This window comes from Wolffia australiana, chromosome 1 (assembly GCF_029677425.1).
Source record: "Wolffia australiana isolate 7733 chromosome 1, ASM2967742v1".
In the NCBI taxonomy this organism is placed as follows: Eukaryota; Viridiplantae; Streptophyta; class Magnoliopsida; order Alismatales; family Araceae; genus Wolffia; species Wolffia australiana.
In genome coordinates this window covers 12,593,044-12,733,411 of record NC_135835.1, presented here as the reverse complement: position 1 = coordinate 12,733,411, position 140,368 = coordinate 12,593,044, and the positions used below count along the sequence as shown (strand labels likewise).

Here is a 140,368-nt window from a genome sequence, read left to right as displayed (position 1 = left end):
CATAACACTGTTCACTCGTAAAATATTTCCCTCTGTAATACCTGTCATTACACCGTTTAGGTGTCTCATCACTGCATTGATAAAAACAATTGCTTCACTCGTTGTGGATGCTTTTGAACGGCATGCTACTGTAATAGCCAACTGAAACGGTTGCAATATACCTTCAAACTCTTTTACCATTGCCCATTCCTCTTCACATAAGACTTGTTTCCGTAACACATTCAATGCTATGATATTTACAATATCCCTTTTCTCGACAGTAGCCACTAACATGGAATACGTAGAATTCCATCTCGTTGGACAGTTCAATGGAATTTTTTTATGATCAAGCAGGTCAAACTGCTTGCATAATGCTACGTAGCGTTCTTGATGCTAAGTTGAGCCGCGTATTCCTACGACTATCTCACAAAGCCAGTTTATGACATTGCCCATATTAGACATTGCCCATATTCTACATCGTTCATACCGGCCATATTGTCCTCATCTAAAATCAATGACTCTAATGGCACATCTGAAACATGTAGTGAGCTCATCCCAGCCTGGACAATAAGGTTCAGCACGTGCGCTATGCAAAGCACGTGGCAGCTTGCACTAAAATGAGGATTTTCTAACTTCAAACGCTCACCTAGAATAGTCATCATCTTTCTATTGTTCGAAGCACTGTCTGTAGTAATTGCGCACACCTGCATATTTTGGATTCATCAATGTAGTAGAACACAGAAAAAAAGAGTTACTAAAAGTGTTTATGTCGTAACCCATACCTTTTTGTTCAAATCAAATTCCTCCAACAGTTCAAGGACCCGTGCACTCATATTTTCGCTAGAGTGGGAGCCAGTCTGTTGGCGTATTCCTTGAACACACTTGCATATGTCCACTCAAAGTCTACCCAATGCACTGTGACATCGAGGAAAGTGATGTTATTCTCGGATCTCCAAGCGTCAAGTGTCAATGACACTTGAGCAACCGCAGCTAATTTTTTCCGAACAAATCTCTTCATATCTTGGTACAGTGCAAAGGCTTTCATCTTGATAGCCTTCACTGATGGGAGTGGTATTTCTTCTTTGCAATATAATGAAGAAGCCGTATGAAGTATTTCTTCTTAACAATGAACCACGACAAGTCAGACAAACATATGAACCGCAGTAGTTCTTCTTTGGTCTTCTCCATCGTACATCTAGTGTAGTACTGTTTCTTCATGTCTCCAGCAGCAAACATCTCTATAAATGATCGCTCCTGTACGGATTGACCTTTCTTTGCTTTGAAAGACTGGAATAATTTGCGATGGAACCTTTCCGGGTGCCACCATAGAGGCGTACTACAATGGTACTTGTCGCGGTCTATTACAGTGCCACACAAGCTGCATTTAGACTTTTTTCCACCTATATCAGTGAAGTATCTTACTGCATCACATGCATTAAGGCGAGGTTTTTTCTTTCTCGTGGTTGGGCTACTGGGAGCATGTTCATATGCAGACATTTCTGCAGTGGTCTGCTGCTAGGGGGGCATACCATCTTCCATCCTACAGTTTCATTTTTGAACATGTAATGATCCAATCCAAGGTATAATGATCATTTCAAATATAATTTCCAACCTAAAAAACAAAACTATTAAATCATCAAAGAGGATCAAAAAACTAAAAAAATTGTAACTTTTCATCAGAAATCGGAAGGGATTTTACTCCAACAATGTTTTAGCAAAAATCAGTGAGAAGACAATAACCCAAGGAAAATGCGGCAAATATCATAAAAAGAAAGGAAGATGAAGTCATCAATATACAAATATAAATTAAGAGATATGCAAACAAAGAAATAATAATGGATGTTTAAAAATTTAATTTGAGGATTAACATCAACTTTAACAAGGGATGTTCAAAAAGAGGTAGATACAAACATGAGGAAAAAAGTGTTAAAAAATTAAATGGAGGAATAACACCACGCATAATATCCTTTTTCAGTGTATTAAAAAGAGAAAGAAGAATAAGAAGAAGAAGAATAACCAGAAGAAGAAGAAGAATAACCAGAAGAAGAAGAAGAAAAAGAAGAGGAAGAAGAAGAAGAAGAACCAGAAGAACCTGAAAGATTATTGTTATCAAGCTTAAAATGATCAAATCTATTTTTAGCACAAATTTCTGAATTTTCTATATTTTTAGGATTTTTCTAATAGTATATTCTAAAAGAATATAATTTTTTGAGAAAGAATATGATTTTTATGGAATTTTTTGGATATTAAATTTGGAAAGATATGATTTTTCTGATTCAAAATATATATTTATACGTATTTTTTGGGATTTTATTTGATTTAATATGAAATTTTAAGTATTTTGGTTTTTTTATGGCATAGTGTGACGTGGCGTGCAGATGCACCCCCACGTCAGCGTTGAGAAAGAGATTTTTTCTTTGTTTTTTGTCCTTTTGACATGTACATGTGGCGCGGAATATGAAAAGTCACGGAATACAAAAAGCCACGGAATACGAAAAGCCATGGAATATGAAAAGCCGCGGAATACAAAAAGGCATGGAATATGAAAAGCCACGGAATACGAAAAGCCACAGAATACAAAGTGCTTTGACTTCTTAACATGCACAAACTGATGACATTGATGAGGAGAGAGAAGAAATTAAAGGCTAGGATTGCTTCAACTTCCAACGGCCATAACTTTTCATCTTCCCCTCCTCTTTCTATCCATACCCTCTCATCTATAAATAGAGACCTGGATCATTATAAAAATCATCTTGAACTTGCTTCCCACTTTTGTGGGCTGATTGAAAGAGAGTGAGTTTTGAGATCCATCAAGAGTGTTCTTGGTGTCTTGGGTGTGTGGGAAGAGACAAAAGAGAAGAGGGGGAGCTTACCGGCACTTGCAAATCGCCGTGATCCTGGCGGAACGTAAGGATCTAAGGTAAGTGTCTTCGCCTTACATTGTTTCTCTCCCAACATCATCGTTATCATAGTTATAGGTTTTCATCAACGTTTCATTATCACTTCACTTACTTATGTCCCCATTCTCTCATCTCTCCATCCTTGCCATCGTACCACTCCATACCGAACCACTATCCTCGTTCATACCGTCGTTCATCATCATATCCATCACAATCACTTACTCTTTTCTTTAAGTTAAATTAACTTATAATTACGTATCTTTATCTATATCACTAGCCCACGCCCTCAAATCTTGCTTTCGTCGATCCTCTCGTCCATCATCACTAGTATAAGAAAGTAAATCCTTAATCATCGTTCCCTGTGGAGACGATCCGTACTCATCACTAACTAAGTGTTTTTAAGTATGGTTGAATATATTTTTATTGAACAATCTCAATCACCAATGACAAATTTTAACCCTAAAATTGCGATTATCAATTATAATGGAGACACATCATAAAAATAAACTCATCGTTATGATGGGAAACAAAATAATCAAAATTCGACCAGGTTCGTTCATAACTATGATTTACAGACTTCTTGGGTGAAAAAATAATCCTACTTCCAATAAACAAAAAAATCAAAAAGAATTATTCCGCCGTAAACAAACTTTCCAAGCATTTATCTCCAATGAATGCTCAATTACATACGCTGCAAAAGAGTGAAAGATAATGATAGAATTTTGAACAAGTTAATGCAAGAAGCCCATCACTCTTTAGCAAAACATATTTTCCTGTTATCAGTACTGATCTAGATGGAGAACAACAAAAATAAGAAGATAAATAATAAGGGAAAGGAGAAGATGAATAAGATAAAAAAATAAATTTCATGAAGAAGAAAATTATGATACTCACGGGGTAGAAGTAGAGAGGAGCAATGCAGCAACGGACTCAGAGGAGCGTGCAGTAGTGGACATAGAGGAGCAGTGCAGCAGCATGCAGACTCCGAAATGGGGAGTGCGGGCTTGCGGCGAACTCAGAAAGGGGCAGGACGGGAGAGGAGAGGACTCAGAGAAGCGGGCAGACGACTCAGAAGTCAGGCTAGGGGGAGTGCGGGCTTGCGGGGTGGGGGGACGAGACCTATGAAAAATCCGCGCATCCGCACAAATCCGCACCGCACCGACCCTTGCGTGGTGCAGTGTGCGGATATTGTGTGCGGTGCGGTGTGCAAAATTCACACCGCACCGCACAAACGCACGATTTGGAACCACGCGCATGCTTTGGACCCAAGAAGCCGGTTGAAGATGAACAAATTCTTTTGTGAAATTTTAGGGAGAGATAGGCTAGACAGGGAATTGAGTTTCAAGACAATAAAACTCCAAATCTAGAGAGAGAAAGCATATAGAGTGATCTAGAGAGATAAAATAGAGAAAAATTGGAGAGAAATTGGGAGAAATTGGATTTTTACGATTTTTTGATATGGATATATAAATCTGGTATGGTAATAGAGATAACAAACATATCTGATAAAGTCTCTATACTTTTTAAAAAAAATTGAAAAATGTACGGTGCCGGGTATGTCCAACCCTACGGTTGTGCCCGTAGACCAATCCAGTTGTGCCATGGATGCCACCAAGGGGATTTTATATATGAAGTGGATTGTTTATCAGTATTTATAGGCATGGAACGAGCATAAATGTCCCAGTTACACTCGGATCCTACTCGTCCATGCCATGTGCAAGAAAAAAAAAGGTACATGAGTGATACTTGGCAGATGCTCGGAGAAGGGCGCTCGTGTCAACGTCTCACTAGGTCCCCCTCAACAGTGATGATGCATGGAGTTTGTGGAGCACTCCCCCCCATCAACAAGTGGCATCGTTGAGGTGCGTAGCGGGACATCATTTAGGCGAGAGGGAGAGCGATCCCCCCTCAAGTGCTCCATGAGAGCGCTCCCACCTCTAGTGCTCCTTTGATAGAGTGGAACGCGTGCGAAGAGCTGGCAAGCCGAGGAGCTCAACGCGGTGGCAACCACAATCTGCCCGAGGGAGTTCCTGCAAAGAGGAGTAATGAGTAGAGGGGGATTGAGTGCATACCGCATGGTTGCAAGGGCATCCGTAGTCTGGTGTCCTTGTGCAACTAGTGTCAGATGCTAATCAAGCGGGGGCGTCACTATATGATGTCCTCCCATACTTGTTGGAGCCGCCACTTGGAGCAGGTACCTGCATAGAGCATGTTTACTAACACCTGTGAGTCCAATTCTATGATGACATTGTGAAGATTTCAAGCCTCGTAGAGGAGAAAACCATCACAGATCACCATAGCTTTGGCTGCTAGGTTAGTTTGGATACCATAAAAAGACGAAAGGGCGAAGAGAATACTCCTTATGTGGTCGCGTAGGATACTGCCCCCTCCTGCTAGTCCCGGGTTCCCTTTGGCCGCACCATCCACATTCAAATTTAGGATGCCAATTGGCAGTGGGTGCCAATGGACAAGTTGTAGTTGTACGATGATGGGGGCGAGGGTCACCGATATGGCCCAAGTGCGAAGAAGATCACACGTGAGGGCTGAGCTACGGGTAAGGGGCGATATAAAATGGTGAGTGCGTCGTATCCATTGCTGGACTCGTCGAATGATATCCAACGCTTGCATGGGGGTCCCTTCAAAATGAGAAAAATTTTGCCCTTTCCAGATCTCCCATAGTAGGTAAGTTATGGTGAAGTGAAGGAATGGGCTACACTTAGAGCATGGTGATGAGAAAAAAATCTTGCCAAAACACTCAACTGTGCTAGAATAGAAGGGGTACGCAGTAGTGGGTGCAAATGATGTGAAATTTGGCGTCAATAGTCTAGGGCTGTCTCACTATGGAAGAAAGGTGCTCCATAGTCTCAACCTGGGGAGATGCGGGATAACACTAGCAATGTGAATTGAGGGAGTGACCAATACGAGTCACCTGATCATCAGTCGGGAGGCCACGATGCATGAGTCTCGAAAGGAAGAAGGAGACTCGATGATCGCCAAATGCCAGTTGTGGCGACCCTAGTGCTGGATGGGGGAATTTCGCGTAGAAAACTCCCAAGAGGATCGGTAGGAGAAGGACCCATCGAGGGTAAGTGTCCAAATATGATGGTAGTGAGTGGTCTCGATGAGAGTACTCTGAGCCTGGGATAACATGTCTAAGGGGAGACCATGCTGTTCCCAAAGGAGGCGCGTATTGGGCGTGAGCAGTTGTGCCACGGTCAATTACATAAGGTGGGGTGCAAAGTGGGGCTAGCGGTCTAAAGGCTTGTTGGCAAGCCATGTATCATACAATGCGCTAATCGCACCCTGACTAACCTGCCAACTTGTGACATTGGCTATCTCTTGCCAACGGCACTGCCAAGCCAGCCATCTGTGAGGGCCTCGAATATCCAACTCTCTACAAGCCCACTCGCCGTACTTGGCCGAGATGAAACTCCCCAACGGGGAGTTCATGGTATGTATACGCCACACGAGCGTCTTCTGAAGCATGTCTTGGACATCCTTAAGGCATCTGATCCCTAGACCCCCCTCATCCATCGGCCGACAAGCTGTCTCCCAAGAAACCAAGTGGTGGCGACACTCTCCCGCAAGGTGACCAGACCATAAGAAACGTGCAAACAGTCGCTCCACAAAGTGGAGGACTATGAGTGATAATGAGTGGACTGCTAGGGTGTGCAGCGGGATGCTCATGAGGACATGTCAAATAAGCTGGATGCAGCCACGAGAGGATAAAAAATGAAGTTTTCATTCGTCTAGTTTCTTTCTCAGCTTGGCCACCAAGGCATCAAAATAATGATGTCTAGCGGGTCTGAGAAAGATAGGGCATCCCAAATAATTGTAAGGGAGGCATCCTCACGAGTATCTGATATATTGTTGGATAATCAGCTTTATGGACTGACCATTAAGCTACTCTTTGAGGCATTTACCAGCTAGCTAGAAGCCTGCTGATACATAGTGAGGACACTCATAAGTTATGTAATAGATTTTTTAGATCCATTGAGGAAAAGGATGGCATCATCTGCAAATAGAGAGCATGAGAGGATCAGGCATCCCATTTTTGTGAAATATGGTTGGATGAGGCTACGGGCGATGGCTCGTGTGAGCGATCGACTGAAGACCTCCTCCATCAATATAAAAAGGGTGGGTGAGATGGGATCACCTTGCCATAGTGATGCAGGATGGACGTCGTCGACGTCCTGCGGCGGAGAATGTTGATCCGTTCGTCCTTCTCGAAGGACGATCGTCTTGGACTGCACGTCCCGCTTTCGGTGGGTGTCTCGGAAAGGTCCTGCGCGGGTCCTCAATTTGTTTGGGCCGAAGGGTGTTTCTATCTTCACGTGGTTGACGCTCCACGGGTAATCGTCAAGGCACTAGTGGGCCCGACTACCGGTGGCCGGGGTGGTTCAGCCAGCCGGATGACGAAGACGATGGCAAATAGTGCAGCGGCCATGGACGTCGCGGTGTCAGTGCTCTCGACGACGGTGGCGGGAGGCGACCTTGGAAAGCAGCGGCGGGCGGCAGTCGGAGGCGATAACGGGCGACGGCCAGAGGCGGTGGGGCGAGCGGCGGCAGCGGTGGCATCGAGCGGCAGCGGCGATAGCGGCGGCAGCGGCGGCATCGAGTGGCGGCGCCGAGTGGCATCAGTGGCAGCGTCGAGCGGCGGCATCGGCGCGGCGGCGGCGGCGGCGGCAGCGGCGGCGGTGGTGGCAGCCAGAATGGCTGCAGGCCGAGGTGACGGCGCGCGGAGGTGGCGCGGCGGCGGTAGCGGCGGCCGGAGGTAGCAGCGGCCGAGGTAGCAGCGGCGGCGAGGCGGCGATGGTCGGAGGTGGCGGCAGCTGGAGGCGGCAGCGACCGGAGGCGGCGGCAGCGGCGGCGGGGCTGGGCTGGGCCTTGGCTGGGCCGCGGTGATGGGCCGCGGTCTGAGCCGTAGTGATGGGCCACGATATTGGGCCGCGGCATTGGGCCGCTCTGATGGGCCAGTGGCGGCCCGATAACGAAGACCCACAGGGGCTAGGGCTGACGTGGCAGCCTCGGGAAGTGCACCCGGCGTCCAAAGGAGTGGCACCTCGGGACGCGGGCCGGGGCAGCTAGTGCAGCTGGCGCCTCGGAGCGTGGTCACAAGGGCTGGGCCTGGTGGGCCTGGTCGGCTGGATCTGGCCCATTAGGCCGATTGGCCCATCGGGCCGGTCGGCTGAGCAAGGGCGTGCGGTGGCGCGGCCTAACTCAGCAACTGGGCGCGGCGGGGCGGCTGGGCGCAGCGCGGCGGGCGCGCGGCGCGGCGCAGCGGCGAAAGCGCTGGGCACCGAGTGGCTGGGCGCGGCCGCGGGGGCGGCTCGGGAGGCGCGCGGGGGCGGCGCAGGCGGCGTGCAAGGCACGTGGGGCGCGTGGGGCGCGCGGCAGTGCGGGCGGCGAGGCGACGGCGGCGGCACGCCGCCGACGCAGACGGCGCGGTGGCGCATGGGACGCGCAAGCGGCGCACGGGTGGCGCGGGATTCGCGCGGACGACGCGCGGAGGGCCGAGTGGGCGTACGGAGCTCGGGCGCGTGGAGCGGCCGGAAGGTGCCGGCGACAACAGCGCCGCTGGCTGCGGCGGAGCCGCCTTCTTCTAGAGTTTCTCTAACCCTCTCTTCTTGTTCCAAAAATTGTTTTCTCAAAAAGGAAAAGTCTACCTATTCTATTGCATAGGGGTTCCTCATACAGGACTCATGAGAAAAATAAGGGGAAAGTACTAATCCTAAAAGATAAAAATTTAATTAAACCTAAGAAAAAAAAATGCGGATAGTTTGAGGGCTTCGCCATCAATTTACCCCTCTTGGAGAACTCGACTCCGTTCAGTTGGTGGAAGACGGAATGCCTTGGCGGACTCGAAGAGGCCTATGTGGAGTGATGGCCTCGTGCAGTAGTGTCTGCCTTTGTAGCTATCGGCAGCTGCGCTTAGCAGCACGGAAACGGTAGCATCGAGTGAGGCGGCGGCGTCTCTTGCGGCGGCCTCAAGCATGCGGTCGGTTGCATTCCCTGGCAGCTTTGCCCGCGGGCGTTGTTAGCAGCAACGACTATGGCAAGCGGCTCATCTCCAACGGCGGCAGACTCGAAGGGTGACGAGCTTCGTCAACCTCTTCGTGCATCGGTGAGCTCCCACAGTTGGCTCTGATACCAGATTGATGCAGAACGAGCGTCGTCGACGTCTTGCGGTGGGAGCGTGGGGCGATGACCGCGCTTGGGAGGGTTGAGCGCCGCGGGTTGGCCGGAGGGGGCCGGCAGCGGTGGCAGAGCCGCCTTCTTCTAGGGTTTCTCTAACCCTCTCTTCTTGTTCCAAAAAGTTGTTTCTCTCAAAGGGAAAATCTACCTATTCTATTACATAGGGGTTCCTTATATAGGACCCATGAGAAAAATAAGGGGAAAGTACTAATCCTAAAAGATAAAAATTTAATTAAACCTAAGAAAAATAACACGGATAGCTTGAGGGCTTTGCCATCACATAGACCTCTCGTGGATGTGAAGAAGGCAATGGATTTTCCGTCTACCAGGAGAGAGAAATGATTCTCTCTAATGTATGCATCCACTAGAGTGATGAATGCATCGATAAACCCAAAGCGACGTAACACTTTGGTAAGGAAATTCCACTCAACTCGATCAAAGGCCTTCTCCATATCTAGTTTGATGATGATGTTCAAGCCCCGAATATGAATGTCTAGTGACTGGGTTAACTCGTGAACTAGCATGATATTATCATGGATCAGTCGACCCCTAACAAAACCACACTGTTCAGGCGAGATAAGTCTATCAAGGAAGGTGCCTAATCTATTTGTAATGATCTTGGATGCAACTTTAAAGCATAAATTACAAATACTAATAGGGCGAAAGTCTCTTAAAGAAGCTGGAGTGTCCACTTTTGGAATAAGTTCCAAGAAAATGGATGCCCAACTTGTAAGTAGGACTTTAAGCATAAAGATCTCCTTGATAGAAATCATCAAGTCCAGGCCTACTATATCCCAACATGCTATGTGGAACTCCGTAGAGAACCCTCCTAGTACCGGGGCCTTGTTTTGACAAAAGGAGAAGACCACCTCCTTGATCTCTGCTCTCGTAGGAAGGCCCGTAAGTAGGGCATTTTCCTGGTCGATCACCAAGTGAGGGATGGAATCGAGTAAATCCTTCCTCACAGTAGATGGCTGTGAAGCAAGGAGTGTACTATAGTATGCGACACCAGCTGACGCTAGTTGGGCGAGGTCCTGATTATGCATCCCTAATATTGTCGCATAATTAGGAAGAGCCTTGTGTCGAATCGAGGAATGAAAGAAAGGTGTGTTTCTGTCACCTTCTCTCAGGCATCCTGAAGCTTTTCACTAAACCTAATTTTACGCTCTCCCGCTACGTCCGTCCAACCATCATGTAGTTGTCGCTCAGTAGCAGCTAGCTCCATCTTGAGCACTTTGACTAGTGCGTGCACATCTCTGAATACATGTCAATTCCACCATTTTAGATGAAACTTGAGGTTCCTCAGTCTGTATACTTGAGTTCTCTATACTTGGATCTTCATTTTGAATGCCAAAATCCTCCTCGGACATGTTCTCTCAGGTATCAAAATCCTCCTCGGACAAAAATATGTCACCCATAACTTCACATTTTTATAAAAATCAAGAAGACAGTAGAGTCGTCAAGAATGAACTTATAGATTGGATTAAGAATCAAGCAGTTTCGACTTCAGCAGCAGTAGATGTGTCCTTCCTAATCAACTAGGTTGGGACGAGCGTCCTATCATCAAGTTTTGGTCTGTCTTCCCATCATCAATTTAACCATATGATATGATTGAGGGGCAAAAGAGAAAACTTCCCTCAAAATTTCAGCTCGATCGGAAAGTTGGACATCAAGATATCACCATTTGAATTTTTTTTAATCTCCACAATTGGATCTTTGTTCTCTCTCATCCATGCGGGTGCCACCTGGATGGGGATGGATGATTTGATTTTTTAATAATAATTTCCTTGTTTTCACCACAATGTAATGATTGGTCGCCATATGTCTTGAGCACTAATGAAAAGGTCTGAGAGAGAAAGACATAATAATAAACAACCAAAAAACATAGACATGATGAAAATATCCTTTGCAACCTTGTGGTGCTGATGTCAGCACCATAAGGGTATAGTCTGTCCCACAAAAACATGCCACGTGGTGGGCTTACATTGAGCCCAAACATGAATTCAATGCCTTTAATAAATAAAAAATCAATTTTGTTTAAAGAAAAATATATTTGAAAGATATTTTTTGAATTTTACGTGAGCTAATTTGAATTCTCTAGATGTTAGGAAAATATTAGACGATTCTTTTGAATTTTATCATAAATAAATGATTTATTAAAGTCAGGCTGTATATTTTATAATATTATTTTTTTATTTCTGGAAGTATAGTCTCATTGGAACACTATGTAGGATCTTAGAGCGAGCAAGCAGGTCATGAAAGCGTCTTATTAAGACAGGGGAAGCAACTCAACAAGATGGAGAACAAAGCTATTGGGTTTGCCATGGCACGTCAAATGGGTTCAACCATCATGTTAAAAGAGTAAAATTGAAACATTTAACTCATTTCAAACTGACACAAAGCTTTTAACAATGGTGCATGTGGCATGTGGCATGATGTAAGAGGGCCACATCAACACCATGATTTCAAGAACAAGAGTAATCCATCTCTACTACTACTAATAGGAATTAGTGTACTCTTCTGGGCGCTGATTGGCTGACAAGCGAATGAGAGAGGAGAGAGAAGAGGGGGTCGTGTATCCTTCCCCCTCCGTGTATCCTTCCTTTCTCGCTCTGATGTGTGCAGCCTCTGCCTGAAGACCTTCGATGTGTGCAGCCTCCGCCTGAAGCCCTTCTCTGCTACCCCAACGGACAGATCTTCTGCAAGGAGTGCATCCTCGAATATAAACCTCAAGAGTAAGTTTTAATTTCACGATCCAATACACAATCAAAAATCTGCAAATTGTTCTGCAAATTGTATTGGATTCACGATTTTTGATTGTGTATTCCTAGATGTTGATTTTGATTTTCAGTTTTTGTAGATTTTTTATTTCATGATTTTCGTAGATTCATGATTGTTTATCTCGATTCACAATTTTCGATTGTGTATTGGATTCAATATTTTTGATTTTTTTGCGAATTGTTCTGCGCTCAATGCCAGACGTTGATTTCATATTTAAAAATTTTTAAATCTACGAAAATCATATTCAAATTTTAGATTTTATATTGTTGAATATGAAATCATATTCGAATGTTATAATTTTCAAATTTTAGATTTTAGATTTGTCTGTTCTTTTAATTCATCGATATTCACTAGATTAATGACGATATGCATTTTCGAGATATGAATTTATATGTTCTTTAGATTCAATATGGATTTCATCTGATTATTGTGAATTTTAGATCCAATTGTGAACTTTAGATCTATTGATTATTGTGAATTTTAGATGTGATAATCTGTTCTTTAAATTTAATCTGGATTTCATCCGATTGTGAATTTTAGATATACAGAAATCTACAAAATTCATATGAATCAACGTCTACGAATACAAAATCGAAAATCATCTATTGGAAAATAGAATATGAAATTAAAAAACTAAAATCTATTTTTGGTTTCAGAAAATCTTCGAAATCTACAAAAATCTGCACTCGAAAATCGAAAATCGATTGTGTATTGGATTCAAGACTTTTGATTTCCGTAGATTTCTGAATTCTTGTGTGAATTCATTCGATTTCTGTAGATTTCAAAAATATAAAATCTGAAAATGAAATCAACAGGAATCATATTCGAATTTGAAATCTCAATTTTCATAGACTCTGATTTTCGATCTACAGAAATCGAAAATCATGTATTCGAAAATTGAATATGAAATGGAAAAGCTACAGAAATTATATTCTACGATTCTTATGTGATTGTGAATTTAAAATTCACAATCCAAATCGATAGCGAATTTTAGATCTATTCATCAATCTGGATTCGATTTTCGTTTATTCTGTGTATTGGATTTTTGATTTCCATGATTTCCGTAGATTTCAAAAATCTAAAATCTAAAATGGTGAATGACGATATGCATCGATAATTCATCCGTAGATTTTAGATTTATCTGTTCTTTTATTCATTGATAGTTCATTAGATGATTGACGATATGCATTTTTCAGATATAAATTTACCTGTTCTTTAAATTCAATCTGGATTTAAAGATTTTTTGTATTAAACATTTTTAATCAGCTGCTAGATGGTGTTAATTTGTTATGTTCATTTCAGTTCAGCTGACTTCAGTATACTTCTAAAACCATTATGATGACTTACCTTAACACGCTGGGCAATGTCAGTGCCAATATAGAGTTGATCTTGGAATGCCGACTGATGAAATGGGTTTTTAGCTCTTTCTTGATCAGGATATCGACGCGTTTATCTCAACTGGTGAGGAAATGGATTTTGTTATAGCAGTAAATCTTTCTTCAACAAAGTGGAAATCTATGTCAATATGCTCGGTCCTGGCATGAAATACTCGGTCAACGGCAATGAAATACTGCCATACAATACTTCAAAAATCTATGGAAATCAAAAATCTTGAATCCAATACACAATCCATTTTTGATTTTCGAGCGCAGATTTCCGTAGATTTATCATATTTTCTAAAATCAAAAATAGATTTTAGATTTTTCGATTTCATATTCAATTTTCGAATACGCGATTTTTGATTGTGTATTCATAGACATTGATTCATCTGATTATTCTGAATTTGTGATCCGATTGTGAATTTTAGATCTATAGATTATTGTGAATTTTAGGTCTGATTATCTGTTCTTTAAATTCAATCTGGATTTCATCCGATTGTGAACAAAATATAGATAATGGGCGTAAACAATATGAATTTATTTTTATATGCCCTTCTACGCTTCTATTGTATGAGTAATGAAATATTATATCTCTCCATATTATTTTCGATATTCCATTTTTAACATTTATCTCTACTACTAATCTTTACTACTAATAATAGGAATTCATGTACCCTTATGGACGCTGATTGTGCCCGCAATTGAGGGCAACCGTCGGTCCGAGCAAATTGCGTACTGTCAATCGATAGGATCAGCCAATGTGAGGACACTCCTTGCAGCTACCCGCAATGTGGCAAACATTCGACCACATTCTCTCAAAGGCATGACTGCAACATGCGCTTCGTGCCAATCGAAGATGTGGATTCAAGAATGCAAACCTGGCTCAAGTTAGTGAAACCCAGTATTCCAGTTATGCTGCAAGGATGGCCACGTCGCGTTGTCGGCATTTCCCAACCCGCCGGCACCGCTTCTTGCTCTGTTGGAGAGGACGACGGAGGAGGCGAAGCACTATCGCAATTTTCTTTGACGCAACAATTCAGCTTTTGGTTTCACGTCCAGTGGTGCAAATTTTGACCGTTTGCTTGCCAACAACCATGCCGGCGTGTACACATACCGCATCCAAGGCGGTGTCTACCATCGATCTCAAATACTTTGCTGCCCCCCGTTGGTCAAGCTCCCAGCTTTGCCCAAATCTACATCTACGACACAGACTGCCAGATTCACCGACGAAGCTCAATCTTCCTCGATCTGCATCACAGCATCCTTGAAAAGATCCATGACTGTCGAAGTGTGGCCAATCCCTTTGTTCACCAGTTTCAAGTGAACAACGAAGAAGCGCTTCGCTCCGCATCCACCCAAGAGTTTGAGCTACAAGTATCCGAGCCTTCTATCCACGACCGCCATTACGATCAACCCACAAGCTCTGAAGTCGCTGTTCTTATGCGTGGAGACGAAAACAAATGGGATGGAAGGCGAAACTTTGTTCTTTGGAAGCGTGGTGGGGGCATGCAGTTCGTGGATCAGCTCGAAGGGAATTATGATCTGCTCCGCTTCATGCTGCTCTTTCCGTATGGCAGTCTGGGGTGGAGCCTGCAACTGAAGGAAAGAAGCAAGGTGATGATGAACTAGTTTTATGCCTACCACTTCATGGTTCGAGACGCATCAAGAGTGCTTCATCTTTCTCGCCGGCTGTTTCAAGAATATGTTGTGGATGCTTACGCCAAGATTGAAGAATCTCGCTTGGTGTGGGTTCGCTACACGACAAGGCAACATTGCGTGCAAGCCTCTACAAATTTTTGATTGATCAAGTTGCCACCGATGATGTTGCCGCGCCCATAGGGAGGATAGTCATTCTCCCTCCTTCCTTCACCGGTGGCCTGCGCTACATGAAAGGGTTGTATAAGGATGCCATGGCCATCGTACGAAAGATGGGAAAGCCAGATTTGTTTCAGCACGATGACTTGCAACCCGAACTGGCCCAAGATCATGTAAGCTCTACTACCTAGACAAAAGGCGCAAGATCGATTCGACATCTGTTGTCACCTTTTCGGGTTGAAACTAAAGGAGCTAATCCATTTGTTCATCGACAAGGAATTTTTTGGCAGAGTTAAAGGTCGTGTGTACGCTGTCGAGTTTCAGAAGTCTGGTCTCTTGCACGCACACCTAATCTGGATACTAGATGACCTGTACAAGCCAAAGACATCGCCAAGATTGTGTGTGCCAAGTTACCTGATCCCAGCGACAAGGAGTTGTTTGATTGTGTGACGACACATATGATACATAGCCCTTGCGGTTTTGCAAACCCAAGATGCCCATGTATGAAGGATGGAAAGTGCTCCAAGAAATTTCCCAAGGAGTTCATCGGCTCACCCCAAGTCGACCATGATAGGTACCCTCTCTACCAGTGTCGCATCGATGGCCACGTCGTCCATAAGAGTTCGCATCTCATTGACAACCGCTGGGTTGTTCCGTACAACAATTATTTGTGCAAGGTGTTCAACTACCACATCAACGTGGAAATCTGCTCTTCCATCTCGTCGATGAAGTACTTGTACAAGTATGTCTACAAGGGCCACAACTGCATTCAAGCGAAAGTAGCTTCGAAGGATGCTCCAAGTGATGGTGACGTCGCTTATGCAGCTCAAGAGCCTTCGTCAAGTGATGAAGCCTAACAGTATCTCGATGCATGATACGTATCTACATCGGAGTCTTCTTGGCGGATCTGTGAATTCAGCCTGCAGAAGATGTATCCAAGTGTGTACGCCCTCCAAGTTCACGATGAGATTATGCAATCCATGGTGTATGCTGAAGACGAACCGGTCAATGACATCATGGACAGGTTGGCACGCACACCCCTCACAGAGTGGATGCGGTACAACAGGGAGCATCCGTAAGACAAAGTTGCTAAGCAGACGATGTATTGTGACTTCCCATCGTATTACACATGGAACGATTCTACTCGACATTGGTCATGACATCAGCGACTGAAGTGTATTGCAAGGGTGCACTTTGTGAGCCCTCGCGACACTACGCAATACTACCTTTGTTTGATGCTTCATCACTTTCCAAGTGCGACGTGTTACGAAGATTTGTGCACCATTCATGGTTCTGTCTACGACATGTATCAAATAGCTGCTCAAGCGCGTGGCCTACTCTACTCTGACGAAGAGTTCAACAACAATCTCAAGTTGGCGCCAGGCGTTGCTTCTCCCCATCAAGTTCGCGAGCTCTTCGCAATGATGCTACTCTACTGCGATATCTCACAACCAGACATGCTTCTCGAGAAGTACCTTGATGCCATGTCGGAGGACATTCATTTAGCTAACAGTGCTTCACAAGTGACTGAAGCGATACGGCAAGAAGTGTTGAGTGCGCTCGAGTCAATCCTCTACCCACAACGGATCTTCGCTCTCAGCATTCCGAGCATTGCCCCAAAGCATCGAACTCCAATTAGTAGTCACATAATGGGGGCCAAGCCAAGGAAATGACATCCTGCATGTGATCTTCACGGCACAACGCCTACAAGGCATGTTGAATGAAGAACAACGACAAATGTACGACGTAGTTTTCGAAGCCATCGAATCGACAGAATGTGCTAAGGAGGCCAAGGTCTTCTTTGTTGATGGGCCTGGGGGCTCTAGGAGGACGTTTCTCTACTCAGCTATTCTTGCATAGATCAAGGCCTCTCGCCGCAACGCCATTTCGACTACGACAAGTGGTATCACGACGCTTCTTCTGGATGAAGGGCGAATGCTGCACTCGACATTCAAGATTTCGATTACCATCACTCACATCTCAACGTGTGGAATCTCGACTGACTCCAAGATTGGCCATCAAATTCAGACAGCAAGGATGATAATTGTTGTCGAAGCTCCAATGATGCATCGCCACTTGTATGAGATGCCAGATCGATCGATTAGAGATGTGATGAAGAGCATCGATGCAAGATTGGAAAGTGTTCCATTCGGTGGAAAGTTCGTCGTGATGGGAGGTGACTTCAGAAAAATGCTTCCAGCCATACCAAAAGGCTCACGCTCAATGATAGTCAGTTCGTCCCTCAACTCAAGCGATGTATGACGCCATTGCTCTATTTTTTGCCTCCGAACTAACGTCCGCGTTTTGCCCGACCAACAAGCATTGAGCAAGTTCTTACTTGTTGTAGGAGAAGGATGTGTTGACCCTAATGTCGATCTTCCAGCTGAGATTCAGCGCATCTCCTCTCTGCCGGAGCTGATTGCCCAGGTGTATGGCATCTTTGAAGATGGCACAACTCAGTTGATAGCGAAGATGATTTGACACCTCTGAACGATAATGTGGTGAAGGTCAACAACATGGTGCTCGACGTCTTCCTAGGTGAAGTGATGGAGTACTTCAGCTTCGATGAAATCCCTCCTGGCAAAGTTGACAACGAATCCATCTACCCAACCGAGTTCCTCAACACGAGTGATGATGCTACAATGCCGCTCCACAAGCTATGACTCAAGATCAGGTGCATCGTGATCCTTCTCCAAAACTTGAACACCGTGCAAGGTCTATGCAATGGGACCAGGCTTTGAGTGGACAGCTTTTTTCCATCAATGCTCCAAGCCACAATCGTCAGCCAATGAAATTTCTACAACGAAGTCCATCTCCTACCACAGATCGCGCTATACCCGTCTCAATCAAGGTTTCCATTTCAATTCAAGCACCTCTAGTTCCCAGTTTGACTCGCCTTTGCCATGATGATTAACAACTCCCAAGGTCAGACTCTCGACACGGTGGGGTTATATCTACCGAACCAGCTTTTTACTCACGACCAACTCTACGACGCTCTCTCAAGGATGCGGATCGGTCCAGTAGGAATCATGTTCTGCAATGGCGGCGCAAACCGATTGACTGTGACTAACGTTGTTTACATAGAGGTTTTCTAATAGAAGATGGCAGGTAGAAGGTGGCAAATCCACCGTTTCCAATTGCCCATCCAAAACAGCGGCAACAAAATGCCAGATTCCCATTATCAAGGAAGAGTCCAAGGTATTAAAACCACATTCTCCTTCTATCAACGTCATCATACTTTTTGTTAGTTACGGCACTTCTCTATTTCTAGAATGTTCATAAATATGAGAAGAGCACGATGGGGGATTGCTGGAACATTATCATCGACGAGGAGACCCACTACGAGTAAGTCAACATCTCGGGCTCGCGTCATTGACTTTTCATTGTTTTCTCTCTCTATCTGTTTGTGTGGAAGAGCTGAGCCTCACTATGGGTGGGGGGGTGCCGTGGGGGACTCAAGCCAGCTGCCCTGCTCCTTCCTTCTTTTTAACTACATCTTTTCCCATCGATCTCTCTCTCTCTTTATCTTCCTACTGATTGTCCATATCCTTGATTATGTTTTTTGGTAGTCACGGCGCTTCTCCATTTGCAGAATGTTCATCAATACGGGAAGCGCACGACGGGAGATAGCTGGAACATTATTGTCGACGAGGAGAAGCACTACGAGTAAGTCAGCATCTCAGCCTCACGTCATTGATGTTTCCATTATTCTCTCTCTCTAGCTGTTTGTGTGGAAGGGCTGAGCCTCACTATGGGTGGGGGGGTGCGGTGGGGGACTCAAGCCAGCTGCCCTGCTCCTTCCTTCTTTTTAACTACATCTTTTTCCATCGATCTCTCTCTCTCTTTATCTTCCTACTGATTGTCCATATCCTTGATTATGTTTTTTGGTAGTCACGGCGCTTCTCCATTTGCAGAATGTTCATCAATACGGGAAGAGCACGACGGGGGAGTGAGGTTGATTTGCTGACTAGATAGTGAGACAGTCATGCAAGCATTGAGGACAGGGGGCCCTTTTGGACGCTGGTGCTCCTGACAAGGTAGTGAGACGTGATGTTTCCACCACTTATCAGCTCGCCAAGGAGATCAAGGGGGCATTTTTATAATTATTTTCAATTTCTCTCTGATTTTCAGGTGTGTAAGTCCATATAATCGACATTCATCAATCATATAACACATTCGGATGGCTGACCTATCAGATTGAACATCAGAAACATCATGATCGATGGCTCTCAGCCCACGTGGAACATGCGTAACAATATGATAACACATGGTGACATGAATCAAGAAATGACGACAGTTTTCAGCAATGAGTTATTCAAAATTTATTTTATGCAATGATTTAATACTGGTTTATCCTTTTTGTTGATTTTTTAAGTTATTCAAAATCTGGTGATGATTTATTGTTAACATTTCTGATTAAAAGAATTCAAGATACTGATTTTCTTCTCTCCCAGGGTTAGGACGGCCCTGCTTTCTCTCTCTTCTCTCTTTCCCCCAAGCGAGCATTGCGAGCGGGTCCCCCTAGTGTTTTCTAATTCCGATTGGAGGCTGGGTGTTAACTTCTATTTGAATAAATGTATCCATTCCTTTCTTACTTGTGCAGTGATAGTCTTCACCTTGTGCATACCTGTTAAAAATTATATGCCATGTGAAACCATTTTCTTGTGCTTGTGGGAATATCTTCCTTTTTATGGAACTACACATATTGTGATGGTCTAAAGAGAGAGAAATTAAGCTACAAACAAAGCCTATTATGTGGAGATGAATCAGCAGGAAGTTAAGATTCAGGGTTTTCCATCTTTTTGCTCACTCAAAACCATGTCAAGTTTTTATTTCTAGCTCATTTATCATCAATTTCACATCATATTTTTTATTCAAAATAACTTTGACCGATTAATCTAAACCGTAATGTTTTTCTTGAATTTCAAGTTTTATACTTTCGGCATATGAGAATATCCTCAAAATAATATATTTTAAACACATCCATAATCCTTTCCTCCTGGGAAATAAATTCAAAATAATAATTCAATCCCAAAAATCTCAGTGGCTGACCTCAAATTCATTTTGATGGTAAGTTGTGACTTACAAACTGATTCCGTGGTAATAAGTTTCTAAATATGGACAAATGTAAACGAGAAAGAATTACAGGTAATATTAATCCATTTGATCCACGAAATTCACACCATTTGATTAAGTAACGGCATCTAACATGCTCGAGTTTGGGTTTTATCAACTGATGAATATTGATGGAGGACCATCCAGTCAAGCACGTCCAGATTCGTCGTCAGCCATGTCGTGGAGCCCGAGCCGACATGAAGAACTCAAGTTTTTGCTATCCGGTTTGAGGACGTCTGAGTTTTCACGATATCACACTTTCGCATCGTCTTATTTCATGTCTGTGTCCTCTTTTGGTGTTATAGAGGCCCTTCCAATGTACAGGCCCCTCTTCAAGTCATTTTGGTCGTACTTCATTCATCATATTTGACTGTTGGGAGGCCCTTCTGTTAGTGTAAGGGCCTCCCCCATGTGTGTGTCTTCTTTATGTTGTTTGTTTTGTTCACACCCTTTAGGGGGGAAGCCCACTTAGCTTCTTCCCCTTAAGAGGCCCAATAGGAGTCCCATAAGCCTCCCCCCCAAATCTCTTTTACTACAAAAGAAGAAGGGGAGGGCTCACGATGGTAGAGACTTTTGAGAAATCATGTTTTGAACGAAAGAAGTATCTTTTTTTTGGAGTGAACTAGGGTTTCCCTCCTCCTGCTAGGGGAATAGCTTATTTTGTGCTCACAAATCACCTCTGGAAGAAGGTAGCTCGACGAACACTCCTACCTCTGCCTAGTCGCCTAGTCGCCACCCAGCCGACCTTCGATGCTACAGGAAGGACACCGCAATGGGCGGTGCCATCGTGGGTCCCTTCACTCTCGCCGGACGCACGCACCGTCTGATCATCCTGCTCGAGTTATCGTTTGGTCCAAACTATTTTAAAGCCTCCAAGGAAGTGGATAACCACCTGGACAACACTACCGGTGTTCACAATTGGCGGATTTCGCTTTGGTGTGGAGCATCCCCATTGACAGCCGTGGGGTCTGGTGGTTATTGTCAGGCTGACCTCTGGAGTTTGACTTACCGATCATCTGGGCACTTCCTGGATACGGTGGACCACTTAACGCTATACCTGTTAGAGAAGTTATTGCGACGACCGCTTTGGAACATGTCCTGAATGGTTGCTCGAGCAACGCAGTCAGTGCCAACTAACATTCTACAGGTTGAGGAACCCCACCATTTGACCCCTTCAACGGGACCTCCTCTCTTCTCATGTATGGCAAGTTGTTGCTGACCCATCCCTCGCGCCTTCCCGTCAGCCTACGGTGCCACCCCAGCCGTTCACTCATGATATCACACCGCTCTACCACTGAATGCGCCGTGCAGTTGCACCCTTGGCAATCCGACGACGGTTATAGTATTATTACTTTCTTTAGTGCCGGTTTTTTGATTGCTCCACCATATCAAGAGACTTATACGTGTTATAGGATTAGCCACTGTCGTCGTGTTAGGAATCCTTCTTCGTCAGTATCAGATCAGTGTCGTTCGCGGTGATGGACATGGACGTTCATAGACGGTGATCGTCCCCCTCTCTGTCGGAAAGGATCACGTGGGTCATTGGGAGCCCGTCCGTGACATGCCCCTCGTGGCATCTACTTGCCTTATCATCTCGGATCAGTCAGTTTCCCGTTGTACTTTTTGTTGGATTTACTGAACGAATGCATCATTTGATCTCATTTCATCTCGCACTCTAGTCTGTCCCATGTGGCGTGACACGAGCCGCTTAATCCCAGCACGTTGTGTTACATCAAATATTGAGACAACAAATGTCAACATTTGTATTTTTTAACTATTTAGTTAGTAAGACAATTAATATTCAACACATATTCAAAAAACAGTCTTTGGAAAAGGCTTCAATAGAAAGAGTTATATTAAAATAAAATTGAAAAAACTCGTTTTAAAAAAAATACATCAATGGTGCATGATTGTGTGGGGGGATTTAGATACCTTATTGATGCAGGACGGACATTGTCGACGCCGCGCGGGCGGGGCGTGCAGTCTCCGTCGCCCCTCTCGATGATCATCATCTTGGCACACCCGCCGTTGGGTGGTGGTGCCGAAAGATGGAGATCTTCTCCTGGTCCTGCCAGCGATTGGAGGCCGAATGTGACTCTATGTCCATGTGGTCTTCAGTCTTCTTATGCTTCAAGACGTTGGTGGACCGGGGATTCGTGAAGCGGGGGAGCGGGCGCAGCCGCGGGCGCGACAGCGGCGCTGCACGCCAGCTGCACGGCGCGGCCGCGGGCCTGTGGCGGGCGAGATGGCGGAGCGCGCCAGATGGGGAGCGGGCGCGCCAAAGATGGATGGGCAGCGCGTGGCGATAGCGAGCGGCGATGGCCGCGGCGATTTCCAGCCGCGCGCGGCCGCGCGCGTGGCTTCTTCGCGGCGAGGACTCGGCTTGGACCGATCCGGCCACGGATTTTACGCCTACACTAAACCGTGGCCCGACGTGATGGGCGCGCATCCGCATCCGAGGCGGCGCAGCGCGCGCGGCGCATTGGCGATCCGGCGGGCGGAGTGGGCGCGCGCGCGATGGGCTGGCGCGGCGCTTTGAGGCGCGGCGCGGCGCGGCGAGATGCGGATGGATGCGGGACCGGCCGGTGAGCCTCATCATCGGCGGCCCCTTTGCGAGGCATAGGCCGGCAACCCTCCGCCGCGCGGCCGCGGGCGGCGGAGGCGCGCGCTGCGCCGCTGTGGGCGCGCGCGAGCGGCGCGCGGGCGCGGGGGCGGAGGCGCTGCGGCCGCCGCGCCGGCGCGCGCGCGCGGGCGGCTGCGGCGCGCGCGCGGCGCCGGGCCGGCGGCGCGGCGGCTGCGCGGCGCCTGCGCTGCGCGGCGGCGGCGGCCGCGCGGCGCCCGCGCCGCCGCGGCGCGGCGCGGCGGCGCGGGGGCGCGCGCGCGCCGCCGGGCGGCTCGGCGGCGGCGGCGCTGGCGCGCGGCGCGGCGCGCGGCGGCGCGGCTGCGGGCGCGGCGGCCGGCGGCGGCCGCCGGCGGCTGCGGCCGGCTGCGGGCGGCGGCGCCGCCGCGCCGCCCGCCGGCTGGGCGCTCGGGCGGCCGGGCGGCGCCCGGCGGCCGGCCGCGCGGGCTGCGGGCGGCGGCGGGCGCGGCGGCGCGCGGCGCGGCGCGGGGGCGCTGCGCTGGGGCGCCGGCGGCGCGCCGTGCGGGGGCCGGCTGCGGGCGGCTGGCGCGGCCGGCGGCGCGCCGCGGCGCTGCCGGCCGCCTGGCGGGCGGCGCGGCTGCGCCGCCGCGCCGCTGCGCGGGCGGCGGCGCGCGGCGGCGCCGGCGCGCGCGCGCGGCGCGGCGGCCGGCGCGCGCGGCCGCGCCGGCGGCGGGGGGCGGCGCGGCGCCCGGGCGCGGCGCGCCGGCGGGGCGCGCCCACCGGCCGGCCCGCTGGCGCGGGCGGCGCCCGCCGACCGGCCTGGGAGCGCCCGGCCGCCCGGGCGGTTCGTCGGCGTCCCTCTGTGGGGGTCTCGGGGGAGGCCGGATCGGGGCGGTGATCTTTCGGCTCAACTCTTCAAAACTTTCTCCTCCTTCAAAACTCTCCGGTTAAAGAACGACCTTGGATCTTCAAAGGAAAAAATAATTTATATAAAGAAAATGAAAACAAAACAAAAATAATACAAAATAAAACAGGAAAACAAAAACAAGTGAAAAAAAAACAAAAAAAAAAAAAAAAAAAAAGAAAAAAAAAAAAAAAGAAATAAAAACTAGAAACTTATTTTCAGTTTGTGACCCATGGTTTTACTCGCATATCAACATAGTATAAAACCTCTAAAAAAAATAATTAAAATTCATTATTTTTAACTAGCATGAAAATGAGAGAGATAAGTTTAGAAGGTAGAAATATATTTCTCATACTATTTTTTTGATTTTATAGTTTTATATTCATAATTCTCTAGGATTTATATTCAAGCACAAATGGAAGAATTTTATATTATATTCTCGAATATTATATAATATTTTAAATGAAACTAAATATTTTAAACTAAAAATGAGATGTGTATTTTTAAGATTTTAGATATTTGTATAGGATTATATTCATCCCAAAAATGAATAGAAATTATCAATCAAACTTTTAAGCAATTTAATTTTTTAATTTTTAAATGCTTAAATTATTAATTTTACCATGTTGGTAGTCGGTGGTTGGCGACAGAAGCAGTCAATGAAAGGGAGTCTCCAAGAGTTGCAGATTTCATTAGGCAAGTGCTCATATTGTGAGATTTGGGATCTTGCTAGTACACATGATTGTAGGTCACAGTTGCTGAAGTAGAGGCACAGATTCAAGTGGTATAAATGGAAGTTGCAGGGGACCATCAAAGGACATTACATGAAGCTTTATAAAGATAAACTAGAGATGGAAATCTTCTTATGATGCAGAACATAGGGTATCTATTTGGGACAGCAGCAAGGTCCCAAAAACCATGTTTGGAGTTTTATTCAGTGGGCCATTTTTGATTTTCCGAGTGCTAACATTATAAATACCCCATGAGTTTGACCAAATTCATATCCATTAATGAAATACAACTCTCGTAAGATAATATTATTCATAATATTTTACAGTTACTGGTAATATCAAATATTTCAGGATTCCCCACTTATCTCATGAGTCAAGATTATTTATTCTCACATCATTTTTATGTTTAATTAATATGGATGAATTAGGAAATCTAATAGATGATTTAAATAATAAATAAAGGAGGATAAGCTGAGTTTCTCCAAGCCTATTAGATAGGACCGACTTATGAACAGTATGAGATGGTATCACATGCCTCCCTATTCTTCAGGGTGAGTTCAATTTTTTAAGGATGATAAAACTTCATTTTTGAAGAAATTTTGGTGACAAAATCCTAGTACTTATCTCAATCGATATTATGTTGTTGTCAAGCTAACTAAGTTTCCATGTCAGTTCTAAGTTAATTAAAATAAATACATATTATTATTATTATTCTTGTGTGATGTTCATTATGAAGCCCTTAAATATGTGCAATGACATAGTGAATTATCATGAGATCATAATACATCAATCACTAGTGTTTAAATATGGAACCTAAATACTCTTATTCGATGGATAGCCAATACAAATATCAAGCTATAAAAAACACTATTTGATCCTACTTATATGATAAGTATGGCTGATCCTATGGCCATAATGTGGAGACTAAAGATATACGTTGGGTACTCTTTAGATGAAGAGTTCACAGAATTGATCATCATGAATACATAAATGGTATTCAAACATAATGTTGACCATGTTGATTCATGTCATGGTTGTATAAGTGGTTTGTTGACTTGAGAAACAAATGATATATTGCAGATGGATGGCTACGATTTGACAAAGATGTTCAAGTCTCTAATCATGGAATTCAAATAAGTATTAGCTTGGATATGACAAGAAATACATAAAAGATGATAGAGTGATTAATATGGGATCTTATGCCCAAAGTATATGAGGAAATTGACTCGAGGAAGAAGATGTATTAAATCCCTGGTTAGTGTATTGTGGATATTGAAGAAGACATTCTCTAGTGTTCTCCATTACACATTGGAGCTAACAGGAATGACAGATTATCATTTGACAATGAATCATAATTTAATTTATTTAGGAGTCTCTCACGAACAAATTGGTCATATATATATATGGGAAAATGTTCCATGAGAGATTTCATTAATACTATGTATCTTCTAGATCTTGAGGTGTAGCTTTGCAACCCTTTGACAGGAAACTTAACCTATCAGCTGGGTTAATTCCCATCCTTGATTAATTAATATGCATATATATTAATATAATTTATTAATAATGTAAGGCAATAAATATTATTCGACTATTAACAGATACATGGGCATAAAGTGTCACGCACATAGGATATATGAATGTTGGTGTATATACTTAAAGTTATAAGAACTTTTGAAAAGATAAAAAAATAAGTATAACTACAGGGTGCACTTGTTTTCAGTGCCCAAGAAACATATAACTGGCCACCCCTTGTGTTGTTTTATTCTCAAGCTACTCATGTTGAACCATACCATTGAGAACACTGCTCATGTTGAGCTAGAATTGGATGCCACCAATGGGATAAGCAAAAATATCAAAAGTGAAAATATCACTATGATACAGTTTAATGTAATACATTATCCTCAATGTGTGATGAGCTATTAAGGTACTGTGAAGACATATAACTAAGGCCATGAGACAAAATAAGACATGATTATTTGTTGAGCACTGTAACACTCATAGACATATGATACGGATCATATAGACATGTTTATTTTGAATTCACATGGTCTAGGGATCTTGGTTAAACATCATGGTCTAATTATGATCAAATGTATCTTACAATTGCATGTGCTTTAAATATATTTCAATGTTAAAACGAACATTACCCTCTTCCTAAAATATGTTCCTGACTCATATTTGATGAAAATTTATATGGCCGACAAACTAATTACACATTCCATGTCTAATTCAATGTTCATTAATATAATGTATTCATTGCATTACACAAGTGATGCTTATAATGAAGTCCAAGAATACGATCTGAATTTGTATATTATGATGATACAACAATATAGAGATCAGTAAGACTTTACTTGTGTGTCATAAATATTACTATTTGGAGGATAATCGAGAATGATATAGAAGTATCCAGATAGAGTAATACTATCTAGTCCCACTCATATGATGAGAATGGCCAATCCCATTGCCATTATTTTAGAGACACTACATATAGATAGTGGGTGCTCTTTAGCGGAAAGAGTTCACTTAGTTGATCCAAATGAATCCCTAAATGGTATTATACCAAATTTTGAATCAGGTTGATTCATTTGATGACTTTTCAAGTGCTCCTTAGACCTCAAATACCAAAGAAATATTTTGGGCAAATAGTTTTGCAACAAGAAGTTTACAAAAATGATTGATTTGTCTACAAGGAATCTTTTCCTCTTGATATATGAGACAACTAAAGGAAAATGATACAATGGATTCCTTGGCCCCCACGGTGGAATATCAAAATGCATTAGTACTAACTTGGATGACTGATTAGGGTTGAATAGTTAACCATTCCTAAAGCCATCCTAGAAGCATCAAGTATATGAGGGACTATACATACATTTTAAAGTTAACAAAAAGGTTCCATGAATGGGTGAATACACTCCTTTGTATCTTCTAGCACCCCATGGGTTGGAAACTCAACCTATCAATTATGTTAAATCAAATTACGATTAATTATTCTATATTATGATATATATATCATTCATTTTGAAGGCCAAAAAATATTATTCTGCCATTGAAGTTGTTAATGAGATTCATATATAGACCTAGACAGACATAAGAAAATGGTACTTTGGACGTCAAAAGATACACTAAAATTCAATGTTTTTTATAAAATATGCTAACTTAGAATTAGTGGACGGTCATGAAAAAAATTTACCTATGCAAGAATTTTTCTTTCTCATATTGGAGTTACACTAATTCATACCTTAAAATGACATTCCATGTGTTGGGTTCTTTTGCCTTGATTTGGATCAAACTTAAGTGATTCATACAAAGGCAGAATTTGAACATAATCAAAATGGCATCAACAAAAAAATGAATAAAATCACATAGGCAAAGTCATGTCCGTGATTTCTTGGATTGTTGAGTGAGACATGATGAGCTGTGCAAGTGTGCAGACTTGAAACATATCCATACCATCCATGACATGTCAAATCTCCTGCACCTTGATGAGCTTCATTCATAGAATGTCGTCATTGTTACACCATCTTGATTGTATCTAGAAAGAAGAGGAGCAATGGGGAGAAGAGAGAATATAGGGAAGATCCCTGAACAATTCTGATATGGGTGCATTTTTTTCATAGCCTTCCAATATTAATACAAAGTGGATATTTTTCATACAAAATCTCAAACTTTAAGTACATCTTCTGACGTCAAACAGACCCTTTGGATGTGACCTTATAGGCCCACATATCAGTTTAGTTAACAAGTCCATTGCCCTAATAATCATTATTGGACTTCCAAATGAATCAACCCTATCACCATATAGATTAATTAACGAAAAGCCAATTTAGCCAAATCAATTTGTTGAGTCTCTAGTCCGTGGGGTGCCAAGATACAAAGGAGTGCATATCAACTCACACATGGAACCTTTTTGTCATTGGTTAGCATGTATGTATAATCTCTCAGCTGATTGTCATTCATAGGATGACTTAGGTATGGTCAACTATCAAAATCTAATTGATCATGTGAGTTGGTACAAATGCATTCAAAAATCATCGAAGAACTCTTATCCAATATCTCACTGCTTTGGCCAAAGACTTCATCACATCATCTTCCTTTACTTGTCTTCTTTAATACTAAGGGTTGGTGATCCAATCTTGATCACATAACTGTCTTTGTTAACTTCTTAAATTACCTAGCTTAATATTATTTGGAATTACATATTTATGAACTCGCAAGTCACAATCAAAGTACAAATGTCTACCCACAAGACATCTTTGCTGTACCAGTCCTAAGGACGACTTATGCAACCGTGAAGTGAATCAACCTAAGTCACAATTTGTGATTCATACGGATCAATTCAATGAACTAATTCCACTAAAGAGTATTCACTATCTATCCTTAGTGTCTCCACACTAATGGCTATGGGATCGGCTACTCATCATATAAGTGAGATTATATAGTGTTTGTTAGTTTAGGTGGCCAAGGAATAACCTAAAAAGGGGGACGAATTAGGTTCTCTATTTCTATTATATTTTTATTTTTAATTAGCCTAGGATTTTTCTACCTAAGAAATGAGGTAGGGGAAATGGGAGACACAATTATTTTTTTAGACAGCTTAGGCTAATCATTAATGATTTTTTGCGGTATCCGTCTCAAGGTGATGATGTGCCCTAACCGAGTTTGTGTGAATGTCACCAAGCAAATCACTTGGAAATAGGGATGAAAAAGGATACCAAAAAAAAATAAAATTTTTATGAAGCTTTGTCGTCCTCAACCCTCAAAGGATTCCAAGGAATGACGTTGCTTGATCTTCTTCTTATGGCCCCCAAAGCCGTAACCTAAGTGATCACAAAAATCTAGCAATAACAGTATATTTCTGAATAATACCTTCTCAAAAACACTTAGTATTGATGACTACTTAAAATAGTATTCAAAACAAGGATCAAATTTTTGTATTTCAATAAGAATACTTTTATGTCAAAATTTTATTAATTCAGACATAAAGATTCATAAATATAACTATGGCTTCCCTTTAGTAATACCTTCTTGTTTGTGGGCGTTCTTTCTTTCTTCAGTCCTCTTCTACTCCACCTTTTTCTTTGGATGAGATTTTTGATTCGCGTTTGACCTTTGATGCTTAAAACTCAAATATCCTTTTCAATCCTCCACCAAATGCGATGATTCCATTTGGAATGGTTTCGTAACACAATTTCACACATTTATCTCATTTAAAGTATTTCAAAAAATAAATCAGATAAATCTCTAGAGATCAATCTTTCCATGTCCTTAGTTTATTGCCCGATTCCTCCCTGTCCAACTTTAAACCCCTGTAACTCTTTCCAAACTCAACCAAATGATGCGATTCCAAATTATTTGGTTTCATATGGATGCTAACAACAATTCCTATACTTAACAAAAGAGCTCAAAATCAGCGTAAAAGTTATGCTAAAAATTTCAAACTTCTCACAAGGTCGAGGATGTGCGAAGTTCAGATATCATCCTTCTTTCCTTCGAAACTTGAAATACCCTGCACCAAAAACCACGATTCCAACTTCTATGGACTTGGATTGATGTTATAACAAATGATATCTTCAATGAATGCTCAAAAACTTCTTGAGAATTGCTCCAAGAATTGAGCGATCCCTCTAGCTTGTTTAAAGAGTGCGCCCAAACGACAGACCGAATGTCATCGCAGCCATCCTCATCATCAACAACATCACCGTCGGTCTGCGTCCAGCTCGACCAGCATGCCAAAGCATCCGTGAAGATGTCCAGGTTTAAATACCCCAGGTAATGCACGCCCGCGCACGTACTCGTATTTTAATTCTCCATTGTTTTTCCTTCGTCCAATTTCATGTTTCGTGTTCGTCACGACGAGTACCTCGTACTAGTCATGACGTATCTGTATCATTATATTTTTCCATGTCTGTATCCGTTCGTATCATTTATTTTTGCATCATTTTAATTTCTCTATTTTTATCTTTTTTGTAAAAGGGGGGTCATCTAATGGGCCTCCGTAATGGACTCCTTGTAAGGGGCCCATCATGGCACTATATAAGGCCATGATGAGCCCCACGTTCTTTCTCAGATCTGGAATTTGTGTGTTGAAAATACTGTCATTTTCAGATCTCACCCAAGAGAGAAGGAAGAGGAAAGGAGAGAAGAAGAAGAAGCAGAAGAAGAAGAAGAAGAAGAAGAGGAAGAGGAGAAGAGAAGAAGGAGACTGGGAAAAGGAGAAGCCACCCTCGCTGCTGGCCTATTTGTTTCTCCGCTGGTGTGTCAATCACGACGCATCTTTCCAGTTTCTCGTGGCTGCACCACGCGCGTGGCCACCACATCGTTCGTCACATAAAGTGCAAGGGTCTCGGTGGACTGTGAGTAATAAATCCAAAATGATAGTAATACATATGTGCATTTCTAGAAAATTTATCTACTTCTTTATCTTTATCTGCGTATACTATCAAAATTTATGTTAAGTTGTGAAAAATCATAAACTAAATTTGAGTTAATTATTGTCATTTGTGGGACTAACACCACTTAACTCATGAGTTAAGTGGAATGAATCTCACTCTCTTCTTAGTTTATGTGGAAGATGCAGGAATTAGGTGAAACTTTCATGACTAAAGGGGATAATTAAATGAAGTAGAAGCTATTTGGCCCAAAGGAGAAGGCCCAGCTATGACCTTGGGCCAAGAAAAAAGGCCCAAATCAAGACAGCTGGCTCTAGTCTAAAGGCTGACCAAGGGAGGTCCATTAAGCCCACTATGAGGGCATCTTGGGCCAAAGAAAGGAGGGCAAGGGGAACGTCCAGTCATGACTATTTATGAGCATTTAAGGTGCTTGGATGCTGATTGGAGGACACCCTTGGAAGTGGATCCAAGCCAGAGAAGAAGATCCAACCATTCAATCCATAAATCATCCAAGGGGGAGACTTAAAGATAGCACCTTTAATGCTAATTAAGGAAAGAAGTCTTGAACGTCCCTGGGGTAAATTCAAAGGTCTCAATACTGATTGGAGGACAATAATGGACGTGGATCATGACCCAGAAAAGAAGATCTGGCCATCCAATGTATTGAAAATCCAATGGCTCTCATTGGCTCTCTCTCCCTATATAAACCCCTTCACCCTATTGTAATATTCATCTTGTGATTCAATCCAAAGTAATGTTTGGTGGCCTAAGTGGAATTGAGTCATAGATCCATTCAACTTACTGAGTGCCAGGCTGAGCAGGAAGGATCCAGGGCTGGAGAAGCTGGTGGAAAGGAGAAGAAGAAGTCCCTTGGACCTTGGAGGGTGTGACAAAGAGGTTACCTTATTATTTATCCTTTTTCACTCTTACCTGTACGTCTTTTATCTTCTGATTAGTCTTGGAGCAGATAGTCAACATCTAGATGGTTCCAACGCATCCAACTACGCTAAAAAATTCATTCTAGAACTCATTCTAGAGTGAAGTTAGTGCAGGCCCATTTTTCTCTCTCCTCCGCGAAGCCACTTGCCCCATTTAGCATCCGGACTTGGCCAAATTTTGACTAAGTCCAGAGCGCCAGCCTCTTTCATTTTCTATTTATTTTGGCTTTAAAATATTCCTTAAAAATCCCAAAAATTCATTTTCTGCCTACTAATATTTCTATAAATATTTTAATTATATTTTAAATTTGTTCGTTTATATTTGTATTAGTTATTTATCTTCATAGGTAGTAAAACCACTTCTAAAATTCATAAACAATTATAAGTAAAGTGAAAATTCATTAGAATTAACCATTTCTCCCTGTGGATCGACCCTTACTCTCCCTAGGCTAGTAAGGTTATTATAAATTTTGTTGTTTTAATTCAGATAAACCTACAACACTATTTAGTGATCTTAAATCATCACTAATTACCTCTAAAATCTGAGTTATTAACGCCGCTGCTATTTGTTTCCCCGCTGGTGTGTCGATCACGACGTGTCTTCCCAGTTTCTCGCGGCTAAACCACGCACGTGGCCAACACATCGTGTGTCGCATGAAGTGCAAGGGTCTCGGTGGACTCTGAGATAGATCTGCATTCCCCCTTGATGGTCGAAAGAATCAGAATCTGCCATAGTCCGCCGACCGATTTGGGACGTCTAGGTCCTGCGCTAGACCCGATCGCCGAAAGAACCGGGCCGCAGTGGTCCTGTAGCGGATTTGCACCATTCCCCGACGGACAAAAGGGTTAGTCGCTTGCCGCCGAACATCAAATGACCCGTGCCACGTGTTACCCATTGTTGGGTCAACGCGGTGAATGGTCACTCCACCCTAGGCTCACATGCCCGCGCGAAGACTACTGTGCAACGGTCCCTACTAGGCAATCTCGTGTGGTTGGGTCAAACTGCGGGTACCTGATCGCAAGGTCGTTCTCTGCACTACCGTCCATCTACTGACTCATGCGTGTGTGTGGTTCCAGAAGGGTCGCCATTGCTCTAGCCAAGTGGCCGTCCAAGTTGCCACCGGGTTCCTTGGCGAGTCACGCTCGAGGAGCTGTTGATCACTGTCAGCAACGATCGCTTGCGCTGCTCACACGGCCCAAGCTACGCCCAGGGCTGCACTTCCCATCAGTGTGCGCTACGCCCGTCTGTGTGTTCACTTATCCGGATGCCTCCGCCACCGCCGATCGCCCATAACTGTCCAGTTGAGGTGGCATGGCAGCCCCCCCCTCCTCGCCCTTGCTCTTCCTCACCTTCACCCTCCGACATCGTCTCCTGTGTCACCTCCTGCCACCGATTGACCGACATCTATCCATCTCCGGACCGCTCTCATCGTACCCGTCTGCACCGTCACTTGCACCAACGAAGATTCGAACGACGAGTGATGCCACCGCCAAGGTACGCCATCCCATGATCGCTCGTTACATTACTTTCTACAGTATATTTTCGGCTGCACTCCACCGTGCTCGAGTTAGATTAGGTGAGAGAGAATTACTTCGAGAAAATTATGAGTTGAGCATATTCCTTGGTATGGGCCGAGCCCATCCGTTACGTGCAAGCCCCTATGGAATTATTCCGTTCGGCGCCGTAGTTATCTTCGTCGCTCCGACGAGGGTCAGAAGGTCACTATCATCGTCATCGGTCGCTCGCTCCGGAGCTCAGAACTCGGTGAATTCTCACTCGTCGGCCCTGCACGTACACTCCACTTAGGTCATTCGCATCCACATAGTTACATTCACTTAGTGAATTACCCCTCGGACGACGCCATCGACGACGTCCAATATCACGTTTGGACTGTAATTTTCAAAGGGCAAGGAGAAGGGAGGCTGAAATTAGGGCTCAAAATTGTATAAGGACATAGAAATCCCAAAGAGCATAATGGTAATCCGTCAAAATGTCAAACAGTCATATGCATTAATTATGATTATGCAAAATAAAATAATAAGAATTTTAATTTCAATTTTTTATATTTATAATTTTTCTATCAGTTCAAAACACCTTTCAAGAGTTAAGAGCAAAAACTAGCTGTTATGCCAATGATTTGAGTTTTAAAATAGTCTTAAACTTTTAGGTAAGTTTACCACATCATTTAAATAAATATATCACCATTAGATAATAATATCTTCATGTAATTTATTTTCATTAAATAACTAGTAAATTCAGCCTTAATTACTTGAAGACAGTAAATAGGATTTTGAATAAGTTATTCAAAAAATCAAATAAAGACAAATTCATAAAAATACCTGAACAGTGTTAAAAACTATGTTTATCTTCATGTCATCAAAAAAAACGTCCCAAATATATGATTTGACTTGTTAAGCGTATGGTCAAACTAAGTAGTCTTTTAATATATCCTAGGGTCCTATTTTATCTTCACATACAATCAGTCAACTACTTGACTGAGGGCCTATTGTGCTTTGATCACAACCATTATTGAGGCATGCATTACTTTGAACCTTCATCAAAACACACATTAAAGCATTGTGCTAAAAATGCGCATAAAGCTTAATCTTCAATGTTATTCTATCTAAAGATATTTCAATGTCATTATTGATTATCCTTTTAATATTAATATTTTAAACACATGAGTAAAGACTTATTGATCTCCATATTGTTGTACCATCATAATTTACTAAGTCGGATCTTGTATTCATGGACTTCGTGATAGGCATCCTACATGTAGTATAATGAGTACATTGTATTAATGAACATGGAAAGAGATGGAATGTGTGAACGGACTTCTTTTATTACCTTCCATTTTCGATGTGATCAGTGTAATGATGATGGTGGAGTGAGAATGGAGCTTGTTAAGATGGAAGACGTTTTTGTGTCGGGGATTGAGTGGGTACATCTAGAGGTTGGACACATGAACAACTATACCCTTCTCACTTGATCAACCAAAAAATCATGGATCCAATCCATGCACATGTGAATTTGATCATCTTGTTTAAAATGTTGTTATAATTTCATTATTTGTCTTCTACTATGTGACCTAAAAAAAAATTTATCTCAATCAAAGCCATAAAACCCAATATTATTGATTAAACACGTTCTGAAAGAACGTATAAAGAATAAATGCCTAGATGAAGAAGGCGCGGAAGCGGTGAAGATGAAGATGAAGACGAGCGGAGCAGAAGCGACGGAGCAAGAAATTCAGATTCAGATGAAGATTCAGGCGCGAGTGAGCGGGAGCGTGAAGATGAAGATGAAGATGAAGGATTTATACTTAATATTAACATGAACAAGATTCAAGTCATTGTGCCTGAACTACTTAACATGCTCAATATTGTTAAAGGGGGCCCTTATAAGGAAAATACCGGGACTTGTTAAGAGGAACGAAAACTAAAAATAAGAATGTATACCATGTATTTGATAAGGGAAAGATAATGAAGCATGGCAAGGTAGCTCTATCAGAAAATGACACGTAACAAAGAGTAATGTGTTCACAGTGGTTAAAAAGTGTCACTGGAGAGGAAATGCAAGTACTACCCAAATCAGATTGCTCAAAGGAAAGGAAATGGTGGAATTGAGGCTGGCAATATTGCAAATATTGATATGATCAGTACGGAAAGTGAACCTCGAACTTCCCTTGTGAGATTTATTCTATTTATGGTATAAAATATATGTTCCTATCATAATGAAGAGCTTAATTCAAATTTCATATAATGAAAAAACTTGGATAGTTCTTTACTATTTATTTTCTAAATAAATTTATTGCTTTAGCATATTTAGTCAACATAATACATCCATTGGATGTTTCTTACTATAATATCCAATTCGATATTGGAATTATAGGCATGGACATGTTGACAATGGAAGACTACAAAATTTGCACATTGAAAAATATGAATCTTGCATTCTGGGTAAACTAACCAAGTCTCCAATTATTTAAAAATTGGAGAATGTTCCAAAGACACAATGGGGCTGATGCAATTAATATTTATGCCCCTAATCCAAGCAAATGGGTGCACCTAATCAAATAAAAATAAAAATTCTTTGAGAAATTCAAAGAGTCAAAAGAATGAAACCATAAATAGTGGAAAAGCTTTTTATCACATTAAGAATAATAATAATTACAAAATTCATAAAATTCCTAAAAGATAAAGGCACTCTAACTTTCCTAAACCCTAAAATACAACTTTTCCATAAGATGTAACGAGAGGATAAATCATACCTTGTTGATCCTAGTTTGATTGAAAATACACTGCATTAGATTTATCTGAAAATCTACATATTTATTTGCATTAAAAATATTATATATACATATATATTTTATCAAGTTAAAAATGATTATTTGTATTCTCAGAGTGCTATTTTTTATTTTTATTGGATTATATGGGTATTTTAATGGAATTTTCTAACTCCTAGAAATCAAATTCATAAGTCGGAACATAGATGTATTATTTATTTGAAAGGCTTTTTGGATTTAGAAGAGCCTTATATAAGACTTAATGTCGTTTCAGCGCATGTCATATTCATTTTCTGTGGTCATTCTATGCCTACTACCAATGATTGGTTGCACCAAAGAATAAAAAGTACCATTTTAGTATCACAATTTACTATGCCATAATGCACCAATCATTAAACTAACCTTTTATATTTTAAAATGCACAGGGACACACTGCAGCTACAAAAAATATTGCCATTCAAATCACAAAAAATGCTCTTGAAGAAAATTTCTAATCCATATTTGCTTTTTATATCATTTCTAACATGATTATTAGTTTCCCAAAGGTTAGAAGTTTCTTGTATTTTTTATTTTATTATTTTCCCCTGTGTTATTACAGCTAATGACCTCATTCGGAATACTCTTTATTGGCTAACCTAAATAATTAACCATACCCAATTGATAAGTTGAGTCACCAACACATGTGGCAGAAAGCTACACCATGTTGTAGAAGGTACAACAGAGTTTCATTAGTCCTTCACGGAACTTATCTGTTAGTGGCTATCGGGTATCCATATTCCTTCATCTACACAACACTCCTCTAACGAACTGGGCACAGTCAATTGGAATTATTCAATGAAAAATCATCGCAAAATTCATTTTTGGATACTTCCATTAACATAGTGAAGGAATTCATCACATCCTCTACCTTGAGCATGTCTGTTTTATCTTATATTGAGGTAAAACAATCCTATCTTGATCGCACAATCACCTTCATGGACTGATTGCTTCATCCAAGTTAAGACATTTTTTAATATTATGATTATTAACTCATAGGTCATAATCAAAATACGATACTTCATCCGCAATATGTCTTTGATGTCTCAGGTGAAAGGACCATATATGCAGTTGTGACAATAATTGAGTTAGTTGATAATCAGGTATAAAACAATTCCAAAATTATTAGTGATCCAAAAATTGAAATCTTTCCCTAAAGAGCACCCACTATATCTCCTTGGTGTCTATGTACAAATGGTTACGGGTCAACTATCATCATGATATGAATATGATTGGATAGTGTTATTATGTATATTTTTACGTCCTTCTCAAGCATGTTATGAATAATAATATTTAGGGTACATGTTTAAAGAAAATAATCATCGTAGCATGATCTCATCATAATACACTCATCATTGCACATATCCTTGGACTTCAAATATCACATGTTCATAATAATGAAGATGATTTGCAATAATGAATTCAGATAAGATGTGAATGTGTGATTGGCTTACAGGCCATATAATTCAATAAAAAATAGGGAACTTTACATGATGAAGTATTCATTTTTATTTTATTCATTATAAAAATTACATTCTCCTAGAAGGGGGTTTGAATTAAGTGACATTTTCTTCATGTATACTAAATAATGTTTACACTTTCTTGGGAATGATCCTCATCCTAATACACAAACAATACCCACACAAAACTCTTTCAGGCCAGTACAGTTTAATGGTGACTTTACCCATCCTTGAGGAAGAGATGAGTAGGGAGTATGCTTCATATAGAGGAACCAACTGAAGATGACTGCAAACTCAACTGAGTAGTTGAAGGCTGTGTTTCAAAAGGGGAACTTACCAAAATGCCCCCAAATAGCTTAAATGATGAAACTATAGTGCACTAATGCAGACGGGATGATTTTTCATTCCAGGACAAAAAACCATCCCAACTAGGCCTCAGAAAAAGGATGAGGCTGAAGTTCTGATACGAACCCAGCCGGGATCGTATCGAAGACGGGTGAACCCGGGCGGAGTGAACGTCGCCAGAGGGTCATGAGCGGTCGGAGGGACGGCGGAGTGGACGTCGCCGGAGAACTCAACGGAGGGGACGTTGCCGAAGGCGAGAGGAGGGACTACTATAAGCCAAACAACTTAATGATTCATGTTCTGCCCTCCAACAAGGAGGGCTACATACTTAAAGGAAACCTCAAGGAATTGTAGAAAGATGATAATGCCCCTAGGGGCCTACTGAATCCTAACAAATTCATCTACGGAACTGCGGCACAGACAGTTTTTCCATTCTGGGACGAAAAAACCATCCAATGCACTAAATTTCCATTTTATGATTCTTTCTTGGATTTTAAAACTTCTATGAATCAGAACGTCTATCATTTCCCATTCCCCATGTCAGACAGAATCAGCGCTCCGAGGATGGTTTTCGACGGACACTTCGTGGACACGACAATCGTCCCAGAAGATAGTGCACTCAATAGTTAGGTGGGATGCAGATCATATCAGATGTGGGATGGGTTTTGCCAGATATCATCTTGAGGCCGCTGATATTATATTTAATATGCTAACCAAATGTGGGTGGGTCAACGAACAAGAGAATTGTGGTCAAATACGTGTCAGGATGAATTAATTATCAATCGATTATGAGTTTATGACCATGATTTCTTCCTCACCACTCTTCAGCTCCGGTTGCTGAATTTAATTTTAGGAAGAAACAGTAAATCAGTCACCAGTAGAAGTATTTTCTTAAACATCGCCGGATTGTTGATCTGTTCATGCTGCGACTCGCCTTCTCGCCCAAGCATTTGGTGTCGGGGACTTACCGCCGAATGGGAAGATCGATCTCTGCCACTGCGGATCGATTTGAGCTGTCTCCTTCGAGCGTTGTCTGGATTACCAAAGGGGACATCACCGCGTGGTTGGTGGATGGATCCACGGATGCCATTGTGAGCTTAACCATCTCATTTTCTTGTCATCGTCTCCTCTATTTTTGTTTCTGTATCATCGTCAAATTTGATATCTTCTATTTCTATCGGATCAAAGGATGTAATTCACAAATATGTTTCAAGTTGTTCCGCTGATTTCCTCGGAACCTATTTATTAGAATCGTCTTGTGATTTTCTCGTCCGCCCTAGAATGTTCCTTGCATGACTAGTGTGTAGCGATATTGTGAAAGATCCTGTCTTCTTTCTTTCTTTCTTTTTTCTTTCGATTATGTGCACGAATGATTAACTTGCCGCTGTTAATCGTCCTTCTAGTAGCTCATCTCATTCAAAGAAGTTGAGTCTTTGTTTGTGAAATATTCTTTCATGGTGCTTCTATCTACCGTATAGCTTGTGTAAAGTGCGAATTTCACGGTGCTTCTATTTCGGGATTAATTAGAAATCAGAAGAGTTCCAACTTGTCTAAAGAAGAACGCTATAGTGTTCAACGTAGGAATTCTTCTATCTTTGTTTTTACCGAGTGACAAGCCTTCGTAAATTCTAAATTCGAACTTTGCATCGAACATATAACATATTTCTTAAGCCTATCGAGGTCTGAAAGGCCTGATAATCATTTGAAGTTATTTAGATAAATTATTCAACCGAGATCACGGGAAAGTCTCCGGTATTTTACGTTTCATTTAGAAGTCATTTAGTCTCATTCATTGAAAATTTATCTCCCTCTCGTTGTTTGTAAACCTGTCTGTAGGAATCAGTTTTTGCTATTAATCAAACGCTTCCTGGAGTTGAAAGAACCATGATCTAGCATCGTAGTTTCCCCTTGGTTAGGGTTTCGGAGATCTTTCCATATCAACTTGTTCAAGGCCGAGTTGGGTGAAAAGCTGTAATTTGATCTGCAGAAAAGCTTATATGAGGTTTAGATTGGTCGAGTCAGTTGATTTAACTTCACTCTGCCAAGATGGTCCATTGATAATCAGATCGACCTAGTCGATTGATTGATCAAGCAAGTTGAATTTTTACCTTTTTTGCGTTAATCCATTAGATTAAATAAACTGGTATAATCTCGAACAGCCCCATGTCTGTATCAATTATGTCCAATATACGTCCAAATATACTTCAATAAATTTCACATCTTCTAAAGGTTCCATGGAACAGGGAGAATGGGTAATGAGGATAGAGGCCGTCTGCAAGAACCAGAGAGAAGAGAAGGGACACAGCATTAGAAAGAGAACCATTTTTTTCTTCCCTCTATATCAAGGAAAGCTCCAAATATTTAAAAGGGAAAGGCTAAACTGAAAGGAAATAACTAAAATGACCCTATATGTGATAGTGATCTTATCATAATCCTTGTGTAGAACTGAATCTGCTCTCCTCCAGAAAAAAAGAGTAATGATCCACTACCTGGTCTTATGTTTTTTATAATGATCTTAGGTGAATGCAGCAAATCAGCGTATGTTAGGAGGTGGCGGCGTTGATGGAGGTAGATACTATACCAAGATCCTAAGAGATGCTTTCCTGTTTTTTTTTCTATATTATAAATGATGTCCCCAACAAATTTCTGATTTTATATTGATATACTGCAGCCATACATAGAGCTGCTGGCCCTGAACTTGTTGCTGCATGTCTTCAAGTTCCTGAAGTCAGGCCGGGTATCCGCTGCGCAACCGGCGAAGCCAGGCTAACACCGTGGGGCTTATTTTATATATCTTTTTTAATATATAATGCTGCTAATTTTGTTTTTTCTCTTGATGCTAACTCAGAATTGAAAATGCAGGGCCTTTCGACTTCCTGTGGCAACAGTTATCCACACGGTGGGGCCCATTTATGACGTTGACCGTCAACCAGAAGCATCTCTAAGGAGCGCATACAGGTCAACTTTTGGCTTTGCATGATACAGAAATTTCTTTGAGACTATATTATCAACCTGCTGTTTTTCAAAAAAAAATATTAGTATCAATCTGCTGTTGTTTCTGCAGGAGCTGCTTGGAACTCGCGAAGGAGAATGGGATTCAGTACATTGCTTTTCCGGCAATATCATGTGGCGTTTTTGGGTAGGGTTGACCTCACTTCTTCCCTCAGAAATTATTATCATACAAAAGGTTATTAAAATAGTTTCTGTAATCAGTTTAGTAGTGTTGCAGCAGGCGGATGCACATATGAAATTGACAGAAGTCCGTTATCTGTCCCACAAATTGAAAGTATTTATAATTTTGCTTTATTCTGAAAAGAGACCTTTTATTATTTTACAATTAGCAAAGTTGTAAATGGAAATACACTAACCAACTTGACAGAAATCCTTTTTCTTTTCCATAAATTGGATATAGTTATCTTTTTCAATCATTGCTTTCCCCTGAATTTCATAGTTCTTGATGATTTTTCGAACTGCTGGGCAGCTACCCTTACAAGGAGGCCTCCCAGATTTCTTTATCCGAGGTCAAGAAGTTTCCAGATGATTTTAAGGAGGTAATCAACAATCATGTCTAAGAAGTAAGGATATTAGTTTTTTAGCTATGGAGCTGATGTCAAAGGCTAAGATTATTGTATTATTTTACTTCGTTCCCTTGTTCAATTCTCAAATGCCGTGGTAACTCTGTTGCAGATCCACTTCGTTCTTTTCTCTGATGAGATCTACAGTGTATGGATTGAAAGTGCAAGCGAACTGCTGTTACCTGCAACAAATCAATAAGGGTCAGTTTCATCTCTGGCTCTCTTTCTCTTTCCCAAAATCATACTCAATGAAGGTTTGTATTGATTGATTTTGATTAAACAAAGCCAATCTTTTTGTCCGCAGGGACCGGGGGATCAATCCGTCTTAACACGGGAGGAGAAGGCCCGGGGAAGCTTCTTAATGATGTTTTCATTGACTCTTTTCAAATTTGCGGCAAATATTTCCTGCACCAGCCCAACGTATCTGTCCACTCCCTCCTCGTATTTGTCGTACAATGCTGGCAATGTGATGGAAACAATGACCCCTGCAATAAAGCGCGTCAACCCTCAAGAAGAGAACGACCAAAATACTCCCCCTGATGCATGAAATGCCAGAATACCCCTCATAATTTGGGGATAGTATCAACTATAGATGGTCCAAACACGGTTCTAGAGTCGTTGTGCAGTCCAGTTCGAATTTCGAACCAGCCTTTGTGCAGCCCGCAGCTCAGTTGCTCCAATTACGATTAGTTATTTACAAAAAAAAACTTAGTGAAACCATTATTCGTGTGGGTGGATGGTCAATGTCTGCATTTTGTTACTGGTGTCGCCATTTCAAAACATTTAATTACACATTTTTTGGCATTAAATTTAAGAGAATAATGTCATCAGCAGGGGCTCCAATGGGTTCGCGGCAGTGCGAAAATCTGCCCAAGGTGGGCAATTTCTGCACTGCGCAACCCTCCCTGGTATCAGCTTAAAATGAAATCTAGATTCAGATGCATGTTACAAAGTCAATCAGCTCACACATATGTGAAAGGCATAAGAAAAATGGGATAATACATTAAAAAGAAATTCTCACCTGCATATGCGAGGGTGGTAAAGGAAAACAGACTACCGACAACAGACAGGATCCAAAGGCAAGCCACTATCTGAGAGATGAAAGCAGAGCTTGAATAAAAAAATAAACTAAAATCAGAAAAGCTTAAAAAAAGGAAAGCTAGCCTTGAAGAAGACTCTAAAGTCTTTGCCCAAGGTGATGTCGTGAGCCATGAGCAACAAGCCATTGATTTTCAGGCGGAAGGAAGAGGCCGCGTTGTTGACCATTTCCTCTGATAGAACCAGTTCTGGAAGTGGCTGGAGCGGCCTGTGAAAAAAGCCAAACTTTGACCTACCTGGAGAGAGAGAAATAAGGGTAGACACTGACGTACTTGTTTCGAAGAACAGCGATGTTTGCTCGAAGGAATTGAATCACAATCAGAATCAGTAGCACGTCTGAAGCAATCGACAGGAAGGATAATCCTGAACGTTCCACGATTAGCCAAGCGGCTGTTCCAACGGTGATGACACTGATTGAAGCCTTCCGCTGCTTCCACAGCATCAGATCCGCAGCTGAGAAATATGAAACGAGTTTTTGATTCTCAAAAGATTTCAATAGGAACTGAAAAATATCCAGAGGTGTCAAGAATGAGTTGTTGAACATCCCTCCATTTGCCAATACTACTAGACCTTTTCTATGATAAAGAAATCTTTTGCAAGAGAGATCTGCACTTTGCATTGATAGATTTCAAAAAAAAATCGTCTTCATTCATTTATATCCATCAGTAAGTTAGATAAAAGACCAAGACATTCACAGCAAAAGACAATGATTCGGGGTCAATGACGATGATAGTGGTGTACGATAGTTATGCAAATGAAGAATCACCATAAACATTTGATTTCCACGAGTCATCATCTTTATCAAAATCGTCATTCTGATACCGTTCCAATTAAAGTATACAAGAAAAGGAAAAGAAGGGGAAGCCAAACCAGGAGCGTTGACCAGTCAACACTCAACAGGCACCAGGGGACCTGATACCCTGGCTAGTGCTTCAGTGGCCACTAATTCTTAGACTTGACTGGGAGTGGGAGGGGATAAAGAACTCCGATAAATAAGAGGTGAGAACTCAAAGAAAGGGGGTGATCTTGGATAGACAAGCAGTATGTAGCAGGGGTTATCCGAGGGCATTCGCCTCATCAAGAGGAGCTAGCTACAAGAGGACGTGGGTTCACTCAACCTCAGTCTAGGGATCTTGCTTTACCATTTTGACATTTACATCTGTCAGTAGAATTCTTGATCTTTTGTTACTAATTCAATACAGATCGTATCACATTCCTACATTGATGACAAATCATCATCGCCATTGTCATCTGTTTATGTACAAACTAACACCTAGGATTTTACAAGTCATCGTCATCCTTATCCAGTTTCCAAGGGCTGGTATTGTCATCATTATCGTCCATCGGTTGATGACAAATTTATCTTTGTCGTCTTCATTTGTCCAAGCCACGCATGGATGATGATAAACTTGAGGGATGACGATCGTCGTTGGTCGTTACTTGAAAAGAGAAATTAGTATAATCTATAAGTTACTTGAAAAGAGAAACGAGAAATCATACGTGAGACTGCTTGAGCTTTCTGAGTTAACTGTACTTAGCTGGCTTGGAAAGAGAAATTAGTGGAATCCGAATCAGTTACTTGAAGGGTAAACTTCCACACACATTTTAGACATCATTTCTGCTATCTTCAAAACCCTGATTTAGGTCATTCTGTTTCCTATAGTTAGGTCGTTCTAATTCTACTTTCTCAGGTTTCCTTACCCTGTCTTTACCCCCACGTAACATGAATAAATAAATCCTCTTGTATGGAGGAACCAAGGCCTAGCTATAGAACGACAAAGACGATTAATGAATACTATGTACCATTCCGTAGAGACTTACATGCAGGTGAAGGAAAGCACATCAGACAGCTTATTCAAGTCTTGATGGTGACACGCTACCCAGTAAGTTATTTCGTAATACAGGGTAATTGATGTCCTCAAACGAATTTCCAAGAAAGGTTCTAATCTCTTTGTTTTAAAAAAAATCCTTACTTAAATTTCCAGGGTCAGATATCTCTCATTTCTAGAGAGATACCGATTGAATCCATAAGGCACGAGGTAAAGTGAAGAAACGAGAGGGAGAGATAAAGAGGGAGAGAAATGAGGGACAACAAATAAAAAATGTTAGGCAAAGTCAGAGGGAACAAAACCGAACTCGATTAAACCAGTGGATTCCTTGCACTTTATTTTGGAAAATAAATCCAAAGGGAAATTATCATAATACCCAACACCAAACAATACTAATTCAAGAGAGTCCGTCCAGCAAAACCACACCATACTGGATTTCACTTCTCCACGAATTCCATTGATTTTAAAGAAGATTAATGTGCACAACTTTAAGAAGCCAGAATGTATCCTTGTAAATTAGAAGATTGAGGTAAAATATTTTGTCCTGGTGGTCTTCTTTCTGCTGGCCCCAGTTTGGTTATGGCTCCTGGATCTGGCATTGATACCAATTGAAAGACTTCTGAAAAAATAATGTTACACAATAGAGACCTTGATTAATGAGTCATTATGCACCGTCGACCAGTGCGTACTCCAAAAGAGTTCGATTAGATTTTCATTTTCATAGAGGAATAATCAGATTACCAAGGAGAAACATGGTTAATGGCTATTCATAAGCCACATTCATATATATGTGTGCGTATATTCTGAAAAGATTCCCCCCCAGGGCAGCAACTAAAGCAAAGGGGTTGACGTCTCTGATTGATTGATACCTCATCTTGGTTTTGGAAAAGCGATTTATCATGACAAAAGAAAATTGTATAAGAGGAAAACTAGAGAAAGCATGCGAGGACCGTATTATGTGCAAACTCATTTATGATCGATTTCAAGGGCAATCAAACTCAATTATGATTTACATGCCCAATCTGGATGACTGTCGGCGGAAATTATAAATGGACTATTGAGCAACACGAGAAAATTTCAAAAGCTTACAGATAGGATACCTTTCCCGCTGCCCATTATTTGCCGGATTGTACGCTCGCGGTTGAACAGACGGTACCCAGCCCCAACCGAAGCCGACGAACTGCATTGGTCAACCGATCCTTCTTTTCTAGAGTACCCACTGCCTTCAAGATTGCAAAGATCCTGAGAGCAACCCTCCATCTTCACACCTCCGAAAGCCCTGCGGAGACAGATCCATTAAACTCTTCCCAACGCAGCGAAAAATGAAAAAAAGATAAACATGCGAAAAAATTAACGATTCCCGTGGATTCGACCCCAAAAAAAGTAAACTCCCAAAAGTTGATCTTAAATCCGATGCTCGTTTCCTTCGAGCGAATACAAAGAGAACAGCACAAACCTTTCAACAATCGCAATTTAGAACGACGCGATGAGCAATCGAAGATCTCGAAAGAATCAGCGAGCGCGGACGCTTGAAGACTTGACCTCCATCCTCCGAACCAGCGTTCAACGCTTCGCATTAACCGTAGGATTAAAAAAAAACTCCGTAAACTAATAAACTCGAATTAACTAAACCAACAAAGCTAAACGTGCCCCGGCGGCACAAGGTATTCCTTATCTTAGTCCAACAGCGGAGCGGGGAGAGAATAAGACTAGAGTAGACTTCGTGGCGGGGTCAGCGTGACCGCCGCGCGGCAACATGTTCAGTTACTCTTCCTCCGCTCCAACTAGCCGTTATCCGACCGTATACAAAGGCACCCGCGGGCAGCCGCAGCGGCCATCTCTCTTCCCTTCTCTCTTGGTGTTTCAATCTATAATGGCCGACCAGGCGCTCGTCACGGCGGAGCAAGCTCAGCGCCTCCGCCAAGCGGCCACGGCGGCGGACGAGGAAGAAGAAGAAGAGGAAGAAGAAGAAGAGGAACGACGGCGGCGCGCGATGGAGGCCGAGGACGAGTACGTGGTGGTGGAGAACATGATAATGCAGAGGCCGGTCCGCGCGCTGGCCTACCTGGCCAGGAGCACGGCCCAGTGCAAGGCCCCTGAATTCCCCCAGCACTCCAACTTCAAGTCCATGCTTGAGACCGCCGACGTGCTGGCCTATGTCTTCCGCCACCTCTTGGCAGCCATGCGGCCCGAGGACGACCGGGCCGCGGGCCTCCCCAAGCCCGCCTTCCGCGCGCTGCAGAAGCTCTTCGACGCCCTGTGCCGGGTCCGGTCCCTGCTCGAGCGCTGCGCCCGTGGCAGCAAGATCGCCACCTTACTCCTCTCAGACGTCGTCGCTCTCGAATTCTGCGATCTTGCTGAGGAGTTGCACGACAGGCTCAGGCCCTTCCCCTGGGAGCTCTTCCGGGCTGCCGCCGAGCGGCCCGAGCTGCGGACCCTTGTCGGCTTCGTCGCCGGAAAGGCCGCGGCCCAGCGGGCGCAGGTCGACCGGGTCGATGCGGAGCTGCGCACAGCGTTGGAGGCGGAGGTGGCCAGCCTGGCCGGGTTCTTCCCCGACGAGGCCCGCGTGGCGCAGCTGTTCCACCGGCTGGGGCTCGTCTCGGTGGAGGACCAGGTCAACGAGGTGATGGCGTTAGAGACCGAGTCCCGGACCCGAAGGGAGCTGCTCCCGTTGCGAGCCGGGCTCGAGGAGCTGGTCCTCTACTGCAAGCACGTCTATCTCAGGGAGTCTTGGCCTGACGCCCCTACCGTGTTCCAGAGGTGCCCCGCCAGTGACTGGGTCATCCCCGCCGCCTTCCGATGCCCACTCTCCGGGGCCGTGATGCGAGACCCCGTCACCGTGTCCAGCGGCCAGACGCTGGAGCGCACCAACATCGAGCGCTGGCTGCGCGCCGGCCACCGTCTCTGCCCCGTCACCCACCGCCGGCTCAAGGGCGACACCGGCTCACTGCCTGGCACCAACCTTGCCGTGCAACGCCAGATCCGGGCATGGCTCGAGGAGAACCGAATTGTGCTGAGGGTGTCCGAGGAGGAGGGGGGTGCGAAGGCAGTGGCGGCCTACGTGGCGGGCCGGCTGGGCCAGTTCCAGTCCCACCCGCTGGCAGTGGCGCGACAAGTGGTCCAACGGCTCGTGCCGCGGCTGAGGGCGGATGCAAAGCTGTCCGCTCAGATGGGCGAGGCAGGGCTCGTGCCGGCATTGCTCCGCATGCTGGCGGCAGAGGATGTGAACCTCAGGGCCTGCGCCATGGCAACGGTGCACGCCATGGCAGTGCTGGGGGCCAACAAGGCAAGGATCATGGAGGAAGGGAGCGGGCACGGCGTCAATGCCATCATCGACTTGGTCACCGAGGGGCCGACCTGGGAGGCACGGGGCTGCGCTGCTGGAACGCTGTACAGGCTCTCAACGGTGCAGGCCTACCACTGGTGCCTGGCGAGGGAGGCACGGGTGGTGGAGGGACTGGTCCAGCTGGCGCGGGAGGCGGTGCCGGCACACGTGCGGGGGGAGGCGCTGGCGGCGGTGTTGGCGCTGGGCGAGGACAGGACACGGCTGGAGGAGATGCGGCGGCTTCTGCGGCTGTGTCGCAAGGGCGAGGTGGAGGGGGTCATGCGGGTGCTCGCCGTGGATGCCGTGCTGTGGCAGATCAAGAGCATCAGGGACAGCCATGCCGCCGTATGGAAGAAGCGCCCGCTCCGCCGTGCTGCTGCCACCCTCCTTGACGTCTGCACTGACTGGGTCTGGAAATGGGGCCCCTTCGCCACCCCCAGCGAGGACGACCACCACTAGACATTCCCCCTTTCCCTCCCTTCTGAGTAAGACTGAATAAAATGAATTATTTTGGTTTGTTAAGTAATATTGAATTATAATGAATTTATATTGGATGGCCGTTGGGATCGTTACCTCGGGGTCAGGGCTTGGTTCCAGCCTTCTTTGAGTTGAACATCTGCTTGAGGAAGGATAGCGGCCCACCGGCGCGAGCAGGGGAGGTCGAGATGATGGCCTCTCTGCAGCTGGGCGACGCCTCTGCCGAAACAGGCTCTGGAGAAGGCGGTGGTGGCATGGTGAGTAGGAAATCAGAGAGGACCTGGATGATGTGGATGAAACCAGGCCGGATGCGGGGGTCCTCCACCCAACACGATTGCATCAGTGACACAAGCTCTCCTGGCATGTCCTCGCTCAAATCTGGTCGCGCTTGCTGCCAATCAAACATACTTACGCCACTTGAAGCACGATGATACACATAGATAATGCTATGATAATATAAAATACACAGAGAGAGAGAGAGAGAGAGAGAGATAAACATGCATAGGTAGAGAGAGATTCTGACCTTGAAAGCTGCTGCATAGGCTGCTTGGAGGTTGGACATGCCTATGTGTATCATAGGCATGTGCGATGATACACATAGATAATGCTATGATAATGTAGAATAGAGGAGAGAGAGAGAGAGATAAACATGGATAGGTAAAGAGAAATTCTGACCTTGAAAGCTGCTGCATAGGCTGCTTGGAGGTTGGACATGCCTTCAAAAGGCATGCGGTTGGTGAGCAACTCCCATAGAACAATGCCAAAGCTGTAGACGTCAACCTTATTTGTGTAATGCTTCTTCTCCCCTCGACGGAGTGTCACCGTGCTGTACAACTGCGAGGTATGTATTCATTGGAAGATGAGAAGAAAGAAATGATACAGATTAACTAGGCTTCTAAGCCCTCTAAATGATTTAACGCAAGCGTTACAGATTGTTCAGTGCTACAATGAAGACTTTATTTATTGAAAATAAATTCAATACGTTGCCCACCTCAGGAGCCATCCAACGGTAAGTGCCCGTTTCTGCGGTCATCATTTCGGTTAGAGATTCCTCTCGAGCGAGCCCAAAGTCAATAAGTTTTACACTCATTTGATCTTCCGTCAACAACAAGTTGTCTGTAAATTCTTGGTCAGTCTAAAACCCAACGGTAGAAGCTATAAAGCATGAGTTTCAATCTGAATAAGAACCACTTTTCCCATTCAGTTTTCTTTAAAACATAAAATACCTGGCTTAAGGTCTCTATGAATGATCCCGTTGGCATGAAGGCATTCCATAGCCCTGGCAATATCAAGAGCGTAGTTGACAGCAACGCGAAGGTCCAGCTGCCGGGGACGGATGTTGTTCAGATATTTTCGGAGCGACATTCCAGGAAGAAGCTCAGTGACAATAACCATGAAAGGTTCCTTGCAAGCTCCAATAAACTGCAGAGCATAATGCTGAAAATTTGAGAAATCCTAGTCCATTGATGAAAAAATATTATAAAAAAATAACCAACTGGGGGGTAAAAATAAAAACTAAAATTGCCAAGAGGGAAAATTTCTAATAAAAATCGCTGCAGTGTAAAGTGCGTATCATGATTCAGGTACCTTCACAAGGTTTTCATGCCTCACTTTAGTCATCATGCTGATTTCACGAGCAAATTGACCTTCGAGCTTTGCTTTCTCTTCTTCAGACTGACCCCGTTGAAGAATTTTGATGGCAACGTATTGATCGCCATATGGACGGTATCTGCAGAGAAGGATAAACTCGGGAGCTGAAATAATCCGAAAGAATCCACAAAATATGGCAACAAAATACCCCTCTCTTGAAAATTTATCACACGATGAAGAAAGAATTAAACCCCAAAAACCTGATAAACTCAACCTACTTAAGGAAATCACGGAAATCAACTCTACATTAATCACACGAACTTGGAAAAAGTACGAAGATCCGTAAGGCAGACTACGCACCTTCCCTTGTAGACCTTTCCATGGGCGCCTTCACCAATCTTCGGCCCGACAAACAGGAGGCGAGGATCGATCAGCAAGCTCTCGTCGATTTCAAAAGGGTCACAGGAATTGTCCGTGCTCACATCACAAAAAGCTTCCCCATTCATTCGTTCCCATTGAACTCCCACTCTTGCTCCGTCCTCATCACCCCCGCTCATATTCTTCGCCAACCCGATCAACCAATCAAAACTCACACTAATCTAAAGAATCCGACGGCGAGAAAGAGAAGCCCCAATTCCAGAACGCCCAAACCGATTCCTCAAACTCGTTTTTGGCACTTTAGAAAACTAGAAACCACGTTTCCGAGCAAGCGGAACGGAGAAGAACTCATGAACGAGCGACGAACAAGCCGAACACCGGGCATCGAGTGATGCAACGAATGAACCGACTCCAGACGAGACGACAATCTTGTCGCTGTCAAACGCGAGGTTTGTTCTCCAGCGGGGGAACCGAGGAGATGAAATCAACGCCCTCAATCTTCAGATATCCGACCAAGAACTTGAAAATGACGAAGTGGACGTCCTCTCAAACGATCATCGATCGATTAGTCCTCCAAGAACATCCCTCGGCAGTAGATCATCCGCTAGAACTCGTCTTCCACTGCAAGATCTGGCACTCGCACTCGATCGTTGACGCAAAGTTCTACGGGAGTAACACGCGAGCTCTCTCATATATAGGGCGGTGGAACAGGATAGCCTACAAATGACTAAAAAAGTTCTGGAAGACCAAGTTATCGAGCAAATCAAATTATTAATAAATCGTTTATTAATAATGTCGACTGATGACGTGTCACGTGTGTGTTGAATAAATGAGCTTTATCTTATTTCGGAATAATAGTCAGAAGAAGGGGGGAAGAAGGGTGGAGTTTGGCTATGGCGATCTGTGCCCTCGTCTCGAGGAAGGCGATGAGGTCTGTTCTTCGCAGCGGGGGAACCGTGACCGTTGGATCTGGATTGAATCAGATCAGGACGCTGCAGACTTTCTCGCTTCCTGATCTGCAGTATGATTATGGGGCTTTGGAGCCGGCCATCAGCGGCGAGATTATGAAGATCCATCATCAGAAACATCATCAGACGTACATTACCAATTACAACAAGTCTCTGGAACAGCTCGATGAGGCCATCAGAAAGGGGGACTCCGCCAAGGTTGTTGGCTTGCAGAGCGCGATTAAGTTTAATGGCGGCGGTGGGAATTTTTCTCTCTGTTGATTGTTTTCGTTTTATCAGTCATTTTTTGGGTTTGATTTCAGTGGAGAATGTTCAGTGAATTCCGCAGTAACTTCTTTGTCGATTTACGATTCTTAATGGTCCTAAATGTCACTGTTGATGAAAGCATCAACGGGGTTTCCGCGGAATGATTTTCTTTTTGTCAGAAAAATTTCTACGAACTGATAATCGTAGAGTAAAAATTTGTGCGTTAACTAGAGTGTTGTTGTCATTCTTGAATAACTGTGGGGATCAACACTTCAGAGTGCCTAATTTTGAAGAAAGTTCTTGGGCTTCTTAGTGTCGACAGATTCGGCGTATTTTCATCACCCATTAACAAATCTCTTGTGATTTTTTTCTTATTGCTTGCATCTTTATCATCCATGATATATAACTTGCGTCTTTTCTCATAATAACTTGGACATCGGGCTTTCCTAATCAGAACATGGAAGTTGATTTTCTTCTTCCTCTTCTCATTATCACTCTCACTGTGACGGACTCTTTGACATCAATTGAAAATATTCCTAATACCTTATTCATAAACTTCTTCCCTTGCTGTGAAATAAAACCTTTTACACTGATTTAAAGCCTAAAGATTAAAGTTGCATGTTTTCAGGTCATATCAATCATTCCATATTCTGGAGAAACCTGGCCCCTACAAGTGTTAGTGCTGCATTTCTTTCATTTTATCGCGTTTTTTAACATTTCCCCACTCTCTTGTTTACAGAAATTTAACTCTGTTAGGTTTTTTTAAAAAAATAATTTCAGGAAGGAGGCGGCGAGCCTCCAAAAGGTGGTCTGGGCTGGGCCATTGACACAGATATCGGTTCATTTGAGTCATTAATCCAGAAGATGAGTTCCGAGGGTGCAGCTTTACAGGGTTCTGGATGGGTGGTAAGCCCTGTTGCCAGTTGACATGTTATGCAAAGGAAGTCTAAACAGTTCATAACTTTTTTTACTTCTTTGTCGGTAATCTCAACAGTGGCTTGCGTTGGACAAGGAGTCCAAGAAAGTTGGGGTTGAAACTACGCCAAACCAGGTAAACTTACCATCAGTTTCGCTGGAGCTGCTCCCATGGCTTAGATTATCTTCATATGTATTCTGAAAAGTCATTAAACTTCATAACTTTACAGCTTTCTCAGATTTCCCACCTTCTCTATTTTGTGTCGGTGATTAAAACTTGTTGTATTGCAGGACCCGCTGGTGACCAAGGGGCTTCATCTGGTCCCTCTGTTAGGTATTGATGTTTGGGAGCACGCTTACTATTTGCAGGTACGTCCGCCTTCTCTCTCTCTCCTTCTTCTCTTTTCTCTCTATATATGTCTCTTTCTCTCTCACTATTTACACCCCCCTTCCCTCTCTCTCTCTACTCACACCCCTCTACCCTACTCTCTCTCTGTTACCCTTTCTTTTTGTCGTTCTATTACACCATTCCTTCTCTTTCTCCCTCTATTTACGCCTCCTTCCCTCCTATTTCTGTCGCTCTCCCTGTCTCTTCCTCTCTCTCCACTCATACTCCCCCCCTCCTTTCTGTGGTTCTATCTACACCTTCCCTTCTCGCTCTTTAACTCTGTCTCTCTCTATTTACACCCCCTGCCCTCCTTTCTCTCTCTCCCTGTCTCTTTCTCTATCTCTCTCTCTATCTCTCTCTCTCTCTCTCCATCTCTTTCTCTATCTCCCTCTCTATTCACACCCCCTACCCTACTCTCTCTTTCTCTCTCTCTCTCTCTCTCTCTCTCTCTCTCTCTCTCTCTCTCTCTCTCCCTCTCTCTCTCTCTCTCCCTCTCTCTCTCTCTCTCTCTCTCTCTCTCTCTCTCTCTCTCTCTCTCTCTCTCTCTCTCTCTTCTCAGTCTCCCATCAACTGCTTTCTCCCATTGGGGTTGATAAGACTGATACAATCCTCTATCCCCAAGGGTATCTTAGGAATTTCAGCCTACGAGGGCTATTTTAGTCATTTCATGTTTTTTAGGGTAGATTGCATCCTTCTCTTATAAATATGTATAGCCCTCCCACGAGGACAGTCAAGAATTAAGGTAAGATCAGCCCTTGGCTCACTATCTCGATCCTCACTGTCTCGGTCCCGTCCCCTTGACCATCCAATGATGCTCTATTTTAGTGATCGTCTCACCGGATCTTCAGCCGGCTCTCCAATCCAATCCCTACCTCTGCCGTTCGGTTCCCTTCTAGACTCCGACGATCCCCGTCCCCGCGATTATCAATCCTTCACCGCGTCATCAGGCGGCTCGTCCCTGGTCGCTCCCTGCCTCCTCTGTTCGACCTCTTCTATCATTCCTGTTTCAACTCTCCTACCTGGGAACATCTAACTCGCCTCGCCCTCCACTCTCCTCCCGATACGAACCTAGATCAAGGTTCCTAACAAAGACCAGTGGAAAGAACAAATAGATGAGAATGGATTCATTTACCTCGTATCTGATTCATCAATCTTTTACTCATCAACAACTACGAATCCCTGTTTTCTCTTCATTCTTCTGTTCTTTTGCTCCTCTTCATTCCTATTTCATTAAATGCACTATTGTCTGGTGCAGTACAAGAACGTGAGGCCGGACTATCTGAAGAACATATGGAACGTGATCAACTGGAAGTACGCCAACGATGTCTACGAGCGCGAGACCGCTTAGTCACAAAACAAACTCCTCCCTCACCAATCTTTCCGTCGAACATCACTCATCTTGTTTTGCAAAGTCAAAGTCTTGAGTAGAACACGACCTGCGTTGGTAAAAGCAAGATATGGAGTATGTTTTGTTCTGATAAATAAGAACCTTGCAGTCATAACAACATGCATTTGGCTTTTCGTTTAGGAATTCTTGTCTGGTGGTTCTGCAAGAATTGAGAACCCCCTCTTGAAGTTGGCATCTTGATCAGCCCACTTGGAGACTTGGCATCTCAGCTGGTTCTGCAAGGAGTTCAGCATGACGGACAGGTCTTTAATCTAGACTCGAAGAGAAATAAATAAAAAAATCTTAGGAAAAATCCTAAGATTTTTTAATTAAAATTTCAATGATATGGTATAGCTAGAGAATCAACTAGTTTTGTTCTGATCTTAATTAGGTTTGACATAAGGAATACCTTACCCCTGAGAACCAATCATAACACAGAAAACAAAGTTGCCTGCACAGGGACAAAGATGAACATGTGACAGTCATGGGTGTCTACTTGCGCTGAGAAGCTCTCTACTGCACTCTCCTTCACGATTTCGTGCTGAGGTGTGATATTAACATATTATTTACCAAAATTTTAATCTACAAAAAACTATGAAAAGATAATTAAAAATCACCTTCCAGATATCTCTGACCGAAACGCTAATCCAAGGTTGAAGACCGAGCGTTTGCCATGTGGCGGTGATGGTGACGTCATGCTGACACCTGTTCCATAAGGCGACTACCAGTCTACCTTCAGAGAGAGGGCCAGCCCACACCTGTCACTCCCATGAAAGACAGTCTTTGGGTTTACATTCATTACCCAAGAAAGAAAGTTTGACTTTAGAAAATGGAAAACATATTTTCCATGAGATGTCTTATCACCTGCTTGCATCCCTCCTCTCCAGAAACAGATACTTTCCTTCCTTGGACGCCCAGAATATCTGAAAATCGTTCAAGAGAAATTGTAACCCCACCAATTAGCATGAAATAATGGAAAATGATACGAATACCCCTAGTGGGCCAAATGACTACAATGCCCCTATATTGGGCAGAATTGGCGATAGACCTATTGGGATTGCATCACAGTCTGCCTTGGTCAAGTTTGCTTGGCACTTTCTTTTCAGTATCTTACAAGAATAAACTGTTGTTTATTGAGATTGTTTATACTCCCATTTTAAGTTCATTGATTGTCAAAGTTCACGGTGGTTTAATAATTGATTAATGAATTGCAAAGGTCTGTCGACCCAGAAATACTTAAACAAGGTTTGGTGAAGACTTTACCTTGATTCACAGCGATAATCTCCTTGTTGCTTAGGATCTCGAGGGTCTCTAAAGTTATGTTCCTCACATCACAACCAATCAATAGCGGGGCCTACAGAAAACCGAAAGAAATCGAGAATTGTTTCAAGGTCAGAGAGCCTACAGAAATCTTATTGCAAAGAGCATGAAAAAACTTTACACGTCACAAACTCATAACTTTAAATGGAAGACTAAATGACAGCACATGAAAGATAATGATTGTGAAGCCGAGGCTAAACCTAAGTGTAATCAAAATCTTGCAACCGAAAATCGACAACAAGAACAGAAATGCATACCAATTAAAGCCTAATATTAATTCAAATGACTAATCACGACACCACCTTCATCAAAGCCCAGATGCTGAAATGAGCACGATATTCCTGGTAAGTCATACCCCCGTTCCCAACCTCTAACATATCTGGGTCTGGAGAAAAAAAAACAGGCAAGCGCAAATTTAAACAAATTTGTCTAAAACTAAAAAAGGTCAGCACCGTATTTGATTACCATTCCATCCTCCTGGCCCAGCATATGATGCCCATTTGTCATTGATGTCAGCAATAGCAGTCATGCTGTCAGATAAGAAGCCAGGTTAACGAGGACGTAGATTAAGTATAAGATCATTAAAACGAAATTAAAATCATCTAACCTCACCCAGGTATCATTAATGTCCTCTGTCGTGCGCCAACTGTTTCCAACCTTTCCTGCCCATAAAGCCGGATCATCGACTCCCCTGTAAAGCAAATTTACTCGAATGATAATAACTTAATGTGATTTATTATATGATTCCAAGTGAGATAACAAGTTACCACTCGCAAAGAGAATAAAAAATGGCCCTTCCAGAAGCATTCAGCGCATCTCGCATTGGTGGGTATCTGGAGGGAGGCCACAAGACTCATTAAGGCAAAAATTCGAATTCAATTCTATCCAAGATAATTAAGAAATACGCCATACCTTTTCTCTGGTTTAATACCCAAATTGAAGCAATTATCATACTTTATGTAGTCAACACCCTGCAAATGCCAGGTACTCGGTTATCACATGATTAGAGATCTAAATCACATGGTAAAAATGAATTGGCGTGAATTCTCACCCTCAATGTAGATACAAAAACTTTATTTCAAAAAATAAAAATAAGAATACACAAACTAGAAATAAGTGTGTTCTGAGTAATGAGCGATGACTTACCCAAGAAGCAAAAAGTGATGCATCGTTCTTCTCATGAAAGAGCGATCCCGGTCGCACTTGACACGTAAAAGCTCTGTCAATATAATATTTACATTAATCTAAAAAATACCCGGATTTATTATTAAACAGAAAAAAATATATACTTTAATCAGCCTACCCAGCATCAGAATAAATCCCAAGCTTGAGGGCCCTATCATGTACATAATCTGCAAGAGCTCTAATTCCGGAGGGAAACGTCCTGGGATCGGCAACCAAATTCCCCTGAAATAAAAGAAATATATTAGACATTATTGTATTTCTTATTCCCAAATTCGGATACGAAAGCCACGCTTAAGAGAATTGTGGATTTATTTGGATGGTAATTAAGAAAAGTGACTGGGATATACCTTTGCATCGCGCCTAGAAGCCGACCAACAATCATCTGCCGTGAAAATGGTTAAGTCAGAAGCAGCGATAAAGAGTGAAAACATAGAACAGTTCATGGTGAAACCACCTATGTTAACATAGACATAACCCAAGTCTGCAAGACCCGTGGAAACGAGCGCATCGGCTGTAATTAAAAAAATATTAGTGGTCAGACGAAAGAGGAAGATGGGTTCCCACAAGGAAAGATGCAACATTTATCAGAAAAAAGGAAAAATATAAATCCTCAGAGGGTAAAATTAGCAGAAGGTCATAATTAAGGCCTAAGATAACCACAAATCATGGATTAGAAGCTGATCAGGTTTGAAGGTCTCACTGAAGAGAAAGGCCATCCGGGAAGAACATGGGAAAGATAACGCAGATAGAGCAAAGATCATAATGTCATAAATAAAAAATTGCCGATAAACAACCTGTCTCTTTGATGACGGTCTCATTGATATTGCACGCAAAGAAGTTCCAGCTATTCCATCTGCACCATAAAATAACTCGAATTAAAATGAATATCATACATCGACGAATGTTCCAATTCAAAACCCAAAAAAACATTTAACGAGGAAAAGATAAAAGCCCCATTCTGAGAATTGTTAAAATGTCGGCGCAGATTAACAAACGGAGGTGAAATCCCCCGCACCCACCCCATTTGAGGAGTTCGTCCGAGCCCGTTGTTAAGCTGAAGCTTCCCATAATTTGAAGTGTCGAAAATTTGCTTCTGGTATCTCAGGAACTCTCTATCCACCGGCGGAGTGATTATCCTCGCGGCCAGCACCGAGAACATTGCAAAGAACACAAAAAATACATTGATTCTTTGCAAGGAAACCATCATTTCCTACAATCGATCGCTTCTTCTTCCCGCAGAATCCTCAGATCGAGGCGATCGCAGGACTTTCTAGTTTCCACTTTCTAGTCTACCCTCCAAGACGGACAACGAGAAAGGAACGGGACGGGACGGATGACGGACCTGACAGCATATTCCGCCCTATTCCGATGGGCCAGATTTCGGATGTGGGCCCAGTTAATAATTGGGCCCCATTCTGTTATCGGCTAGAAAAGCGGGACCCAATAGAATAAAAAAGCCCAAATTTAACGCACACCAGAACCGTCCGATGAGAAACGAACGGCGGATCGTGGATATTGAGCAGACGAACCTACGTGGCATCGCTTTGTCGTGTTGTGAGCTTCAGTCGACGTCCACGTGGGCTGATCTCGACACGACTAACAGAATCTTTTCGCTGTTTTCGCCACGTCGGCAAACGCCGTGATAACGCTGACGTGGGGAGCTCCCGACCACGCATGGGGTCGTTGTTTGAGAAATTTCCATTAAACTCAGACCATCTTCTCGATTTGATCAAGCATCGACGAAGATCGCTCAAGTTCCGATCTGCTTCCTCGGCGATGATCTTCCCTTGCTTCGATTTTCCTGAGATTTTTCCATTTTTAGGGCGGTTTGATCGCTAAAGACGAAATCCCCCCTTCGTCGGGGGAGGAATTTCGCTGGGAAACGTAGCCGACCACGTCTCTCCTTCCTTCTTCTTCTTCTTCCGCGATCTCCCCAATCGGCCGGCTCGGTCGATCATTCCCCCTATGTTTGCCGATCGGTTCGATTTCTCGCCTGCGGGCGGTCGGAATATGGCCTGGATTTTGCTAAGGATTGACTATTCGAGGCTCTTCTGGCTCATGTTTGGGGTTTTCTCTTACGAGAATCACGAAGGGAAACCGCGGATCTAGTCTCCGCGTCTCGCGTCAATCTTCTGCATCCGCGTCCGCTCGAAGGGTCGAGGACTCGATCTCGAAGCCATGTCCGACAATTCCGATGATTTCGGCGAGTACGTTGAGATGGATCCCACCGGGCGATACGGAAGAGTAAGTTCCTAAAAACACCGATTTAGTTCCTAAAAAGCTCCTGTTTCGATCTCGAATCCTGTTTCTTTTTTGTCCAATGAACTTGATTCGATCGCTCAATCGAAAATTCCACACTTTTTTCAATCGACCCATGAAATTAGACGAGCTTTTCTGAACGGCTTTTCTCTCAGTTCGACAAGGTGTTGGGGAAGGGAGCGATGAAGACTGTGTATCCTTACGAAACGAACATCTTCTTACTCTCCTCAATCTCTCAATCTCTGTGGAAAGTTTCGAAAGAACACGATTGAATTGATCGTTAATGGCGATGACCTTGACCAGAGAGATTACAGATACCGAGCGTTCGACGAGGTGGAAGGAGAGGAAGTGGCATGGAACCAGGCAAGAATCTACGATTTGATGCAGTCGGCGGAGGCGCTTCAGAGGCTCTATTCGGAGGTGCACTTGCTCAGCACTCTCCGACACGACTCCATCATCAGCTTCCGCACTTCATGGGTCAACCCTTCGAAGAGAACCTTCAACTTCATCACAGAGCTGTTCACCTCCGGCACGCTCAGAGAGTGAGTGAATTAACGATGAATTAACGATGATTAGAGTTAATTTTTGTTGGGGGGTTTTACGTGCAGGTACAGGCAGAGGTACAGGAGAATCGATATCAGGGCGGTGAAGAAGTGGGCTGGGCAAATTCTTCGGGGTCTTGTTTATCTGCACGATCATGACCCGCCGGTGATCCACAGAGACCTCAAGTGCGATAACATCTTCGTTAATGGCCATCTTGGCCAGGTTAAGATCGGCGACCTCGGCCTTGCCGCCATCCTCCGCGGCGCCCAGGCTGCACATAGCGTCATCGGTATCTCTCTCTCTCTCTCTCTCTTGCTCTCTCTCGCTCTCTCTTCTTTCTCTCTCTTGCTCTCTCCCTCGCTCTCTCTCTTGCACGCTCTCTTCTTTCTCTCTCTTGATCTCTCTCTCGCTCTCCCTTTCTCTATCTCACTCATTCTCTCTCTCTCGCTCTCTCTCTCTCTTTCTCTCTCGCTCTCTCTCTCTCTCTTTCGCTCTCGCTCTCTCTCTCTCTCTCTCTCTCTCTCTCTCTCTCTCTCTCTCTCTCTCTCTCTCTCTCTCTCTCTCTCTCTCTCTCTCGCTCTCTCTGCCGTCTCTCTCTCTCTCTCTCTCTCTCTCTCTCTCTCTATCTATCTCTCTCTCGCTCTCTCTCCCGTTCTCTCTCTCTCTCTCTCTCTCTCTCTATCTCTCTCTCTCTCTCCCGTCTCTCTCTCTCTCTCTATCTATCTCTCTCTCTCTCTCTCTCTCTCCCCCGTCCTCTCTCTTCTCTCTATCTATCTCTCTCTCGCTCTCTCTCCCGTTCTCTCTCTTCTATCTATCTATCTATCTCTCTCTCGCTCTCTCTCCCGTTCTCTCTCTCTCTATCTCGCTCTCGCTCTCTCTCCCCTTCCCTCTCTTTCTCTATCTATCTCTCTCTCTCCTGTTCTCTCTCCCGTTCTCTCCTTCTCTATCTATCCATCTCTCTCTCGCTCTCTCTCTATCTATCTATCTATCTATCTATCTCTCTCTCGCTCTCTCTCCCGTTCTCTCTCTCTCTATATCTATTTATCTCTCTCTCTTGCTTTCGCTCTCTCCCGCTCTACATCCCCCTTTTCTCTCTCTCTCTCCATCTCTCTCCCTCTCTCTCCATCTTTCTCCCTCTCGCTGTCTCTCTTTCCCTCTCTCTTTCCATCTCTCTCCCTCTCGCTTTCTCTCTCTTTCGCTCTCTCCCGCTCTCTCTTTTCTCGCTCTCTCTCCCTCTCTCTTTCTCTCTCCCCTTCTCCCCTTCTCTCTCGCTCTCTCTCTCCCCTTCTCCCCTTCTCTCTCGCTCTCTCTCTCCCCTTCTCCCCTTCTCTCTCGCTCTCCCTCTCGCTTTCTCTCTCCCTCTCTCTCTCCGGTCTCTCTCTCTCTCTCCCGCTCTCTCTCTCTCACGCACTCTTCCGCTCTATCGCTCTCTCTCCCTCTACCTCGCTCTATCTCTCTCAGTCTCCCGTTCTCTCTCCGTCTCTCTCTCTATCTCTCTCCCGCTCTCTCTCTATCTCTCACCCGTTCTCTCTCTCTCCCGCTCTCTCTCTCTACTGTCTAATACTACTCTCTACTCCTCTCTATTATCTCCCTCTCTACACTCCCTCCCTCTACTACTCTGTATCTCTTTCTGTTGCCCTCTCTCTCTGAGTCTCTGTCGCCCTCTCTTTCTCTGTCACCGTCCCTCTCTCTGTCGCTCTCTTTCTTTCTCTCTTTCCCGCTCTCTCTCGCTCTCTCTCCCACTATCGCTCGCGGTCGCTCTTTCTCTCTCTCTCTCTCTTAATCTTTGTCACAGTGGTCTCTCTCTCTCTTCATTCATCAAGTCTCTTTCTCTCATTTCCGCAACTCTCTCCGTCTTTATTCTTCAACTCTTTCTCTCTCTCATTTCCCGCTCGGCCCCCGCTCCATCCAGCTCTCTCTAACTCATTTTTCATTCCTCATCTCTCTCCCCCTAAACTCACTCTTCATCCATCAACTTTCTCTCTCTTTAATTCAATCTTCATCCCTCATATTTCTCTCTTAACTTATTCTTCATCTCACGTCTCTTATTGTCAAATCTCCCACTCTAAATTCACTCTTCAAACGTCAACTCTCTCTCGAAATTCACTCTTGATTACTAGAAATCCCTCTTATATCTCAATCCTGACTCATTCCTCATCTCTCGCTCTTCTTTCCTCGACTCACTGCACTCTTCAATCCCCAACCCTCTCTCTCTTTTCTCTTCTCTATTCTACTTAAACACTCACTCATCATGGGTGTGCACCAGGTACGCCGGAATTCATGGCGCCGGAGCTGTACGACGAGGAATACAACGAGCTGGTGGACATCTACTCGTTCGGAATGTGCGTGGTGGAGATGCTCACCGGCGAGTATCCCTACAACGAGTGCTCCAACCCCGCGCAAATCTACCGCAAAGTCACCACGGTACAACACTCTCCCCCCCTCTTCTACGCGGCTCCCTTTCTCCTGACCCGTTCCCAATCTCTCAGGGGAAGCTCCCCGACTCGTTCTACCGAGTCAGCGACTCGGAAGCTCGCCGCTTCATCGGCAGGTGCTTAGAGCACGACCCCTCTAAAAGATCCCCCGCCAAGGATCTCCTCCTCGACCCTTTCCTCTCCCAGCAAAGCTCCTCCGCTTCCAAGCTGATCAGCAGCGACGCGCACCGCCCTCCCTCCGCTCCCCCGCAGCCGAGGACAAATCCAGACATGAAAATCACGGGAAAAATCAACTTCGAAGAAGACACGATAATCCTCAAAGTCCAGATCACAGACACCCAAGGTAACCTCCACCCCTCAAAAAAGATCAAAAATCAAATCTTTTCAACAAAGATGAAATCTTTTCAACAAAGATGAAATCTTTTCAACAAAGATGAAAGCTTTTCAACAAAGATAAAAGCTTTTCAACAAAGATGAAAGCTTTTCAACAAAGATGAAAGCTTTTCAACAAACATGAAAGCTTTTCAAGAAAGATGAAAGCTTTTCAACAAAGATGAAAGCTTTTAAACAAAGATGAAAAATACAGGCGAGGTGCAGAACATCTACTTCCCGTTCGACGTGGTGAACGACTCGCCGATGGAGGTGGCCAAGGAGATGGTGCGAGAGCTGGAGATTACGTTCAGGGAGCCGGGGCAGATAGCGGAGATGATAGCGAGAGAGGTGTCCGGGCTGGTGCCGGACTGGCACGACCCTTCGGCCGAGGAAGACGACGAGCACCACCCTTTCCAAGAAGACCTCTCCTCCTCCACTTCTACGCAGGGCTCGGCCTCCGTTTCAAAGCTCAAAGGTAAGGCCGGCGCGGCTTCTCACGCCCGAGAGAAGCTGGTCTGAGGACTGCATGTTTCAGGAGAAGACTCGGTCTCGGTCTCGCCGAGCGTCAGCATGTACTCGTTCGAGAACTGGGTTTCGAGCGCTGAAGAGGAGGAGGCGCCGGGGAAGAAGAGGTCGCTTGTGGAGTTGAGGAGCGCGCTTCTGCACAGGGCGCTGGTGGAGGAGGTGAACAAGCGGGTGTTCAACACTGTGGGCTCGATGGAGGGCGTTGGGTTTGGGGCTCCCCTGGAGAGACCCCACCGGAGCGCTTCTCGCCTCTGCGGGAAGGACAAGGGGCTCACCTGGGGGAGAGGATGAAGCTGCTTCGCCCGTGGAGATCCAGGTTTTTTTTTTCTTCTTAACCCTTCACTGGCAGAATGATAGAAGATAGAATGGAGAGTTGAGAATTGAGAATTGAGGACAGAGCAGCCCCTGGGATTAGAGAACGCAGATGGGAAACAGGACTTGAAATGCATTGAAGATTGATGTTTCCTTGTGTTCTGAATGTGCATATTTATCCCTTGTTCATGATTCATTGTGTGACATGGCCCGGCAAGCCCATTTTGATTCAAGATTGAGCTTGGATTGGATTCAGTGAGACTTACTTTTTGGGCATGGTTTTGTGGGAACATCTGTAGTCTGGTCACTGACTTGGGAATTGGGATGAAGGAAACCTGTGAGGTTCTCTGGGCTACACATTCATGAACAAAATGATAATCTGTTTTCTATGTGTTTTGTTGCGAGCACGGAACTGGGTATTTTGTGAGAGATATGTTGATCCTAGACTGTCACACCACAATATGGGAGTAGAGGTTGTACTTTCCTGAATTTCTTGAAGTAAAGACTGAACCCATAGGAGTTCAGCGGTGCTGTTTGCTACTGTTTTGTATTCTCCCTCAATGTTGGATCATGCAACTGTTTAGTATTTCTTGGATCCCCCACTTATTGAATTCTTGCCTAGGAATAGAAGGAAGCCACTTGTAGGTATGTGGTCAATGGAGTCTCCCTCCCAGTCCACGTCATTGACGACTTCTAGTCCACATCAATGGGGAGGTTAAAATATAAACTGTAATAAAAGTTCCCTTCACATAACGCAATAGGTGTTTGAGGTCAACCCAGTGGCATGGTTGACTTTCATGCATGTTTTGACATGCTTTGTTGAGTTTGAGGTAGGTTTTAACCTAATCTGACTGCAACAATTAAATCTTGTAGTTGAACTGTGGCTCAACTTATTTCTGGAACTGAACGAAGATGTTTAGAAGATCACTCTTTTTCTTGAGTGGGTAGGCCCAAGTGTACCCTCTATAAGCATTCATGAAATATACTTAATAGGAAAACCCTAGATGAGATAGAACGAGGCCTGGACCCATAAATATGAGTGAATTAGTTCAAGAGGTTTTGAGAAAATGTGCATGGAATTAGCAAACGGCAGGAATTTTGCCTTTGAAACACACCATGATGGACACACATGCTGATGATATAGGTAAGTGAGAGGGACTCGAAAACAAGATAAGATTCTTTATTCAAAATTCAAAATGAAGGATGACCAAGTCTGTGATTCCACAACGAAGTTGATGCCCTAGAACTGATATGAGATGTTAGATGAGGAGGTAGATGATATAGACCGTTGCTCACGTCACCCTTGATGATTGTTGCTCCTGTTTGTCAATACTTAACATACCATTCAGAGGTATGAAATTCAAAATACATATTATTATCAAGTGTTAATTGTCCACTTTATAAAATGTTTTTTGTGATCTCAGGCACATGTAAAGTGTTATTAAAAAAAGATGTTTTTCCAAGGTAGTTGGTTTTGCAGTGCAGATATAGAGGATACTGAAACCTAAGCCATCACCAATATTTATCTTATCGGAGCCTTGGTAGGGCTGATTTTGATATTGCACTTGAGTGTATGGTTTGACTTGGTATGTGGTACCAATATCTGATTACCGATGTAGAGTTGCTAGAGAGCCGACTGGTTGGAATCCGTAAGAAGAGTTGGGCGTTGAGAAGTATGATTAGAAGTCTGCTCTCATTTTGACTTGATTCATCCTTTTTTGGGAAGAAATTGATCATAGAAAAATTTTGCTCTATGATCAATTTAAGAACAAATTGGTGATATGGGCCCCATCCTGGTTTGATTGTTGCCTAAGGTTGGTCTGCTAGTTTGTCCTCATCCTTTGTATTTTCCTCCTTTTTCACACCTCTCTCTTGAGTTGAAGTGTTGTGTAGATCGTCGTGTCTGGTTCTTCTTTGCCTTTGTTTTAGAACAATTGTGTCCAACGATTATTTTTCTTCTTGATAATTCATAACCTAGAAAGAGGGTATAATTCATCATTAATTCTTAGATTAATCATCAAATTTATAATGTTTCCTTAGTATAGATTTGAGTAGGGGTCGAACCACAGAGAGACAGAAATCAGTTAGAATATTTTTCCATGTGATTATTTATTTGTAGTTTTATAGATATAAATAACAACTAATCCTAAGATAAGCAATAGTTTTCTTGTTTTTTAACCAAATAAAATGAAGGAAAACCTAAATAATGATGACAATAACTTCAAAGATAAAAAAATTTCAATCTTATAATATTACTAAATCAAAGAATAACTACTAAAAATAGCTTATAGTATTTTTTTTGGCAGAGGGTGCCAGAGTTTCCCATAGGAGCACCCGTAATTGGCGAATCACTGTCGAAAATAGTGTGGCAAATCTACGGTTTTTCAGTTCAGTAAAAATGCAATGACTTGGGCTATAAGACAACTTGTTGGCACCGTTGGCTGATTGGGAAAGCCCTAGATCTTGGCTATCGTATCCTGCAATAACTGATGGAAATATATGTGGCTTGCAAGCCAATCGCACATTCCATATCTCAGTCCATGTTCATTAATAGAACATTTTTCATTATAATGCACGTTTGATGCTTATAATGAAGTCTATGAATACATGATTGGACTTAGTGAATTATGATGAGATTGTAATACGGAGATCACTAATCTTTAAGCATGTGATATAAATATTTATATTCAAAGGATACTCGAGAAGGACATCAAAGTATCTTAGTAGAATACACTATCTAGCTTCACTCATATGATGAGTATGACCGTTCCCGCAACCCCTAGTGTAGAGACACTAAGGATAGATAGTGGGTGTTCTTTCATGGAAAGAGTTTACTGAATTGATCCATACAAATACCTAAGTGGTATCATACCAAACTGTAAATCATGGTGATTCTCATCATAGTTGTGTAAGAGGTCCATAGACTTGAGAGTCCAAAGATGTGTTATGGATGGACAATTATACTTTGAATATGACCTACGAGTCTAAATCATGAGATTCTAAATAATATTAATATGGATGCATCAAAAAGTTCACTAAGAAGATTGAGTGGTCAAGATGGGATCATCCACCATTAGCATAAGAGGTGACAGCTCAAGGAAGATGATGTGATGAAGTCATTGGCCAAGGAAATGAAACATCGGAGAAGAGTTCTCTGATGATTTCCAAACGCAACAGTATTAACTCGGATGACCGATTAGATTTTGATGATTTACTATACCCTAAGTCGTCCTAGGAGTGTCAAGTGGATGAGGAACTATACCTACATATTAACCAATAGAGAACATGTTCCATGAGTGAATGGATACATACACCTTTGTATCTTCTAGAGCACAAGGTGTAGCTTGGCACCCCACGTGTTGGAGACTCAACCTATCGATTGGGGTTAAAATCGATTCAATATTAATTTATCTATATTCTTATTTAGTTAATTAATTTTTAATACCAATGAAGGTTATTATTTCCCTCAAGTTGTTAATTAGACTAATACATGGGCCTAGAAGATCACATGCAAATGGTCTTTGGATGTCAAAAGATATACTTAAGTTTTGGGGGTTTGTTTGAAAAATACAAACTTTGTATAAATAGGGGAAGGCCCTGAACTAAATTCACCCAAGCTAGAATTTTTCAAGGGCCTTACCCATCTTCTCCCTTCTCCCCACACCTCCTCCCACTCCCGATGTGATCAAGATGACATAATGACCAGGACGGAGGGCAAACGGCGTTCGCAAGGGTGAAGGAGGAGATAAGAATTGTGTATATATGTCTATAGAGTGAACTCTTCAGCAGCATGACTCGTCTCTCTAAGAGATCCAAGAAATTATGGATGTGATCCGTCCATAGGTTATTCATTTCATAATTTTAATGATGTCGTTCGAGTCTGTTATGAGTCTTCCACAGCATGGAATCTTTGCCTTCATCTAGATCAAGGCCTCTAGAAACCAACAATAACCAAACCAAGAAAATTGAGTGAGGAAGGCAGGATCCTCTGAGAACGCATGAACCTCTGGTATCACTACCTTTCAGGCCAAGGATGCATTCTTCTTCAAATTCCTCCAAACTTGATGATCTGATTATCTTCTTCACTTAATCTGACACTCAAAAAGAGTGGATTCATGAAATATTGTTGCAATCAAGGCTTCCAAAATATTGTTTGGGACAGAAATTTGGAGATAGTTACAATGCGGGAGAAAAGGGATATAAATAAAAGTCTTAGATTCTCAATGTGAGAAACCTAAAATGTGTGTCCAGGATTTGTGAATTTGGCCATTCAATTTCATGCTCCACTTTATAGGAAAGAAACAGTAATACCCACTTGAATCTGTCCTCAAAACAGCCCTTTCCTTTGGTTGGGCTTAAGCTCCTTCTGGGATCCAGATGGGTCCTGCTCCATTGTTGGCTTCATTGTGGTTTAGGCCACTCTCTTCTCCACCATTAATATTCCAATTATCTAAGTCTTGTTATAAATTAAGCTCCAAGGAAATCACGAGAAAAATAAAATACTTGATTCAAAGGAATGAAGTGGGGTTAGTTCACAAATCGTTAAACCCCATTAGTTAGGACCAATTACAAGGCTGAGTGTTAATTTCATTTTTAACATGAATAAGTGATAATTTGTGTGCATATTATTGATATAAATATTAAGATAAATCATAAAACACATATTTATCACTACATATTTGATGTCATCAATGATGCACTATGATCTGATATTGATGTTTTGATACCATGATAGAAAATAAAATGGAGAGTTGAGAAGGACAAAGAGAAAAAGAGAAGATGTACAGCAGCCACATTGGTTAGAAAACAGATAGGAAACAAGACTTTAAAAGCATCTAAGATAGATGTTTCCATATGTTATGAATCTACACACTTATGCCTTATTTATAGGGATGGATTGAACTGGGATTATGAGTCATCTTGATGAAAGGGTTTACGTCCATGATGTGGAAGCTTCTGGATATGTGTGTCACCGGTTGACACTTTGGGCGGCGCTGTCACCATGCTCATCGTCATGGTTGATTTTCCTTTGATTTGTATCTTGATTTATATATTTATCGCTCCGTAATCATGTAGTTTTTTATGATTAATATTTAAGGTGGAATGAGTGTTTAGCTTCTCAAAAGGTTTTCGACCATTATCTCTCTCCCGCCAAGTCCAAACCTATCCTAGGTCATAAAATGTCATCATCTCTTTTGTAGCAACAACATTAATAGCATAAGCAGCTCCCATATCCACACCTCAACTACTAGCCCACCTCTTTTAAAAGAAGGATAAATCTGGTATATACCTGGAAGATCCATCAGATCGCTCGTAGGGATTTCCATGCTGCTAATTCTGCTGGAATAATACCAGCCCTATCATGGAGCTGTTTGCGAAACTATTCCTTACAGAAGGTTATTAGGGCTCTGCTACATATTTGTGAATCTGGTCCCACAACACAGCAACGGGCCTAAACATGCCAAGTGGAAGGGCTCAAACAAGTTTATGCTAACAAGGCCTACCTCTGCCCAGTTGGAAGCTAATGAAGGACAAGCCTACCCAAGCCCTATACGGCCCAAAGGTGAGAGGAGCTTGATGGCCCGTAGAGACTTATCAGGGAGGATATCCCAGGGTTCAAGGGATGTTGCATCAGTCATCGTGATGTCAACAGAGAACAAGCCATAAGACACATTCAAGAACCCACTTATCTAGCTCCTTTTATATGTTTCTCTTTATTTTTATTTTCCTTTACATAAGAATTATCATGAAAGCTATAAAATAATATCATGTAACATAGAGAAGTGAATGAAAAAGGTTCTGAAGAGTTTACTTGTATCATCACCATCACTACCACCCAAAGCCTATGTCCCAATGCCAGGTCACTTTGTCATAGCACCTCGCACCCAATGCCAAGTCACTGATATAAAATAATATCAGTGAGTATGTCGGCCCTATCCTTACCCACATGTGCTAGCATAAAGCTAGACTATGGCACTTCATTTACCATCATTACCACCGTCTACACCATAATCATCACCCTCACTATTGTCTCTGTCATTACCATCGTCTTTGATAAGCCAAACATTATAGTTAAATGCTATTTTAAGGTTCTGATTTATAGAAAAAAACTGATAATAATTTCCTTAAAAAAGACATAGTCGTTAAGTTCAAAATAGAAAGAAAAAGTTGAAACTATGAATTCTCATTAGCTAATATGTTTATACATTTTTTGAATTTTATATTTTTATGTTTTTATAAGAATTAGCTTTAATGAAAACGAAGGGGTTGCTTAAAATGGCAATTAAAATAGAAATAAATACTCAATTTATTTTTAAACAATTATACTTGAATTATAAAGTTTTTAGAGATTTTCAGGATTTTTAGGGCAATAATTGGATTACAAATATATATCTTAAATTCACACACATGTTGTGGGCAGTAACAGGGGTTGTCTGCACACAAAGTGGGCGGCCCATGGGCTCGGTGGTCTACAGTGAGCGCGAGAATTGGGCTGCAGTGGGGATGAAAAAATATAACTTTAAATTTTGTTACAATATGTGTTGGGTGATTTTGGATTTGGGGCCATTTTCTTGGATGCTACACTAACAAGAAAGATGATGAATACATTTGAAGACTTAAGAACACACAAAACTTTTTATCATCATTTGGAGCCAAAGATGTTTTGTGTTTCTTCTTATTAAATAGATCAATGGACATGAAACATAATTGTGTTAATTTTAAACCCTTAAGAAATGGTGAAACCAATAAAACTGATGCACTAAGGCCGCCAACAAAGGTTTGAGAGGATTCCAGGATGGGGTACAAAGTGGGGGAAAGTGAAGTTTAGATAGAGGAGACCTAATGGTCTCAGCCCATGGATATAATTTCAGTGAATTAGGTGGCTGCTATATTTTGAAATCCAACTCTGAACCACATGTTGATTTGTCCTTAATTGAGAAGTGACTTCCAAATTCTAATTTATGGAGTTAGTTCCCCAAAACATGCTTCCTTTTTCCAAATTCTAAGGTTGGCCTTTTCTCATCCTCAAATATTTTGCCTCCTATCTCGATCCAGGTCATGGCTTAGGCTTCTCCTTATCTCAAGAGTATCAAGTTGACTTGATTCAACACAATCAAGTTGGTTAGTCTCATAAGACAATAAGTTTAATAAATTAGGGCTCGATAGGGAATTTATAGTTTTTTATTCATATCTAAATAATTAATTCAATAAAGCATAATCATACACAATTATTCATATCTATTTGATGTTATAGATCATCACAATCCCCATCACTAACATAGTTGGCATCACACATCAGCATGTGTCGCGTATGATATCACAAATTTTAGTAGCTTAGTCTGACCATATTTACATGTTTATTTGCATTAAATTGATTATATGTGCATGTTATCGAGCTTAAAATGGCATCCCTTTTGTTGTCATCTTTAATGTTCCCATCCTCATTTTCACAGTATCTAACTAATTGTTTTTAACATCCACAATCCCTGTCACTACCATAGTTGGCATAACACATCAGCATGTGCCGCGTATGATATCACACATTTTAGTAGCTTAATCTGACTATATTTACATGTTTATTTGCATCCAATTGATTATATGTGCATGTTATCAAGTTTAAATTGCTTAAATTTATTCTTAGAATGATATTTTTAAAGTTTCATTTTTTGTATTTTTAGGGTTTTTACAACATATTCTGAAAAACAAATTGAGTCAAAATATGATTTTCCCTGAATTTTTTGACATTATATTCATAAATATATGATTTTCCCGAGTTGAAATATATGATTCTATTAAGTGTATTATATATGTGTGTGTGTGCATATGTGTATGCATGTATTTTTTAACCTTTATCTGACTTAATATGAATTTTTTAAGATTATTTTAAGTTTTTTTTTGTTATAACACGTGTGGATGTTCAATTTGTGGAACGGAAATCAACCACAGTTAAGTTTAATGATTGGAGATAGAAAATCATTAAATATGGTTAATGACTGGAGTCAGCAAATCATTAACATAAACCATTATGGCATCACAATTAATGATACCATAATGCCATTTAATGTTTAACTTTTTTATTTTAGTTTTTTTAACGCAGGGTGACATTGCCCAATCAAAAAAAGGGCGCAGTTTTTGCAATAAATGCTATGCGGAGACTGAGCGAGGACTGAAAAAATATTTTTTATTTTCTCTTTCACTAGTCAAAAGTTGCGGTTGTGCCCACATGCCACAGGAAACATGGTTGCATGTGTAGACATGGCAAGCACACGTGTACACATGCACACATTTGCCATTTTCATTGGCAATGAAAGGGAGCACACTAATGAGGGACGCGCTGATGCGCCCCAAGTCACAACCACTTTTGGTTATTTACTTATTGTTCTTTTTTGTCCTTCTCTTTCATGGACACATGGATTGACAACGGGCATGGAGAGAGAATATGTGGAGCAATCTAGGACACTCATCATCTTCAATCACTAGCATTGAATGCCAACAACCCTAGATGCAGCATGGAGTCGGCAATGAGGACAAGGCGAGAGAATATTTAGATTAAATCGATGGTTGAGAATCATCCAATTTTTAGGCTTGGTATCTAATGATCCATAATTTTGATTGAGTTTACATTTTATGAGTAGCTTGGTTTTTATGTCCTCTATCCAGCAATATGGTTAGGTTTATAAATGGAGATCCCCAGTTACGTTAAAAACATCTTTAATCTCACTTCCTCCTAGAGAGGCACATAGAAAGAAAGTGAAGTTTTGAAGGTCCATCAAAGTTGTTCTTGGTGTCTCTAGTGTTTGTAGAGGGTAAAAAAAAAGTGCGGAGGCTGATTTGCATCAGGAAATAAACGTTATCCTATTGCCGTACATTGATTATTATTTAACTTATCTATCATCAACATTCATCATTTTCATCCATCATAAATGTCCACCCTCACCCATTATCATCTTTATCTGTCATCCTCTATCAGCCACTTCACGTGTCACCTATGCCATCATGACCCCATAATGTGTCTCCTCCCTAATTGTTCAAGAAAACTTAAATCACTATTCTCACTACCTCTATCACCACAACTTACACTATCATCTTCATCCCTTCTTGCCTTCACATCCTCCTATACTCTATTAAACCCTAAGGTAGCTACTTCTTATCATTAATTCTCATATCATCTTTATGCCACCTTCAAGTATACCTTATTCTCTTTTTTTTTCAAGTTCACTCAATTGAGGGAGCTCTTTCCCTAAGATACATTCCATGTTGAGACGACTATTACTCATCACTAGCAAATAAAATTAGTTTATCTCTAAAGGTTTATAAATATTATTGATTAAAGTCAAATTCACACGGAAGTCAATTTTACCCTAACTTTGAGTTTATCAGCTTATTTAGAGCATCAGCAGTAGATAAATCAGCAAGACATACCCAAATGAGTGACTCTATAATGTTTTGGACTAGAGGTTCACACAAAATGAGTTGGCTTCCAAGGTGCTTTCCCACTACTAGAACACTTAGAATAATTAAAATTCCTCTGTGAACTGAGATACTCTTATTGGGATGTGTCTTTTTTGCACTTAAGGGTGGATGGGATTGTACGTCCCTTTGTGCCAGAAGCGAAGCAATTCAGAATCAAGAGTGTATATTATAAACTAAAAGGTGGGGAACACTTCTATGCTAAAAATAAAACATAAAATACGCTTTAGGGCGGCTTCTTTAGGCCAACTATATTATAATACACACATCCCTTATGAGGAATAATTAGAATGACAATCCACATTAAATATACATAGATCAGATGAAATGCACTTATATTCCATCCTTGACATAGATATAGTTCACCTATGGGGTATTTATGACAAACGTAGTTTTCCTAGTCAGCCGACAAGATTTCATACACATGGACATCAATAATTTGTATGTTGTGTATACCAGCTTAAATGAAACACCATAAGGGGGTGATTAAAGTGATTTCCACTAATTTATGATATTCCACAAATCATAATGGTTATTATTTGTGTGGATGTTTATAATGAAGTTCATGTTTATGTAAAATGATTAGTGAATAATGATGAAATTATGTTTCAATTATCACTTATGTTTAAAATGTCAGCCTCTTTCAGTTCAAATCAATAATCCCAAACATTAATCTAGTGCTGTATTCTTAACATCCAATATAAACTTATATTTTAAAAATTCTTCTTCATGGGATATTTGATAAGGACATCAAAATATCCAGGTAGAAGAACACTATTTTCTCCCACTCATGAGATGAGTATGATTTATCCCATAACCATTGGTATGGAGATGTTAATGAGATAGATCAGGTTATATTCAGGGCATGAGTTCATTGAATTGATTTGTATGAATCCATAGATGGTTCTAAACCTTACAATGAACCAGGTCAATTCATATCATTATTGTGTCAGTGGCTCTTAGACCTGGGAGACACCAAGGATATTTTGTGAATGGATAATTGTGTTTTGATAATGATGTATGAGTTTCTTATCACAAGATTCTGAATAGTCTTATCTCAAATGTTAGAATAAGTCTACGAAGGTGACTGTGTGGTCAAGATGGAATTGTCTACACCCAATAAGAAAAGGTAGAATCATGGAAGAGGATGCAATGAAGCCCATAACCAAGTTAGCAGAAATATGGGAACAAGATTTTTGGGTGATTTCCCAAGCATTCCTAAGTAGGATGAATGATTAGGATTTGAATATTGACAAAACCCTATGTCATTCTAGGAGTACCACACAAATGATAATTGGCTTACAAAGTCATTAAGTAGACTGATACATAGGCCGTGCGGCTCACACACATAAGATTTATTGGAAATCGGTGGGTATACTTAAAGTGTATGGATTTCCTAAAAAGCTCCATTATGTATAAAATGATCCAAAGTATCAAGAGCAAAACACACATGAAAATCGCTCCTCAGGAGCCCCACTTCTTCTCCATTTATTCATAAGCACTTACCACTAATAGTGTCATTCGAATGGTGCTGATTGAGAAAAAGACAAGGAGATCCGACAGACCTACGATGATGCAGATATGTCTAGAGGCAAGACATTTGTGCTGCTTGATATGACTCATTTGAGGAACCACATGTTAGATGATTCGACTCCACACAGTGTAATTTCATTTACGTGTGTTTGTTTTTATTTTAAGGTCCCATTGGATTTGTTTCTTCTGCCACCCGAATCTCATAAAGTGTTATCAATCATGACAGAACCCAACAATAAGATCATTGTTAGGTACGGCTTTTTAGGAGCCATCATCAGTGACATAGGGACACAATTTAAAAAATCATATTTTTGGGAATTATCTAAGAAACACAGTGCATGTCATCGCATGATGCTGCCAAACTATCCCCAACCAAATGATAAAAGAGAAGTCAACAATTGATAGATCAGGAACATTTGTAAACAGCTTGTGCAAATAGACAATTCGGACCTGTATGATTAGTTTTCAGATGCCTTATAGGCATGTCTCCTTATAGACTACTCCATAGAAAACCTTGCATCTACGAGTGGAGCTGGAACACCAACCCTATTGGACTATATGAAAAGCTCAAGCTTTCACTAGATAAGGATAACAACAATCAAATTCTCCATTTGAATGAACTCGTGGGACTTAGAAATGAGGTGCATGAAAGAAAGGAAATCTATTATGATAAGAGAATGGTCTTTCATTCCATGCCCATAACTTGAAATAACTTCCTGTCAATGATAAGCTTTCAGCCTATAACTCATGCTTAAAGCTCTTCTCATGGTAGCTGAAGTCATGTTGGGATCGTTTACATTATTCTGAAACTTAGTGACTATGGATATGTTTACTGGTACATTTGAAATTCCGATAAGTTCTCTAGTCAACGGCTATTGACTTAAACCGTACCTGGAAGTAGAACAACCAGCCTTGTCATGCTCGTTGCGTCATTTACAGACAACCTGATCACCATCAGTGTCGAACGGCCAAATTAGTTTTAGTTTCTAGCCGAGCTTGCTACGTGTAATGACTCGTTTTGATCCACCATCCATCATAACATGGGCATATGGATCGTCATGGTCTGAGGGAGCATCTAGGATTCCGCGCATGAGATAGATTGAATCTTTCGATGATAGTCCAATAGGATTGATGAGCAGACCGAACCTTTTTATCTGATTTAATGTCATCCAATCCAGTATTGTCCTAAAATGGATTCAGTATCCATTATGATCCTAGCATCTCTCTCTGTCCCACTCTCTCTTCCTCTCTCTCTATCTCTCTCTGTCCCTCTCTCTCCATCTCTCTATGTCCCTCTCTCTCTCCACCTCTCTCTGTCACTCTCTCTCTCCATCTCTCTCTTCTCTCTCTGGCCTCTCTCTCTCTCCATCTCTCTCTTCCTCTCTCTATCTCTCTGGCCCTCTCTCTCTCCATCTCTCTCTTCCTCTCTCTATCTCTCTGGCCCTCTCTCTCTCCATCTCTCTCTTCCTCTCTCTATCTCTCTGCCCCTTTCTCTCTTCCTCTCTATCCATATCTCTCTCTCTCCATCTCTCTCTGTCCCTCTCTCTCTCGCCATCTCTCTCCATCTCTCTCTTCCTTTCTCTTACCATTTCTCTCTTCCTCTCTCTCTCCATATCTCTCTCTTCCTTTCTCTCTCTCCATATCTCTCTCTTCCTTTCTCTCTCTCCCTCTCTCTCTCTGTCTCGCTGTAACTGTAACTATCTAACCAGTCATCTATCAACTTGTCTATCATATGTATATAAACATATAGATCTCTGAACAGGCGTGTAACCCGCCAAGAGAATCGGTGTCTGTACAGTATAGCCAAATTGTAGGGTGGAGGCCACCGTAGGCCAAGGTATAGGGAGAACAGATAGATACTAGCCCACCAACTGAGTGAATTCCAAGATACCCAGGTGGATGATGTGGTTGCTAAAATTAAAAAAATATAGTATCTGCTTCTGCAGTTTGTTACATCAACATCTGACTTCCACCAGTGCACCCAGCTTTGGCTGCGAAGAGTAGCTACAAAGTACAAACCATTCAATACCTCTGTAAACTGGACAGCTTCCCGAGATGAAGACCAGATTTACATTTTGGTAAACGTAGCCCCGCGACAAGCCCTAAGCCGCCCCCCCATCGTATTTCTTCCGCCATCGCTACCTTCTCCATTTCGCCATGTCTGGTCCACGCTCGAGCGTGTTTCTTCTATGCCCCACGTGCGCAGTTCCGTCCAAGACCTACGCGCCAGACTATCACTGAAGAATAGATAGGGAGAGGGTCCATCTCTGCAAGTACGAAGACGAGTTCGTAGAGAGATAGCAGGGCCGAAGAACGAAATAAGTCCAACGAGGAGCCCATTTCCGGGGCTTCTTTCTTCCCCGACGTTGGCCGCCATTAACGATAACCAACCCGGTCAGTACGTTCACACGCTTTGTCGTTTCTCATTACTGCCGCTGTGCAGATGTCCAGGGTGCTGTATTCAAGCGCAGCTTTCGGCCAAGTGGAAGACAGCGGACCGCACAATCATTTACTCCTCCGCTCGTCCTCTCTTCATACTTTTCAAGTATCTGCGGCGAGCTTTGCTGGAGAGCAGGACAAGTTTTCAAGGGGGGCCCCCGCGCGAGCCCTTCCCACACGTGCCTATTCTTGGTCGCTGAACCCGCTGCAGATTCCGCGCTCACTACGATGCCCTTCGTCTTGGTGGGAGAGGGTTTCTCTAATCTCTACAGTCGACAGTTCGTCGCTGCAGCTCGCCGGAGCTGTCGTTCATTAAGTACTCGCAGAGAGAGGAGCTTTTTCCCACGAAAGCCTGCGCGCTTATCGCGGGCGGTGCGGTAGAAAGAGGCGACACGAGGCCGTTGATGGAGATTGGCGAGCAGGAGCTCACAGTGTGGAAAGTCACGTTTCCGGAAGTCTTCTTTCCCAGCTAACTGCTGAAGTTCTCGTAGATGTGACTGGGGGCGGCACGAAAGAGAAGATCTTGAGTCGACATTGTCACTTCGTTTGTCCGCCAACCTCTCTCGCTTTCACGTCCATTTCAGAAGATGGACTACCGACGTTGGTCGTGATATCGTTTTGCCAGTCTCCAGGAGAACGGGACGCGGTAAATTGAAAGCGAAAGAGATTGTGTCAAAGAAACAGACTCGTCATCGAAACTCCTAATTCGGATTAGTGAGTGTAGCATTAAAAGTAACAGTAACGGTAATAGCACAAGTTCCACCCTATTCCAGCAATCTAAGCTGGGTGAGCTCGAACCAGATTTGCTCGAACACCTTGATAATGACGTCGTGGTACTCGCCGGAGTTGAGAGAAAGATAGCAGGCGAGAAGATCTTCCAAGTCCTTGGACTCGAGGATGTTGTTCTCGATGATCATCTCGACCATGGAATCTCGAAAGTCTCGTCCGGGGTCCGCCGAGCTCTTCACCACGGCGAAGCTCTCCGAGAGGAACTTCTTCGCTGATTGGCCAACACTCTTCCGATGGCGGATCTTCTTGCCGTGGAGGCGCGGAGAGCTCGTACGCGTTTTAAGCCGTTGGATTCTCACCGATATCCTGCGCTGTCTTGACGACGGAGGAGAACCCAGCTGACGAATACCGTTGGCGTTCTCCGGCCTCTGCCCTTTGGTGACGATGGGTGGCAGGACGAGCTCCGGAATTCCGTTAAAGACTCCCGTTTTCTGAGTTTTCAGGCCTGGATCTCTCTTGCTTCCCATGTCTAAGATGATATCCGTTGCCGATGAAGTAAATCTGCAGCTGGATGAACGTGACAAGGCTCTGCTGGCCGGCCTGTCGGACTCCTTGCGTTCAGCGATGATGGGCTTGACCGCGCAAGGGACGCCTTCGTAGTAGTCGTCGTCGTCTTCGTCCACATCCACGCCACTCGCCGTTAATCCTAAGGAAGTATCCCGCCTCCGCGCATTGGTACGTTTCGCAGGTGGGTCGCCGAGTACGTCAGCCGTCGACAAGTTTCGGAGCTTCGAACTTATCTTCTTCTCAGACTTTCTTTTGAGCAAGGTAGGAAAAGCCGCGTCGGGACGTCCGAGTCGTATGGGCGAACTCGGAAGCTTAGGCTCCTGACGGCTGGGAAAGTAATAAGAAGCTCTCCTCGGCGCCTGCGTGAGAGATGAAGAGCCCACCGTCATCGGAGGCGGCGCCTTATTGATGCCTGAGTTTCTCATATCTTTGCTTGTGAACTTTAGCTTGTGGATCCAGGCATTGGGTATCATGTCCGAGAACTTGAACCTGTAATTTCCCATGAACTGATAGAGAAACCCCGAACGAAGGAGCTACGGAGAAGAAGCTCAGTGTATCGAGAAGGAGCAGGCTCTCTCTTTCAAAAAATCAATCACTTACTCTCCTCTCGAAATATTGTTACCAAAGCTGAAAGAGACTGAGGAATGCGGACTGGGAAGAAACGAGGAATGCAGAAATAGGGACCCGGAGCGAGCAAATACTAGAATGTAGAAATGCAGAAACCGCCATCACTGTGACCACTCACTTGACGAACCCGCCTTCACTTATACCTACTAGAAAAAGAGCACAGCTCTGAGCTTCTTACTCCAAGCTTTTAACCATTACTTCAATCGGATCGCAGGGGAGACGACGGGATTGGCTTGACTCGTCGCCCGCGAGCCTACTCATAGGATCAGCCATGACCAACAAAGACCGTAATTTCTACGTTCCGACCTTTTACCAGCCGAAGTCAAGAGGCGGTCATTTCCCAACAGCATCTTGCCATCCTGCTTTCGCGATCTTAAGAGCGAAAATTGTTCCTTTTCGAGAGACCATCCGCTCGTGATTTTTCAAAAGGGCCCCATTGATGAATAGATGTCCTCCCAGTCCCAACAAGAACTTTTTCCGTAATCCTCTTCGCTTTCAAAAAGACGTGTAATACTCTCTTGAAACCTATCTTTTCGTTTCCTCTGTACGAATCTCCTGACGGGCAATGCTTACATCAATGCGCTGGCAGCTCATCGAGAGAAGACTCCGCTGTGGTCGACATCGGATCCTCAGCGATAGCCGCGGCACGTTCGCCGGGTGCAGCAGCAAACGGGCGATATACCCGGTCTCGGTAAATACAACGGTTGGGCTATTTTAATTGGAGAATCACCTCGACGCCAGCAGTTATTTCAGACGGAGAATACGACGACGAAGAAGGTGACAAGTAAGAGGATGACTTTTCCCTCCCAAAATTATATATGTCCCAATCAGAAGGCGAGTACCCTCTCTCTAGATCCAACATATCTGGGAATATGAATATGAACACGTTCTTCATAAAAGGAACAAAAGGGTAATATGAATATAAGCATGAACTCGGAACCTGATTGATCCTCGGACTTGCCCATGAAGATAACGCTGGCCGCGCGATCGAATGGCGGACCAGATTCCTTGAATCTGGATTACGCTTTGGCTCCTCCAGCGAAACGGACGGTGAGAATAATGACGATCTAGCATCAAACGGGGAGACATGATCTAGGATGTCGGGCGTGTCATTCAGACCGTAATCTTCGGCACGCGAGTAATCTCTCGGAGTCCGAGCTGCTTTGGGCTTACGTCTCGCAATTCTTGCTTTCTCCCTTCTCTTGCAGACGACAGCTCTTGTCAGCGGCTGGTTGGTCCGCATCGGGACACCGAATCAGACGCTTGCGAGCGCGACGGATGAGAAGGAAAAGGACGAAGAAGGGGGTGAAACAGGAGGCTGAGCATCAGGAGAATAGCGAGGGATCAGCTATCTCGATCGTGATGCACCAGAAGCTAGCGGGTGCTGTTTTGTTGCAAAATATACGATGTATTGCAGAATGAGATAAAGAGAATGAGAGAGACATAGACAGACACAATGGAGGAGAGAGAGACAGAGACACATTGAAAGAGAGAGAGACAGAGGCAGAGAGAATGGTAGAGAGAGACAGAGGCAGAGACAATGGAAGAGAGACAGAGACAGAGACAGAGACACAATGGAAGAAAGAGAGAGACAGAGACACAACGAAAGAGAGAGAGAGAGACAGAGGCAGACACAATAGAAGAGAGAGAGACAGAGGCAGACACAATAGAAGAGAGAGAGACAGAGGCAGACACAATGGAAGAGAGAGAGAGAGAGAGAGAGGAACACAATGAGAGAGAGAGAGAGACAGAGGCAGACACAATAGAAGAGAGAGAGACAGAGGCAGACACAATGGAAGAGAGAGAGAGAGAGGAACACAATGAGAGAGAGAGACAGAGACAGAGGCAGACACAATAGAAGAGAGAGAGACAGAGGCAGACACAATGGAAGAGAGAGAGAGATGAACACAATGAAAGAGAGAGAGAGAGAGAGAGAGAGAGAGAGAGAGAGAGACAGACAAAAGAGAAGAGAGAGAGAGAGAGAGACAGACACAATGGAAGAGAGAGAGAGAGAGGAACACAATGAGAGAGAGAGACAGAGACAGAGGCAGACACAATAGAAGAGAGAGAGACAGAGGCAGACACAATGGAAGAGAGAGAGAGATGAACACAATGAAAGAGAGAGAGAGAGAGAGAGAGAGAGACAGAGGCAGACACAATAGAAGAGAGAGAGAGAGAGGCAGACACAATAGAAGAGAGAGAGACAAGCAGACACAATGGAAGAGAGAGAGAGACAGAGACAGACACAATGGAAGAGAGAGAGAGAGAGTCAGAGACAGACACAATAGAAGAGAGAAAGAGAGAGAGACAGAGGGAGACACAAGCGAAGAGAGAGAGACAGAGACAGGGACGGAGACACGATGAAAGAGAGAGACAGAGAGACAGCCACGGACACATTGAAAGGAAGGGAGAGAGAGTGAGAGAGGGAGAGGCACAATGAAAAAGAGAGGGAAAGAAAGAGAGAGAGAGAGAGAGGCAGAGACACATAAAGGAGAGAAAACGAGAGAAACAAATACAAGGTGAAAGAAAGAGTGAGGGAGAGAGAGAAACAGAACGAAAGAGTGATAGAGAGAGGGAAGAGCAAGAGAGAAAGACGGTGAGACAGAGAGAGCAAGAGCGAGAGAGAAAGGGAGAGAGAAAGAGGGAGAGAGACGTGACGAGGAGAACAGTGCTTGTCCTGGACAGCATTATCTTTTTCAGGGAATCAGGATGGCTATAATTGGGAAAGTAGCATTATGATATAATCCTTGCACCCCTCTTCCCTTGCGATCTTACTGTGCCAAGAAGCTGTGGTTCTTTACGCGTTTTGTCTTAGACACGGAAACTATGCCTAAGATCAGTCTATGAAAATTATTTCGTTGTTGAAGGTTATTGATAGGTATGTTAAATGTTGAGGGGCCAACTTGGAAGCCGTTAAGTTTCATTCAATGCATACGGCACTACTACTTCAGCCCCGTATCAGATCAACTGGTAGATATCCTTTTTTAGAGAGATGCTGAATAAATAAAACTTAAGGATCATAAGAATAAATAAGATCTCGAAAATTTAACAAAATTTTGAAGCAGAAAACTATACTAGCTCAACTATCAGGGAAATATAATGTTGCCCCTACCTGACTTCACAAAGATAGATAGGACGGTCGATGAGATGATCTAATGTTAAACATGGAATTTTCTGGTCTACACCTGAGTCATCTTTCTATGTCTCACTTAACTTCATAGAAATAAATATGTTCATTATTATTCATGCGTGATTTTTATAATGGAGTCCAATATATATTTACTTTTTAGTGAAATATGATTGGATCATAATGTTGTAATAATTTATTTTTTAACACGAGGTTTATATATTCCTATCCATAGGATATCTGATGGAGGACCATGCTCGTCAGCAGCCGCGTCGTGGAGCCCGACCCAACGCGAAGGACCCAAGCTTCGAGTATTGAGCTTGACGACATGCCTCTAAGAGTTTATCTATTTTCTGCACGTTCATTTTCTTTATGGGTTTTATTGAGGGTCCTAATGTTTTAGGCTCTCGACATATTTTTGCGCTTTTTTTTTGGTTTTGTTTGGCCCATTTGGGGATGTCCTCCACTTTGGATGCTCCCCTAACTGAGCCCATTGGGGCAACCCTCCCTACCCTATATAAGGGAAGGTATGGCCGAAGAAATACGCGGAATTCCATTGAGGAAAACTGAAAATTGGGTGTCTTGTCTCTTTGGGGTTCTCCCCTTCTCCGTCAAATAGAGTTATCTTACCACTTTTTAGAGTAGATTTGAGGACGAAAACACCGGAAGACCCGCCGCCGCCAGTTTACTACCGCGAAGCCAATAGCGTTGCTAGAAGAACAGCTGCCACTGCTCACCTCTGTCGTGCATCCCTCGATTGTCCGTAGAAGTCGTTTGCATCGACGCCCGCACCGCAACTAGGTTCACCGCCGCTGAGGTAGTTGTTGTCGCCAGAAGAACAGTTGTGTCCATGCCCACAGCCGTCGCCTCATGATCGCCAACCAACCTCCCGTCCGCAACCGCCGCCCAATGCCCACCTTTGCCGTTTCTCGTCAAGTTGCCAATCCCCGCGGCCAATTCCTGTCATCCTCGGTCGCTTTCAGCCATCCCCCACCAATTCCTGCTGTCCCACGCCATCTCCAGCCGTCCACAGCCGCCTCCAGACATCTTGAGCCATCATGCTGGCCTCCAGTCGTCGCCATCCGTCCCGACTGCCTCCGGCTGTCCCCAGCCGCCTTCGCCCATCCCTGGCCGCCTCTGCGAATCCCCGACCATTCCCAGCCGTTGGCGCCTATCTCCCTCCAATCGTCCCCAGTCGCCTCTGACCGTCTCTGGCTGCCCACGGCCATCCCCGACCGCTAGGGTTTGTTGGGTTCTAGAGGCATTGACATGGATGAATAAATCAAAATAATTCGATGCAAAAGACTTGGACTAATCGAACAATATCAACAAAACCATTAAAATGAGTACCTTTACACGGATCGCATCCATGATTTCTTGGATCCCAAAGTGAGACGAGTCGAGCTGCTCATTTGTGCAGCCTTTGGACGTATCCACACGATCCCCGACACGTTGAATATCCTGCTTCTCCTTGACGAACCCTGTTCTACCTCCACCATCGTCGTTACGCCGTTCCGATCGCATCGGGCATGGAGAGGGGTGTGGGGAGAGTGGAGAAGGAGAAAGACCCCTGAACAATTCTGGATTGAGTGAATTTCATTCAGGGCCTTCCCCTATTTATAATAAGTGTGTATTTATCATAAAAACCCCCAAAACTCTAGTATATCTTCCAACGTCCAAAAGACCATTTGCGTATGATCATCTAGTCACATGTATCAGTCTAGTTAACAACCCGAGCGGCCCAATAACCTTTATTGGCCTTCCAAATCAATTAACTATATCATCATAGATACTAATTAATGTTAGATTGATTTAACCAAATCAATAGATCGAGTCTCCAACACGTGGGGTGCCAAGCTACACCTCGTGTTCTAGAAGATACAAAAGAGTGTGTATCGACTCACTCATGGAACCTGTTCATCATCGATTACCATATATGTATAATCCCTCATCCACTTGAGGCTCCTTGGACGACTTAAAGTATGGTCAACTGTCAAACCCTAATCCGTCATCCGAGTTAGTACGGATGCATTCAAAAATCATCAGAGAACTCTTCTTCAATATTTCACTACCTTGGCCAAGGACTTCATCGCATTGTCTTGCTTGAGATGTCACCTCTTATACCAAGGGTGGACGATCCCATCTTGACCACTCAATTGTCTTTATGAACTTCTTGATGTACCCGAACTAAGAACGTTTAGAATCCCATGATTAGAGACTCGTTGGCCATAGTCAAAGTGCGACCGCCTATCCACAAGTCGTCTTTGGTGTCTCAGGTCTAAGGACCACTTACACAACCGTGACGTAAATCGACCTGATTGGCAGTCTGGTATAATACCATTCAAGGATTCATACGAATCAATTCACTGAACTCTTTAGACTAAAGAGCACCCACAATCTATCCATAGTGTCTCCACACTAGTGGCTACGGGAATGGCCATACTCATCATATGAGTGAGGCTAGATAGTGCTATTATGTCCGGATACTTCGATGTCCTTCTCGTGTGTCCTTCGAATAGAAATGTTTAGAATACATGCTTAAAGACTAGTGATCTCCATATTACGATCTCATCATAATCCAGTAAGTCCGATCATGCATTAATGGACTTCATTCTAAGCATCACACGTGCACTATAATGAATATGGCCTATTAATGAACATGGAACGTGATGTGGAATGTGTGATTGGCTTGCCAGCCACATATATTTCCATTAGGGTTGCCCTGGCTGTTTCCTGCAACCACTAGGGTTGCCCCGAGCTAGTGCCCCTACTCGTGAGGGTCGCCCTAGCCATGGCCTCGCTCAGGTGGCCAGCCCTAGCAACGCGCGCGTAAGGACCGCCCTACAGCCGTCGCCCTTGCGGCTATGGCCACAGCAGTTGCTTGCAACGATCGCCGCCCTAGTGACCGCCTATCGTGGTCTTGTCTGTGGCGACCGCTCACAGCTGCTTGTCATCTTGCTCGCACCCTACTGCCGAGCCCATCGTAGTGCCACCAATGCGCCCACTGACGTGCACGCTGCCATGCTTGCTGTCCTGTACGTCGCCATTGACCTGCACGCCCGCATGCACTGGTCTACCTCTCAAAGGGTGTCGTCTTCCCATGTCGTCGTTGATCAGCTGATCACGATGTCATTGACCGATCTCGTGATCCCTCCTTCACCGTCAATGTTTACGCCCGCCTCAAGCAGTCAGGCCTCCGCCCGTAGATCACACATCCCTTCCCCTTTTTTTCAGTATTATTATTTTCATCAATGTCTTCCTCATTTGCTCCGCAGCCAGTTTTTTTGAGTCGATGAATTTACATTATATTTATGTGTTTTAATAGCCATGTTTTTATGTTATATATGTAAATAGAGATATATGAAAAACTTACACCTTGATTTTATTATCGTTTTGAATTTTTAGTATTTTTACATGGTATTTGACCTCTTTGTATTGAATAATTATTTTTTTACAGGCTTAAAATATTTGGCTAAAGTTTGGTAAGGGCTTCCCTAATTTTTCTACAATTTTTCAATATTTTAATATAATTTTCTTACCATTATATAGCCAAGAAAAGATTTTTACGAATTTAAAGAATATATTTTTATTTATTTGGCATTTTAGAATGATATTTATTTATTTAAACACATGGCATCAACGTCATTCAACCAAAATTCGGGCGAATGATTGGATGCATTAAGTTAAATGTTTTATTGGCTCATGATAGCATCGCGATGCGCAAGGCCATCATGAGCACATTATTGCTTTACATGGAATTAGGTGGCGGGGAGGGCGAGAAGAAGAATAAAAAGTAAGTTTTTTATTTATTGATTCTTTTCATGCAATAAATGCACGCGGAGATTCGATCACCGCATGCATTTATTAAAATGAAATCTTTTTACATAGTCGATTAGCCGCGTGCATTGATTGCACGCGGCTAACCGACACACGTGCGTTTGTGCTTATTAAAGGATGGCCGCTATATTTAATACACACAGCGTCGATTTTCCGCATGCATTAAATGCATGCGGCAATTGATTCACGTGTATTAAAAGATAGCGGTAAGCTCACCATTTTATTATTATTTTATTTGTAAAGGGCACTGACGAGGATGGCGTGGCGCTTTGCTAGCCATTTAAATGAAGCATCGATTCTCCAATGATTGAGCGCTGCGGACGCGCACAATGATGTGTCAGAACGCGATCCGGGAGGGGGAAAATAAGAAAATAAGCGCCCACCAATCAGAAAATGCCATTTTATGAGATTTTTTGAAGAGAGATAAAAGATCCAACGGCTGAGATTAAACGCCAATAAAATGGCGATATCTTGAGATCTAGACGTCCGATTGAGCTGAAATTTTGAGTGCATGTTTGTCTTTTACCCCTCTACGATCCGTATGGTTGGATCTTTAAATAAGGTCTATAAAAAGGCAAAATTCACTTTTTTGAAGCTCTCCCCAAGGACTTGGCCATGAAGGACACAGAAGTTGCTTTGGAAATCGACAGATCTTGATTCTACATCCAATGTTGTAAGTTGCTGATTTGTATTTTGAGCTTCTTCTTGAGAGATTCTAAAACGCCTTGGCATGGGCGAAATGTACATGCCCTAGAAGTTTTTTTGAATGAAATTAGCATTGCAATTTGAGTCTTATTTGAGATCTGATTTTTAATCTTTAGTTTTAAATAGATTTGGAACAATTCTCATATTTCAGATTTTTAAATTAGGGTTAGATTTCACTTTTCCCCAAATTCTTCACTTTCTCTCTCTAGGTTAATTCGTCTATTTTCTCTCTCTAGATTTCAAAATTGATTTTTTGGAAATTTAATTCAATATATAGAAATCTAAATATAAAATTTCATCCAAAAATTCGTCCATCTTGAAGTCCAATTTCAAAAACCCCTTCTTGATTATTAATTCCCAATTTTAATTCATAAAAATTGTCTTAAAATTTTATAATAATTGGGGAATAAGTGATTCGAATTTATATGATCTTATAATTATAACTATCCTATCTTGAGTGTTTTGACCGAAAGTATTTAAAATCGAAATTATGTTTTTACTTAATTTTGATTAAATAAAAACATAATTAAGTATAATTAAGGTTTATTAATTATAAAATTAATTCATTCTTGAATTAATTTATTTTAAATTGGATTAAAATTCTTGCTTGTTGCCTCCCTATGGTTCGACCCCTTGCTTGCTCTATACACTGTATTTAGTGATTAAGGGTATTTATAAATTTTATTGCATGTCTAAAAGCCCAATCAACGACGTATTTACACATGATTTTTAGGCTTATCAGTCACTGAGCTTGTGTTAGGGAATTTTATTCTTGGTATCAGATTTGTATCGCTCTCTACGACGGTCATGGATGCTCACGAACAGTGATTATCCCACTCCCATCGTCCTTCAAGCTGATCACTTGGGTCATTGGGAGCTTGCCTCTACCCTAGAACCCTCGTGTCTTTACTCTGGCCTTATACCCTAGATCTGTGGCGTCTGTCATATATTTTCATTGATTTTACTATGTTTGCATCACGTTCTGCATCACTAAATACATTATCATATGCCCTCCCTGTGGTGTGACATTAGCCATTCGATCCCGGCACATCTTGTTACATCAATATTCAAGAGTGAAAGAGAAATATCTAGTTTTTTAATGAAGTTAAAATCTCTCTGATCCCACTTTTGGACGAGTATGGTTGATCTAGTAACCATTAATATGGATACTGTAAGGATAGACTTAATAAAAAATCAATCTTAAAACTGAAAAACATTTATGATGATATCACCTGGCAGAGAAAAAACTTCGGCAATCACTTAGTTCTTTTGATAAGTTTTTTCAAGCTGTCTAGATGCCTGGCCTCTAGATTTATCCCCATAATCTTCAAAGCTCTAAATCTCCTCTTCACTCCCTCAAACTAACACACTAGAAATATGATAGGATTTCCTTACCATCCAATCTCAGTAGAAGCAACATTAATGAAGGAAGATCAATAGAAGGAGGATCAACTATCAAACCCTATATGTTCATCTGAGTTAGTATTGATGAATTTGGAAAATCATTATAGAACTACTACTCTAATATTCCACTCCATTGATCAGTGACTTCATTACATCATCTTCCTTGAGTTGTCTCCTATTATATCTGAAGATTTTAGAGTATGAATTTTTATGAATTTCAAAAACAGTAGAGAGTCAAGATTTAGGTGTAGGCTAAAAGAGAAATTACTGTTATGATAAGAGTTACAAGGGCATTTTAGTAAAATGAAAACAAAAGTAAGGATGCAAAATAAAAGGAAGAAAGAGGCACGAAAAAAATATGGTGAAGAAAATACAGGCGTGAAGACTGAAAGAGAGCAAGGCCGTTGGAGCAGTCTTGAAAGTCTTGGTGATAAGATTGTTTTTTTGGGCAAAGGAGAGCTGAAATCTTGGCTGCAACACAACACTGAAGAGCACAACATCTGCATTTATAATCATGCTTGTGATCTCAATTTGTTTACTTTTCTATTGAAATCCTTCTATTACAAATTTAATTTCAAGAATTGTGACATTTGAATCAATGTTTTGAAATCGTTCTACTACGAATTTGATTTCAAGAATCGTGACATTTGAATCAATGTTTTTGAAATCGTTCTATTACAAATAGGATTTCAAGAATCGTGACATTTGAATCAACATTTTAGAATCCTTGTATTTCAAATCGAATTTCAAAATCGTGGCTGTTGAATCAATGTTTTAGAATCTTTATATTCCAAATTGAATTTCAAAAATCTTGGAACATTTAAGGATCTGAAATTTTCTCATTGTTAAGCCGAAATTTTGAAACTTTGGTGAGCTGAAGCAAGATATTAGTAAGCTAAACTTTTTGGAGCATTGACCAGTTGAATATTTCAATTCTTGTGATTTTCATAATCCAAAAATTGAAAATTTGATCGTCTTAAACCAAATCCAAAATTGGGGTTACCATAATCCAAATTTTGTGATTACTTTTCTGGTGCAGGATTTAACTTCTAAATAATAGAAATCTTTTGTTGGTATTTGTGATTGTGGAGTGTTGAACATCATTGAGTTTTGAATCAAAAATTGATATTCAAATAAATTTCTGTGGTCATCAGAATAGATACTGCATTCTTAAATCTGTGAGTGGAAAGCATCAACTGTGATTGAAAACTACATAATAAGGATTAAAAGATATTCATACTCAAGTGAAAATTTTTATGTTGAAATTGGAATATTTTTAGCCAACTTTTCAGGAAAGTTGAAGACAAGTTTTTCAATATTTTCACAAGTTCTTTCAGCCCTTGTGAGAATAGAGATACTACTTTGAGTAAAGGCAGTTTTTTGGAAGCTGAGAAGGACTTGAGTGGTTCATTGGAAGAAGAAGTGAAAGCGAGGATACCTTCAAAAGCTAAGGGGGCTCAAGGCCATTCTTGTTTTTCAATTTCTAGATAGGAGATATCCGTGTATCCCTATTACCAGACTATTTTTAGCTTGGGGGGTTATAAAACTTGGTTAGGGACATATTAAAACTCTGGCTGGATACCCCGGGACGGGATTAAGGGACTAGCCCTAACCTGTATAAAAATTTTGGGTGTCCTCTTCTTCTCTCTTTATCATTAGAAAATAGGTAGAGAAATCAGGAGGATAATAATACAAAACGTAAAACAAGACAGGGAGTGGTCTAATTCACCCCCCCCCTCTTAGACCATTAATAGGATATTAATCCAACAATTGGTATCAGAGCCTAAGTAGACTTAGAAACCGTAACTGGTGTCTAGGAAAAGTTAGAATGGCTAGAGACACGGATTTCAGGCCTCCCACTTTTGATGGAACAAATTTTCCATACTGGAAAAACAGGATGAGAATGTTTCTCATGGGAATCAGTATAAAACTTTGGACAATAGTTAGTGAATGATTTGGTACTGACCTTGATAATGTTGATGAAATGAGTTTATCTCTAAACTCAAGGGCAATGAACATAATTCTGTGTTGTATAGATCCATCAGAACATGAAAAAATATCATCTCTTAGCACTGCTAAAGAGATGATGGTGAGACAATAAGAGATATAATTGGACGATTCAACAAGCTGCTGAACTCAATGAGAGCTCTCGGTAAGACATTTTCTAACTTTGAAATTAACATGAAAATTTTAAGTTCTTTGACAGATGAATGGAGCATGAATGTTACTGCAATTGAAGAATCCAAGGATCTGGAGGAAACACCCGTGGATGAGCTCGTGGGATCGCTCATTACTCATGAAATGAACAAGGAAAGAAGGAAACAACTAAATGTGCGTGAGCATATCGGCATCAGCAATAATCAAGAAAAAGGAAAGGATATTGCATTCAAGACTGAAGCCAATTCTACTGATGAGTAAGAACAAATAGCAATGCTCACAAACAAGCTCAGCAATTTGCTAAAAAAATGAGGTAAAAGACTAACGTTTGAAAGGGTTAAGACTTGTTTTAAATGCAGGAAGAAAGGACACTTCATTTCTGAATGTCCTGAAATGGAGAAAATGTCAGAGAAGGACAAGAAAGGGAAAACTCAAAAGAAGAAATTTTACGAGAGCAAGAAGAAACAAGCCTATCAAGCGACATGGAGTGAAGAAGATAATGATGCACAAACATCATCAAGTGGACATGATGAAGAAAATGAAGGAGAAGTAGCTGACTATTGTAACATGGCAAAGTCAGCCTCAAGTAAGTCAAATTTAAATTTAAATTTAGATATAGATTTTTTAGATGATGATGATTTAAACTCATATGTGTTAGAAATTTTAGAAAAATATGCAAATGCTAAGAATAAAACTAGAGTAGAAAGAGAGGAAAAACTGAGAATTATAGAGAGGTTTACAAAGGACTCAGAAAAACTAGAACTAGAGAATTCAGAAGTAAAGGAGAGAGTAGCTCCACTCGAAATTAAGAAGTCTGGAAATGATAAGATAGGTATCATTGACGATAAAAAAAAACAAAATGCAAATTAGAGAAGGAGAATGAAATACTGGAAGAGAAAGTCGTCAGTCTAGAAAGGGAGTTGATAGAAGTAAACCAGCAATTATATGATGTTAGTAGGATTGAAGCAAACCGAAACCTATTAGACAGTAAGCATGAAAAATATGAAAATAGTACAAAAATTTTGGATAAGATTCTAGGTTCTCAGCGACCATCATTTATCAAAGAAGGTTTAGGGTACAAACCTTTCAATGATGTTAAGATGCCATCTCCTGCATCAGGTCCCAAAATACTCAAGAAAGGTGACGAAACTTCAATTTCATCATTTAGAATGAAAAATACTTTTAGCACAAAGGTAGAAAGTCAAAAAGAGTCAGCTAAGATACTAGCTGAGAATTCAAAGAAAATCCCAACGTGGTCATACCCAACTAGAAACAACACGAATCAGCCATATATACGATCATATCCCATGACAACAAAATATCAAGGATATGAATCTTCTCGTTCTAGATGTAATCATCCTGCTAATATACAATATACAAGTAGAATCAAGAATGATCATTCAAAGTGGAAATCAAACTTTGATTTTGAGGAAGAGTTTGATAGGATATACAGAACTACTTGTAGCAATTATCCTTCTGTATATTGGGTACCCAAAATGAGTTAAATCTAACCTACAGGGAAACCACGACCAAATAAGAGGTGGTACGTGGATAGCAGATGCTTAAGGCATATGACTGGAGATCTGTCCTGGTTGACTAACATTAGGAATACAGAAGACGGAAGGGTAACTTTTGGAGACAATAAGTGCAGTCAAATCCTAGGTATGGGAGATGTTGACTTAAATCATGAAGTTTTAATTCGGAACGTATTATATGTGGATGGACTTCATCATAATTTGATAAGTGTGAGTCAACTTTGCGACAGTAAACGCAAGGTGGAGTTTACTACCAAGGATTGCAATATAATTGATGCAGATTCTGGTCAATTATTATATCAAGGAAAACGCGTGGGAAACATCTATGTAATTGACATAGATGAGATTAGTAGATTAGGAATTTGCCTGGTGGCAAAAGGAAATGAAAATCTCATTGATCTATGGCATAGATGACAAGGTCATATCAACCATCACCAACTTAGAAAACTCGTCAAGAAAGACCTAGTCAGGGGACTGCCTAGAACACTAGACGGACAAGAAAAAACTTGCACCACATGCCTGAAAGGCATGCAAGTTAAAGAGAGTTTTAGTACTAAAAATTGTATATCCACTAGGAGACCATTAGAGTTACTGCACATGGTCCAACTCAACCACCCAGCTTGAAAGGAAATTCTTATTGCTTGGTTATAGTAGATGATTACACTAGGTATACCTGGCTTAATTTTTTGACTCATAAGAATGAGTCATTTATGACATTTAAGAAATTCTTAGTTAAAGTGCAAAATCAGTTCGAGGTAAAGATAAAAATGATAAGAAGCGATCATGGAGGAGAATTCAGAAATGGATCTTTTATTGAATTTTGTGAAGAAAGTGGAATTACACAACAATTTTCAGCACCAAGAACTCCACAACAAAATGGAGTGGTGGAAAGGAAGAATAGATCTCTAATTGAGATGTCTAGAACGATGTTAGAGGAATATGATGTAGGTCATTTCCTCTGGGCTGAAGCCATTAATACGGCTTGTTACATTCAGAATAGAGTGTTGATTAGGACTCATATGGAAAAGACTCCATACGAGTTACTAAAAGGAAAGAAACCATTAATAGGATATTTTAGGCCGTTTGGATGTAAATGTTATATACTAAATGTCAATAGACATAATCTTAGAAAATTCGATCCTTCAAGTGAGGAAGGGATCATGGTAGGATATTCTGAAACATCCAGAGCCTATAGGGTATTCAACAAAAGGACACTTAAGATTGAAGAGTCGATACATGTGTGAAATTTGTTGAATTTGATGAATTGGATGATATGAAAGATCCTTGAATGCATAATCGGATTCTTTGCCAGATTTATGGCACTTGTGTTATCACACATAATAAGGAATGTTTGTTAACATTACACCATAATCCTCTAAATGTTGTTTCACCCATAGTGTTTACAACACAATCCACTGGCTATATATTCAGCCTCTGCTGTTGATAAAGCTATAGAATTTTGCTTCTTAGATGTCCATGATATTAAGCATCCCCCTAAGAATGCACATGTGCCACTAGTACTTTTCCTTTATACTTTGCATCATGCAAAGTCAGAATCACAGTAATTCACTAAAGTTATAGGTGATCGGCACGCGTCATCCATCACATCACTTGTCACCGTGACGAAAATGTGATGGATAACATGACAGTGATGGTGACAGTTTTAGGGGTCTGTGACGATGACGGTGATGGATGATGAAGTGGTTGTGACGGGGACATGGTGGTGATGGGGTGCCCAGGACGTGTGACGTGACGCAACGACCGTCAAGGATGATGGTCGTGACCAATTTTTTTAAAACTTAAATTGGACAGAAAATACAGATAAAAGTTATTATTTATAATCTTTCTGATGGCTGAGATTTTGCCACGTGATGTGGCCATTTTGATTTCCTGGCATTTTGCACAGAAGTTCCTTTTTTGTGTGCGCAGACCGACGCCATCTATAAATAATTGGAGATATACCCCTCAGTTCAAGTAGGGTTTTATTCACGTCATTGGTGATGGTGACGCAGTTACGATAACAGGGATGTGATGAGATGCCCTATGGAGGGCCGATTACTAGAATGTGATGGTTTTTTTTGCATATGCTGGGACACATGACAGGACGGTGACACGACGAAAGGTTCATCATGTCACCGTCCGTCACATTTCGTCATCCATTATGTCATGTTTGGGGCGTCGCATCTCGGGCATGGCATTCCCTAATATATTCTAAAAGAATAAAAATTTTGAGAGAAAATATGATTTTTTGGAAATTTTTTGACATTAAATTTGGAAAGATATGAATTTTATAAGTAAAAAAATATATATTTATATGTATTTTTTGGGCTTTTATTATATTTTAATATGAATTTTAAATTATTTTTTAGCCCTTTTATTTGCGCCACCACGTGTCACCATTCGATTCGTCAAATGGCGGTGAAGCATATCGCCCTATGATGATTGGCGCCAATCAATTATTAGTTAAGTTAATGATTGGCGTCATCCAATCATTAACCAAGCAATCATTGCTTTGCAATTCCCGAAGCGATGATTGCACAATGACTAACACATTTTTTGTTGTTTATGGCGCACGGTGATATGGCGCGCTCGCAGCTACTCGTTTAAAACAAAAGAAAAGAAGAAGAAGAAGAAGAAAGGCGACATGGCATGCTGACGTGTTGCCACGTCTGCCTCGAGAAAGAAGGTTCTTTCTCATTTTTATTACTTCCCCTTTCTTTCTTCTTTCTTTTTTTTTAGGTACACGTGGCACGAAAGACGAGAAGTCAAGCACATATGGCGAGGAGACATGGAAAACTTGAAGCAACGTGACAGTTTGATCTACAACTTCGATTGAGCTGAAATTTTCAGCATTACTTCTTCTTCCCCTCCCCTTTCCATCCATACCCTTTGATATAAAAATAGAGGCGTGGATCATTGTAAAATTCATCTTGAACTTGCTTCCTACTTGTGTGGGAAGATTGAAAGACAGTGAGTTTTGAGATCCATCAAGTGTTTTCTTGGTGTCTTGGGTGGGTGGGAAGAAGCATTGGAGAAGAGGAACTTGCCGGCACTCGTAAATCGCTATGATCATGGCAGAAAGTAAGGATCTAAGGTAAGTGTCTGATGGAAATATATGTGGCTGGCAAGCCAATCACACATTCCACATCTCGTTCCATGTTCATTAATAGAACATATTCATTATAGTGCACGTGTGATGCGTACAGTGAAGTCCATGAATACATGATCGGACTTAGTGAATTATGATGAGATCGTAATACGGAGATCACTAGTCTTTAAGCATGTGTTCTAAGCATTCCTATTCAAAGGATATGCGAGAAGGACATCAAAGTATCCGGATAGAATAGCACTATCTAGCCGCACTCATATGATGAGTATGGCCGGTCCCGTAGCCATTAGTGTGGCGACACTAAGGATAGATAGTGGGTGCTCTTTAGTGGAAAGAGTTCACTGAATCTGTACGAATCCCTGAATGGTATTATACCGAACTGTCAATCAGGTTGATTCACGTCACGGTTGTGTAAGTGGTCCTTGGACCTGAGACACCAAAGACGTCTTGTGGACGGACGGTTGTACTTTGGCTATGGCCAACGAGTCTCTAATCATGGGATTCTAAACGTTCTTAGTTCGGGTGCATCAAGAAGTACACGAAGGCGATTGAGTGGTCAAGATGGGATCGTCCACCCTTGGTATAAGAGGTGACAGCTCAAAGAAGACGATGCAACGAAGTCCTTGGCCAAGGCAGTGAAATATTGGAGAAGAGTTCTCCGATGATTTTTGAATGCATCCGTACTAACTCGAATGACCAATTAGGGTTTGACAGTTGACCATGCCCTAAGTCGTCCAAGGAGCGTCAAGTGGATGAGGGATTATGTATACACGGTAACCGATGATGAACAGGTTCCATGAGTGAGTCGATACACACTCCTTTGTATCTTCTAGGACACGAGGTGTAGCTTGGCACCCCACGTGTCGAAGTCTCGACCTATCGATTGGGTTAAATCGATCCGACGTTAATTAATCTATATGATGATATAGTTGATTAATTTGGAAGGCTAATAAAGGTTATTGGGCCACTAGAGTCGTTAATTAGATTGATACATGGGCCTAGAGGGTCACACACAAATGGTCTTTTGGACGTTGGAAGATATACTTAAGTTTTGGGGGTTTTTATGAAAAATACCCACTTAGTATAAATAGGGGAAGGCCTTGAACGAAATTCACCCATGCCATAATTGTTCAGGGGCCTTTCTCCTTCTCCACTCTCCCCACACCCCTCTCCATCCGTGATGTGATCGGGACGACGTAACGACGCCCACTGAGAAAGAACAGGGCTCGTCAGCGAGAAGGAGGAGATCCGACGCGTCGAGGACCGCGTGGGTATGTCTAGAGGCTGCACACTTGAGCAGCTCGACTCGTCTTGCTCCGGGATCGAAGAAATCATGAATGCGATCCGTGAAAAGGTACTTTGTTCAATGTTTTCATTGATGTCGTTCGATTCGCAAAAGAGTTCCGCTGTGCATCGTTATGTTCTGTTCATCCAAATCTAGGCCTCTAGAACCCAACAGTGTCTTCGTCTTACATTGCTACTTTTCTGACACCATTATTCGCTTAATAAGTGTTTTTCATCATATTTTCACTCACATTTTACTCATTTATATTCTCTTATCTCGTCTCTCCATCATCTCCATCATGTCGTTCTACATTCAACTATTATTATCGTTCACACACTCGACCATCATCGTACTCTTCACGTGTACTTATTCGTTGTTAAGTTAACATATAACTCACATCCTATTACTCGATATCACTAGCTCATATCCTGTAATCTTGTATTCATCTATTCTCTCGATCATCACTATCATAAGAAATTAATTCCTTAATCATCTTCCCTGTGGAGATGAACCGTACTCATCGCTAACTAAGTATTCTTAAGTACTGTTAAATATATTTTTATTGAATTATCTCAAGTACCAACGATTACCACAGTACATCGTCAGATTTTAAAAATTACTATTTTTCCTTCAAGTACATGCATTTGAAAAAACAACACACATATTGAAAGTGTTACATAGAAACTATGTGGCTTTACAACAAATGGAAATTGAAATTAATGTGGAGTAGAGTTTTGTGGTGTTTGGCCCATGAAAAGAGGCATAACCCATGTGAGCTATAATGAATGATGAGATATCAGATATCAGACCTAGAATGCATGGATACTACTTTGATGGATCTCAAGAGCAAGCACTGTTTGTTCAAAAATGGTTCTTCTTCTTAAAGGGAAAAAATACTCTACAAGGAGATAGAGCACTTAAAGTAATATGGTAACAAACTCTAAATTGAATTACAAATAGTAGCTCATTAGATGAGGACTGAGATCTTGAACATATGTCAACTAGAGTAGTAAGACAATATGATAGGTCTGTAGGACATATCATTCTAGATAAACTTGATGCACGTTGATATTCCAATTCTCAGAGTTAGTAAAAAGTAATGGATTTTGAAATCCATTTAATGTGCCAAAACTAGTTAGGCTACTTTGTAGACCCTCCAAAATTTTTGATACCCATCAAGTGTAAGCGGATCCTTAGACTAGAGATCAGTGCAGGTGGAAAAATTGACACACAAAGGTTGTTTGTAAATGGGATTTTTAAGTGATAAGGTGTGGACTAGGATGAGACATTCTCACAATTTTGTGATGATTAATTCAAACATATTCATTTTCACCATAACTGCACGCTATGGCTATTAGATGTAGCAAATGGATGTCAAGACTACCTTCTCCAATGCAAACCTTTCAGTAAGAGGTGTATTCTTGATGGGGTATAATCTACCCTACAAGAAAACCACGCTCTAATGTCACATTAATGTTTATTCAGATAAATAATCATTCATCATTACTTATGTCCAATGCTTATAAAGAAGTCCTTGCATATATATAAAAGTTCTGATTGAACTATGATAATATCATAATACAATGACTAATAATTCAAATTATGTGTTCTAAACATCATTATTAAATGGATTATCAAGATGGAAATTTAAATATCCAGAGAGAATAAAACTCTCTAATCCCTCATCTTAATTCATGTCATGGTTGTATAAGTGGTCCTTAGACTTGAGATATCAAAGGCACCATGTAGATGGACGATTTCTTTACTACAATTGAAAACACACTAACTCAAATGCAACACTATCAATATGGATTATCCTTCTTTGTCAAAAAGGGGAATAATTCAACAAAGATGATGAGATGAATTCCTTGGCCATGATAGTGGAATGTTCAGAGAAATAGTTCTAGTCCTAACTAAGATGACAGATTACATTTTTTAGGTGGATATACCCAGTTCATTCTAGGGATGTAACATTGATGTGAAATCATATGTGAATATTAACTGATAAAAAAATGGTATTTTAAAGGGTTGATAAACCTCTTGGATCTCATGTGTTGGTAATTCAACATATTTTTGAGATCCAATTGAATCAATATTCATTAATCTAATCTATTATTTATATTTAGTTAATCACATTAACCCATGAAGAGTCATTTGGCTTGTCAAGTCATTAAATGGACTGTTACATGAGCCTAGAAGGCCATACTCATAAGGATTACAAGTCATCAGAGGATATACTTACACTATATGGGTTCTGGGGTAAATCCCACAGGTATATAAGGAAAGAAACCATAAATGAAACACAACAATGTCATTCGTACTTAGGAAGCCCCTCTTTTTTCTTCGCTCCTTAAAGCTTACCTAACCTCCACATGCACCAAAATGGTTGCAAGATCATTCTCTAGAGATTTTAGTGTTTATTGAGTAGAAGATGATGAGATTCAACATGTCGAGCGCCATGTGGATAAGCTTTGAAGCCACACACTTGTCCAGATCCTCACTACTCATTCGAGAAACCAAAAAGGGGTAGTGAATCTGATTTTTCATAAGGATTATTCAGCCATTACCATTTCTTTTAGTTTTAAAGGCTTGTTCAGTCTAGTATACTATATTGAGTGAATAACTTTTTTTTCACTGATTATGTATCATAACCATAGAGCGGTATGAGAACTTCGGTCGCACTGTGATTGAGATGAACGTGGAAGATATTTGCATGTGATCCAAAATGGCAACTCAATGGAATATTTTTTACATCCTCAATGGACTGCTACATTATGGCTCCATTACAAGACCCAAGTACAAGGGGAATGGTGATCACTGCAACCGACATTGTTATTTCCTGATACGTTGGCATCTAGCATGAGTTCCAGCATCATTTCCATCCATAAACTTGGTAAGCATGGATTTCTAGAGAAGCAAATGTGTGATCTTAAGAATAACCCCATTTAACAGATGACAACCATGCAGCACACACTCCAAACGGCTGCTTGCTTTTACATATTGGTTTTGATCCAATATTTAGTCAGCAGGGCCTAAGCTCTAAAAAGGCTCAGCTAGCGTAAATCGGTAAGAACCTATATACAAATGGTGGGACCTGCCCACAATCAAATGACCAAGATCAAGGTTGATCCCCATGATCGTTAAATGGCATGGCTACAGATGGTTGCAAATCATGTATTTGTTTTAACAAAATTTATCGCTAAAAAATTAAACTCTGAACTGACTAACACTATAACTCAAGTATGATAATGAGTACAATTCAAATCCAAGGATAATTAGGGCTAACTGAATCAAATTAAATTGAGAATTCTTAGAATAAGTTATATAATTATAAATGAGAAATATGCTAATTCAATCATACCTAAATAATATTAAAAATACAATGAAAGTTAGTAATAAAGTCAACTCAAGCAAATACATTGACCAAGTAAACCCACTATTGTTAGATTAATTTTATATTTTAAAAAGAAGATAATATAACCATCTTAATAAAATTTTGGAATTTCTATTATTTCATTTAAGAAAGAAATTAAAGCTAAATTTATAGTGTTGGTATTTACTTACATGTTGACTTGAGGTGAAATAGGGGTGAAAGTAGTAACTTATACAAATATCCAATTTTAAAAACTAGCCATAAAAATAATAATTACCATGTAAAGATAAAAAAAGTAGAGAATATATGGAATTACTTGGAATTTTCAAAGTCAATGCTCAGAAAATGAGTTGAATGATGAAATCCATTTGAAGTCAAATAATTGACCCACAAAATGATTTCATAATAGGAAGATTAAGGTATCATTCCATGCTCAGGAGCAGTCTTCCAAATGAGCCAAAAGCATGCAAACTAGAGCTGTGGTTATCGAGACATGGCTCTCAAAAGTCAACGCCTTGAAACTATGATTTAAATAGCATGCAGTGGTGAATGATGATTTGGGGGATCTAAACTCAAACGTAAATGCATGAATTGTATATCCATGGAGATAACACTCAACAGAAAAATTTATTTTCCCTAGATTCATAGGACTTAGACAAGAATTGAGGGAGAAATCATAGGACAAACTCAACACTAAAAATTCAAAGATTTGGGGACAACTAGTGATGGTTGCATCCAATTTACTCTAGATTTCCACTACACCAAGCCAAGGGTCACCATGCTGACAATGCAATTTCTCAATTTTTTTCCACATGCTCTATCTGCTGAGGTCTTCTCTGGTCAGTTTGGCATCAAGAGGGCAAGTTAATCTGATTCGTAGGAAGTCAACAAATCTCAGTCATCAATTTCTTTAAGCATTAGATCACAACCCCTATTGAGGCACGCATTACTTTGAACATTCATCAAAACACATAATAAAGCATTTTAATATAATGCCTGTATAGCTGAATATTCAATAAAGATGATATGAATAATAATTTGATGAATAGATGGGAGGATGTGGATAGATCGAATGGAAATGAGAGTGCGAGATTGATGAAGACATAGGGTGATAGTGGATGTAGAAGATGAATACGAAGATATGATGATGAATTGGGTGAATAGACGTAAGTGGATGGGGATGGATGACGAGGATGTAGATGTAGAAAAAGGGATGTGAAGGAGAGAAACTAATGTAAAGCAGTAGACTAATCTTGGATACCTATGTTCTACCTCTATCAAGGTGATTTTTTTATGCATATCAACCTCTCTACTTCTCTGTTGATCTTCCCCAATCACTCAAACACCAAGAACTCTTTGATGGACCTTCAAAATCCTCACTCTCTTTCAATCAGCCTCTCTAAGAGAAGGTGAGTTTAAAGATAACTTTTTACAAATATTTGTGGTTTATTTGTAGATTCATTTATATGGAAATAGTTAGGACAAGGAAGCTCCGCCTAAAGTTTCAGTCCGAAACTCCATCTGGTTTATCATATATCGTGATTTGAATTTGGATAATTGTCAGCCCTTCGATTATCTCTTTCCTCTAATCTCAGAAAAGTCAAGAAGCCATTAAATAATTCCAAAAATATTAATTCATAATAAAATAAATATATATTTTTAATTTAAAAATGTCATCTCTTTGAAGGTAATTTTAAAAAATTGGAAAAATTATATTCCAACTAAAAAAATGCTCTTTCGGAATTTGATATCAAAATTTTTTTAAAAGATTAAAAAATGTAAATTATTATTCTAAAAATAACTTTAATCATTTTAGGCTTGATAGCATCCATATATAATAAAATTAATGCAAATAAACATGTAAAATATGGTCATATTAGCCTATTAAATCCATGTTATCGAACATATTGAGATGATATATAAATACAAAACTATTTGACTATGCATGAATAATACAGTTGAGAATAAATTATTTATACCAATCTAATTCATGACATGATGATAAATCTAACAGATGCACACGATACTAATGCATGTTATTGCAACCCTTACATGAATCATTGGTAACCTTTGGAAATAAAATAAATAAAATGCCAAACAAGACATGCATGTGATTGAAGAAGTAGCATGAATGTCATCACTTCTGTGATGTTTTATTCAAGAAAAATCAGGAAATGCATATTTCCATAGGAAGTGAAAAATTCCTCCACCGAATCTCACTTATGTGATGCTATTAATTTGCCTACTTTAAATGGAATCACCAGGTAGTTTGAAAGTTTGCCCATAAGCATTAAAACTGAACTGAACCTACCAACCATTATAGATAGGGTTTGACAGTACCGACCTTCTTATGGTTTTTAGCAAGCTTCTAAACTTATCCAAAGTTCTGTCCAGTTGTCTTGTTTGGTCCCGATCCAGTCATGTCGACTAGTTACTGTCAAAGTCAAAGGACAAAAGTAAAAAATGGCATGGAAGAAGGAAAAATGATGAGGAAAATAAGAAAAAGAAAATAAAAATTGAAGAAGATGAGGAGAAGAAGAAATTAAAAAGGGAGGAAAAACAGGAGGAGAAGAAAGGAAGATGAAAAGAAGAATAGGAGAAGAATAGAAGAAGAAGAATAAAATAAAACAACAAGAGTAATACATGAGGAAGAAGATACAAAACTAAGAAGAAAAAAGAAGATATAAATAAAAGAAAGGAGAATAAGAATAATGGTGAAAATATTAATGAAAGAAGATGCGGAGAAAAAGGAGTGAAAGAGGAAAAAAGAATAAAATAAGAACAGAAGACGAGTAAAAGAAGAATAATTGAAGAAGCAGAGAATAAGAAGAAAATAAAATGAATAAGAAAAAAAGAGGAGGAAGATAAAAAAAATAAAGAAAAGGAGGGATGGGGGTGCAGGGCAGCACCGGTGGGGGCACTACCTTGCGGGCAGAAGCGGAGGGGCCATGGTTGACCAACATTAGATCCCAGTTCCAGTTTGACCCTCAGGCCGGATCCGGACTGACCGTGCGGTCCACCCTGAAATGGGAGACCGCTGGTTCCCACCCTGAAAGGGACGCCATTTTTGTCCTTGGACGAAATAATTGTCCCGTCCAGGACCTCGGACAATATACGGGACAAAGAATCGTCCGCCCCCCCCGGATACGATGATTGCTTTGTCCATGGACGAAATAACCATCCTGTATAGGACCTTGGACGGGGGACGGGACACTTATTTTTTCCTGGGGGAGTATAGTATGTACCTGACAGGTCCACCTGCCCGACGCACGTGCTGCACCACGTGTCAATTCCTGAGTGGTCTAATTCTGACACACACCCTGTTTTGTCCCAGAACGTTGGATGGGACGAGAATTTCTTGGACGGGACAGTTTTAGAAGGAGAAAAATGGGTGGGACTAACCCTGGGCGGGACGATTTAGACGAAACTCTAAAAATTGGGTCCTCCCGTCCATAGTCCATGTCCCGGACGATCCGGAACTTTAGTCCCCTTTAGACATGGTCGTTCTGTTCGCTTTGTGCGAATTGGTGTGAATTGTGCATTCTGTTCGGATTTCCGAACATAACAAAATCAAATTCGCACAGAACATCACACTGACCCGTGTGCGGTTCGCTTTGTGCAAATTGTGCGAATTTGTGCGAATTTTGTGCGAATTTTGAACACTGTGCGAATTTTGTTCGACTTGTGTGAATTTTTACCCATTGTGCGAATTTTGTTCGAATTGTGCGAATGTGCGAATTTGTGCGAATTGTGCGAATTTTGTTCGGATTGTGCTAATTGCTCGAACATCTGTTCTTATTTTCGCACATAAAAGAACAGAACAACGAACAGACCCCTGTGCGGTTCTTTTGTGCGATTTTTTTGTTCGTTTGAAAAGAAAGAACAGAACGACCATGTCTAGTCCCCGTTCATTCCAGTCTGACCAGTTCCAGGTCCAAAATGGCGAACCCTATTCAGAGGCATACATAGACGATATGACTTCCTATAAGAAATGAAATGTCAATTTGTAAAGATAATAAATAGACCAAACAGGGTTATAATAATTTTATCCAAGAATCGTTTAAAGTACAAAAAAAACCGTATCGTGCGACGACACGGATGACGCGGCCCGTCCCCCACGTCAACGGCGGCAAAAACGGCAGAGAGAAGCCGCCGTCCGCCGGCCGCGCTCCGAGCCGGACCACATCAAGCTCCGGATGGCCGAGTCCATGCCCGAGACGGCCGCCAGCTCCGCCGCCGCGACCGCGCCGCCGTCGGCGCAGACCGAGACCAGCGCCGCCGCCGCGGTCTCCCTGGCTCGAGCCGTCCCCCCCTTGAGCGCGCCCGCCAACCGCGTCACCGAGTCCCTGGTCCCCGCCACGTCAGCCGCGCCGCCCCTCCTCGCCACGGCGGCCACAACGGCTAGCGCCATCTCCGCCGCCTCCGGCACCGCCGTCGCCTCCAGCGCCGCCGCTACCGCGCCGCCGTCCACCAGCCTGCGAATATTCCCTTCGTCCCCCGCCATCTGAAGCATCGCCAGCAGCCCGTCTCTCTGACCGCTCGCCGGGCCCCTCCTGACCAGCTCCGCCAGCCCCTCCGCCGCCCCCCTCGACATCGCCACCTTCCTCCTGTACTCCGCCCGCTGCGAGGATACGCTAAGCAGCGTGCCCGCCGCGTTCTCCTTGGCGGACCACGTTAAGCCCCCCTTCAGCACCCCGATGACACCTTCCAGCCCCCCCGGGAACAGCATAAGCAGCTTCTTGCTGGACGGGACGACGGAGAGGTTCAGCAGAGCCGCCATGGCGTCGTCCTGGAGGGACGCGTCGTCGGACGTAAGCAAGGAGACGAGAACTGCCACGGCCCCGGCGTCCGCCGCCGAGGCTCTGTTCTCCGGTGACGATTTCGTGATCCGCCGGAGCTCCCGCACTATCCTGTTCCTCGACTCCGACGTCGGGTCCGCCACTAGCTTGTTGACGAGGAGAAGGATCGTCGTCTTGGTCGCTTCGGGCGGGGCCTCGGAGTCGTCCACGTGGAGCGGGCTCCGCCGTCGGATGACGTTCCTCAGGGCTTTGTTGGGAATCAGACGGCAGTGCGAAAGGGTCTGCCCGGTCTTGGGACACGTGGCGTGTTCTGAGGCTATCCAGCTGGCGATCGATTCTCGCTCGTAGGTCTGCCCGCTGGAGACAACGACCGGGTCTCTCATCACGTCCAGCGTGATGGGACACCGGAGGTCCACCGGAACGACGGTGTCTGATGCCGCATCAGAGCCGAGATCAGATTTTGATGAGAATTCCTCCGATTCGACGCATCTGAAGTACAGTACGACGCCGAGGAGCTTCGTCATCGCGGCCGTCCGTTCCGGATCGACGCGGTTGGCGATCTCAGCCTTCAGCCGTTGGATCTCGTATCCGAGCAGTTGAGAGTCGCTCAACCCCAACTCTTTCAACGGCTTGGCTATCCTAGAACAATCCAGAACAATCCCTTGGTCAGTCTCTCTGATCACTTGAAGAATCTCGTCGCGGAGCCGTTCGTCTTCTGGATCAACAGCCGGCGACGATCGTCGGCACTGTTCGCAGATCAACATCGCCATTTCCCCAAAGTCGTCGCCGAGGCCGAGATCGGAGAGCGCGAACACGCTCATCAGCTTGGAAAGTTGACAATCGATCGCGTGGAAACTCTTGGAAACGGTTTCCAGTCCTAAAATCAAGCCGATGCGGCTCATCCGAAGGGAACAAGCGTTCATCAGATCTCTCAGACGGCGGAGAAGGTCGAGGATGTCCGTGAGGCATCGGATCGAAGACCACGAAGGAATCACGAGGGAGGCGGTAATGTTGGAGAGAATCTCCTCGAAGAAAAACGAGAGAATCTTCGACTTGCGGGCGATGGCGCGAGCTTTCTGTCTCTGAGGGGGGAGATTCCAGCGACGATCGAAGAGGGAGATCTCGGTTGATAGACGGAGGAGAGATCGAAGGAGAGAAGCGTCTTCTCGGGGCGGAGTCGCCATGCTTGCGAACTTCTCTCCGTCGTCGTCTTCGATGAAATAGGGGGAAGGCGGGAGAGAGAAAACCGCTGCGGAGAGCTCTCCCTCCAAACCGGTGGGCTCTGTTGCGGTTTGGGCTGCTGAGTCAGCTTGTCGGCCCAATAGTAAGCCGAAAAGTGCGAAAAGCGGGTAGTGGGGCCCGCTTTCGGTTTTTTCCGCTGGAGCAACGAGGCCGCTGCGGCCGCCGGTTTTCGGAATCCGGATAAGTGCCGGGAAATGAGTCCACGTCAGATGACACGTGGTCTGTCGGCAGACGTCCACGTCAGTTTCAGTGGAAGGTGTTACGTGGCGGTAATTTGAAAACTTTTCCCGCCAATTTCGGCGCTGATTGTGTATTTAAGCAGTTTCGCGTTGTCTTTTCTTCTTTATTCTGCTTTGTCGCGGCGAGTAATTGGGGCTGGAGATCGTCGTCAAATGGGAAATCCGCGGTTAACGAAGAAGAGAGTTCGAGCGGTCCGCCGCGCTCCAGACGGGAGTTCTTTCCAGATTTGGTTCGGATTTCATCTTCATCTTGATTTTTCTTTTCCATCTGCTTCTCTATCTTTATTTCCAAATGTGTTTGACCGTGCAACGATCTTAAAATCTCTGCCGAATGCCATTGGATCGCGATGCACTCGATTTGCTTTTCTTGATTGGTTCTGTTCTCGGAAATGTGCCTGAAAATTCCAAGATAGCTTTTTTCCCTTTTTGCATTAGATCGCTGATTCGATATCAGCAGCAATGAGTTGTGTGCGCGTATTTCAGCCCTCAATGTGGCGAGTCCGTTGCGATCTTGCTCCTGGACATGCACGAATGCGGTGGCAACGAGAAGAAACGTAGATTAGAAAGGGAAGTTGTGAATTTCGTTGATCAGCCGAGATCTGCCTTCTGCTTCTTTACGTATATTTACTCTTCTCTCTTCTACGATTAATGTTTTTGAATGTTTTGAGGCAATGTGTCCTGATTACAAGAATTTTTTTGTTTGTTAAAGGGAAAGCTTAATGAAGAACTGCGAAGCTAAGGACTGGGCGGAGATTGGCCGGGAAGCTTTCGAAAAATGGGTTAATATGTCGGCCGAGGTGATGTTACAGGCGCCGCGGCAAAGAGGAAGTTACTCGGCAATAACGTAGTCTTAGTCGTCGCTACTTATGTGCAGGAAAGGCTTCCTTTCGTTGAACAAGCTGATTCGGTGAATTCTGCGTACTTGAAAACGATATTGGAAGAATGCAGGTCGATTGCACAGGTAAACTTCTCGCCTCGCTCCTCCTTTCGTATTATATTTAATTGTTGGTATGATTGACATTCGTGACGTCGTGGGTGTTTTATTCTTACTGTTTTTTCCCCTTTGAGTGGCTTTTGGAAACGATGGAGTTATATTCTTATCTTCATTTTTATATTCGGATGACTGTTTCTCTACTTTTCTCATGCAATAATAGAAAATAGAAATCGCCCTAGACAATTTTTATTTTCTGATTTTGATTGATTATTGAACCTTTTTAGACAGAGAGAGAGGGAGACTGAATCCATTGACTCAGGTTCCATTGCGTCCAGGTCGAAGACGAGGCCGATTCCGCCATGGTAGGGTTGAAGGTCGACTTGCAGCGCATTATGGTTAGTCATCCGTCTCATTTATTTTTCTTTTTAATTTTCTATGTCTCTCAGAAGCGCAGATAATTTCTGAGCTTCCACGTTCTTCCCGTCATGCAGGAGCATGAAGACACATCATATCAAGATTCCGGTCAAAGTTTCTACTTTGAAAGTTTTGCCTCAGACTCAGAGTTCCCCAGTAGGGGGGTCACTCGTAATTGACAGATTTAGGTGAGGAACTTGATTAATCATAGGTGCATTTAATCATTTAATATGCGATAAAATATTCTGGGAATCTATTTATTTATTGACCGATTTATTTTTCTTCAGGGGAGATTTTTTGGGCCACGTGGGTATTTTTCTCGCGTTGGGCAATGCTCGGGAGATTTTTTTGGCGTCATCGTCCCCTCCCGGCTTTTTTTTGGGATTTCTCTTGTTCGCTGCAACACGCGTACATATTTACAGATTAATCCGAAAAATCGAATTTGGGTAATTGGGAGAAGGGGTGTTGTTACAAATAACAGAAGATTAGCGGTATATCATTTTTTTCTCTTAGGTGGGGACAACTCTTTATGAGAGATGTTCCCGTGATTCATTGGTTGCCATAATTTGGCCAGTGCGCGCGGTGTCGCCGTGTATAGACATAAATTAAAACTATTGAGGGGTTTTTAAGATTTGATCTTAGATTTTCATTGTTGCTGAAAGTCTCTTCTACCCACAAAACGTTCCAAAGGGGGGAACGGACGAAGAAGAAGCTTTGGTCTCTCCGATGGCAAGCGCGTTCAGAAGCTCATCTTGGGCGCCTCCGGCAGCGGCGTCGCCACGCTGTACAGTCTCTCGATTGCCTGCGAAACTCACTATTCCCGTACGTGCCTTTCATTTCTCTTCTTTGAGTTTTTCCTTTTTCTTGAGTTGCTAACTCTCGCGCCGGAATCACCGTAGAGCCGTAAATTCGCAAGGGTTGATAAAAGACGTGTGTATACGGCAAAAGCTTCTGGCAAGGACCATGGCCCGGACGAGAAGAACGCTGGAGGGGGTTTTCCTTGCCCTACTAGCAAGGTGTTCGGTAAAGAGGTAGAGCGTTCTCCACTTTTAATTGGTATTTGTTCAATCGAGTTCTTAAACTCCGATGAGAGTCGCATTGGATTTGTGCCGAGTGGTAGAATCAATTTAGTGATTACTTTTCAGGCAATTGGAGCCGAGTATGGTGAAGGATTTGAAACTTTCAGGATGGATGGTCCTCTGAAGGTTGATGTGGTAATTTACTCGGAGTATAAATTTTTGTGCCTTTGGTTCTATTGCGTGCGATTTTTCTAACGAGGGAAGATCGTTTTCCCCCGTAGGATTATTTGAATAATAAGCTGCAGGAAAGCTTCCTTCAGAGAATAAGACATGCCATGAAGCCTGACGAGACCTATGGGCTCATCTTTTCTTGGGACAACGTTGTGGTAACTATTTCATCTTTATGTTAAAAGTCATTTTCTAACGCGTGGGATCGCATTAATTATAATTACAAAATCTGTATTTTTGTGAATTTTATGGGTTTATATTTGATGTCAAAATTATACTATCGCGTAATTCATGCGTCGGGCTTGTGATCGCGTTAATATGCTGTCGAGTTGAATTGCAGAGTAGAGTTGATTTAAGTGTCAGACTTGATTGTTCAAAGTTCATATTATAAAGCGTGGGATCGCGTAAATTATAGTCCCAAAATCTGCATTTTTTGAGAATTTTGTGGGGTTATATTTGGTTCCAAAGTCATACTATCGGGTAATTCATCCGTCGGGCTTGTGGTCGCGTTAATCTGCTGTGGAGTTGAATTGCAGTGTAGAGTTGTTAATTGTCAAACTTGATTTTTTATAGAGCCTTTTACTCTGACAACCTTATCTGAGTTGTCAAGATTCGATAGTATAATTTTCGGATACGAGATTCATAATCTTGTTTATTTGTACATTTCCTCCTGAAAGTTGTCTTGGTGGGTCGTTCTAGTTTTTTTCGCCGTTTTTGATTCTCTGGGGTGGATTTCGTTTCTCAACGCAGGCCAATACCTCTTCCTTGAAGCTATCAGCATGGGAGCAACTTGCCGTTGAAGAAGGTACATGCAATCTGCCTCGTTTGATTCTTGGGTTTCATTAAAAGTCCTTATTCTTCAAGTAATTTCCTACCTCTCTGCATTTCCTAAATGCAATATAACATAACACCTTGGCTTGCGTCGAAATTCTGATGCAATATCTGCAGGAGAATGATTCCCTTAATATTTTACATATATTTGCTCTCGCAGGGATAAACATCCCGCAGAATGGTCAGATTCAACGATCTATGCTCCACATGGCGGCTGAAGATGTGCTACGAAAGGTTTGGACTGATAATTACCTTTTAATTCTACTGTGCAATCAGCATTTCCACTTACTCCCTGTTTAAATCGACCGCTTCTACTAGGTTCTGTTTTGGGGGGACGGAGCGGGTGATGTGGATCGTCTGAAGTCCAGACTTGTGCAAATATACTACGACAATCTCCTCAAGGTTAGATTTTCAAAATTCCATTGTCATCTTGTCGATACAATAATTATATTATCTCTAGTATTTCATTTTTTAAAGTTATCAAGACCAGTGGAGGGACTGAGAGAGTGGCTCGACGCGCTCTACACGGCAGGCGCTCCCTGCGCCGTTGTTTCGTGTCTTGATCGGAGAAGTATGATGGAGGCGCTCGAGCGCATGGATCTGAGAAAATATTTCCAGGTGACATGGATAAGTAACTTTGTAACATGAAGATGAATTGACTTTGTAACCTAAGGAACCCAACTTCTCAGAAGTCTGTTCTGCCCAACTGATGCAGGCGGTGGTAAGCGAGGAAGACGGCATGGAATCAATTGCCCACCGGTTTCTCTCCGCCGCAGTCAAGGTACGAAAATTCAAGAATTTTCTAAAAGCCACTTCAACACACTAATCTGTGTGTGAACAGCTCGACCGGAAACCGGCCAAGTGTATCGTGTTCGAGGACGATCCCCGGGGCATCGCAGCGGCGCACAATTGCACGATGATGGCCGTTGGATTAATCGGCCCCCACCGCGCGTATGCCTTTCATTCCACTGCCGACACGTGGCGATCCATTTAACTGACTGACTTATAATGAATCGTCGTGTGTCGGCCAGGTACGAGCTGGTGCAAGCAGACTTGACGGTGGGCGGCTTCAGTGAGCTCTCGGTGATCAACGTGCGGCGGCTGTTCGCACACAAGGGGTTCCACTTCATGGACCCGCAGAAACAGCTCGCCGAGAAGGCGCCCCCCAAGAGGAAGCTCACCATTGATACCTTCTTCTGAACCGTCCACCTCTTTCTCTTTGTACAGCAGCAGGAAACAAAACTAGAATATTAAAGCACAGCGGGTGCGTTGACCTTACAGAAGCGTTGACCTAGGGTTTGGCGAACCTTGCCAACTTGGCGAGCACCGACCTCAGGCTGCGGATCCCGGCGCCTGACTTGGAGCTTACCATCGTCTAGAGCAAAGAGTCAACGGTCAATGGAAGGCGATGAGGAGAAGAGGGGAGTTCAGTACTTACGATGGGTTTGACTAGGGACGAATTGGGCTTCAGGCTCTGGAGATCATGCATGAGAGAGCAGAGTTATACGATTAGGAAACCAACGGCTAGGATTGAAAGGTCGGTTGGAGATTTTTTTTAAATCCTACCTCTTCAATTTGCGCGGCGCGGCGGGCCACGTCGAGGGGGAAGACGACGTCGGTCTTGGTCAGCACGATCTGATAAGGCGTCTTTGACCTGACACCATCGAGCCTCGAATGAACGGTGGAGATCGTACGAAGCAGATAAAAAAAAAGAAATTAAAAAATTGCTGCACCTTTCCATCAGGTCAACGAGCTCGCGGTCTCTGGGCTTCATACCCCACTTGGTGTCGACGAGCAGGCAAACCCTTTGCAGGCCCTCCCGCGTCGACACGTACTCCTTGACCTTTTAATTTCCAAGCAGATAGGAAAATATTTATTATACCGGCTTTTTTTATATTTTTTTGCGAGGAAAGGAAGAGGAATAATAATACTCACTAGTTCCTCCCAAGCGTCTCGGACGTCGTCTTTGGCGTAGGCGAAGCCGTATCCGGGCAGATCGACGAGGCAGAGTTTCGATGCTAGTCTGAAGAAATTTATGGTCTGCAACACAAAAAAAACGAGGATGAGAACTTACATGCGCATGAAATTTCATTATTATTATTTTTCGATGTTGGGGAAGTGGGGCCCACTCGCCTGAGTAAGTCCCGGCTTGTCAGAAGTCCGCGCCACTCCCCACTGCCTGGTCAGCGCATTCAGAAGAGAAGATTTGCCGACGTTTGACCTTCCTGGATAGAGGCAAGTAGGTCAGAAACTATCACTCCACCCGCAATCAAATTAAATTTACTAATCAATTACAAATCTACTTTTTACGGATGAAATTACCGCTATAGTTTGTTTGAAGCTGTCGCTCTACACGCAATTAAAAGAATTTTAATAATCAAATGCAAAGATCTACTTTTTGCGGATGAAACTACGGTTACAGTTTAGCAGAAGCTATCGATCCACAGGCAATTAGAATAAATTTAATCATCAATTACAAATCTAGTTTTTACAGATGAAATTGTGGTGTTACAGTTCAGCAGAATCTATCACTCCACACTTAATTAGAATTCATGAATGAAATTACCGTTACAGTTCGACAGAAGCTGACGTTCGATACACAATTACAAGAAATTTAATAATTAAAATGCAAATCTACTTTTTACCGACTTAAATTCTAGCCTGCGTAGGAGATAGATAGAGAGATAGATTGTATTAGCTACATCCCTTTGTGATAGTGCCCAATTTGCTTTGTAACGAAATAAACTGAGACCGGCTTCAAAAACATATTTCAGCTTCAGGAAATATAAGCAAGAAGGCAAGAAAATTTCATGGTTTTAGTTTTTTGTTTTGAGGAGCAAATGTTTGACAATATCAGAATAAAAGTTTTTATTTTCTACCTGCAAATGCAATCTCCGGTAGGTAAGGCGCTGGGAGGGATGACGAAACCTTGGCCGCAGCGAAGAATTCCAACTTATTTCTGAAAACCTGGCACATATGACTTCAAATTCAACCGTGTGCGTAACATCCCACAATATTAAAATTGGTTTTTTTGCGCCAGGAATAAATTTGGCAAGAAATTAGAAAATATCTCTTTTTCTTTCGGGGCTTTTAAATTAGGGAGCTTAAATTGGTCGACAATTTCACGAACAGGAACATAAAAATGCCGAAGAAAAGGCAGACAATTCGCTTTAATGATAGACATGCGCTTTAAAATGGCCTACAACAAATTCAGGGCGTTAATTTCTCCTCAGAGGCTACCATTTCGAAAAAATTGAAGATTTCCCATATATTATGAGAATAAAATTTTACATAAGATTTGGAAAGAATCACTATAGTGAAACGAATGGTAAAAATCGAACGACATTTTGTAAACTTTTAACTATAGCAAGATTCAAAGCTAAAAATGACAATTGAAAGAGAAAAAATACATTTTCCTCAATACGTTCCCTCTCGGAGCTATCGGAAAATGGAATATTGTCCAGAGGTGCGGAGAGCTCAGTATTGTATCCCGCATTCTTCAGTTCAATCAGACGCCGGCGACCCAGTAACTATAATCATTACAAATGGTCAGGGTTATTTCAACAAAGAAAGGTCTAAATAGGGAGTATAGCTACAAAATTTACATTATCTTCAATGAAGGAAAGGATGGCAGATGACGGATTTATAGCACGGAAGAGTGCATTTTGTGAAAATTTCACCTCTTTTTCAACAACAGTATCTGAAAAGTACGCAAGAGACATCAAGAAACAGCAAGACAATAACACGGTGCAGAGCCATAAAATGCACGAGATTGCGTTGAAGGGAAGTGATGCAGAGAATTTACATTCTGTTACAATTCCGTATTCCAGGATATGGTTGTCAGCGTGGAAATATTGATTTCATAGAGACTGAAGGTGCAAGGAAGCCATCGACAGCCCCATTATAAATGAATATCTGTCAACATCATCATGCTATTCTATTGTTCAAAAATAAAATAAAATCATCATGCTATTCTCTCAATTGATCAAGAATCAAAACAAATCACACAATGTCACGAACCCCTGCTCCCTTATCCTCACACAGCCGTTCTGTGGGTCTCAGTTAGAATTCTTGATACAATCTCCATAGCATCTAGTGGTATTCCTGTCATTTCATTCCAGGAGGAGCATTCCATCATTTTGCCATCTAGGGGGCAATTAGCTCTCTTTTTACCTTTTCCTGCATTTCTGTTTTCAAATATATGAAGTCCGCCCCTTGGGGGGACATGTCCCCAAAAACTAATAAAAGTGTACTATCTTCCTCCTGGAGACATCCCTTCCATCAACTCCTCTTTTGCCTAAACCGATGAATTTTCCAGCAAGCCCCAGTGTCAATCTTAACGCTGGTGTCTGTCCTCCCTCTCCTTCCCAGATAAGAACACCAGGATCTTATCATTTTCTTATCAGGTTCTTGGCTGCCCTCCTAAAGGGAGGGCATCCTGATACGAACCTTGATCTAGGTTCGTATCGGGAGGAGGTTGGAGGGCGATGCGAGATATCGAAACGGGAATGAAGAGAGAGGTCGAACAGATGGGGACAGGGATCGACTGAGGACGAACTGCCTGATGACAAGGTGAAGGGTTGATGATCGCAGGGACGGGGATCGCCGGAGACGAGAAGAGAACCGAACGGCAAGGGTAGGGATCGGATTGGAGGGGAGCCGGCTGAAGAGGTGAGATGACCACGGGGATAGGGGATCACTAGACGGTCAAGGGGACGGGACTGAGAGAGGGAGGATCGAGATAGTGAGCCAAGAGGCCGATCTTACCATAAGTCTTGACTGCCCTCCTCAAGGGAGGGCTACACATATTTATAAGGAAAGGAAGCAATCTACCCTAAACATAAAATGACTAAAATGCCCCTAGTGGGCTAAACTTCCTAAGATACCCTTTGGGGGTATAGGATTGTATCACATCTCTATTTAAAGGAAATACATCATAGCCAAATGACTGAAATGCCCCTGGGGGCTAACATGATGAAACTACCCCTAGATAGGTTGAGGATCCTCTCAAGGATCCTATCACACAGCCATGTCATCATCCACTGCCACACAGCTACATCATTGCACAAAAGTTTTCCGCAAATTCTATTACTCGGCTGAGAGTCAAACTCAAGACATCCATCTTGGTGACAAGGCCAATGGTGCTCATGCACCTGTTGATTGCACACCTGTTGCTCATGCACCTGTTGTGCGCCCTTGATTGCCCAAGCAGCATGTTTTCATGTTGTGCGCACATCGTGTTTTGAAGGTCTCATCTGCTCCGTGTTTCTTGTGCGCCCTTGCATGCACTCTGTAACCAGCATCCCATGCACGCCTTGCTGTCTTTCTCCTCAGGGGTAGTGTGAGTGCTCGAGGCCTATTGTGAAGTGACTCTTATTGTCAAGCTGGTATTCTCAATCCTCGTCTCTAAATTGATGAGGAGTGCGAGAAGGCCTAAGGAGCCAAATAGATCTATATAGGATATTTCTGAGTGCTCTTTATCCCATGTAGGATATTTCTATGACATGGCTTTCTTAAGCCTATATAAAGGCATGTAATCTCTCCTTGATAGTCAATGCAGTCTGTTCTTGTGTTCCTTGATCTGGGCTTCCCTTCCAATCTGGGGCACTGGGCTTCTCGTTGCCCTACCACTGTCTCTGCTTGTTGTTACATAGAATTTTGGATATTCATTTTTTGAGAAAACTGTAACATTCAGCTTTAACGAAAGAGTTCAGCATGTCTCAATGTTTCGCAGGTTAATACAATGAGACATTAAAATGAACCGAAGGAGACTCTTGTTAAACTCGGTTCCAAATATGAAATTCAGGAAATGTTGAGCGAAACTTTTGGCCCCAATTAGCATTCAAGATTTCTAGTAAAACAACTTGGTTGATGTAACAATCATGATAAAACCAGGAAATTCAAACACCAAAAATAGAACACAGCCTGTAAGGAAAAGTTACCTTTCGGAAGTGGATTATCATCAATTCGCTTGTTTGACATATCGTGTGGATCTATCCGTATAACTTTTTTCTTTCTCTTGACAGAGACATCACTCGTTAGTGGTTCACTTTTTATGCATTCTCTGTTGTGAGAGTCTCTCTTCTCTGATCTTCGAAATACTTTTGCACGGTTGAGACTATTTCCACTCTGAGAAGAACCTCGTCTAATCTTATTCTGTTTCGAAAAACTTTTGCGATCATCACATTGTTTCTCAGATGGCCCCCGTTTTGGCTTCTGGCTCGACCTTCGCATATCGGTAAAAATGGTAAAAATAAGTTTCAAAACAAATTGAACATTTTACTTCAAAATTTTCTAAGAAATGTGCCATTTTTACCCAAGGAAAACCCTAGCAATTCATGAATGAGACTTTTAAAAATAAAATTTATTCGTTTCAAACCTCGTCTGAACAGCTAGAAAGTAAAAAAAAAAAGTACAAGCCAATGAGATTCCAAGTAAATGAAGCGTGGGAAACTTCTTCATACCGAGGGAAAAATGATGTAGATTTTTTCTAAATGATGCGTGCGAAGGGAATATCTGTGAAAATGAAGTCCATCTTACAAGTTAGTAGATTTTCTCACTTACATCTCTATGTTAGTGTCAGCAGAAGCTCCATTCTCTTTATGTAGTTTTATTTTTTTTATTTCTATCTCATTATGTTGTATTCTGACTCACGTGACTTTGAAGTCACGCATGTGGGTTGAACCCACCTTGTACTCTCACTGGTTTAAACCAGAGAGAACCCTAATGCATGAAGTAAGAAAGTTGTTTTCATCCCCTAATGCATGAAGTAAGAAAGTAAGAAAGTTCTTACTGGTGGCTAGGTCAACTGCTGCACAACGAAAAGGCTAGTTAACAGGTAGTATTCTCTTGGACAATACTCCTCGATGAAATAACGGCAAACAAAGGTGTAATAAATTGAAGGAAAAGATGAGATAGTGGACTGCAGAGAGAATTTCTGAGAATGTGGAGAAGAGACAGAAAAATTGGCGCAAAATGAACTGATCTTTATTACTGAACAGATGCCCCTTTTATACAAATTTTCACAGAGAGAGAGAGAGGTTAATGCTTTTGTCCAACGGTCAAAAACTGACCATTGGAAAAAAGCTGCAGAAGAGATTCCTTTTTCAAAAAAGACCTCCAACAGCTATATTTATAGCTGTTGGAGGCTGGGCCTGATATAAATCAGGCCCAGCATATATTAGGTCCTAAATGGACCTAATATATTCCCTAAATGGGCCCCTCACTATTGGGCCCTTAATGGGTCCTTAGTGGGCCGTTAATGGGCCCTTATTGGGCCTTTATTTAAATCCATTTTAGGTTAGTTTTTCCATTAGATCCCTAGGATTAGTCTATTACACGTACATGGCCTCAGGCCCATAAGTTAGTAAAATTAGCCCTAACTGGGCTGTGATGATCTAACAAAAGGAAAGGGGAAGATCACCTGGAACCTGTGATCAATGCAATACTATATGTTACAAGGATAACTGAACTTGTCCAGCGCCCTCATGTCTTTCTAAACCAGCATGCAACAAGACCCTCCCCTTCATGAATGACCCTGTCTATCAAAGCTGTCCAGCCTTTGAAAAATATCTCATTATGATGCAGTCATAAGGCCCATAACACCACAAATATCCTTCCCAACTCAGCCTCTCTCTTGAATGTTCGACCTCGGAGAGACATCCAGAAGGCCTCCTCTGAAGTAGTGTTCACCCGTCCCGATACCGGTACCGGATGCCGGTATCGGTATCGGATACCGATATCTGGATACCGGATATCTGTTGCTACAGTGCCGATATCCGATATCGATATCCGTCTCCGTCTCAACAGGGCAGATGACGATATCGGATAGCGGATGCGGATATCGAAAACCGATATCCACATCAAATTATAATAAAAATAATATTAATTATTAAATGTCTCACTTCGCATTGATTAAACGTGGGCACGAGAGCAACAGAAGAACTTTCTAATTGGTCAAACATCTCGTTTATTATATACAGTCGAGTATTTTTAATTTCTTCCATATGGGATAGCAAGATTCGGGTTTTGTGTTAAACTTGGAATCCCTTTATCCCATATGGAAGGAAATAGAACTCATTGTTTCTATTTATTGGACGGTGTCCTCATATATTAAATGATGAATATATATAAGGGTCTTAAAATATAGCGATAATTGGTATAAATATTTTAACATTAAATGTATTGTCGGACTCACTTAATATATACAGAGAAACTTTTCTGATATCTTCCATGTGGGATAACGGGACTCTGAGTTTACATTAAACTTCGAATCCTGTTATCCCATATGGAAGAAAAAAAAAGTTTGCATTCTATATATTAACCAAGATTGAATATAAATCAAAACCATACAACATGTATTAAACTAACTCGTCATATATGCTGCGAAGGTTATTTTTTTCGGTCGATACCGGATATCGGTTCCGGTATCCGGATATCGAAATCCGGTATCCGATACCCATTTCGTCCTCACCCCCCCAATATCCGGTACCGATATCCGTCTACCCCTCAGAGACGGATATCTTTCGATATCCGATATCCGGCACCATCCCATTTTTTCCCATATCGGATATCGGTTGTCCGATATTGGATATCGGACAGATATCGGTTGGGCGAACCCTACTCTGAAGTAATGTCCACCAATTGTGTCCGCTGGCAAACCCATATTGGAAGAGCGAACAGGCACTCAAGGAAAAGATGAGAGCAATCTTCTTCACTATCTGTGCACATAACACACTCAGTTGGAGTGTCCGGTAATAGCTTCTTCCCGAGGATTCTTGTGACAAGTCGTCGCTGTGTTTGCACCTTTAAGGAGAACAAAAATTTGCACCATTGAGAGGATCTTTTGCATCCACATGATCCTGCATGCATGAATGATAGCCATGTCTTCCTCAGTCTGATCATCCCTGAGCTTCGCATAAACCCCCGGACAGAAATAGAGGCACCCTCCAATTTCCAGTCATCCTGCCCTCCTGATAGGGCTAACATGGGTTATAGAGTTTTGCATATACAAAAAAGCCTCCACCCTTTTATCTGACAGAGCCCCTACAAAGATTCTATTCCATGTGTCATCCCATCAATCCCCAACAGAGGTCATTGGGTCCTGTGCAAGGCGAAAAGCCATGAAAACGTTTCTCATAGAACGCCCCTAGCCGTCCTATACTCTAGCCAATAATGAAATAATGAACAATGCCCATTTTGGCATAGAATAAGGCCCAGAGGTCATGAAAAAAGGTCTGCATAGTAATCCTATGATTTCGAATGAACGTTAAGGATCATCATTCTCGTTCCAGAGGAAAAACGCTAAGATCGATATGGCAAGATAGATATCCACCGATGTTCACAGAAGATTTTCATCTGGTAATTAAGTTCATTGCCTGATTGTCAGAGCGTGGCTGTTTTATAAAGAAGAATAACGGTTGAAGACATAGTTTGCAAAAACGATTTTTCCAGAGATTGCATAATCTCATAAATAAAGATCCAGAAAAAGAGTCAGAGACGTTATCCTCACCAAAAGGATCTAAATACGGTATAAAAATTGCATGAGAGAGACAAACAAACCTTAATTTGGTGTTCTCCGGCTTAGGGGCTATCGCATTCCGTGACATGGTTACGCACTTAAGAAATATGCTTCCTCTTCATTTAATGAACTGTTGGGTATCAAGGAAAAACATACAAGGAAAATTGAAGATATCGCCATTAAAAATCCGTGAGAGAGAAAGATATGCAATCTATATGATTGAAACATTAAAACTCTTTCGTTGTCAATAATGCGTCAATTGCATAACATTGCCTCGTGATGAAAAATCGGCCGTTTCCTCGCTACTAAGAAGCTCAAAAAATCATTCTCAACATCAAATAAATAAATCAGCACGACGAGGCAAAGACGAACGAGTCAATACTTAACATTGCCTCGGGATCAAAAAACGGTCACTTCCTCACTTTTAAGAAGCTCAAAACATCAGTTCTCAACATCAAATAACTAAAACACCAGGATAAATTAATGACTAACGCGGCGGTGATGATAAGAAAATCACTTCCGGGAAATTAAGACCAATGAGGATCATGAGAAGAGAAATAAATCAAAATAAATACCAGAAACATAGATCGGGAGAACACAAGAGAACAACATTCCCTTGCCGGACGATCCCCCTCTTAGTGATCTCTAGAATCTCCACATCCACTGCCAGATCACAGAGGAGAGCGCAAGTTACCTGCAGAACTAACCAGCACAGGACGGCGGGAAAGGTGGAAGAACCCTATTTATTTGTAGTCTCGTCGGATCTAAAATCAAACGAGTTGGGCTAGTCACAATAATGAGCCTAACTGTCATCACCCACTTCTGCCCTAAACGGCCCAAATCAGGGTTCGGTCCTAGTCGTTGACATTTTGTCAATGATGGCGTCCACGTCACACCATAATCGATGACGTTGGCACGGTTAACGACTTTTATATACAAATTTAACGAAAACAAGGGTGATGTAACGATCAAAGGTCAACGGTTTAGCTTAATTCCAGCCTGTACACAGGTTGAGGTTGACCAATGGAAGCTATAAAGATCAGGTTCGGACGTCACTACTTGTGACCATGCAACTAACTAAGTCTCTAATCTCGAATCAAAGTATAATTGAATGTCCTCAACAATTAGTTTATTGGTAAAACTAATTTTAGGTGTTACACGCCCACAGAGATTTCGGTGATCTCATTCTGACTAAGAGTATCTTCAGTTTGGTAAAACGATGCAGGGTGACTGGGCCCACAGGTGAGAGTCTTGTATCGTCTGGACCACTGTAGCTGACTGTTACGATGACGTATAGAGGGCGCAGCCGACCGTCAGATCCATCGGTCAACGAAAATCCGACGGCGGAGAACAGGCGAACAGGAGTGTTGACTTTAGAAGACAGATAAATAATACACGTAAGGTATTTATTTATGCCCACGTTTCTTTTATTTTTTCTTTAAAGAGGATTAGATTCCCCCGTTCAGGAGGCGGATCTCCCAAAGAGGAAGGGGAATGGAGGGTCAGGAGGGCGGCGGCGGCGGCGGCGCCAAATCTGCGATGACCCGGCTGAACGCCGCCGTGGCCGAGTCGCGGATCGGGCGGCGGTTCAAGCTAACGGCGCGCGGCAGCTCGTTCACGACGGAGCTGCGGGCCGGCACGGCCACCTTCCTGACCATGGCGTACATCCTGGCCGTCAACGCGTCCATCCTCTCCGACACGGGCGCCACGTGTACGGTCTCCGACTGCGTTAACCCCTCCCCGGGCTGCAAGTTCCCGCCGGCCGTGGACCCGGGCTACGCCGCGTGCGTGGCCCGAGCCCGCCGCGACCTGATCGTGGCCACGGTCGCGTCGTCCGCCATCGGCTGCCTTATCATGGGCGTCTTCGCCAACCTCCCCATCGCGCTGGCCCCGGGCATGGGCATCAACGCCTACTTCGCCTACACCGTCGTCGGCTTCCACGGCTCGGGTAACCTCTCCTACAGAAACGCCCTCGCGGCCGTCTTCATCGAGGGCCTCCTCTTCCTTCTCATCTCAGCCGTCGGATTCCGGGCCAAGCTCGCCAAGCTCGTGCCCCAGCCCGTACGCGTGTCCTCCTCCGCGGGGATAGGCCTCTTCCTCGCCTTCATCGGCCTCCAGGGGAGCCAAGGAGTGGGCTTGATAGGCTACAGCTCGTCCACGCTCGTCACGCTCGGCGCCTGCCCGCGCGCCGCCCGCGTGTCCCTCGCGCCGGTCGTGGCCGCCGCCAACGGCACGCTGACTCTGCTCCCCGGCGGCGCCGCCTCCGGCGCCATCTACTGCCTCAACGGCCGCATGGAGTCCCCCACCTTCTGGCTCGGCGTCGTCGGCTTCGTGGTCATATCCTTCTGCCTGATGAGAAACCTCAAAGGCGCCATGATCTACGGCATCGTCTTCGTCACCGCCGTCTCCTGGTTCCGTCGCAGCGCCGTCACGGTCTTCCCGGACGACGCGGCCGGTGACGCGGCCTACGCCTACTTCAAGAAGGTGGTTGACGTGCACAAGATAGAGTCTACCGCAGGGGCGCTGAGCTTCTCCGCGATGACGAAGCCCTTCTTCTGGGAGGCCGTCGTCACGTTCCTCTACGTGGACCTTCTGGACACGACGGGGACGCTCTACACCATGGCCAGGTTCGCGGGGTTCGTTGACGACAAGGGGGACTTCGAGGGGCAGTACTTCGCGTTCATGTCGGATGCCACGGCCATCGTTGTGGGGTCCCTGCTGGGGACGTCCCCGGTGACGGCGTTCATCGAGTCGTCAACGGGGGTGCGAGAAGGGGGACGGACGGGGATGACGGCGATCGTCGTCGCCGGGTACTTCCTTCTGGCCTTCTTCTTCACGCCTCTGCTGGCGTCCATCCCGCCGTGGGCGGTGGGCCCGCCTCTGGTCCTCGTCGGCGTTATGATGATGAAGTCCGTGCTCGAGATCGACTGGGACGACATGCGCCAGGCCGTCCCCGCCTTCGTTACGCTGATCCTCATGCCCTTAACCTACTCCATCGCCTACGGCCTCATCGGCGGCATCGGGACCTTCCTCGTGCTCAACGTCCTCGACCGCGGGACCCACCTCCTTCTCTCCGCCTCCCCCAAGAAAACCGCCTCCTCCGTTTAGCCTGCTCCTCCCGGGTCAGATTAACGCGATCGAATCCGATTCCCTGGAATCCAATCTCCGCCGTCTGTTTCCGGTCAACGTCGGGATCTTGACTCACGTCACGCGGGCTTCTAGAAAACCGGTAACCGACCGACCGATCGTCAGTGGTTATCTGTTACGACGTGGCTAGTATATAAGCAGCTTGGGGTGGGGGGTTGGCAAGGCGTCGTTGAGAGAGATGGCGAGCGCGAGTGCTCGGATTTGTTCTTCGTTCGGGCTTTGTTCGAAAGAGGGTAAAGGGCGAGGACGGCTCGCGGCGAGATCTCGTCGGAATGGAATTCGCTGTGAGTTTGGAGGGAGAAGAGATGGGGCAGGGCCGGGGACTAGTCATCCTCGGCGGAGGAAGGTCGAGGATTACAACACGGTCATGAAGCGGATGATGAGAAATCCTTACGAATATCATCATGACTTGGGTGAGAATCAGATTTTGTTCTAGATTTGGGTTTTTGTTTGGAAATTTCCTAGATATTTTGTCCTTCTTGCGTTTTTACATTCCGCAATTTTGCTTGATTGGATCGTCTCCCAAAGGAATTTTCTTCTCAGTTTGGCGAGTTTCGACGCGTTATCGATCGCGTTATGGCTGTTCGGTACCGTTATATAATCGTGTTCATTAGTTCGAATGTTGAGCCCTAATTTAGCTTCTAGCTCTTTGCAACTTATATGTACTCCTGCTTTACTAGAAGACATTTAAAGAAGGATGGCGCGAAAAGGAAAATGATCTCGGCATTGATTAACTCGTCGAAAAGGAATCTTGTTTATGTATCGTTGACCACTGGATGAAATATAAAAACAAGATTGACGGATTATGAGGGAGGAAATTTATGTTTATGAGCTCGAATCATCAGACCCTGCAACAGGTTTCTTGAAGACAATTTAATGATTCCATTCTAACAATTAATGGGCTGAGGCGAGTTTTTCTGATCTTTCCCAGGCATGAACTACACATTCATTACCGAGAACTTGATTGTGGGATCTCAGCCTCAAATGCCAGAAGATATAGATCACTTGAAGGAGAACGATGTGGATCACATATTATGCTTACAGCAGGACAAAGATATTGAGTACTGGGGCATCGACTTCGATTCGATCACTGAAAGATGCAATAAAGTTGGGGTGAATCACATGAGAAAGCCGGTACGCAGCACCCACTTCTCTTCACGTTTTTCATTGATTCTTGTATATATTGTCGACTAATCAACGTTTCTTAGTTTCTCCAAAGATATTGATTTGCGTTTTTCTCGCATTTTCCCCATCATAGGCCAGGGACTTTGACCCACATTCAGTGAGGAATTCTTTGCCAAAAGCTGTTTCTTTGCTCGAATGGGCAGCATCCGAGAATAAAGGGAAAGTATATGTCCACTGTACGGCTGGGTTGGGGAGGGCCCCAGCAGTTGTCATTGCTTACCTCTTCTGGTTCTCCAACATGAACGTAAGTTATCCCATATCATATCAAAAAAAAATTCATTTTCGATGGAGACGTAAAATAGGTCTCAACGAGGAATGTAAATCTTGGGTAAGAGGGAGAACAGTAGAAGAAAAGATAAAATAGATAGAAGTGATCCAACGGGTTCGTTGTGAATTCAAAATTTTTGGGCAGTTTTCCTGCCTTTTCGCATGGAAAACTGCAGATTTGGCTCAATAAGTAGAATGCAGAATTACTTCTTCCAAGTGTAGTGAAAGGTTGTGTGGCAATTTCTTTACTTCTTTTCCACGATTCTCAACAGTTATTGCCCGGGATAGGCAATTGTACTACTTCTTGTCTGTCATCCTCTGGGAAGGAGAAAAATGTATATTGAGCAAACTATTTTAAGGGAAAATTACCCTGATGCATGGATTTGAACCTGCAGTTGAACGATGCTTACGAGTTGCTCACTTCAAAGAGACCCTGCGGCCCTAACAAAGCAGCAATTAGAGGGGCCACGTACGACCTGGCCAAGGATGATCCTGAGAAGGAGCCCTTTGAGGCCCTTCCGGAGCTTGCCTTCCAGGATATTGCCGACTGGGAGAGAAGCCTGATTCAAGAGCGCGTTCGGGGACTCCGCGGGTATTGATTCCCATTATATAATTCATACAATCCATTGTTCTAAATTTTTTTGCGTTTAATTATATCAGTTCATTGAAATGTTCCACTGATTCGCGTAGTGATAAAATAGCAAAAGCGAGCAGAGCTTCTCACTTCAATGTGTATTTCACTGCAAAACAAAGCAGATTTAGGCTTGAATTTTGAGAGCCTTGATACAGTGGAAGAAAATTTTAATATTTCAAGAACAAATTATGCGATGTCTATCCGCATGGTAAGTTTAATATTTGTCATGAACTCATGAAGATATTTGCAACTCAGCGCATGCTTCATATTTTAAAACCCAAAAGGCGGGAAACGAACAGAATAAATTAACATGGGTCTTTCTTTTTCTAATTATTGAGTTTTTCTGTTATTGGATGATGAAGAACGGCAAATGGTGAAAGTGATGTTGACTATTCAAGGATCTTTAGAGAGAGAAAGATAGCAACCAAGAAAATAAAAAGTTAGTAGACCAATTCTTATTATAGTTCTGAAGTACTACCTGTACCCCTATATCCCTACCAAATATGAGAGAGAGAAGAGAGGAGAATGACCCAGTAGAAGAATGAGAGACTTGGGAAATCTGACACCAACATTAATGCCAAAAAATTTATCTTCATGCAAAAGGAATGTTTATTTGCGCATAATTATCTTCATGCAAGTATTCACAGCCCCGTTAGTTTATCTAATGTTCTAATCATCAGAAAATTGTCGCATGATAAGTTTGAGCCTTAAGAATATCAAGACATCTGCTGGCCCAAACAAATTGATATAATCAGATTATTATGGATTCGCTGGACGAGATTCCATGCAGACGACATATGGATCCCAGAAAACTTCTACGAATGAGAATACTTCTCAAGTTAAGGCCATTGACTCACAATATACTAAGTCTAGCTAGGAAAAAGGGCAGCGACTCATAATCTTCTGAGTCAACATAAAACACATCATATTGAATCACCATGAAATCTGGTATCATTTTGACTCTATCATGTTGCCCTGAAGAGCAGATAGCTGCTGCCGGCACGGGCACGGAGCACTATGGCTGCCACCTCTGCGGGTGTTGGTGCTAAAAAATGTCCTAGATAGTGTCCTAAAATTAAAATTTTGGTCACCATTTGATCTAGCTGTGATACTAGTGTTGGGAATATGCTACGGTGCATGAATAACAATTTTCCATTGCTTCAGAAGCTATACATTAATTCAAAATTGATCTCTAAAGAAAACTATACTTTGTGTACTTTGTGGGAAATTTGCTCCACCCTTGACTAGCTTCCCAGAAGAGTTTATTGAAGCCGCTCATTCTCTCGGCCTCTAGAAGTATAGACAAAACTAGAGGACTGTTGGACGTCCTCTTCTTCTCCAACTCCTCTTCAAGACCTCATTGATCTCCTCACCATTAATAAACACTTGTGGAATGAGTAGACAAATAAGAAAGGGGGGACCAGATCTGGCTGGCATGCGCACATAAAATAGGTGCTACCTTGTTTATAATTTTTTGGAATTTTTACAAAAAATATTTACTAATAAAGTATATCTTCCAATATCATTTTATCTTTTTTGGGTGAACCTAAATGCTTATATATCAATTTAGATAAAACTTTGAAAGCCCAATAACATTTCTTGACCAACCTTATTAATTAATTATATCAACATATATTCAACCCCATGAATAGGTTAAGTTTCTAGCTGGTAAAGTGCCAAGTCACACCTCATTCTCAAGAATATATTGAGTAGTGTTTGAACCCCATGATGGGATCTTTTCCATCATCCATGAATGTTTATGTATAATTCTTCATCCATCCGAGTGACTTGGAATTATGATTAGTCATCAAACCCTAATCCTTCATTTAGTTAGTACTAATCTAAAATGGGGATCACTCGAAAAAATCTTCTCCAATATCCCAATCATCTTGGCAAGTGATTTGATGCATCTTCTTCCTTGAATATTGACCACTCAATTACCTCCGTTAATTTCTTAGTATGTTTGAGCTAAGATATATTTTAATCTCATGTTAATGACTTGTACTTCTTACCCAAAACATTGATGTTCATGCAGAAGGTGTCCTTAGTATCTTAGGTCAACTGGCCACTAATAAAACTGTGATATTAATCAACCTCATTAATACTTAGTTATAATATCATGAATGTATTAATATAGACACTTCAGTGAACCCTTTCTCTGAAGAGCACCCACCATCTGTCCTTAGTGTCTCCACACTAATGGCCACATCATCATTCATAATTATTTGACAAGTAGGATCATAGACTGATATTCTATCCACATAACCCAATGTCCTTATTGAGTATCCAACAAATGACACTATTTCAAAAACACGCTTGAAGACTAGTTAATCATTTTATTATAATCTCATCATAATTTTATGAGGCATTAAATACATTCAATGAATTTATTATAAACATCACACCACAATAATAATGAATAAATATTTTCTTCAATGAACTTAAATAAATCATGGAAGTGTGATTGGCTTAACGGGCACATAAGAGCCAAGATGGTTCAGAGTTCATGTAGAAGTGCGGGTCAGATAGGATGGGTGCATTCATTCTCTATGGGAAGGTTAACACTAGTGGTAGATGTACGAGGAGATATAATACCATAGAGTTTTAGATCTTCAAAATATGGTACCATATTCAATTGCAATAACATTACAAAGGAGCAAATCAGTACTAAGAAAGGGATTAAGACCCATCCCAAAATGAGAAATGATGACTAAAGAATTTTCTTCCACCTTAAATATCGTATATAATTATTCAATGTGATGTATGTAGTCCCTCGATATTGGCCCTGCTGCAAATTGTGGCATTGGTCCAAATATTATATACGACTAGAAATTCACACTTCTAAAAAATATTTTCCTTGACCATCCAACCTCATCTCAGCATAATTGACAATTTTTTCATTCAAGCATATCAGACTACCTGAAGCAGATGTTCAGTTTTACTCCCTCATAAGGTACTCATTGGGAACTCTAGAACCCTAACAATATAGAAAAATAACTTTTGACAGCCTTTTGAATTTTGTATCATCCATTGTCATTTTAGGTGATTGTGATGTATCTTCTGGAGGAGAGAGATCATTACCATTAGAAATATTCCTATCATGACCCCAAGGCCTATGCTCAGATGAAAAAGGATTGACATGGGTAAGACGATTCCTCTGATAATTCTAGGGCCTATCCCCAAGAGGATAAAGATCATCACACTCAAGATGATTCCGATCATGACTTTTGGGTCTATCCTTGAGTGTAAACAAGGAAGATTGAATGGCATTGACCATAAGTGTACACTCGAGATGATACCGATTTTGATGAATTTGCCTTTTGAAGTTTAGATGCCATTTGGTCGACCCATAAAATTTGCTTAAACAATGACCATTCCATGGGAAAATGTTTTGCAATCCATGGGAAAAATAATTGACATCATGCCTGGAGAGTTGTAGGATGAACTGGAAACTCAAAACCATCTCATACAGGCTCACATCACATATGCTCATGGAGTGTCCTAACATACTTTACTTTTCAAGCAAGGTCAACGAGATGAACATGGATATTTTGACTCCGTATTTATATGTTCAACTCTAGAATCAAGTTTGATCAATACCTTGAGTGTTGGATGAAGTCGAATCTGTTTGGCCAGTCAAATACATTGACCACTATATGGTATCTGATGTTTTGGGCCAACTATGTTTGATTTAATTAGACATTTTTAACAACAGCTTCTAAATCAAAGTAATGTAAGTTCTATATTTTTACATAGAATCTGAAAAAAGTTATCACAGAATTTCATGGCCATTAATTTGACAGAAAAATATATTGAAAGTATCAATTGACTTTGGAGTCCCATTTTGAGTCAACATACACTATTTAAATGAATACTTTCATAGGCAACTACAGATGAAATTAGTGCTTACAATTGAAATAAAAAATATTATTTTTATGTTTAAATTATAAGTACCTATATTATAATTATTAAATATTTTTCTGATGAGTATTCAAGCAAATAGGTATTTTACATCAGACAAAGGTTTACATACATACGCTTTTACTTATGTTAATGTCTATTATTTTATAATATATTTTTTACGCTGACACTGATGGTGTGCCTTCATCATGGGGACTTCAGAGGGTTCCCATAAGTTCCAGGAATTCCCTCACAAAATCTGATCCTGGTATGAAAAATAAAATGGTAAGAATGCCATGGTGGAATTACTTTAATTAAATATTTACATTAAATGCTTCTCCCCACTTTTAAAAATGTAAAAAAAATTTCCATAAATGTCCCAAAACTTTAATGAAATAGGGTTTTATTTTAAGCCTTGTTTGAGCTCTAAAAACTGCAATTTGAAAGGAGAAGAAACCAGTGAAGAAAAAAATCCCCCATTGCAAAGAGGGCTGCTTATTGCTTCCATTGTGAACGGCTGTCAAGAGAAGGAAGAAATGAGGAGTTTATTTCTTCTTGGCACACCCATTTTACCCTTGTTTTGTGTATGTTATCTGCATGGGGTCAGAGGTGGAGGTTGGACATGAGAAGGAAAGTAGGTGAGGAGGCATGAGTTCATTGCATACACAAACAAGGTGCACGTTTCCAACCTATTTCTTATTCAAATCCTGAGATCTAATACCAGTAAGAAGAGTTTGATATAACATCAAATATAATATTAGGGAAATAGGGAGAGGTAAATCTCATTGAAAGAAAGTGTGCATTAAAGGAAAAAATGGAAGAAGGAAAAAGTGGACTGAAAACATCCTGGAGTTAATAATATCTTGATCATGAAACCAAGAGAGAAAAATTTTCAAATTATCAATTGAAAGTATCATAAAGGAAACATGTTTGGGATTGATTTGACAATATTTAAGAACCTAGAGAGAGAAGAAAAAACTTGTGAACTGAAAGAGCTTGGAAGATTTAGAAGATTTCAGAAAATCTTTGATAATTTGAGGGAGAAATATTTTGGTACTAAAGGTAGTGATAGGAGGAATATCATTAGAAATGTATTGAGAAGAAAAGGGTGAAAAACGTGAGAGATTAGGATCATTTGTAATTTGACTTTGAAGAAGTCGAGGATTAAAGAGACTTAATCAAGAGGGTTTAGATGGCATAAACTAAAAAGTACACTCACTGGCAGATTGAAGATTGATATCCTCAGGTTACTGAGCTAAATCATCAATATAATTGTTAGAGGATTAGCATAGTTATTGTAAAGATGGTCTAGTAGGAATTTTGATTCATTGATAACCGTCTTGATTATTGTCAAAATCAAAAGACAAAAGGAAAGTCTAAATACGTGCTTCATATTGATCTCATTTACTTAATCTTAATTGTTATTGCATTAATTATTTACATTCTCTTGGTATTGTTTTATTTTATTGTAAAATCTTGAGAGATCGAGGGACATTGTTAGAGTTTCCTAGACTAGGCTAGGGAGTTGCTTGTATGAAACATAAGTGATTTATTCGAGGTTGTGGCAACCTGATTCTCGACAGCTAAGGTGGTCAAGTGAAGCGACAAGTGGTTTTAAGAAGATGAGGTGGAAAAGACATTCAGAGTCTGAGGGGGTCGAGGAGTGGCAAGTTCTTCGTCAACTTTTCTTTTACTTGATATCCTTGTATAACCCTATTTCTGAGCATCTTCTTGGGGGGCTTTTGATAATCACAAATAACATGCTAATTTTCACAGTAATTTAATATATTTTATATTTTTATTCTCACTGAAATTATCTTAAATCCATGTTATTAAGGCATAAAATAATTTATTATATTTTAGAATGAAGTTTCAAATTTTCTATATTTTATGGTATTTTAACATAATTTTCTGACACAAATTTCATAAATAGAATACTTTTACAAATTAGAAAATATAAATTTAAATTGAATTAAAATTTTCTGGATGATTATTATATTTTTAGATTGATATTCTCAGTTTTTAGATTTTCTGGTATTTGTACAGAAGTTTCTGATGCCAAATTCATAAATAACATAATTTATAAGTTAGAAAATATAATTTTAAATGTCTTTAAATATTTTGAATGAATTTTTTGATGGCAATCTGCCACACTTTCCTTCCGCTACATGGAGGAGAGAGCAAATCAGTTGACTCAAATTGCTACAATTTTAAAAATTAATATGTAACAATCTAAAAGGAGTTTCAGACTGAAATTTTTAGGGTACAAACCTTCCTCTATCGATGCACCATCTTGGATTTATAAATAGAACCCCATCCTTAAAAAATGCACCTCTGGATTTTTCTCCTAATTACAATTAGCGGAGTCATTTGCTCATTCAAAATCTCATTTGAGTCTGTTCTTGTAATCCAAGAGTGAAGGATTGAAGGAGCGATGTTCTGATCAATGCACCTGAAGAAAAGACACCACCCGGCCCATTGGGCATGTGATGACGGGGTAAGTGTGTTATTCTCTTTATCTAACTTAGATCTTCATATTTTTTCCTAGTTTATCATCACTGATAGCCTATGTTCCCACTATCATACACAGCACCTTCGACTCTGCTGCTCATCGGCCTGTATTCGCCTCCATGTCAGTTGCACAAGCGATAGCAAAATTGTCATCACTCGTCCCTGCTCTACTGCTTGTCAACACATATATGCCATCATATATGTCACAATCAGCATGGTATCTTTTTCATCTGCTTCAATCTACTCCAGTCACGTTCATCTCCATCTACCGTCACCCAGCTTGCTAAGGTATTTTAAATTAGAATTGATTAATTTTTTATACTATAAAATTAAATTAAAATTCTAAAAATTAGTCTATAAAATTATTTGAAAAAATCAGGTTAAATAATATTAATATTTTCTAACCTTCCAATGATTATTTTTAATTACTTTTCCCTAGTCTAATTTATTTAAGTAAAATTTAATTCCTAAAAAAAGTATAAAATCCAAAAACTGGATTTTAAAGATAAAATCTACTGATTCAATACTTGCTCACTGTGGACTTGACCTTAGTCACCCTACGCTCGTAAGGAAAATTATAAATATTGTTTTAGCAACCAGAAGCCTTAAAAAATGTATTTTACCCAAATATCTGGTTCATAAACTTGGGATTGGGGATAAGTCTTTATTGAACAATGGTCATGGATATCCCTAAGACAGGAGTAAGTGACTATCCCTAACTTGTATAAAAATCACTGAGTCAATCCTTCCTCTCCATTCCACTTGATAAGCCAACAATCATTCATGAATTAAATAGAAATATATAAATAAAAAATTAAATATCTAATTAAGCCCCACTCTTAGGTATGAACCTAGGCATATAAACAAATAACGCAGATCATCATAATCAGAATGATTCCTATCACACTTGTAGGCTCAATAATCAGTTTGATACAAATTGTCACAAATGATATCATGCATCTCATAAATTCATTCAAATCATCATTTTAATTCCAAATTCCAATGTTATGATGCATTTTATCATTACTTTGACTATTACCATGCCAGTCCACAGTCTTAATTCTTACATGATTTAAAGGTTATCTACATCATTTATTCATGTTTGACCTTTGTACAGGTCAAACCATTTGAAATTAACCACATTTATTGAGTTAGCTTTTTAGGACTTAAGTGGATGCACAAGGAAGTAAAGAGAAAAATAAGATTAAGGGGGTCAAATTCAACTTTCAACGTTTTCCTAGTTTGAGTTTCCAAGTAAATCTAGAGTACAAAATGACCCATTTACATACAATTACTAAATTCATGAGTCGTTAATAAAAAGAAGACAAAACCGATGGGGAAAATTTGTCAGAAAATTGCCTATAAATAAAAGGATACAAATATTCAAAAAATTATTATTTTTTAGAATTTTACGGATATTTTGGGCCTAAAATTAAAAAAACATAGACGTGACCTGCCGACACAGTTGACGTGAGTGTGACTATGAGAAAGCACTCTAGGAAGCCATAGCAACAACATGGGCCCAACTTGACACCTACCTGGCAAAAGGGGGTGTCCAATATATGACCTGCAACGGTCTAGTCATTATTGGTGATCAAACTAATCTTCAGTGTCGGGTTTATATGCTTTTCCAAAATTTAGAATATTTCCATATGGGATTGTATTATGAAGTTATGTGCTATACATGGAAGAACATGAACAATCAGATAAAGATGAAGCACTCAAGGCTTGTTCAAAGATACAATTAATGTAGACTCCATGACATACATGATATGGTCAGCCCCATTGTGCCATGTTACTTCATCTGGTCTGTCCAATTTCACTATTGTGGAGAATCGTCGCCAACACGTCAAAATACCGTAAAACCAAATATGATTTTAGGCCTAATTTTCTTCGAGTGATGGGTTTTAAAGATGTACTATTTGTTTCTTTTGATGCAGGATTGGCTAAATTGATAAATCTAATATTTTGATGAAATCATCACCATATTTCCTCTAGTTCTTAGAATTTTTATGGAAGTCGATGCATAATTAAATTTTAATTCGTTTGGTTTTTATTAATTTCTGATTGGTTGAGGATAGATCCCCGAGCTTTGCATGACCACCACATCCTATTGTGAGTCATGATTTTGGGGCATTGACTTTTGAGAGCCATATCTTGGTACTTAAGCCCCAAAATCGGATGACTTTGTCTTGGAATCCACCTCACCTCATTCATTTAATTCTTACATTCATTGCTTTGTATATTTCTTGACTTTGATTTAACATTATGAATAAGGTCACTTTGAAAGCATCGAATGTGAAAATTGATATTAATTTGATTACTACTTTCAAAATTTCCCTATTTATATGATAATTATCATTTATATGTCTAGTTTTTGAAATATATTTTTCAAAAAATTATATTACTAGTTTCACCATTAATTCACCTAAAGCCAAATTAAATGGTAAGGTCAAATTAATGCTTTGAATATTTTTTATTTTCTTGTTATTTTATAACTATTAATTTACAAAAACATTCCTTATAATCCTTATGTTCTTATTTTACTAAAACTATTGAAATAAAATTATTTTCCACTAAAAATAAAGATTTGCTTTGGCCAACACAGAGGTATGAGTTGACTTGATCATTAAATATAATCTTATTTAATCTGATATGATCTGTTTTGATTAAATTAGGTTTGAAAACTTCTTATATCTAATTAGATAAATATTTTTTTAATTCTTACCTTTCTATTTGCCCATCTTGACCTAGTTTGACTGAGTCAGCCATATCTCTTTGTGGATTGGACCCGTACTCATCACTGTACTCAAGCTTATTAATTTTATTGGGTTTGGAATTTTATTTTTGATTTATGAATTGTGTGTTTACATAACAGAACACTTTGCTCCCATAAAAGAAAGCATTGTTTGATGCCAGACATCGTCAGGGATGTCGTCCGGTTGGTATAGGGGCGATGCTCGGATACCTAGGTAGTGATGCAAAATGTCGACAGTGTCATCGTCCGTGGGATAAAACCCTAACGGGTAATGTAACTACAATGCAAGATGAATGTGTCCTACGTGTCATACTTGCAGGCACCAACTCGATGGAGATGCCGAACCCCAAACTCCGAAGTGGTTGCCAGATGACGGCGACAGTGGCCTAGTCTTCGCCCATCTCGATACCGGTACTGGATGACGGTATCGGGACGGATGCTGTATTGGATACTAGAAAGGCAATTTCTGGTATCCGTTATTTTTGATATCCAGATATCGTATATCGGTATCGGATATCAGTTTCTACAGTGCCGATGTCCGATACCGATATCCGTCTCGATATTGGCATCTGTCTCCGTCTCAGGGGGGAGGATAACGATATCAGCTATCGGGTGTGGATATCAGTTTTCGATATCCACATCAAATTTTATTCTTAAGGTAATATCGGCGGATGGCCGCATCGGCAGAATCGGCGGACGGCGGACTCGCAGGATGTTCGGTCATGTTCGTCTGGGCCGTCGGTCTAATTTTACCATTTTTCCTCCCGCTCTTATTCTATGCCGCTTAATTCTTCAAAATTTTCATTGTTTTTGTTCCTACTTCCTTCGCTGATTCTCAGTTCTATAGTTAAATTGACTATAGATTGCATCCCAATGCTATAGTTAATTTAAAAGATGTTCTTTGTTAGATTCATAAATGATGTTCTTTGTTTCTTGCATATGGAAATTATAGATGTTTCTTGCATATGCTATAGTTCTTTGTTTCTTCATTCGCTGATTCTTGTTCATTTTTACCTCTAATTCTCCCCTCTCATTTTCTCCTAGTCTGTAATTCTCGCTCTCTCCTCTCCTCACCTCTCTCATTCTCTCTTACTCTCTAATTCTCCATCTCTCCTCTCATTCTCTCTTACTCTCTGATACTTATTCACCCTTTTACCTCTAATTCTCCCTCTCTCCTCTCATTCTCTCTTACTCTCTAATTCTTCCTCGCTCCTCTCCTCTCTCCTCTCATTCTCTCTTACTCTCTAATTCTCTCCCTCTCCTCTCATTTACTCTTATTCAATAATTCTCCCTCTCTCCTCTCATTCTCTCTCACGCTCTAGAACTTTTTAACTTATATTTCTAATTCTCTCCCTCTCTTCTCTCACCCTCTATTATTCTCTAATTCTCGCTCTCTCCTCTCCTCTCTTCTCTCATTCTATCTTACTCTCTATTCTCTAACTCTCCCTCTCCTCTCTCCTCTCTTCTATCACTCTTACTTTTTTACTTTTTTACCTCTAATTCTCCCTCTCTCCTCTCATTCTCTCTTACTCTTAATTCTGCCTCTCTCCTCTCATTCTCTCCCACTGCCTAATTCTCCCTCATTCTCTCTCACCCTCCATTACTCTCTAATTCTCCCTCTCTACTCTCCTCTCTTTTCTCATTCTCTCTTACTCACTAACTCTCCCTCTCTCCTCTCCTCTCCTCTCTTCTCTCTCTCTCTCTCTCTCTCTCCTTTTTTACCTTTTCACCTCTAATTCTCCCTCTCTCCTCTCATTCTCTCCCACTCTCTAATTCTCCCTCTCTCTTTCACTCTCTCTTACTCTCTATTTCTCCCTCATTCTCTCTCACCCTCTCTTACTCTCTATTTCTGCCTCTCTCCTCTCATTCTCTCTCACGCTCTGGTACTTTTTAACTCTTATTTCAAACTCGCAGCTGACCGCAGGCGCCGGGCACCACCGCAGCCACCGGAACAGCTGCCGCCGCTCCCTCTCCGCTCTCACCCTCTCTTACTCTCTAATTCTGCCTCTCTCCTCTCCTCTCTTCTATCTCTCTAACTCTCACTCTCTCTTCTTCTTTACTTTTTTATCTCTAAATTTCCCTCTCTCCTCTCATTTGCTCCCACTCTCTAATTCTCCCTCTCTCTCGCATTCTCTCTTACTCTCTATTTCTCCCTCATTCTCTCTCACCCTCTCTTACTCTCTATTTCTCCCTCTCTCCTCTCATTCTCTCTCATGCTCTGGTACTTTTTAACTCTTATTTCTAACTCTCCCTCTCCTCTCTCACCCTCTCTTATTCTCTAATTCTGCCTCTCTACTCTCCTCTCTTCTATCTCTCTAACTCTCACTCTCTCTTCTTCTTTACTTTTTTACCTCTAAATTTCCCTCTCTCCTCTCATTCTCCCCCACTCTCTAAGTCTGCCTCTCTCCTCTCCTCTCTTCTCTCACACTCCCTTCTTTTTTACTTTTTTACCCCTAATTCACTCTCTCTCCTCTCATTCTCTCCCACTCTCTAATTCTGCCTCTCTCTCCTCCTCTCTTCTTTCTTATTTTTTTATCTCTATTTCTCCCTCTCTACTCTCACTCTCCCCCACTCCCTAATTCTCCCTCTCTCTTCTCATTCTCTTCCACTCTCTAATTCTGCCTCTCTCTCCTACTCTCTTCTATCACTCACTCTTCTTTCTTACTTTTTTATCTTTAATTCTCCCTCTCTCATCTCATTCTCTCCCACTCTCTAATTCTGCATCTTTCTTTTCATTCTCTCCCACTCTCTAGTTCTGCCTTTCTCTCCTCCTCTCTTCTATCACTCGCTCTTCTTTCTTACTTTTTCACCTCTGATTCTCCCTCTCTCCTCTCATTTTCTCCCACCCTCTAATTCTGCCTCTCTCATCTCATTCTCTTCCACTCTCTAATTCTGCCTCTCTCTCCTCCTCTCTTCTATCACTCTCTCTTCTTTTTTATTTTTTACCTCTAATTCTCCCTCTCTTCTCTCATTCTCTCCTACCCTCTAATTCTGCCTCTCTCCTCTCATTCTATCCAATTCTCTTATTCTCCACTCTCCTCTCGTTCTCTCCTACTCCCTAATTCTCCCTCATTCTCTCTCACCCTCTCTTACTCTCTATTTCTACCCCGCCCCCCTAACTCTATCTTACTGCCTAACTCTCCCTCTCTCCTCTCGCATTCAACCATCTGTCATTCTCTCTCAGTGAATTCCATGCTTCTGTCATTCTCTCTCAGTGCTTTGTTTGTTTGTTGCGTTATCTTCATGCGATGCCATATTAAACAACCTGATGTTCGACGTCGTCTAGGACGTCGTTCGATCGACACCGAATATGATGCTTTGGTGCCGATGAAGGACGATGGTATCGAACGTCGACGGTGTCATCGTCCAATGGGTAACCCTAACGGGTCAATGTAACTACAATGCAAATACAAATGTCCTACATGTCGTACGTGCAGGCTCCGACTCGAGGGAGGCACCAAGCTCCGAGCTGGGACAGGGTCATCGGGTGACGGCGACGGTGGCCTCTCGAACCTCGTCGGAGTGATGAAGACGTCTATGGCCGAAAGGAATCTATCCGTAGGGCTCGCACATAATGGACAGTCTTGTCTGTACCGGTAAGACACTCACAGAGTCGTAGTTCTCTCAATTCTTCTCTCTCACCTACCTAGCCCGAGCGCGATGGAGTCAAGACAAAAATATACTGCAAAAAGTAAATAAATGAGCAACGGGAGAGGACGGCATACCTCATTGGCGTGACTTGTAGTGCAGGATTTTGTCGACGTCGGCGGTGGTCGACGGGGGTGTGGCAAAGAGTCGCCGGAGGGATCACGGTAGCTCAACAAGCCGAGGGCAATGCCGAAGCTACTGGTAAAGGGCAGAGACGAGAGGAAGATGAGAGTGGCAGCAGTCGTGGCTCCAGCCAGCAACTGGTCGTAATCAGTGCGTTAGTGGAGAATGCTCAATGCCGACACGATAGGCAGCTACAGCGAGTAGGCAACAACGTGTTTATTCGCTATAATACCAGAATACCTGTCTGGGGGTGCGGCAGCTGTTGGAGGTGGTGTGGATGATCACGACAGGTGGAGAGGGTCGAGGGGTCCCACAGGTGCTCCCACGCTCTACCAGGACGAGGCTCCTGTCACCAGCGTAGTTTTGCCTCAAGGTTGAGCGGTCTGGACGTCAACGAGGTCAAGAGAATGGCCCAACTATTCTCCAGATGGAACCCACACTACGAGCTTGAACCTTCTCAATAGGTTCCACAGGCGACGACGTTGATCAAACGGTAATGACTGCGGCAAATCCTGATCAGTTGGAGCCTAGACCAGGTCGTAAATCTTCGTTCGCCAGGCTCACTTCCCAATAGATTCTTAGCCAAATGATCTCACTTTCAGGTTGGATTCACAGACTATCAGATTCACGATCAAAGTGGATTTCCCATTCAGATGGTGCCGTGGGCGAGCGAATTCTGTCTCAACGAGCCATCAGCCTGATCCGCTTCTGTTCAATTGAGATTCTCGGTCAGGACGACCAGAAGAATTCCTGGGCAGAGAGATGAATCAGGCCACTATTGGCCTCTCTCAAATGATTCAGTTCCATCAAGGATGCCGTGTGAATGGCAATTGGCAGCTCCAAATTGTCGGTTCCGCCTGGGAGAGTTGAAAATTGCATGCCGACACAATTGTTTGCTCCAAGCTGAAGATGAGGAAATTTGGGCATTGACGGAGGGGAGGGGAGGGAAGAGAGGAGACGAGGAGGAGGCCGGTCTGTGAATGACAGCTTGCCTTCTCGCCCTCACAGGGATTCCCCTTCTTCCTCTTTTCACGTCGCTAAATTCTTGTCAATGTTCGATCTACGAGAGGCGGACTTGGGAGACGATCTTGTGGAATCGTGGACGACTGACGGTAGCTGGGTGATTGCGCTCAGCCAGCGGATATTCACCCCACACGTTCTCTCCAATTGGGAATCGGAAAACACCTGCGATCAGGAAAGGATTTCTTCCCCAACCTTCTCATCCTTCCTCTTCTCCCCCCTTTCTGGTATCTCTTCTCTGAAGAAGGGGGAGACTAGAAATTCAACAAACGATGCCTTTCTCTTGTTCTTCCTAGTCTAAGGGGGCTAGGGCGCCCCCCTCTTCCCTTATAAAGAGGAAGAGGTCAATGGGCCCTCCCCCCTTAGTGGGTCAACAAAATAACAAGAAGGTCCATAAGGGGGCCCTTATAAACTGGGCCCCCATTACACATAGAAAAGGGGGGGAATTCAAAACAAGATAAAATAGGAAAAAAGGGGGCAAAGGAAGGGCCCATTCCCTTGACAATAAAATGATGGACATACGAACAATGTCGCGAACGCGACAAAAACACAACGACGAGAACGGGAGAACGAAACACAAAACACGACAAAGGATGATGAAAAAAAAAACGATAATTTGAGTAAATTTAACATGATCTTTGACGACGATGTCAGGCGGCGCGGACGAACGTTGTCGTCGATCTTTGATGGTGTGCGCCATCACAACCGTTGCTTACCAAGTTATGCCTTCAGAACCATGAACCCACCCAGAGGCAGTGCCCTAACCCAAGACAAATCTAGGTCAGGAGCTATAGGTCCTGAATGTACGGATGCGGGAACTTCTTGTGGTGTGCAAAGTCACCCTCGTTCGAACCGTTCAGTCATCATTGACTACTTCAAACACATGGGTGATGGGTATATGCATGCTTACTATGCCGGGAGATGAACCTGCACAATAAGAGAAAAGCGATAAAGCGGCAGGCCGACAAAAGCACCAATGTATTTTGGCGACATTTCAAATCTTGACATCATGCTCGTCACGCGGAGCTTAAGGGTGAGGTGTTGGAAGGCCTTGATCAGCTGCGTATATTTGACAAAATGCAAAGCAAACAACAGGGAGAGCCAAGCCGACGAGGGCCGATGAGAGGGCATATGCCAGAGGAAATGAAGAATGTCATTGCACGGTTTATATGCATGACTGATTCACCATGTAGTATTGTTCAGAATGTCGCATTCAAGGAGATGTGGCGTTACGCGACAATTCTCGACTTGGATCCTCCAAGTGCGAAGGTCATTAAGTAGTGGGCCATCCAAATGCATGATCGCATGAAACAAGATATGAAGAAGCTATGGGAGAAAGTGGACCGAGTATCACTCACTATAGATGCGTGGACTGCTGAGAATAGTATTGGACTACTAGGCATCACTGTCCATTGGCTAGATGATAAATGGGTGTACCGAGAGCGGGTACTTGCCATCCAAGAAATCGTCGGCACGCACGATGGGGAAACCATGGCGTGCATCGTTCTCCAGGCTCTAGAAGAATTCTGCCTGCGGCCGAAGGTCAGCATTCAATGTCAAACTTGTCTTATTAATTAAACTCGTGACTTTACATGTGGCTAATATTTATGCAGGTCTACGCCGTGACTATTGACAATGCCACGGCTAATAAGAGGATGTTGGCATTGATGGCGAGAAAGATAAGGATCGTTAACCCGACGTTTAGCGCCAAAAGGCACGTCCCATGTGTTGCACACATTCTGAACGTTGTCCTGCAAGCGGCAATAAAAAGCTTCGACATTCCTTCGTCCCAAGCTGTAGAGCCCGAAGAAGGTGACGTGACCAGGACAGCGGACCACTACGACAGCGACCAAGACAACAAATTTGGAGATATGTTCTCAGCATTTGATGACAATGACAGAGCACGCCGTCTGTTATTGTTGGATGATGCAGTTACAAAGGTGCAGACACTAGTGCGCAGTATTCAGAGCTCTACCCAATGGAGAGAACATTATACGAAGGCATGTGAAGATGACCCCAAAGTTGAGGACTCCAACATGGTGGTCTTAGCCGATGGAGCAGCACTTACACTATGTTAGCGGCCGCCGTGAAGAAGCGTGATGTAATTGATGAAGTGTCGAAGGCTTTTGGCCAGAAGGGGATGGCGACAAAGATGTCGAAGGACGAGTGGGAGTTGGTGAAAGAGTTTTGTCTCTTCCTTGGACATTTTGCCGTGTCCACCGACCATGTTTGCTAGATAGTGACACCGGCGATATGTGATGTATTATATCTCATAGACGGCCTCAAAGAACACATGGAGGAACTGGTCCAGCAAATTGAAGATGGCACTTTCTTCACAGGCGTACGACGGTTGCATGAAGGAGATCGTTCCAACATGGCGCAAGTGTGTAAGGTGATGCATTGAAAGCTTGCACAGTATGCAGAGAAATTGTGGGCGAATGAGGCAATCACCATCGTGACATTGATGGATCCATTCCACAAAGGGTCAATGCTTCATCCGGGCATCCGAGAAGCAACCATCGCATACGTACGGTCCTTGTTACCATGTGACTCGCCGAGGCGTGGACATAGAGGGGACGCTAAAAGAGGTTCACACTTAAGAGGTAAAGAGTTGGACTCTTGGCTTTAGAGCATTATGCAAAAAGTCCGACCGGCATGTGCGTCAACGAGGTCGGCGTGGGACGAATTCAACCAATACCTAACAAAGGTCATGCCTAATGAGGGAGTGTTCACTCAACTATCCTGGTTGGCCAGCATAGGGGCGAAGCGTTTCCCCTTACTTGCAGCCGTTACGAGGGCGCTGTTGTTCGTATGTGTGACAAGCGCTCCTGTTGAGCGCATGTTCTCAGTGGGGAACGCTATTGTCAGGTACAAGAGATCACATCTGTCACCGATAAGCATCGAAACACTCGTCACTGCGAAGTGTTGGCTTCGTGCGGACAATAAACGATGGTACACTGATGTTGAGCTGGATTCAGATGGCGATGATGGACAAGATGGTGTGGTCGCATGTGCTTGAGGTACACATCAAGTACATGAACTACATTTTTGCCATTTTTTACGTAATCATCATTATTTATTTCTTAA

At 42.3% G+C, this 140,368-nt stretch overlaps 14 protein-coding genes across 23 annotated transcripts; 8 read left to right on the top strand and 6 right to left on the bottom strand.

Annotated features, from left to right (window-relative positions):
* Window positions 1-38,678: 38,678 nt before the first annotated feature.
* LOC144707236 (appr-1-p processing enzyme family protein) lies at window positions 38,679-41,940 on the top strand. Its single transcript, XM_078580387.1, has 8 exons — window positions 38,679-38,928; window positions 40,357-40,405; window positions 40,509-40,611; window positions 40,700-40,795; window positions 40,902-40,976; window positions 41,319-41,388; window positions 41,525-41,613; window positions 41,717-41,940. The coding sequence occupies exons 1-7, from the start codon at window positions 38,758-38,760 to the stop codon at window positions 41,609-41,611; spliced, it is 651 nt and encodes a 216-aa protein (XP_078436513.1). The 5' UTR covers window positions 38,679-38,757; the 3' UTR covers window positions 41,612-41,613; window positions 41,717-41,940.
* On the bottom strand, window positions 41,655-45,951 carry LOC144707220 (Reticulon family protein). Its single transcript, XM_078580363.1, has 6 exons — window positions 45,796-45,951; window positions 45,440-45,618; window positions 42,783-42,963; window positions 42,577-42,718; window positions 42,434-42,503; window positions 41,655-41,897 (listed from the first exon to the last, which is right to left on the bottom strand). Exons 2-6 carry the CDS (start codon window positions 45,597-45,599, stop codon window positions 41,728-41,730), a joined length of 723 nt encoding a protein of 240 aa, XP_078436489.1. The 5' UTR covers window positions 45,600-45,618; window positions 45,796-45,951; the 3' UTR covers window positions 41,655-41,727.
* A 25-nt stretch (window positions 45,952-45,976) lies between these two features.
* Window positions 45,977-50,785, bottom strand: LOC144707206 (serine/threonine-protein kinase STY13-like). 2 transcript variants are annotated; one of them, XM_078580351.1, is made up of 7 exons: window positions 50,092-50,785; window positions 49,729-49,870; window positions 49,368-49,563; window positions 49,133-49,257; window positions 48,817-48,975; window positions 48,238-48,532; window positions 45,977-48,145 (listed from the first exon to the last, which is right to left on the bottom strand). In XM_078580351.1, exons 1-6 carry the CDS (start codon window positions 50,286-50,288, stop codon window positions 48,245-48,247), a joined length of 1,107 nt encoding a protein of 368 aa, XP_078436477.1. In that variant the 5' UTR covers window positions 50,289-50,785; the 3' UTR covers window positions 45,977-48,145; window positions 48,238-48,244. The 2 variants fall into 2 exon arrangements, with proteins under 2 accessions (XP_078436477.1, XP_078436468.1); XM_078580342.1 differs by having other exon boundaries at window positions 45,977-48,155; window positions 50,092-50,784.
* LOC144707161 (U-box domain-containing protein 16-like) lies at window positions 46,213-48,236 on the top strand. The gene has a single exon (XM_078580279.1). It carries the CDS (start codon window positions 46,213-46,215, stop codon window positions 48,121-48,123), a length of 1,911 nt encoding a protein of 636 aa, XP_078436405.1. The 3' UTR covers window positions 48,124-48,236.
* Window positions 50,786-50,957: 172 nt separating the features above from the next.
* Window positions 50,958-54,153, top strand: MSD1 (manganese superoxide dismutase 1). The gene is made up of 6 exons (XM_078580375.1): window positions 50,958-51,315; window positions 51,952-51,998; window positions 52,104-52,229; window positions 52,318-52,374; window positions 52,530-52,607; window positions 53,882-54,153. The coding sequence occupies exons 1-6, from the start codon at window positions 51,003-51,005 to the stop codon at window positions 53,972-53,974; spliced, it is 714 nt and encodes a 237-aa protein (XP_078436501.1). The 5' UTR covers window positions 50,958-51,002; the 3' UTR covers window positions 53,975-54,153.
* On the bottom strand, window positions 54,085-57,799 carry LOC144707174 (Melibiase family protein). Of its 6 annotated transcripts, XM_078580314.1 has the most exons (16): window positions 57,538-57,797; window positions 57,313-57,371; window positions 56,973-57,029; window positions 56,866-56,900; window positions 56,637-56,740; window positions 56,480-56,552; window positions 56,246-56,304; window positions 56,101-56,166; window positions 55,941-56,024; window positions 55,799-55,863; window positions 55,636-55,718; window positions 55,277-55,367; window positions 54,878-54,936; window positions 54,631-54,771; window positions 54,428-54,554; window positions 54,085-54,249 (listed from the first exon to the last, which is right to left on the bottom strand). In XM_078580314.1, the coding sequence occupies exons 1-15, from the start codon at window positions 57,723-57,725 to the stop codon at window positions 54,441-54,443; spliced, it is 1,278 nt and encodes a 425-aa protein (XP_078436440.1). In that variant the 5' UTR covers window positions 57,726-57,797; the 3' UTR covers window positions 54,085-54,249; window positions 54,428-54,440. The 6 variants fall into 6 exon arrangements, with proteins under 6 accessions (XP_078436440.1, XP_078436424.1, XP_078436456.1 ...); XM_078580298.1 differs by having other exon boundaries at window positions 54,423-54,554; window positions 56,866-57,029; window positions 57,538-57,799; XM_078580330.1 differs by having other exon boundaries at window positions 54,423-54,464; window positions 56,866-57,029; window positions 57,538-57,799.
* A 437-nt stretch (window positions 57,800-58,236) lies between these two features.
* Window positions 58,237-63,156, top strand: LOC144707167 (putative serine/threonine-protein kinase WNK5). Its single transcript, XM_078580284.1, has 8 exons — window positions 58,237-58,762; window positions 58,933-58,970; window positions 59,092-59,319; window positions 59,386-59,609; window positions 61,587-61,744; window positions 61,810-62,098; window positions 62,342-62,602; window positions 62,663-63,156. The coding sequence occupies exons 1-8, from the start codon at window positions 58,697-58,699 to the stop codon at window positions 62,941-62,943; spliced, it is 1,545 nt and encodes a 514-aa protein (XP_078436410.1). The 5' UTR covers window positions 58,237-58,696; the 3' UTR covers window positions 62,944-63,156.
* A 13,937-nt stretch (window positions 63,157-77,093) lies between these two features.
* On the bottom strand, window positions 77,094-80,228 carry OFP3 (ovate family protein 3). The gene is made up of 2 exons (XM_078580270.1): window positions 79,271-80,228; window positions 77,094-79,194 (listed from the first exon to the last, which is right to left on the bottom strand). Exon 2 carries the CDS (start codon window positions 78,204-78,206, stop codon window positions 77,172-77,174), a length of 1,035 nt encoding a protein of 344 aa, XP_078436396.1. The 5' UTR covers window positions 78,207-79,194; window positions 79,271-80,228; the 3' UTR covers window positions 77,094-77,171.
* A 22,633-nt stretch (window positions 80,229-102,861) lies between these two features.
* Window positions 102,862-104,845, bottom strand: LOC144707117 (U-box domain-containing protein 16-like). The gene has a single exon (XM_078580238.1). It carries the CDS (start codon window positions 104,843-104,845, stop codon window positions 102,983-102,985), a length of 1,863 nt encoding a protein of 620 aa, XP_078436364.1. The 3' UTR covers window positions 102,862-102,982.
* An 80-nt stretch (window positions 104,846-104,925) lies between these two features.
* On the top strand, window positions 104,926-106,940 carry LOC144707143 (HMG-box (high mobility group) DNA-binding family protein). 2 transcript variants are annotated; one of them, XR_013582405.1, is made up of 7 exons: window positions 104,926-105,372; window positions 105,626-105,760; window positions 105,852-105,939; window positions 106,017-106,103; window positions 106,396-106,471; window positions 106,568-106,678; window positions 106,778-106,940. XR_013582405.1 is itself a non-coding variant. In XM_078580261.1 (7 exons), the coding sequence occupies exons 1-6, from the start codon at window positions 105,296-105,298 to the stop codon at window positions 106,667-106,669; spliced, it is 549 nt and encodes a 182-aa protein (XP_078436387.1). In that variant the 5' UTR covers window positions 104,926-105,295; the 3' UTR covers window positions 106,670-106,678; window positions 106,778-106,940. The 2 variants fall into 2 exon arrangements, 1 of the variants encoding a protein (XP_078436387.1); XM_078580261.1 differs by having other exon boundaries at window positions 106,412-106,471.
* Window positions 106,941-107,150: 210 nt separating this feature from the next.
* LOC144707135 (Haloacid dehalogenase-like hydrolase (HAD) superfamily protein) lies at window positions 107,151-109,851 on the top strand. Of its 2 annotated transcripts, none has more exons than XM_078580255.1 (11): window positions 107,151-107,312; window positions 107,390-107,521; window positions 107,636-107,695; window positions 107,791-107,895; window positions 108,488-108,542; window positions 108,729-108,802; window positions 108,887-108,970; window positions 109,046-109,186; window positions 109,284-109,349; window positions 109,410-109,519; window positions 109,600-109,851. In XM_078580255.1, the coding sequence occupies exons 1-11, from the start codon at window positions 107,217-107,219 to the stop codon at window positions 109,766-109,768; spliced, it is 1,092 nt and encodes a 363-aa protein (XP_078436381.1). In that variant the 5' UTR covers window positions 107,151-107,216; the 3' UTR covers window positions 109,769-109,851. The 2 variants fall into 2 exon arrangements, with proteins under 2 accessions (XP_078436381.1, XP_078436379.1); XM_078580253.1 differs by having other exon boundaries at window positions 107,636-107,704.
* On the bottom strand, window positions 109,800-118,827 carry LOC144707125 (P-loop containing nucleoside triphosphate hydrolases superfamily protein). Of its 2 annotated transcripts, XM_078580245.1 has the most exons (12): window positions 118,664-118,827; window positions 118,130-118,218; window positions 114,511-114,794; window positions 112,174-112,268; window positions 111,979-112,098; window positions 111,448-111,535; window positions 110,702-110,793; window positions 110,504-110,608; window positions 110,302-110,411; window positions 110,135-110,222; window positions 110,007-110,042; window positions 109,800-109,943 (listed from the first exon to the last, which is right to left on the bottom strand). In XM_078580245.1, exons 2-12 carry the CDS (start codon window positions 118,174-118,176, stop codon window positions 109,860-109,862), a joined length of 1,149 nt encoding a protein of 382 aa, XP_078436371.1. In that variant the 5' UTR covers window positions 118,177-118,218; window positions 118,664-118,827; the 3' UTR covers window positions 109,800-109,859. The 2 variants fall into 2 exon arrangements, with proteins under 2 accessions (XP_078436371.1, XP_078436373.1); XM_078580247.1 differs by lacking the exons at window positions 112,174-112,268; window positions 118,130-118,218; window positions 118,664-118,827 and having other exon boundaries at window positions 114,511-114,680.
* Window positions 118,828-119,535: 708 nt separating this feature from the next.
* Window positions 119,536-121,274, top strand: AZG1 (AZA-guanine resistant1). The gene has a single exon (XM_078580228.1). It carries the CDS (start codon window positions 119,583-119,585, stop codon window positions 121,194-121,196), a length of 1,614 nt encoding a protein of 537 aa, XP_078436354.1. The 5' UTR covers window positions 119,536-119,582; the 3' UTR covers window positions 121,197-121,274.
* Window positions 121,231-123,364, top strand: LSF2 (dual specificity protein phosphatase (DsPTP1) family protein). The gene is made up of 4 exons (XM_078580230.1): window positions 121,231-121,648; window positions 122,167-122,369; window positions 122,494-122,664; window positions 123,083-123,364. The coding sequence occupies exons 1-4, from the start codon at window positions 121,414-121,416 to the stop codon at window positions 123,284-123,286; spliced, it is 813 nt and encodes a 270-aa protein (XP_078436356.1). The 5' UTR covers window positions 121,231-121,413; the 3' UTR covers window positions 123,287-123,364.
* The last annotated feature ends 17,004 nt before the right edge of the window (window positions 123,365-140,368 follow it).

Coding starts and splice junctions, on each gene's coding strand:
- LOC144707161 (XM_078580279.1), top strand. CDS start 46,213: ATGGCCGACCAGGCGCTCGTCACGGCGGAGCAAGCTCAGCGCCTCCGC.
- LOC144707143 (XM_078580261.1), top strand. CDS start 105,296: ATGGGAAATCCGCGGTTAACGAAGAAGAGAGTTCGAGCGGTCCGCCGC. Junction 105,373..105,625: donor GGGAGTTCTTTCCAGATTTG/GTTCGGATTTCA, acceptor CGCGTATTTCAG/CCCTCAATGTGGCGAGTCCG. Junction 105,940..106,016: donor GGGTTAATATGTCGGCCGAG/GTGATGTTACAG, acceptor ACTTATGTGCAG/GAAAGGCTTCCTTTCGTTGA.
- LOC144707167 (XM_078580284.1), top strand. CDS start 58,697: ATGTCCGACAATTCCGATGATTTCGGCGAGTACGTTGAGATGGATCCC. Junction 59,610..61,586: donor GGCTGCACATAGCGTCATCG/GTATCTCTCTCT, acceptor GGTGTGCACCAG/GTACGCCGGAATTCATGGCG. Junction 62,603..62,662: donor CTCCGTTTCAAAGCTCAAAG/GTAAGGCCGGCG, acceptor TGCATGTTTCAG/GAGAAGACTCGGTCTCGGTC.
- AZG1 (XM_078580228.1), top strand. CDS start 119,583: ATGGAGGGTCAGGAGGGCGGCGGCGGCGGCGGCGCCAAATCTGCGATG.
- LSF2 (XM_078580230.1), top strand. CDS start 121,414: ATGGCGAGCGCGAGTGCTCGGATTTGTTCTTCGTTCGGGCTTTGTTCG. Junction 121,649..122,166: donor CGAATATCATCATGACTTGG/GTGAGAATCAGA, acceptor GATCTTTCCCAG/GCATGAACTACACATTCATT. Junction 122,370..122,493: donor TGAATCACATGAGAAAGCCG/GTACGCAGCACC, acceptor TCCCCATCATAG/GCCAGGGACTTTGACCCACA.
- OFP3 (XM_078580270.1), bottom strand. CDS start 78,206: ATGGGAAATTACAGGTTCAAGTTCTCGGACATGATACCCAATGCCTGG.
- MSD1 (XM_078580375.1), top strand. CDS start 51,003: ATGGCGATCTGTGCCCTCGTCTCGAGGAAGGCGATGAGGTCTGTTCTT. Junction 52,230..52,317: donor TACAGGGTTCTGGATGGGTG/GTAAGCCCTGTT, acceptor TAATCTCAACAG/TGGCTTGCGTTGGACAAGGA. Junction 52,375..52,529: donor TTGAAACTACGCCAAACCAG/GTAAACTTACCA, acceptor GTTGTATTGCAG/GACCCGCTGGTGACCAAGGG.
- LOC144707220 (XM_078580363.1), bottom strand. CDS start 45,599: ATGGAGGGTTGCTCTCAGGATCTTTGCAATCTTGAAGGCAGTGGGTAC. Junction 42,719..42,782: donor ATCGCTGTTCTTCGAAACAA/GTACGTCAGTGT, acceptor CTTTTTTCACAG/GCCGCTCCAGCCACTTCCAG. Junction 41,898..42,433: donor TACCACCCTCGCATATGCAG/GTGAGAATTTCT, acceptor GCTTTATTGCAG/GGGTCATTGTTTCCATCACA.
- LOC144707135 (XM_078580253.1), top strand. CDS start 107,217: ATGGCAAGCGCGTTCAGAAGCTCATCTTGGGCGCCTCCGGCAGCGGCG. Junction 107,313..107,389: donor CTGCGAAACTCACTATTCCC/GTACGTGCCTTT, acceptor GAATCACCGTAG/AGCCGTAAATTCGCAAGGGT. Junction 109,520..109,599: donor TTAATCGGCCCCCACCGCGC/GTATGCCTTTCA, acceptor TGTGTCGGCCAG/GTACGAGCTGGTGCAAGCAG.
- LOC144707206 (XM_078580351.1), bottom strand. CDS start 50,288: ATGAGCGGGGGTGATGAGGACGGAGCAAGAGTGGGAGTTCAATGGGAA. Junction 49,564..49,728: donor GGCATGAAAACCTTGTGAAG/GTACCTGAATCA, acceptor TATGCTCTGCAG/TTTATTGGAGCTTGCAAGGA. Junction 48,533..48,816: donor CCTATGCAGCAGCTTTCAAG/GTCAGAATTTCT, acceptor TTTGATTGGCAG/CAAGCGCGACCAGATTTGAG.
- LOC144707236 (XM_078580387.1), top strand. CDS start 38,758: ATGCTGCGACTCGCCTTCTCGCCCAAGCATTTGGTGTCGGGGACTTAC. Junction 40,406..40,508: donor AGGTGGCGGCGTTGATGGAG/GTAGATACTATA, acceptor GATATACTGCAG/CCATACATAGAGCTGCTGGC. Junction 40,612..40,699: donor GGCGAAGCCAGGCTAACACC/GTGGGGCTTATT, acceptor TTGAAAATGCAG/GGCCTTTCGACTTCCTGTGG.
- LOC144707174 (XM_078580298.1), bottom strand. CDS start 57,725: ATGATGGTTTCCTTGCAAAGAATCAATGTATTTTTTGTGTTCTTTGCA. Junction 56,167..56,245: donor GGTATTAAACCAGAGAAAAG/GTATGGCGTATT, acceptor GCCTCCCTCCAG/ATACCCACCAATGCGAGATG. Junction 54,937..55,276: donor GATTATCGCTGTGAATCAAG/GTAAAGTCTTCA, acceptor AACGATTTTCAG/ATATTCTGGGCGTCCAAGGA.
- LOC144707117 (XM_078580238.1), bottom strand. CDS start 104,845: ATGGCGACTCCGCCCCGAGAAGACGCTTCTCTCCTTCGATCTCTCCTC.
- LOC144707125 (XM_078580245.1), bottom strand. CDS start 118,176: ATGTCACGGAATGCGATAGCCCCTAAGCCGGAGAACACCAAATTAAG. Junction 110,043..110,134: donor GCGCCGCGCAAATTGAAGAG/GTAGGATTTAAA, acceptor CATGATCTCCAG/AGCCTGAAGCCCAATTCGTC. Junction 109,944..110,006: donor CGTCCCTAGTCAAACCCATC/GTAAGTACTGAA, acceptor TCTTTGCTCTAG/ACGATGGTAAGCTCCAAGTC.